Genomic DNA, 135,197 nt, shown 5'->3' with positions numbered 1-135,197 from the left:
TATCAACCACTATATATATATATATTATACTTCTTACTTTATTTGTTTCAATTATTTAAATTTATATCGTATAAGTATATTAATTAGAGAGTTATTTTTATCAGGCATTTTTTTATTTGTACGTCTCAAAATAGAGGTGATATTAACATGAAAAGTATAATTCAATTGATTTTAATAACATAAGTTTAAACTCTCTACTTATTAAATATGTTCATATTTAATAAACTTCATATTCAAAAATAAATTTTAAATCCTAAACCTATCTCAATTTGGAATCAATTAACCCAACTATTTAAGAGCATAGGAATCACATTCTTCCCGCCATATATATTTATTCAGTTAATTCGAAGGAAAAGAACATATAATTATTCAATTTAAAGAATGATATATTTATCTAATTAATGGCAGACACGCATCAAATCAAATTTTATTGAATGGCTAGTAAGATTTTCAGTATATTTATTATGTGCTTTTTTTTTTTGAATTCTCGTTCTCTGAGTTTTTTTAGATAATAATATATATTGCGCTCGAAAACGAGTGATAAAATAATTATTTCCAATTATTTAAATTTATTTTTTTATATAAAAAATAGAACTAAAATTGAAGGATAAATTAGTTAAAACTTGTCTTAGTTATTATTTTTTAAAAAAATATGTAAAAAATACGATAGATAATTTAAGACGGACGACGTACGTGTATGCATATTCCATCCCAACACTACGTATGGAATTTATCAAAAGAACGGCTTCAGTTATTTTTTGCAAAATCGATTAAAAGAAAATGCTTTCTCTTTTAGCTACAAAATCTTCATCTAATATAGTTCATGTCTATATGGCCCATTATTAAGACATTTAACATTATATTTCATAATTAGTTTTTTAATTTTATATATATGCTCGTAAATTGAAAATTTATAAAGGAATTAAAATCTTTTTTTTTTTTTGTTCTTTTTATTCGTGGTATATATGGAAAATTTGGCCAACTTGGTTAAAGAATTATTCTCTTGGAACTTTGTTGACAATTTTTGGACTTATATATTACTTAATAAATATAATAAGATTCCACTAATTAATAGATCACAACTAATAATATCCTATTATTTAATTAATGTTTAAGCTATGGTAGCACATGTAATTTTTTTAAATATTAATCTTTGGAATACGAAAATGACGGTGCAAGAAAAATCATACCCCAAATATATATATATATATATTGGAATTGTTAAAAAGTAAATTAAAAAAGAAAAAAAAAACTCTATAGTTACATCAAACATATAAATACGTAAGTGGTACATGTTTCTAATACACTTCATTAATTTAAAAAATATTTGAATACACGTATGTTTTTTTATATTTTGATATTATTATGATTGCCCCACGTAAAAAAAAGAAAATCAAAAATTATAAATGATCGAAGAATATTACTTGACAATTTAGTATATTTCTGAAGATGGTAAATTTTAAATTTTTGATTAAAGATAAAGAAATTTTGATTCATCTCATCACAACTAATATCAGTGTTGATAAATATTCATGTTTCTTTCTTCTCAGTATATTGCATTTTATAGACAACTAAGTCTCTCGAGAAAATATAAATAAATACACTTCTTATAACCAAAAACATCTTAAAGAGAGATCAAAATATTTTGTTAAATATACGACGTAAACAATAACAAGATTAAAGAGACATACAAGGGCTCACATTAAACAATAACAAGATTATCCAATGAATATATTTTTAATTTATTTATCATAGAAATAAAGAGATATACAAATATTATATGTAATATACTTTTAAATTTATGTATCAAAATACTTTATATTTATACAGACGTCAAAAAGAATTACTTCAAAAAGATGTAATATGGTAAGTGGTTAGTATATCCTAACATAAATATCAACAATTAATTATATAACTCGAATCTCATAATCTACAAGCTAAGTCATATATCAAACAACTTTATCATTTTTTTCTTCTAAAACTCCCTTTTTAATTAAAAATTATTCATAAAAGAAAAAGGTAAATATAATCAAGTGATTTTGGTACATTTAAACTATAGAATAAATACTTGGAGGTGGACCATAAAATTCCCTTTGAATTGTCTAAAATTCAAAAAGGATGTTAAGATGTTTAGATCAAAGGTTGTAAGCCTTTAATTTCTTTACCAAATTCCATTTATTTCTTTTTGAAAAATAAGTCAAAAGTTGCTCTCATTTCTGTTTGATCATCAATTTCGTACACCAACTATTTTATGACACCATTAATATTATTTCATTTACTATTTACCACTACATATATCTATTCGCACGGTGACAAAAATAACTTTTAGCAACATTAATTTTAATACTAATAGAGAGTGTTAAAGTCTCTATATGATATTAAGTGTCATTAGAATCAGTGTTGCTAAAAACTTTAGGGACATATACAAAAGAGTGACAATTGCCACTAAAAACACATATTTAGCGGCAATTAAGAATTAAATACCGCTAATGATCGCTTTTATTGTAGTGTCGTGATTAATGTCTTTCAACAGTCAAAATATTCGAATCGATGATCTATTAAAAATATTATACTTTTATTTATAAAATTATATTTAATATATTATTATTGTTCTTTTTTAAAAATTGAATCTCCAACTTCTTAGCTATAACAAGTTAAATATTTCTAGATAAATAACGTCGATGTAAAAAGAATTGACAATACAATAATAATGTTTGTGTAGTTTTTATTGACTATCGACTATTTTCTATCAACAAAATAACTGTAGCCAACAATATTTAAAAAAAAAAAAATCACCGAAATATTATTGTGTCTATTATTTTCTATTAATGGATCTAGTATATTTTATTTTTTTTGTATTAGATTTTGTGTTTGTTGTGACATTAGGAGTTGTTATTTATTTTCGTCATAATACACAATAAAGTCACATAAACACGTGTTTGTGTGTCACCCACCCTTCAAAAAGTTTGCATCAGCTCCATATATTATTTTTAAATAATTTTTCCATTTTAATAAATTTAAAAATTATTTATTATCAAAAAATTAGTAATTTTCGACTAACATCTTATGAAAAATTGATGTGGTAAAGTAAAAAATTATCGACGAAAAAAACATAAATTTTTTTTGCCCAAATCTAAATTTTATGGTTTAATGAAGAAATTTTACTTGAAAATTAACGAGGATGATAAGTATCTTCACGTAATTAAGTTGAGCTCTATAAATAAATATATATATATATATATATTTTTATTTTTTTTGATAAATAACATTTTACTTTTATGATAACATTTTTTTAAAGCTTATCAATAGTAGTTGAGATATATATTCTCTTTTTATTTGATCTTAATTAATAATATAATTAATTTAAAATTAAACATGAATCAGATAACTAATATACCTAAAATAAGGTAACTAATAATTTATTCATGTCATGTCATCTTTTTAAATTTATAGTTTATTTTATTTTATTAAATCACATTATAATGTATTTAGTATAAACACTTTTTCGTTAAAATTATATACAGATCATATAACTAATTTACCTAAAATAAGGTATTATTGAACCGATTTTATAATACTTTCTGTGAATTATCTAACTCTAGAAGTAGACTGCTTTAATTAATAATTGTCCCAATTGCAACATCACACCAAAGTACATTAAATGACAAGTAATTGTTCGTTGACAATTTTAAAAAATAAATTATGTAGACCAAAATTGGGATAATATTCTTTGCTATTTTTTAAATTGATTAATAAAAAAGAACTAGTCAATAAATAAAACACAATAATAAAGTCTAGTACCAAGAATTGACATTTTCTAGCACATAAATTTTAGCATTTTTATTTAATTTTATACAACACTAATTTCTCATTATCTTTAATTACATATTTTTTATAGTTATAAAATTCATGAGATTGTTTAAGATCATCATATTTAGATATTTTTTTCTTTTCTTTTTAAAGTCTAATTAAATATTGTTGCATATTAAGTATGTTTTTTTCCTCATTAAAAAGGAATTATTATCGATATACAATGACGAAGTTAAATCAATATATTTAATTTCAATAAAGGTAAAATGTGGAAAATGCTAAAAGAGAAAATTGTTATTCAATAGAAAACAAATTATTTCAAACAAAGACAATAAGACATCAACGTTGAAATATTATGGTAAACAGCTTAGTTGAAAAGACAAAAAAAAACATATATGAAATTATTATGCTCGTATTGTTATCGAAGATTTATCGAAAACAGTTTCTTTATATCGATCATATCAATAAAAATAATATTTATTTATAGACATATATCTTATTTATGTCGAATCTATGAAATTACACTGAATATATAGTTATTGTTATTGATCTCTAAAAGATCATTTCTAATTAATTGTAATTGAAAACTTATTCTACTAAAATTATCAATTAATTATACCTCAATCTCAAATAAATTGGGATTTATGAGGTGAAACTATTTGCGTTGGTTCTCCTCTATTTTGCATTTAAATTCGCGATTTTTGACTGTTTTTATTTTTATATTTATAATTAAAGATGTAATCGTCCCCAATAATAATTCACTCATAAAAATACTTTATAATTTTCTATTTTTGAAAATATACACCGGAATAAAGTACTCCAACAACAATATAAATAAATAAATTAGTTATCTGTACTCTAGTTTACGTTTATATAGATTTTGTAGTTATAAAATTATTTTTCCATCTCAATTTACATTATATTTGACTTATTAATCTAGTATGCAGTTTAAAACAATTAATAAGAAAAATTTAATACAAAATACAGTTAAAATCTCTCTCTTTAATTCTTTAATCATTGTCCATTTGCATGCCTTTTAGCTAAGAATAATTAATGATAAGTGCAATATAAGAAAAAAACAATTAATTCTCTCTTGCTATTTAAATTACCAAATATTTTTTTAAAAAATTTAATTTTATAAAATAACTAAATAAAAACGAAAAGAGATACTTATTTTCAAAATAAATAATGTAATATTCTGTTAGACTAGTTAAAAAGGAAAATATAACATAATTGATTAATATTCCTAAATTAGTACTTAGAACAACGTCCACAAAAAGTAAAAATAAATAAATTAAACAGTGTATTGCAGCCATGCCTAATATTCGTAAAGAATAACTATAATAACTATTCTTCAAATTTACCATCAAAACGTTGGTATTAATTATATTACGATGAATCATATTGCTTCTTCTTATTTTTAAAATTTTTATTTAAATTTTGAATAAAAAGTGTTACTCTCGAATAAACTTCACCTGATCTCAATAAATAAATTAGTTAAATTTCAATATATGTAACGAACACGAAAATCAAAAAGAAAATATTCTAGAAAATTATTATTCCGTTAATCAAGATTATTATTACAAAAAGTTTAAATAAAAGAACCTCGTGACGGTAATCACGTTAGTACATACTTAGCTTAAAGATTTTAATACTACTTAGTATTAATTAAAAAAAAAAAGGTTGTCTTTTGCCTAAATTTAAGAAGATCTGACAATGAAGCAGCACCTTCAATTCTTGAGTCACTGTCCTATGAGGAAGAGGGAGGAGAGTGGAAATTGAGAACTTAAAGAAAAAGTTGCTTTTTTTTTCTTCACAAAATACAACAACCCCTCTTCCTCTTTAGACCCAAAATCTAGGGAAAAAGCAAGATTTTGAGGTTTTTTGATAATTTTAGGAGGTGGGTGTGAATCTTTTTTGGGTAAATTTATAGTGGGATCAAGAATGGTGTGTATAACTGAAGATATGATTAAGCAATTGCAGACTTCAATGGATGAAAGTTAGTATCTTTACTACTTATTATGATCTTGCTTGTACATTTCTTTTGAGTCTCAGCTTTTTTGAGTTTGGATCTCTAATTTTGTTGTTGTTGTTGTTGCAGTTGCTGAGCCACTTCAGAAAACTTTCCAGGTTTTGCTTCTAATTAACTCAACTTTATTTAAAATTTTGCTAAAAAAAAAGTTTCTGGATTTGATCTGTCTACTTGTTGTGATTCTTGATTTTGGTTTATTCAACAGTGGAGGTAAGTTGGTCAATGCCAAGTCAAATTTTTTTAGATTTCTTTGTTTGAGGTTTGACAAACTTGAAATTTTAGTAGGTTAGTTGGTTGACTAGCTAAACTTTCACCTTGTTGGTGGGGTCGATTCCCCACCTTGTAAATCTCATACCCCAATTTTCTTTTAGCAAACTCTAGTCTTGGAATGTTAACCAAATTGCTTTAGTTCTGCTTGCTTGGTGTGATTAATTACACAGAAGGTGCAAATGGAAATTTTCCTTGATGCTTTTTTTCTTGTGGTGGGCTAGTTATGAATCAGGATGCAACAATTTGTATTTCGTGGAGATGGATGTTCAAAGGTAGCATCTTGATGCAGAATCTGAAGTCACCTAAATGAAAATTGGTCAAAATGCAGCTAAAACTTTTCATAGATCTATTGTTTTTGAAATAAAACGCCCTTGTTCATATGTTAGAATGTATATGATCTGCAGTTGGAGAATGCTGAGCATAGTTAATCAACGAGTTACTCCGAAGACTTATATCCATAGCTAATGGTCACTGTGATGACAGTCCATCGAAGTTTTTAGCCAAAGATTGGTCTTTTACCTTGATTATAACTCTCTGTGAATAGCCAGTATCTCCCTTTATATTTATATGGGTAAAGAAAGTTACGAGTTCACGTAGCAGCAGGTGATTGCTCATATTAACACTTAGACAAATAGAAGGCTTATTATATCTGCCGTCAAAACTTAAATTAGTGAAGTGGCTGAACAAAATAAGACGAGCTAAGCATCTTGGCATGTGCAATAGTTAGATACTGAATAAAAGCTTGGCTATTTCATTGCTCAATGTTAATTAGAGGTTTTGAGGAATAAAAATAGAGATCCTTATTAGTGATGTTTCGTGAACCTATAACTATGTTATGACCGTACGTATATGATGTCTCAAATTTTGTGCAGAATGTATATCAGGGGTATCGAACCGAGACACTGGTGAGGTTTCTCAAAGCTAGAGATGGCAGTGTGTCTAAAGCACACAAGATGGTAAGTGCATACAGTTTTCATTCACATTTGAAGCTCAATATTGCTTCAGGATGAATATTGCACCGAGGAAATATTCTTAACTGTAATCAGCACTTTGCAGCTTGTTGACTGTTTAAATTGGAGGATAGACAATGAGATCGATCAGATACTTGCAGTAAGTTTTCTCTTATCATAGAATATTTGAATGGATAACCTTTAGTTAAGTCACAAATAGTAAAGAAATGAAGGCGAATTCCACCTTTACTATGTGGCTGATATTTGTCATTTATTGTTGCAGAAGCCAATTGTACCCACTGATTTTTATAGAGGAGTGAGGGACACTCAGCTTGTGGGGATGTCTGGATATACAAGAGAGGTAATACTTTGATCTGATTATATAATTATCATTGATTAGCTCTCTTCTCATTCGGGTTTATGCAACTTTTGGCGTTGTGCTTGGCCAATATAATCTTATTGTGTGGTTTCTACTTGGTTTTAATGTGTGCAGGGTCTTCCCGTCGTTGCTGTTGGAGTAGGCCTCAGCACATACGACAAAGCATCGGTAAGGGTCATTAGGTTGGGTTATTTAGCCCTGTTAACAAGTCAATTCAGCTGCTCAAACATCTTTTTTTTTTTCATTTGTCTCATACAGGCGGCATTAAAATACTGACATAGTGTTTTTCTATTGTAGATTCACTACTATATTCAATCACATATCCAAATGAATGAATACCGTGACCGTATAATATTGGTATGTCCTTGTGTTTGTTCATTCAAATAGGAGATAAATACGAAAAAAATATCCTATGATGTTGACTGGCTGATGTTCATGTTACAGCCGTCTGCATCAAAGAAATTTGGGCGGTATATTGGGACCTGTGTTAAGGTTTTGGACATGACTGGTCTAAAGCTTTCTGCGCTAAACCAAATTAAGGTATCTCGTTATTTGTTTGACATTGTAATTATACTTCATCGACCTTCCTACCAAAATCCTACTGTGTAAATCCTTATCATCTTTTTTCTAGTCAACATTCTTCTTGGATGTATAGATTCACTTATTTCGCTGAAAATCTTTGGTTCTGCATTCGTCGTCCACACTAATAGTTCTTGTTAAAGTTTTGAAATGATGTTCAATTGTCACTTTCTCCAAATAGAGATAAAGTTTTAAGTTTTCGGAGTTAAAAAGACTCTTTTGAGTGCATTTGTTCATTCACTAATTACTGCTATTTACAAAATTTGAACTTTTGATTATTGATCATCAATTACTCAAACAACATAAAAATAGCATATATTGGAGCGCCAAGAGAAGTTCTTGGGTGGTACTGGAGATAGAAAGTAACCTGCATCAGACATATAGATATAGAAAGGATATGGATGAAAAAATAGTCACAAGGACGAGAACAACAGGAGTTATAGGCTTATAGCAACTAGAAGCTCAAATGAGATGGTGCAATAATAGTGATTGAAGTGATAAAAGGGGGATGAGTAAAACTAAAATTGCATTGAGAGAAGACATTTCGAAAGATGTATGATATCTCAACATCAATGCACACTTAAACTAAAAACATAGCAGAATGGAAGAAAAGATCTATACAGGTGATCCAACTAGTTAAGAAACTTATGTTTTTCAAGAGTCTTTTTGGTCTTGTTAATACTTAGATGTGGATGTGGCATTCACCCGAGGCCTGGTGGCTATAACAAGGTGGTGTCTAGCCCAATTTGTGTGTGCCTCGATAATTCCACCGAATATTTTCTACCTCGCACCAACATAGGCGTTGAATAAATAACTACCGAAGGCTTAGGCAGGAAGAAAAATAGTTATTAGTTTGTTGTAGAAAACAAATCATTTGTTACTGGAATCAAAATGAATGTAGAGTATCATATAGCTGATTCCAATTACTTTGGGATTGAGACATTTGATTGATATTGATTATTGAAATGATTTATTCATTCATCTTTTTTAAACTTGACATTTTGTTTATTCCTCTTGTAGCTCTTAACTGCTATATCTACCATTGATGACCTAAATTATCCTGAGAAGACAGATACATATTACATTGTTAATGCTCCATACATATTCTCAGCCTGCTGGAAGGTTCGTGTCTAACTTGTAATTATGCACGAGTCTTGCTGAATCAGTTAACCTAAAGCCTAACTATGTACAAACTAGCAGGTTGTGAGACCTCTTTTACAAGAAAGAACTAAAAAGAAAGTCCAAGTGCTCTCCGGCTCGGGAAAAGATGAACTGTTGAAGGTAAGATGTCTTTTTTCTTTTGAGTGGAAGGATCAAATACACCAGCTGAACTATCACCAAATGTTTATCAAAACACACCTCAACTATTAGTTTTTCCATTATCACACCCAAACCAAGTAGGAAAAGGGAAAAACTTCTAGTTGAGTGTGTGTTTCGATACACAATTAATGATAGTTCAGCTAGAAAGGTAGTTTAGGTATGGAACTCGAAAAGTGGAATTCTTCATTTGTGTTTTTGACCCTTCCAACAATTTTTTTCTTATTATGAGTTATCAAAGGTAAGATGATGTTCTTTAAGTCGATTGCCTTTTATCCGTTGATTCTCTCACTTCAGGAGAGGCTTACTGTTGCAGATGAACTCAATACTATTCTTTGTAGTTTGTAGAATCCATCTTTATTCGCATTAATAATGTTTGGTCATATACCTCGTGTTTCTGAGGAATACTATACTTGACTTCAAATCTAACTAGAATTATCTCTTAATTCTCAATTTGCAGATAATGGATTATGCATCGCTACCACACTTTTGTAAAAGAGAAGGCTCGGGTTCATCTAAACATGGTAGAAATGGTACAAATGATAACTGTTTCTCCTTTGATCACGCTTTTCATCAGCAACTCTATGATTATACTAAGCAACAAGCTCTAGCATTAGAGGCTGTAGCACCAAGCAAAGAAGGATCTGTCCATGTGACCTTACCTGAGCCTGATCCAGATGATGCAAAGATTGCTGAAACAATTGAATCCACATTCCATAGAATGGGGGAGAAAAACGGAATTTGTCAATCATTTCATGAAATAAAGATCAATGGCGATTGAAGCTGATTCGCTGTAGTCTTGGTAACTGCTTATTTTGAATCCAGACGAGAGGATTTAAGTAAGCGTTGTTATAGTACTAATATGGCTTGCATCATCTCGATGCAGGATTTAGTTAGAAGCTAAGTTGTAACATGGCATTTACGCTACCTTGGAGTGGACTATCATATGAATAGTCAAAAATGTTTATGCTCCCCACAAAGTATTTTACGCGAATTTCGCTGATTTGATCTGATTTTTGCTGCTGCTTTCATGATATCTTAATCTTCTCCAGATAGAATAAACTTTCTTCTGGGTTTAAGGACTGTAAAAGAAAGGGGGTAAGGGGGAAGTTATGATAAATAAAAAGGGACAAGAGAACCTTTTGTATATTTTTCTGTGTCTTGTCCATCTGATATGGTTTTCTTGTCCAAGCACAATATGAAGAAACTTAGTAAAAATACCCCCCTCCATCCAATTTATGTGACATCAATTAACTCGATATAAGTTTTGAAATAAATGAACTAACTTGTGTTCATAAATAGCTGTTTAAAGTTAAAAATGGAGGACAAATCTACCATATTTTTCCTTAAATAATAAGAGCCACCAAGGACAAAGCTACCATTTTTTTCCTTTAATAATAAGAGCCAACAGATTCAAAGATCAAACAAACACTTCAGACACCAGGAAGTGTTGGAAACATGCAAACAAAAGAAGGCTCCTAAATTTACAGAACCAATAGTCTATCATTACAACACTATTTGGCATAAATGTTATCCCCCCAAGTAAATCAAATTCTAGACTTCATTGCAAGTGACTTACACACATGCAATAACCTAAATTTACATTAGACAAAGCACATAATTGTTTTTAACCAACAATGAAATCAAATGTGAACTTCTTTATAAATAATATTACTTCAGCTGTCTGTAGCAGTTGAAGGCATAGGCAACTGATATGGCAGCACCAACAACAGCAAGAACTGCATACGTATCTTCACGCTCCCAGCTCTCGTACCAAGTAGGCATTGAGCACACCTTGCGAGAACGAGTCCCTTTGCCACTGCTACTTCGAGAAACTTGTCTCTTGAAGCTGCTCTTCTTTTCGGTTGTAAACTCAGCGTTCTCTTGGTTGAGATTGAAATTGTCTGCATCAACTGGTGGTTGAGTGGTCTGACAACATGAGACATTTCCATTTGCCTGGCAACAGCCCATACCCTCTAATTGGGATCCACATGTGCGAATACCAACATCATTTGAGTTTATGGTGCCTCTGTCCACATCTGTTCCACCATAAATGCTGAGCCTATGTTGTTGGGATGCTTTCTGTTCATCTTCAGATAGCCCCATCTGGCCCCTGAAACAAGACATTAGTATTCTAGATTAACAAATGCAAAAACGCCTTCTGCACCTGCAGATAGATTAGCTAACAGATGAATCTTGAAAACCCAATTTTTCACCTCTACAAAATTAGGATGGTTGCTACAGGACACTTCCCCTTTAGTACTTTAGATCACATTAATGAGTAAACTTGAATTAACATTATGTGTTCTTAAACCCTCAGAACTTCACGAAGCAGTGAGTTACCATTGAATACATCTAAAATTTTTGATTCACCAAAAACACAAGCTATGGTCCATAGGAAGATCACGGCACGGGTTATGGAACTTAAGCCGTTTAAGAGGTAACAAATATTGACATAATAATGCCAATACATAACTTGCATCCTAACCACAATTTTTAATGTAACATTCCTAATGTTTTAGAGCTGACAAGTACATAATAGCTCAAAAACGAGTTACATTTATCTAGAAGCAAGTTTCATTTATTCCATGACCAGAATTACACGGGGATATATAGCTCGGAGACGTAGTTCTCAAGATGCGATTATAATAGCAACAGGAGAGAGAACTTACCTCCACAACCAATCAACAATCTCTCCTTTAGCAACATGCTGTTCAAGCAACTGTGGTACATCATCAGGTGTAACATAGCCATACCTAGTGCACGACAAAAACAAACATATAATTAACTACCCAAGTAAATTTCATCAACTGCCTACAACTGAGAGAACAATTTCCAAAAGAAAAGGGGCAAAAGGATTTTTCCTAACCAGTGTCCGGAGACTTCCTTGTGAGTGTTTCGTCCATATATGATCACATTTCCAGCAAACTTGTGCCCCCCGATGTGTGAGCATGGACTAACAGATACTTTTCCTTGAAGACCATTTGATTCTATTTCCTCCAAAAGTCTACTAACTATAGCTGGTCCACAAACACCACATCGACGATCTCTTGAACCATGACAACACACAAATATGTACCATCCAGTCAGAGCTTCAGGATTTCCAGGCAACCATTCACCATCCTTCACAAGCACCTCCTCAACAAATGTGTCAACATCAAAATGAGTCAATCTCCTGCACCATAGGTAAATTCAATGTCATTTAATAGATATGTAATCAACTGCTGCAGATGCACTAGAATAGTATAGCATCGTTTAAACCTGTATCTGATCATGTCCGGAAAGATCAACACATCCCCATTCGATGTCTCAGTTCCATCATGCCCTTCACATATTGTCAACCGAGTCTGGACGAAAGAAAAGTTGAAGGTAAATCACTACAGATATTACTGGGATCATAAAGAAAACATAACCAACTAAGCAATTTGCTTTAGAAAGGGAATTTGTAAAAACTACACAAGCCCAATCAGAATGAGATCAAACGAGAACAATTTACTCTTCAACTTGAGCCAAAGCTATACAGATTAGACATTGGCAAGTTACTGATCATTTAATCATAGAGGTGGATCGAAAAATTTGAAACTTGGGAAGAATGTTAGTCAGGAATAAGAAAGAAAAAAATTTGCAAACGCAAAAAGTCTATGAGAACAGAATGTAGGACCTAACTTTGCAGTTTGCACTTTGTTCTATCACTACATGCAGGAAAAACTTGGTCCACACATACCAAAGTAGCAACAGAAAACAGTAAGGCACGTCCCTCTTTCGAAAGAAAGCATCAGCTTAGATAAATGAAGTTTGAACTCGTAAGCTGAATCAAACCAATCACACCTTAAGCACATTAAGGTTCGCTGTACAAATACTTCGTATTCATTTGACTCTAATCAGGCCCATTTCATACAAATTCTCCTTTCAGTAAAATTAAGAGAAATCTAGAATTTAAGTTCAGGATTATTCGATCAAAACCCTTAGTCCATTAGGGGGATAGCATACATTCAATCCGGATAAGACACTGAGATGAAAGATGAATCAAGCAAGAAAGGGACCGCTTTTTCTAATGAGAGTTCTTCTTTGGGGTTAGTCTGAGTGTCTGACTGTCCTCGTTCAAGTTTGTAGGAGTGCGAATAAGAGGATTGTAGACGGTTTAAAAGACTTAATCTTTTATTGGTCAAACTCCAATAAAAAATTTAATCTTTTAGCTCCCTGTCCCTAATTTAGCAACTTTGTTGTTCTAAAGCTAACATTACTTTCTGATTTTGTAACACTTTGCATCTGCTTAATGCCTATTAATGATATTTATTAACAGATGACACGGAACACATACGCCGTGTAATGCCCACAAGTGGTGTCTTGAGAGAATACATAGACCTTACCCCTACCTTTATGGGGCAGAGACTTGTTTCCGAAAGACCCTCCCCGTGCGACAAAATGAAAACAAGTAAACAGGTTAGCAACAACAACAATGAGCATTTCCAGAAGCTAATAAAAGTTCTACAATGCAGGATAACTCAACATTTCAAAAGCAGCAGTCAAAGATTTGCAAAGATAACAAAATTCAAAAATGACAACAGAATAAACCTGTTTCTTAACATCATTCTTCCGAGCGGTAAGAGCAGCAGCAAGAAGCCTAGGCAATCGATCAAACTCAGCAGCCTCAATACGAGGAGGCCAAACTTGAGGATTCTTATAGCAAAGGAACACGTGGCGTTCATAGAAATCAACAGTACCAACAAGCTGCGTCTGGCGAAAATCAGGACGGGAGAAACCAAACTCAGCATCAGCAGCGGCGGCGGCGCCGCCATCAGCACCGGAGAGAAAACCCTCGTTCTGGAAGCTTCCAGAAGCGCTACCGATCTGAGAAGAATCTAGAAGGAAGCTGTCGGCATCGGAAACAGTAACAGGAGAAGAAGTGTTAGGGTTTATGAAATCGTCTCTGTTCGCCATTAACGGTGAGTTTGAAGCTTTTTGACTCATAAGTTGTTCTCAGTACAAAATGGAGATGAACAGAGTAAAGACCTTCTAGGACATTGAAATATAGACACTTACCATTAAAAATAAATATAAAAAAATATACTTATTTCTTTCTTTTTCATAAAAAAAAAACCGATTATAGCATTTAATTTAGCATAAACATCGAATAATAGGTCTATTTTTAGTCATTATGTTATAATTATCGTAACGGTATAATTTAACATAACTAGTTATGAACTTACCTGTTCTTCGCATAAAATAGTCGTTGAATTTTTAATTCCTTGGTATGAACCACTTGAGATGACATATTTTTAGTAGTTATACAATATTTATTATTTGGTTAATACCTAAATGCATAGTTTAACTAATGAACTGTTGTATTTATAGCAAAAAAAATTCTACTTGTTATATGTTTATTAATTATCTTCTTGACTTTTATACGAAAGTATGAACTAAACTATATGAGTATCACGTGAATTAACTTATGAAACAGATTCTCTTAAGAATGAACCATATGTAATAATTGCATGTGTTTTACTCGTGATGTTAGTTTATTATGATGCCAATAGTATACTAGTGCATAGTTTAGCTAATGAACCATTTGTTTTTGTAGTAAATATATAATTCTAATTGTCGCATCACATTTACCGTGATAACAATATCATAGCAGAAAATTTAGTTAAATATGAAAGTATCTGGATATAATTTAACTAGTTATGAAACTACACGATCTTCATATGAAATAGTCGTGAATTAAATACTAATTTATATAAACAGCTTGAAATAACGACATGTTTTTAGTCTTTATACAACATTTATTGTTTGTCTAATGTCTTAATGCATAGTTAAATTAGTAAATTTTCTGCATTTATAACTCTTACAAATTTCTATTTGCTATATTTTCTTTATTCTGATCTTCGTATGAAAGTGTGTACAATCTAACAGCCAACTATAAAAGTATGTGCCTCACGTGAATTAGCTTACGTAAAAGATTCTCTTTAGAATGAACAATTTGAAATAATTACACGTGTTTTCGTCGTTATGCTGCATTTATCATTAGGCCAATTGTATAACAGTTCATAGTTTAGCGATTTGTAATGATTACATTTTTACTATTGTTTTACATTTATCATGATGTCAATATATATCATGAGACTAATACAGTAATCCACAGTCTAATCAATGAGTAACATGTATGTGCTATAATTTTATGTGTTTTAATCGGTATGCTATATCTAGAACAAGGCTATTAGTATTATAACATATAGTCTAACTAATGATCTGTCTATATTTATCATGATTGCATATTTATAACAGTTAAACCACATTTATTATAATACCGATATAATAGCAAATAAATTAATAAGATATAAAAGTAATTGAACGTCACATAAGCTAGTTGATAAAGTAAATACTTATTGAAATAAACCACAATGTAATTATTGCATGGCTTCGTGTATCGTAAGCCCAATATAGTTGCACCTATATGGTTTATGTGTAAATTAGGTATATAGCATTTTTTATAGTAATATTCTCAAGTTATGGCACTAGAGTTTGAATTTCATTGTATAACATTTAATATGTCAAGTTATAGCATTTTAAAAAATATATAATGTTAATTTTAAATTATTAAAAAGAGTTGTTAAAATAAAAAATAAATTAAAAAACCGACAAATTAATAATGGAAAATGGGATCTTTTATTAAATAAATTAAATATAATTATTAATTACTGTTAATAAATTAGCACGTTTTAAGGGATTTTAAATTTTTTTAGATTAGTTAGTTGCCTTAATTCTCTCAAATTAGTTTAAATGATATTAATTTTTGATTTAATTCCTTGAAAAGCTCTACCAAATTGGCATGAACGTACATGTCATTTTGTTTTCCAAAATTTCACAATCTTTTTGAGATTTGCAGATTTTACTTTCATTTTTTATTAGTAGTTGAATAAATTTTGGCGTTGAAAACAATTTGATTTGATTTGATGGAGAACAATGTGTCGATATTAATAAAACATGGTGGAAAGTGAAATTCATCATATTGATTTTTGTTATGATTTGTTCTTTTAATTATGAATTGTTGGTTTTAATTATATTTATTGTTTTGTACATGTATAAAAGTGTTCGTTTTTTTTTATTGTTAGATCTAAAATATAGTTTGTATGTTCTTTTTTTTGGATAAAAAATCAAGTTACATATGGCATTTTGAAAAACGATAAGTAAATATAAATGTGTTTGAGTTGTAATTAAATTGAAGATTCGCGTGTTAGTTGATTTGTGAAGAAAATAGAAAAACGTACATTTATTAACTAGACAAATAATAATTAGATATAATTCCTTGTACAGGTGGAGTATTACAAATGTATGAATAATGTTTGAAAATTATATAAAATTTGTATTTAATGGTAAAACCTGCTCATACTGGTGAAATATGAAAATTGTATTAATTATGTATGAAATTTATAAGAAACTTGTATTAATTGTGTATGAAAATCTATATTTTGTTAAACTTACAATATATGTTTCGGTTGAAATTATAATATATATTTTGTATATAAACTATATTCTTTTTGTTTAATTGAAATAGTGTATATGTCAGTGAATGATATATTAAATGTGTTTGAAGTTTGTATGAAATATTTTGATAGGTACAGATACAAAATCAGAAATTGGTCCACATTTTAGATCGGTTACAACAACAAATTTTTTCAACCCAAGATGTAATTTTGTACCATTTACATTCACAACAAACATGTCATCCCTGTCATTTTTAGTTTCAAGAAGAAATATATGTCGTAACATCTGACATTGGATTTTTATGTCATGCAAATCATAAAAAAATTCACAATGGTGTTTCTTGTAAGAATTGTTGAAACTTGTCTTGACCTAGGAAGGTCAACAGATCCGCAAACACATTCATGTTAATACATGAAGACAAATGTATTTGTATCTTGTTCTCCTATAAAATTGGTAAATTAAATTATTACATTTATCAAACTATATAATGTCATATAAAATCATATATATACTAGTATGTTAAATGGACATTCCATTCAATTCAATTCATACACAAAGCATACAAAAATTGTACATCAGTTCATACACAATGCATATAATATTAATACATATTTAATTTTTTAAAAAATAACAATTTATGACTTTTAAACTATAAACTACTACTCAAACAGTACCACTACATTAATTCATACATCAAAATCAGAACATAAAAAATATACAACTTTAATACTTTTAATAATAGTAAAAAATATGCGACATACAACACTAATACATTATTCATACACTGATATTGTAATAGACAATATAGCATTTCATACACATAGCATACAAAGTTAATACATTAATGCATACATTCCTATAGTGAAATATAGTAATTATTTTATACACAAAATCATACAACATTAATACATTATTATTTATCAAAATATATACTTTGTTGTAATCCAATTATATATTCACAAATCACAATATTAAATCATACAATATTCGTATATAATTATAATATACAATACTAAAAACTCAACTTATATATAAATCATACAAATTCATACAGTGAATCATACATAAAAAATACATTATTTATTTACACAAAAATTTCATACAGTGAATCATACACAATACATACATTATTTATTTACACAAAATTTATATTTTAACTATTTTATACCGAAATAACAGAAAATAAAAATAACAGAACATAAAAAAGTTTTAAAAAATTAACTTTTAGTAACCTTTGAACTTTTTTTGGGTTTAACTGTTTCTTCTTCTTCTTGTAAATGTGAAGTACCGATTTCTGATGCTCTTGATTTTTTGGATTTTGATTTTATCAACTCTTCCACAAAATCAGATTCAGAATCTGATGATTCCTCGATTTCTTTTCCTTTCCTTTTCTTTCCTCTTTCTTTCGTCCTTTTCTCAGATTCATCTACTTTTTTCTTTTCTTTCCCTTTTCTCTTCTTCTCGTTTTCCTTTGGATGTTTTTTTTTTCTATTGTTGATTTCCCTGATCTAGATTTAACTTTAACAGATGAAGGTTGAGATTGTATTTGTGTTAAAATTTTGAAAGATGGAGCATGAAAATCGTCTGAGCTTGCTTCTTCATTCAATCTTCTACTTTTTCTCGGGGTTTCGTTACCTACTTTCGACATTGTACGGTTTGTTTATCGCAAGAGTTGAAGATTTGAGTGCTAAAAATGAAGATTTGAATGCAAATATTTGAGAATTCTTGAAGAAGACTGTTAAGAAAGAAGTTATTTTGAGAGAAAATTTGGTGAAAGTAACAATTTAAGCGTGCGAATTTGGTGAAAAGTTTTGATAGGCGTGTATAATGATTTTGAAAAGAGTTGGGGAAGAACAAAAATTTGGGGAATATAATTTTTTTTTTAGATAACGTTTTACAAGTTTAAAAATAAAACTGTAATTGTTTTAGATTTTGATAAAATCCCTATTATTTTGTAGTTATCTTAAAAAAGGTAACTATATAATATTTAATTTAAATTACATTAATTAAGAGTTTTGTTTAAAAAAGGTAACTTAAAATAATAAATTTAATTAACTACATTGGTTTAAATATGGTAATTGAATTATTTAAATAAGTTAATTATTATTTTAAAAAATTAATGAGAATAATATATTATTTCTTGATATGCTATAACTTGATAATAATATGCTATAAGTAGTTTATTATTAAAAAGTTTGTTTATAACCTGATATTTAACATCTTAAATGTGTGTGTAGTGTTATTTTTATGTTTATTACATATATATATAATGCAATTTAAAAATATAAAATACATTGAAGTTTTATTTTAATAAAAGTAGATAAAAGTTTAGCTACATTATTACAATATTACCCCAGTACTTGATCAATTTTAGTTTTTTGTTTTTGTAAGTTTGTCCTAAAAAATTTCAATAAGAACAGATCAAAGGACCTGACTACAATATTATATTTATTTATTATAAAGTATTTTTTTATATGTTTATCGTGAAGATTTATGTCTCTAAAAAAATAATATCACTAATATGATATATATTTATATGCTTATACTAAAATATCACATTCAATCACGTAAAAAGCTTAAGATTTATAGAGTTTTTTTATTCTTTATTTTTTATTTATTTAAGAAATAAGATTTTAGCGATACAAAATCCCATATTTTTTTTATAAAAGTATGTAATTCAATTTTTTAAATTTAAATACTACATTATCAAAATAGATATTTAATAAGGAATTAATTAAATGAAGTCAAAAATTCATTACAAATTTATGTAATTAAAATGATATAATATTTAATAATTATATAAAAACGTAATCCACTTAAATAGCTTTCTATTTATTATATAAGATGATGACAATTGCAGTTTTTTAAGTTATATATAGATAATTATAATGAATTTATTATATTATCACTATAAGTGCACTCATTACTCCAACTTTAACATTTGACATAGACTATTTATTTACCACAAAACTCAAAAAATATTTTCAAATAAAATGAAAAATCATTCAAAATAAAGTAAATAATTATTATGACCAAGTAGGTCCTTAATAAGTAATTATATTCTATACGACTAATTCAAATTCATATCACGTAGAACGAGCAAGAATCCTTACAAAAAGAAAAAAAGATTCATTTTTTTCCTTTTTTCAGTGAAAGTCAGGGATAGTAAAGCAACGAGTCACGTAAGCAACAACAACAAAACATACCTAGTGTAATTCTCCAAATGGAATAGACGAGTCCCGTAAGCATGTTATTATTATAGGAGACAAATGTATATAACTCTAAGAAGTTGCAGACACACAATAAATACCAAAAGTGAAAGGGGAAAGAAAATCGCTGCTCCACAGGTTTCAGATATACACACAATCCATGGCATAGAGACCAGTTCCTCTCCACCACAAATATTTTGCACAAAATGTTACCAAACAGGTTTCTCTCCAGGCAGATATGATGGAGAATCTCCCTCTACTTGGTTTTTCTTCTTGTGGAAAATGCCACTGATACTAGGCATCAGTACTTTCTTCTTTGACACTGATGTCTTTGCTTTCTGCAACTTGCGCATTTCCATTATGTTCTCTTGTGTGTTTTGCTTCTTGGTTTCAACGGGTGAGTGCATCTTTACATGTGATTCCATGAATTTCTCAGATGGTTTCTCCTTCTGAACTGTGTAACTTTGAGGAGAAGATCTGTAGTTCATATGTGTTTCAGCAAGAATACGAGAAGCTGCCTCAGCTGCCTTCTTTTGCTCACGTTCTCGCCACCTTCTAAGCTCCCCTTCTACGGCCTTCTTGGCAGCTTCTGCCATCTCTGCCTTCTTCAAGGCTTCCTGAGTAGCGGTTTTTATATCATTAATCTCCTTTTGAGTTGACTCCAACTTCTTGAGGGCCTCATTCTCACTTGCTTTCACGGCCTCTACCTGAGCCATTGCAGCTCCCACTCTTATTTCTGCTAAATTATCAAGTTCTTCAACTTTACGGCTCAATGAGTCAAACTCGTCTCTTGATAAAGTAATACGAGCACCAGACTCAGAAGTTGAGGATCGTGCAGCTGTGGTTTTTTCAGATAAAATCTTAATTTGATCACGAGCCTCAGCCTCAGCTGATTTTGCTTCTTCAGCTTCTTCCATCGCCACTTTAAGCTTCTTTTCTGCATCTTCAAGCGCCATTCTAGCGGCTTCAGCTTCTTTCTTTAACTCTTCTGCTTGCATTTTCATCTCTTCAGCTTCAAGCTTTGCGTTTTCAGTCTCCAAGATCAGCTGGTGGAGAGTAGAGATCATTTCTTCAGAAGCACCTCTTGCTTTGGCTTCTTCTGCAACTGCTACTTCAAGCTCGGATTTGGCTTTACGGAGCTTGACATGCAGACCCCCTGCAAGTGATTCCGTCTCTGCCTCCTTTTCCTTCAGATCATAATGTTCTTTCTTGATGTTCTCCAGGTCCAGTTTAAGGGTCTCCACCAAGGTTTGAAGAGTACTCTCTTCTTCTGCGACCTTACGTAGTGATTCCTTAGCATCATCCAGCTCTGCAGTGACAACTTTCACCTTATCAAGGTCAGAAGACTTCGCACTGTCCATTTCTTTCCTCAAAGCTTCAATTTCAGACATTGTTTCAGCTAACTGTGCTTCAAGACTCTTGGCTAAATCTGCATCAGTCTCTTTCTTCAAAGCAAGTAACTTCTCTGCTGACTCTTCAAGTTTAGCCTTGTAGGACTGCTTCTGGACATCCTTTTCAGCATAAATCTTTGCTTCCTCTTCCCGCTCCTGCACACAGGCAAGTTTTAGTTGATCAACCGACTCATGGACAACTGCTATTTCCTTGGAAAGCTCTCTAGCTCTTTCCATATTTGCTTTGGCAGTACGCTCAGCTTCTGCTGCCTGCTCAATAGCGCCACCTTTTTCTTCCATAAATGTATTACAATCCTGGCGGATTTTCCTCAGCTCTTGTTTTGCTTTATCAAGATCAGCTATTTCAGCCATATACTTTTCTCTTGCAGTTTCCAGATCCACTTTCCAAGAACCATCCTTCCCCATAACAGAACCATCATTTGGTGCTTCAAGTTGGTTCACCTGACTCTTTGCTGCTTCTGTTGCCTTGACAGCCAAATCCTTCGACTCGCAAACAATTTTAAGCTTTTTGGTAAGGTCATCAACAGTCCGTTTTGCCCTTTCGAGCTCAGTAAGTGCTTGGGCTCTAGTGGTTTCTGCATTTTTCAACTGATCCTTCAACTTGTTCAGCTCTTTCTGAGCTAAGTGAAGCCGTGTTTCCTTTGCCAGTACCCTCTGAAATCAAGTCAAGATAAGAGTACTTAGGTGAGGCTATTTGATTGCAGTCTCAGAAACTAACCAATGCTTTAGTGTAAATACTTTTGCATTCATGCACTCCCGAGAGCACCTGATTACATGTTACATTCAGTACTCAAAAGACTCAAGTATGAGCGTATTTACTATTTAGTGAAAAAGTTTCGACACTCTAAAATGAAGCACCAAATAATTATGAACACTTCGAAGTCATTAAACACCATGTGAAAACATTTGAATAATCAAAGAAAGAAGATGCTTCAAGGACACATACACCAGAAAAAAGTTCAATGAAAAGATGGAGATGCATGCACGCACAAATTTCTATGACAGCATGACTTACTTGATGTAAAAGACAAACTACAAGTATTTGTTAGACAAAAGGAAACTTTTCTCAGATGTTCATTCTCTAACTTTTCTTTGTTTGATAAGGTATTAATTCAATCTTAATCATAAAACGAATGTTTAGCACAAACAATGCAGATAAAACGTCACAATAAAAACACCAAGCTTCTCCATTCAGGATAATGATATACATTTTGAACCACAGTATTATTTACCTCTGCGGACTGAGGTCTTGCCTTCCTGATTGCAGGTTTTTCCCCTGAGAATGCACCTTCCCCAAACAAGTTAACAGCATCTTTGACAGACTGAAATGGTGCACTTGTATCTATCTCCCCAACATGTACTTTTGGAGATCCAGTAGGTTTATTACGGTCTTTTGAAACCATATCTTAATCTTTTACACAGAATCACCTATCAACAAAAAGCAAAGAAAAGTTTACTGGGAGTGACCAAAAACACAGACGGAATTTCAACATTGTGGATAAGAGTAGCACAGAAGCTTGAGATACCAGTTTACAAGTGGTCATCATGCAATACAAGCTAGGTATATTTAACATCAGCATCCTCCTTTTCCTTGAAATTCTTTATCTTTTTTTTTTGATAAGGACTTGAAAATCTTAGTGATGGATTGCGAATAGCTGCCTAGGCATTTATTATAAGAAACAGACGTCTTTCTGAGTGCACGGAAGCAAAACCTCTACAGCCATTATTGACAATATATGCTAAGCCAAAAATGTACATTTTCACTCTCTAAGGTCACACTAAACATATACAGAAAGACGCTCCCTTTTGTCACACTGAGGGGAGTAGGTTGTTTTCGACTTTTTCTTTCATTTAAAAATGGTAATGTTATGTCATACTCAGAGAACTAAGTGTATGTACACATGACTTGTCAGAAAGAAAAGAAAGTGGGGAGGGGGTGATATGTCTATGAAATGCACTTCATTCCTCAAAATTAATCACTCTACCTCCAATTCTAGCCACTGCAAGCAAATTATTCACCTACTAAAACCTTCAAATAATTCCTATATGACAAAAAGATAATTGGCTCGAAATGTCAAATGTGAATAGCTAAACACTCATGTTAAACATTATTGACTCAAAAATATTCAAAGAGAGTTATGTTGAGCTCTGCTTTGCTGTATCTGAGGGTGCGGAAGATAAATATGTCAGTATCCCATTGCAGCAGTTGTCTCTACCACGACATACAAATGCAAGTATCTCATTGGAGCTCTCTTTAGGAATTTTAACTATCAAATTGGCCTAATCAAAATTCTCATTGCTTGCCAACAGACTAAGGTGTTCTTGTGACAGGTCCCCTTTCACATCTTGTTTAAAAAGAGTTAAGGTTGTAATAAACTAGCAAATCTTGACAAGCTTAGATCAGACTAAACGAGAGTTATTGTAAGGTCTAACACACACCATTTCTATTTGGCATTACACGGCAAGGACAATCATAATTTGTTATAATCCGACTTTCCCCTGGATATAGTTAAGTTTAGATGTAAAATCGACTAAACTACACATTAAATACAATCCAGAAAATTTTCAAACTAGAACCAAGTTTCTCTAGGTGTATACAGAATTATGGGTAGCGAATAGCTGCCTAGTCATTCATTATCGGAAGTGAAACAAAAAGATCGAAACAGATGCCATTGTGAGTACAGAGAAACAAACACCTCTACAAACATCCCTGAAAATGTATGCTAAGCCAAGAATGTAAACATTTTCACTCTCTAAGGTCACAATAAACACATACAGTAACACGTTTCAACTTTTTTAGGTAAACAAAATTTGAAATCTGTTAAAAGGGAAGCAATCAAACCATTTCAGTGCATTAAATTGCAGGTGTACATACACATATTCTCATACAACTTAACAATTCAAAGGCCTTAAGAAATACACACAATAAAAATAAACAGGACAATGTTCAATCTGAAACCCATAATAAATTCAAAAACAACTCAAAAAGACAATCATTACATTTCTCCATTACAATTTACCCAATAGTATAATAACAACTAACAAGAACCAAATTCTATTCACCGAGTCTAATAAAGACATCAACTTTAACCCTTCTTCAACAACAAATACAACAACAACAACAATAACAGGCAAGCAAAAGGGTAAAAGAGGAAAAAGGGCTTACCTAAATGATGAAAAGCCCTAATCATCCATAAACCCTAGAAACCATCAAATCTTTTAACTCCCAAAGGCCAAAAGGGTTGATACAAAGCAGCAAATTCTCAGAGATAAGCAAAAGTGGTTGACCAAAAATCTTCAAAAAAAAGTCAATCTTTCAACTAATCAACACAAACCCACAAACCAAACAGCAAAAACAAACTGCCCCAAACACTCAAAAGACAATCTTTTTTTTTTTTATCTAAACCCTCAATAGCAAAGTATAAAAGAAGAGAAAAGACAATTCCTTTGAAGGGGAAAACACTATTTAGTTAGTGAAACTATGAAAAGAGGAAAAATTGAGATATGGGTAGTTTCAATAAGCAAAAACAAAGAAAAAAAATTCAAACAGTAAAGACAAGGAATCTTGAATTAAGAGATGATTTGAAAGTTTTACAAAAAGCTAAAGAAAAAAAGAAAAGCTGTGTATGTTGAAAGACAAATATAATGTATACTACTACTATGAGCTAATCAGAGAAGAAAGAGAGAAAGAGAAAAGACAAGTCCAAGTCAGCAAAATGGCACCGTCCAAGGCTGACTCTGTCTTTGAGCACGCAAAGGGAAAAATACCACAAGATGGACGACGAAAAAGGGGTTTTTTTATTCGATATTTCGTATTTATATTGAAATTTGATTAAATTTAAATTAGTTTCAAAATTTCTTACGCTTGCATTGGGGTTAAAGCATAAAGATGATTCTGTATCTGACTCGAATTTGAGATATCTAGATAAAAATAAAGCGTGTCACTTCATCAAAACTCTTGCTGATGAGGTACTTACTACTTTATCACACCAATGGAAGGTGCTTTCTAGCAAAAAATAATTTCACACGTCAAAATATCTGATTAAGAATAAAAAGATACTTACTACTTTATTACAAATACAATAACAAAAAATATTTCAAATAAAATGACTTTTGAGATCTATTATAACACACTTCATAATAATAATAGAAAGTGTTTCCAATTAAAATTGGCTCTCATACATAAAAGACTCAAATTTAAAATTTACAAAGTTAAAATAAAAATATATTTTATCATTTTATGACCATTGTTATCGGAGAATTAGAAAAAAGTTAGAGAGAGATGTTGGTGATATATGGATAATGAGATCGTCAATGGTTAAAATAAAAATAAAAATAGAAAGCAATGCATATTATTTAGTTTTCCTAATCTTCATGTTATAGAAATTCCAGTTAATCCCGTAAGGATTGTAACTTGTGTGAACCAGGTAGCTAAATTATCTTAGATACGTAAAAAGGATTATATATTTTCTTTCATTTTAAGACTAAAAAAATACTTTTTAAAATTTTATTTCAAAGTCTAAATCTAGTAAACAAAAATGAAGAAAATATTATTTTTAGTCCAACTCAAATTTACACTTGAAGTTCCTAATTTTAATTTAGGCATAATATGTATATTAGACCGTAAATTTGGCTTCAAATTTTAACTTTGACTTTAAAATTTCATAGTGTACAAATAGACATTTTAACTATCCTATCTTTCAATAAATAAACATGCGATTTCTACATGACAAAATGCGTGAAAAGCACGCATTCTGCACGAGTGAGGGGTAATTTTTGAAACCCACAATGCTAAAAAATATTAAAATGACAATTCTACTCTTAATGAATCTCTTTTATAATTTTTTTAGTTTCAAAATGACGTGTAAAATATTTAGAAAAAAAATGTGTAATTTGTTTAATTAGTTGGCAGCCACTAATTGACTCACTAATACACGAGGGAACGTTTGCATTTCACTCATTTTGACTTTAAAAATTACGTGTTTATTTATTAAAAGGTAGAATAATTAAAATACCTATTTATGCATTATAAAAATTTAAGATTAAAGTTAAAATTTAAAGCCAAATTTAGAATCTTCTTCATTTAATGCAATATACACACCATGTGCAAAGTAAATTTTTTCATATAGGTACTACCTAGACTATAAGTTAGGTTTACACCCCCACCTCTATAACTTTGTCTTTTTTTTTATTTGAGTTGATTTTTTTTATCGATTAATTTAAGATTACTAAAGATGATTAAAAAGAGATATTCTTTATTATGATATATTTTTTTTTTTTTGGATATTAGTGATGTTGAGATTATCCCACTACATATGGGAAATAAAAAAAAATCAACTTACTTGAATTATTGAAAGAGATTGCAACATAATTCAAAATGTGTTGATATAAGATAAGATAAGATCCTCTTATTTTACTTATACTTTATTTAGAAAAAAAAAAGGGTTGTACAAGATGTAAATGAATTGTTTATCTTGTCACTTTCATTTTTCTAATTTATCAATTGTTAAAAAACAAAAAAGAAGCGCTTAATTAATCTCAAATATATTTTTGTATAATAACTATCTAATTTTTGTTTGTAAATATCAATTCAAATATAAATAAAAATTAATTGTCACTAATAATCGTTTTTGATATAATGACAAATTATCTCAACAATATATTTTTGTATAATAACTATCTAATTATAATTTGTAAATATCAATCCAAATATAAACGAATTAATAAGCGAATAAATTAAAAATCTACTCAAACACAAACAAATTAGATAATTTATTATTTTTTGGACTAATTTTGTCACCTAAATGTGCCACCTCATTTCTAAAACATGACAGCTCGTCGTGTTATGACACGTGTCATGCTGAGTCATCATCAAACCGCCTTTGAAATAGATAATTCCTTCTTCATAAATACATTTAATTCCACAAACAAAAAAAATAATAAACAATTAATTTTCTCCCAAAACACTGTCATGGCGACGGAGAAAGTGGCGGAGCACGGCGGCGATCACCGGAAACACGATCTGATATTATCGAACCTCGAACGGACTATTAAAGAAGAAGAGCAAGCTGAACGAGAACTCGATGTGAACGAATTATCGCGATTGTGTCAATTACACGGCAAAGGTATTCCGGCGAGTCGAGGGTTAGATCAGAGGAAAGCTACGGTGGAAATTTGTGAATTTGATGATGACGGGTCGGGTCAATTAGCTGAGAAATGTAAAACTATGTGTCAACAAGCTGATCACTTTAGGTGTCACAAGTGAATATCATTAATAATATTCAAAGAAATCTTAGTACAACAGTTGATTTATTTATTTTAATTTTTTTTCTAATTGATTTTATGATAATTTTATATTAAATGTTTTGTGTTTTAATTCAAATTAAAAAACTTAAATATGTTATTGCACGTTTAGAAAAGACACATTTATTTAATTAGTTAAAAGTTTGGTTTATTTATATCATTATCGTTTAAGAAAACACTAATTTATGTTATTTTTAACAGTAATTTTGTAAAATTATTTTAAACAAGTGATTAATTATAATTCGGTTCTATCGTTAATTTTTTTTAATAAAAAATAATAATTTTAAAAAAAATTAAACTAAATTTCTTTTGAATTAAAAATTAAAAGAATCATGACGTGGTTGAATTATCATGTCATAAATTTTTTAAATAAAAAAATCAAAAATTTTAAATAAAAATTTGAGTTTTTCTTCTACTTTCTAAATAATGACGTGGTCAAATTATAATTGATTGCGCGTTAAAAATAATTTTACAAAATGGTCATTAAAAAATAATAATATGAATGAGTCTTTTCTTGAACGATTATGGTATAAATGAATTAAACTTTTAATTAAAGATATAAATGAGTATTTTTTAAAAAATTTAATAATATATTTGTATCTTTTTCTTTTTATTTTATAATCACAGGGAATGGACAATATCTCAAATTCGCATTTGTTTTTAACATCAATAAATAAGTAAATATACTAAGATGAAAACATTATATTGAAGGAACTCGATAAAATGACCCCGCAAAGAATCTTGTGTTATTTTTTCTTCTAGTAAGAAAAAGTTCACCAACTCTGTAGTTGTAACATGGTTAAGCTTACAAGGATTTCCATATTGTGATATTTTTATACTCAAAAAGAAAAAGTTCACCAACCATCTTGGTATTAAAAAATAGTTTTGGGTCTATTCATTTTTGAGTATATGGTCGTTCACACTTCAATTTTTTTTTTGGTTATAGTTTATTAGGTTCACGTCTCTATTTCTATTTATTTATCTATATTTCTTCTTTTAGATGTCTCTATTTATTTGTTCACTTTGACAAATCAGAAAAGAATAACTTTTTTAATTATTATACTCTCGTTTAAACTTCTTAAAAATTTCTATGTTTTAATTCATCATTTTTGAAAGTATATTTAATGAGCGTAAAATGTCTTTTCTAAAATGGACAACTAAATAGAGATAGAGAATATATAAAATGTTTTTATTAAAACTATTACAACTTTTTATTTTTTAAATTAATTGTGTGATGACTTTAACGTATCGAAACAAAAGTAATAAAATAGAAATAATAAATCATTTCGAGTTGCCATAGTTTAATGCGTGCAAAACGTCACCACAAACGTAAGGATTCTCTTTGTCAATGCAAATCTATATATAAGATAGAGGAAGTTATTTCCTGAAAGAGAGACTCATAAGTCAAATGGAAAAATTAAAGTATGAGCCTTTATTTGAGACAAAGAAGGGAAAGGGAAGGCTATTATATAGGCTATTTGCAACTTCAGTTTTTTGTGGGATTATTTTAATTTGGATTTATAGACTTTGTAATATACCAAATTCTGGTGAAAATGGTAGATATGTTTGGATTGGAATGCTTGGAGCTGAACTATGGTTTAGTTTTTACTGGTTCATCACTCAGTCTGTTCGTTGGAACAGAATTTATCGTTATACATTTCGAGATAGGCTCTTGATGAGGTATGTTATATGTGACCGTCTCATCTAAAAGTTTTCATCTGTTAGATTCGGGTTTATTTGGACTTGTTTAGGAGTTGCAGTAGTTGTTATTTGAGCTGATTAGTACTTGTTTAAATGTGATGACAACATGAGTTGACTTTTAGATGATTCATGTAGCCGATTCCTAACTTGTTTGAGACTGAGGCGTATAATTTGTTGTTTTTTATTGAGTTGAGCACTTGTTTGTAATGAATCTGATTCTTATAGCCAATCTCGATTTGTTTGGATTTGAGGTGTAGTTGTTGTTGTTTGTTGATTTGAGTGTTTGTTTATGACGATGATATGACTTGAGGTTAAATGAAGCTGTGGGGACTCGATGACTTGTTTGGGATTGAGGCATAGTTGTTGTTGTTGTTTACTGATCAGCTGAGAACTTGACGACATAGTTTGAGCTGTAATGAAGTAGTGAGTATTCATAGAGCCGATCCCAACTTATTTGTGCTTGAGGGTGTAGTAGTAGTTGTTGTTTATTGAGCTAAGCATTTGTTTATGATGATGTCATAAGTCGAGCTTAAATGAGGGGGTGGAGATTCATATAGTCGACCCCAACTTGTGTTGGGACTTTGTTGCTGTAGTTTATTGAGCAGATTACTCGTTTATTCATTTATTATATTTGAACTCAAAACATTGCCTGCTCAAGTGGCCACATTGAATTGTGTGATGATCTCGTCTAAGATTTTAAGTTCAAGTTGTTAGAGAGAACATAGCTTTGTTAACGTTCTTATTTACTGTTGAGTGAATTAGGTACGAGAATGAGTTGCCGAGAGTTGATGTATTCGTGTGCACAGCTGATCCTGCAATAGAGCCACCAGATATGGTGATCAATACAGTTTTATCAGTCTTGGCTTACAATTATCCACCAGAAAAACTCAGTGTTTATCTCTCGGATGATGCTGGTTCCGATCTTACCTTTTATGCGTTGCTAGAAGCTTCTCGCTTTGCAAAGCATTGGCTTCCTTATTGCAAGAAATTCAACGTTGAGCCGAGATCTCCTGCTGCCTATTTTGCATCTTTGTCTGTTTCAGATCAATCTGATGCAGATTTTTCCGAAATGAAGGTACTCCATTTGTTGAATGTCAAGCATAAAATGCTGAGGTATATATACGGATTTTGATAGCCAACGTCTTTTTCTTAACACTGCAGAGATTATACGAGGAGATGGCAAACAAAATTGACGTTGTATGCAAGGCTGGAACAGTTTCAGATCAAGCAAAATTAGAATACAAAGGATTTTCCAAATGGAATTCATATTCATCCAAGAAAAACCATGCTGCTATCTTGCAGGTACGAAAAAGTAACAGAAATATTGGTTCAAGTTAGGCTATGTACTCGTTTCGTATGTTTAGAGAGATTCAACAATTTATAAATACACAATTTTTCTTTTATAATTTACCGATGAAGGGGATTCAATTGAATGTTTGAATCCTCTTTTCGTTAAGTAGCTTTGTTTGCTGACTATCACCTTATAGATAGAACTTTACATATCTGATATTTTATATGTCTGCTTTGTTTCACGTATCTAGATACTAATAGACAGCAGAGATGAAGAGACAAAGGACACTGACGGGGTAAGACTGCCAACGTTGATCTATGTGGCTCGGGAGAAGCATCCTGAGCACTTCCATAATTTCAAAGCCGGGGCGATGAATGCATTGGTAAGTCTAGTACCAGTTTCTCATCACATAAGTGTAATCTTGAATAAACCTGTGGATGATTTTGTTGATTACAACGTTCAGCTCAGGGTGTCCTCGGAGATCAGCAATGCACCAGTAATTCTGAACGTAGATTGTGATATGTACTCAAACAACTCAAACGCGATTCAAGATGCTCTTTGCTTCTTTATGGATGAAGAAAGAAGCCATGAAATTGCTTTCGTGCAATTTCCACAGTCTTTCGGAAATGCCACTAAAAATGAAGTTTATGGTTCTCTGAGAGTAATTGATGAGGTTAGTACACTGTACATCTCTATTTGGTTTTATGGTGTTGATGAATATTCATTGCTGAAATTTTCGTATCGTTACTGTTATGTCAACGTAAGGTGGAATTCCACGGTGCTGATGGTTACGGAGGCCCTTTGTATACTGGAACTGGCTGCTTTCATAGGAGAGACACACTTTACGGTAGAGAGTATAGCACGGAAGCTAGGATTGATTTGAAGAGTGCACGTCCTGAGAAGATGGATGAAAACGTGCACGAGTTAGAAGAAAGACTAGAAAGATTAGCTAGTTCAACGTATGACCTAAACACTCAATGGGGAAATGAGGTATGTGAATGTCCATCTGCATTTCAACTTTTATATGAGATGGTCACACAGTTTTGTAACTGACTCGTAGTAACATGACAGATTGGTTTGAAGTACGGGTGCCCAGTCGAAGATGTACTGACTGGGTTGACAATCAAGTGTAAAGGTTGGAAATCTGTTTATTATCGTCCAGAAAGGAATGCCTTCTTAGGGGTTACTGCAACGACGTTGGATCAGATACTAGTGCAACATAAGAGATGGTCCGAGGGCGATTTAATGATTCTGTTTTCCAAGTATAGCCCTGTTTGGTATGGACTTGGAAAGCTCAATCCTGGCCTTGTGTTGGGATATCTCATTTACTGCCTCTGGTCTCCGAATTGCTGGGCAACTCTGTACTACTCTATCATCCCTTCGTTTTATCTACTCAAAGGAATTCCCTTATTTCCGCAGGTACTTTTTGCCTCTTTATCATCACATACTCTATCGTTCCTTCGTTATATCTACTCAAAGGAACGATTTTGCTTTTCGTCTTAACTTTCAGGTCTCTAGTAAATGGTTCTTGCCATTTGCTTATGTGATAATCGCGGAACTAGTATATAGTTTTGCTGAGTTCCTATGGAGTGGCGGAACAATACTTGGTTGGTGGAATGAACAAAGAATATGGCTTTACAAGAGAACAAGCTCCTACATGTTTGCATTTCTTGATACAATGTTGAAGTTATTTGGCTCTTCCAATACAACATTCATAGTTACTCCAAAAGTCACTAATGATGATGTGTTGTTGAGATACAAACAAGAGAAAATGGAATTTGGAAGTGATTCACTTATGATTACAATTTTGTCAACATTGGCAATGATCAATCTTTTTTGCCTAATGGGACTGGTGAAAAAATTGATATTAACAAGAGAATTGGGATTGGAATATGTATTTGAAACTATGGCTTTGCAAATTTTGCTTTGTGGGGTTCTTGTTTTTGTTAACTTGCCTTTGTATAATGCTCTCTTCTTTAGGCAAGATAAGGGGAAAATACCTAGATCCACTGCATTTCAGTCTGTTGCTTTTGCACTTTCTGTTTGCACATGTATTGCATATATGTAATTGTTGAAAGAGTTTCACGTCGGATGAAATAGGGATTTATGGTTTTCTTATATGATCTTGGATAATCTTCTTCTTATGAGCTACTAACTTTCAAGACTGAATTAGACTCAAAATCTATTTATTATCGTCGATCTTCTTAGAACAATGTGTAATTTTGTCATCAAGAGAAGAAATATACATTGCATCTTTAATACTATATGCTATGAGATTGGTAATGTCAAAAGAAATACTCCCTCAGTTTCACGAAGAATGACTTGGTTTGGTTTGACACGGAGTTTAAGAGTATAAAGAAGACTTTTATATCTTGTGGTCCTAAATTTAAAGTTAGGTTAAATGTACAAAATTATCTTTTGATCTTGTAACCTTAAACATGGAATGTGGAAAACTGATTATAAAATTTACCAAAAAAAATTTATTTTTTTAAATAGACTAAAAAAAGGTAATTTTTTTTAAACGGAAAAAATATTTTATATTATCAGTACGTATGACTTAAATTTTTATTGAGGAAAGTACATGACTCATGACACAAAAAATAAAAAGATTGAATTTCTTTTACATTTACAAATGTTCAAACTCCATCTTTAAATTTATTTGTCTTCTATTTTTTCCAAATTTATTTTTTTTAAAATAATACTATTTCTTCTTTTTATAGAAAAAAACTTTGATTACAATTATCCTAGTGACATATTTGATATCATAAATTTAAACGTCATTTTGATACATTCTATTTATGTTTAATTTAAGATCAGAATCTTCTAAAAGTTGACCATTTGAATTCTTAATTACCCAATTCCAAGTAATATGGGTTTTCGGGTACGGATAACCCGAATACAAATACGGCTTTAGTTCATCAAATTTTAAGACAAACAAAGTCATATTTTGTTTTCCTTAACTAAGTCAAACAAACACAACAAAAATCGTACAAATTTCAAACTCTTGTCCAAAATCCCAATTTTTTCGCCAAGAAAAGGTAAACCCTAGTTCTAAAAATCCAATTTTTTGATGTTTTTTTGTTCAATTTGATTTTTTTTGTGAAATTAAAACTGAGAATTAATTGCAGATGAGAATTGGGTCATTGAAAGTTTGGATCTTGGTGACTATATTGGTGGTGGCATGGAGATGTGGAGGGGTTTATGGAATTAGATTTGTGATTGATAGAGAAGAATGTTTTTCACATAAAGTTCAAATGGGAGAATCAGTCCATTTTTCGTTTGTTGTTATCAAATCAGAAGGTTCTTGGCATTATAGTGAAGAGGGTGTTGACCTTGTGGTAACTAAATTACTTTAATCTAGCTGTTTGTGTTTTTTCTGTTATGTAATTTGCAGTTTTTGTGATTTCTGATGATTGTGAATGGTAAAGATTTTGTCTTTATTGAGATGAAAGGCGATAGAGTAGTTGTCGGATTAATTGTATATCTTGTTGGTGCACTGTTAATAATGGAAGTGTGGTTTGGAATTCAAGCTTTGTTGTTTTGTTTGCGAATTTGTGGTGACTTTGATTTTAAGAATCATTAGACACTTGAATTATTTGAGCTTGTGAGGTATGTAATTTGCATTTTTTGTGATTTTTGCTGATCGGAAATTGTAAAGATTTCGTCTTTATTGAGATGAAAGGTGAAATAGTAGTATTGGATTTAGTTATATATATTGTTGCTTTGACTTTTGAACTAGTGTAAATAATGGAAGTGAGGTTTGGAATTCAAGCTTTGTTGTTTTGTTTGCATATTTGTGGTGACTTTGAATTGTCTGAGCTTGTGAGGTATGAAATTTGCATTTTTTGTTATTTTTGCTGATTGAAAATTGTGTAAGTTTCGTCTTTATTGAGATGAAGGGTGATATAGTAGTTATCGCATTGGTTATGTATCTTGTTGCTTTGATTCTACACTGAAATAATGAAGTGCAGTTTGGAATTCAAGCTTTGTTGTTTTGTTTGCATTTAGTTGACTTTGATTATAAGATTCACTAGACACAGCTGAATTGTTCGAGCTTAGTTGTTTTGTTAGCTGGTATATAGTTGTGTAATTTGCATTTTTTTAATATGTGCTGATTGAAAATTGTAAAGATTTCATCTTTATTGAGATGAAGGTGATATAGTAGTCATCGGATTAGTTATATATATCTAGTTGTTGTGATTCATGAACTACTGTTAATAATGAATGTGAGGTTTGGAATTCAAGCTTCCTTGTTTTGGTTGCAAATTTGTGGTGACTTTGACTTTGATTTAAAGATTTATTAAACACTTGAATTGTTCGAGTTTTTTTTTTTTTCAATTTTGTGTTGACTTTGATTTTAGAATTGTTGAGAGAAACTAACAATATTTTTCTTTATTTTTACACGTCTCTTTTGTGTTTTTTGCAACTTCAATCCTTTTTGTACACATAAAATTCCATAAATTGCAATTTGGTGGAGGAATATTTATCACTTTTATTCACTTTTTTTCTTGCGGGGTGGGGGAAATTGAGTCACAACTTTGAGAATTAGAATTATATGTGCTCAATTTCAAGAAAATTTGTATCTTGGAGCTGTAAATTGATGAGCTATTTTCTAAGACCACATAAGGATTACTTCAGTCAACTGTTCTAGTCACTCCAATACGGCTTTTTACCTTATGGCCCACGGTTCAAAGCTTGGTGGATAATGGGCCCACACATCTAACCTTCTTTGGGACTTTACTTAAATAACAAGGTTTTATCTACACGAGGGTTCGAATCCATGGTGGCGCTCCACCACACATCACGTGCTGCACTCTGACTACTAGATCAAAACCTGACATTTGGCATTAGTTTTGAACTTTGTCGCAATTGGTTCTTTATGCTTTTTTCATAGGGACCATATTTTACATTCACTTCTAAAGAAGAACTGTGTGTTTTTTCTGTCTAGTGGATTGTTCAATTGATGTTGCTATGTTGGTGGAAATTAGGTGAAGGGACCTTCCGGGGAGCAGCTTCATGATTTTCGTGACAAAATAAGTGAGAAGAACGAGTTTGTGGCCCATCATGAAGGAGTTTATCGTTTCTGTTTCACCAACAAGTCACCCTATCATGAAACCATAGACTTTGATCTACATGCTGCCCACTTCTCATACCACGACGAGCACGCAAAAGATGGTTAGCGTGTCACTTTGCTTCATCTTACTTTGTTATTAGGGGGCTCTTTACAAGATATCTTACTTTTTATTATGATACTGCAGAGCATTTCAAACCGTTGTTTGAGCACATTGGACAACTAGAGGAAGCTTTATACAACATTCAGTTTGAGCAGCATTGGCTCGAGGCCCAGACAGACCGACAAGCAATAGGTATTAGCTTTTGCATATTTCTTATATACGACTCTCCCACATTTCAGCAAATCAAATTTTTCCAACCACTTGCCATTTATCTAGTAGAAACAGTCCTTTTCTCCCTTTTGGCGTACACTTCAATGAGATAATTCTCCTTTCCCATTTTCCTCACTTTTTCACGTGATGTTCAACATAAATCCGGTGAAATGATCGTTATTGCTTCAGTTTCAGTTTGTTAAACCTAATTTTCAAATTTTTTTTCATTGTTCAATTTTACAAGATTGAGGATGCACATCTCTCCTCCATCTTGAATTATGTGAATGGTCATGAACTTTAGCACATGACCATTTAAGCCCAATATTCTTGGTAATGCTAAAGATGTGCAAGATTGTTTTATGCTATGTTGCTCGGACTCTTCAAAAATGTCGACATGTGCATTTCGGATACTCCAAAGTAGTTCATTTTGGAGAATCCTGACACAGCTGCGGCAACAATTTTGGAGAGTCCGAGCAACATAGGTTTTATGAACTTCATATGTTGTGTTTTTTGGATAATGATACGTGTATTATATATCCGTGACTTAGTTGTTTGAATATTCATATTGAGTATCACTTTTCTGTTCACTAGCAACAAGGGAATATCATTTATATGATCTGTTTCTCTTGGGTGTTGGCATCTCAATTTTATACTAATGGCAAAAGTCATGTTCACAAATCTTGCCAATTCATGATACTCTGCATGCTCCACAGCTTGTAGTTCTAATACGTTGATATCGTTTCTATTTATGCAGTGAATGAAATAATGAGCAAAAGAGCCGTCTACAAAGCTTTGCTCGAGTCTTCTGCTCTCATTGGCGTTAGCATTCTACAAGTCTACCTTCTAAAGCATCTTTTCGAACGAAAGCTGGGGCAATCCAGAGTTTAGGTTTTGACAGAACTGAAGATATTTATACTGCTGATCATCTTTGAACTTCAAATGCATTCCCTTTATGTACTGTAAAAACTAGAATGAACAGTTTTTGCCAGAGATTAAAGTTTTTATATTTCCTTTAGTTGAATGTTGAAAGCTCAATAATCTCAAATGAAAAATTACAATTCCTTTTGGAATTTTATTTTGTTTGGTAAATTCTGTTGAAACAACATTGATGTTGACAAACACAGTTTTGAAATAAACAAAAAACAACTACATTGGCAAACCACAACTGGCAAGTTAATAGAAACAAAAAGTTTTGACATTCAAAAATAAAATGGTTGTGCATTCATATTCAGACGTTTTAACTTGGCTTCACGAGCTCAAAACTCTAGTCTGCATCTTCAGTCATGTCTATTTCACGGAGCCTCTCTCCGAGACCATATCCATTTTTCACTTAACAAACACATAAATAGGAATATGAACTACATATAATGAGGCCTCATGAGCTCAATACACTAGGCGACGTCTATTTCAATACCATGTCCATATATTTCACCAAGCAAACACACAAATAGGAAGTTCTACGATGCATTTTCTACTTATTAGGCAAAAACAACATGATCTCATGAAATCAACAAGAAAAATTTACGGTTGAGAGGTGCTTTACAAACCACACTATGTGCTTGTCTGCTAAAGGTAAAATAAAAAGATACAACATATAGGTACAACATCAAACATTTTTGTCTTTCATATTTTGTTTCCCCAACAATATAACACAAGTTTACAAGACAAAAGGGGACTTTGAGCAATGCCTCAGTCTCCAGCACCAATCCAAAAGAAGTTGTGGGGTTTCATTATGAATATGCATCCTATATTCAGATTTTACACAACATTGTCAAGATTCTGCATGAGGGCTCTGCATACAGCAAAACCATTTTTTCTGCAAAACGACAAATATATTGGTGAAATTATTAATAAGAATGCTTCAAAGATTAATGAGACAAGTAGCATATATGAAAAGTATATTCAGATGGGTCACCATTTGTCGTTACATCAAAAAGCAAACACATGATTGTAGTATGCTCGCAACCACACTCATCTAGTCATATTAGCAAAGACAATAGAAATCTAACCTGATGATTCCAAAACTAAAGTTTGACAATTAAGGACAGGATAAATCTTCCTAACCCAAGCCATAATGGAGCTGGTCAACTACTCTTACTCATACTGAAGGAAAAAAAATGCAGCTGGTCAACTACTTAGATAACCTGACAAGTATTTTCTTTTCCTCAAAACGTCTATGTAAAGGAAGCGCCATCCAAACAATACATAATTAGCCTTGCTCTCTAATTCTTTGAATATTAAGTTATACTAGGTGGCAACTATTTAAAGTTCATTACTGCGAGCGTAGAAATCAAGAAGTTGAATATCACTCATTTTTCGGAGACCCTGGTATCATAGCAAGCTTGCGTGCAGGTCGACTCTGGTCCAGACCACAAGCATAGGTACCACCAAGGCTAGCAAGTTGGCTCACACTGAAAATTACGATCTCTATGTTGTTAATTCTATGCCTGAACCACTCAACTATCATGTTGGGAACAACCCAGCCATCCCCGAGTAAGAAAAGGTAGGTTCTTCTTTCCAATGTTTAAAAGTAGAGGTATATAATATTAGGGTCCACCCCACAAAAAATTTATGTCATGAAAGTACATTTAAAATCGTATTAATCAGAACCAAAAAATGTACAAAAACAAATTAAATATTGTGTCATAAAAGTTATACTACATCTTCAAACTACGGAGCAAACAAATATTAATTAAAGAAGTTAATAGTTTAACACTTATAATGAAAAGCTAAGTTATCGTCTTACAGTCTTAGTACGTACAAGATGAACTATCAAAGTTGTAAAGTGAACTTGAGGTCTAGAGACATACAAGGCAGACAACCAATATGAATAGTATGCATAAGATGAAAGCTACAAATGTCAAGGTGTTATCCCTATAAAACTTCTGCTCTTCATGGTTGCCCTCATGCGTTTAGAAGCCTACGTCACATCTAGAAAATCCTAGAGGATTCCCAAGAAACATTGCCTCACATATCTTTTCCTTAGATAGTTGACTAGAAGCGAAGATTGATTAGAGCAAATAAATTACATGAGTTCCCTAAATGATGGTTTTAATCCTATGCTTATACAGGAAGTTCCACTTGGAGTTCCAATAGAGTGTATATGATCTGACCACTATACAATAAGAATTTACTGATGCTCACAGCCAAAGGGAAGTTCTCCACACAACAAGAATTGCCATCAGCCTAAAATACCTACTACCATGTGTTCTAAACTATAACTGGTTAAGTTAATGATCGGGATCTTAAAGTAATTAAGCTGAAGCCTTTGCATTAGTCTAGCAAATTATTCTTAAATGATGATTATACAGTGTGATGGAAATTTAATTTTGATAAACATGCACATATAATTCACTATATTACAGCCAAAATATTTTGAAAATATGAGACAGCAGAAGATAGCTGAAAGTGGCTTAGTTGGTGTAGAGTGGATAATTATATTGTAGATTGGATATTGGCGTCCTTCAACTGTTTTGAGAGGGACATAGAGTGGGATGGCGTATCACCTATTTGATAAATGAATTATCCTCTGACTGGATAGTCTCTCTGTGAAGATGCAGAATCACACAGCTAATGGCAGTTTAAATATGTGAAGAGCAAAGGGCAGAATTCTTAACATTTCAACCAAAAAGTGTAGAGGGTATAAGTCATTTAATATATTCATCCAGAGAAAAAGTTATCAAAATAACTTACAGTTTGAGGTTTTAAAGGTTCTTCTCCTTCCTTTCTATTACCATCAGTCTTTGATGGTGAGTCTGGCTTGCCACCAGTTTTTTTCTCATCCCTAGCCTTGTTGAAAATCACAGTAAATCCCTCTGCAGAAGCTGGATCATTGACATCCCATTCACCAAACTTAGGCAATGGTCGACCCTTTTCCTGCTTGAAGATAGATGTGAAAGCCAAATATGTAAGGTAAATTATTGGACCAAAAGAAGAATACAGTATAGTTGCCATTAGTCAAGTGAGTAATTTCATGAATGAACTGTGAACAAATCCTATTGCAGTCGCAGAGAAAGAAGCTAAATTATCATTATGCCACTACAATTTTGTTGATATAACGTGCAAGAATACATATCTATGACTCCATCCCATAATCAACACGAGAAGAAGGCCAAATTCTCCAAATCTATAATACTACATGAAAATGCGAACTTGATCCATTAGGAAGCATGCACAAAGTGATGGACAACTCTGAAATTCCTTTGATCTCACCAAAGGTTCAAAATTTTGCTACTGAAAAAGGATGTGGAGAAGGTACGAACAACTTGAGAACAAAAGAAAAAAACACCTGCTGAAGTCTATATCCAAATTATCAGAACTGCTGATGTTCAATATTATGAAGTCTCCAGCAACTGGAAAACTACAATATGCATCCACAAAATGTCAATTCAATTCTTCTTAAAATGAATTAGAATTCATATCAAACTGATTCCAGAAATTGTACCCTGGTATTGCTGGCATGTTACCTCTAAAAAGCTCTTAAACCACTATGATCCAAGTCCTCAATGCCATTAAAAGGGCAATGACAAATCAAGGAAGGTAAATGTACTCTAAAGATCATAACAAAACCATCATAGTGTCAACTACCTTTCTAAAAACCACTTGACTTAACTCCAACTGGAGATATACACTTTCCCATTAGTTGATGCATGAGCAGATCAAAGCATTAAAAGGAGAAAAGACTAGAAATACATACATTGACACGGTTTATGAAATCCACACAAGAGGAAACAATGCAATACAAAAATTTCAAGCTATTCAGATTTTCTCTATTTTTTTCGATGACAAGGGAACCCGCAGCCGCTACCCTTTGGGTGCGCCATATTTTCTCTATTGAAAAAACAAGCTAATAGTCAACTTAACAAATTCAAACACTGAACATAAAAAACAAAAACTTATCACTACTGGCAGGAAAGAGCCTATCTAATCAGCACATCCAAGAAACTTCTAAACTTGAATATCCCTATATGGACACAGAGATAGTAAAAGTACACTTCAAGTTGGAACATCTGTATGCATAAACGTATACATATTAGATATGTAACTGAGCTACGTACCCCACAAAAAGTAGGGGCAGGTAAGGCCTGTGCATATCCTACTCCCCCGAGACCCCACTAGTGGATTACACTAGGTATGTTGTTGTTGTAACTAAGCTAAGTGTATATTTTGCAAAAAGTAGACTCCACATTAGGGGAAAATGGGGTAATTGCAGTTATGAAGTTAAAACATCTTAAGACAGTCATCACATCACATCAAGAACTACCCTTTGAATATAAAGCACATGGAAAATAGTTTTTTTTTTAAAAAAAAGTACTAGTAATAAGGAACCCACCGAAACCCCCAGCTTGTGACAAGGGGTTGAGCTCATCGCACGAGGCTAGTTTGAGAACCCTGTGTGCACCCGAAGGATAGCGGCTGCTGGTTCCTTTGTCATCAATAAAAGGAACCCAACAAAGCTTTATCGAAAAACTAAACAACCTAACAAAGCAAAAACAATTTTCCTTTTGCACATGGTTCAATGAAAATAAACAAAACCCAACTGGATAGCAGTGATCCATGAGGTCACCGAGAGTCCAGCTCATAACATTCCATTCCAATAGCAGTCCACTGGCCCCTTTCTTGTCCCCTTTCAAAAAGGGGTAGGGGCATTTCAGCTCAGTTTAACCATCCAAAGTCATACCAAAATGAAAAGCAAAAATTTCAAGGACCAAAATTCAACAAAACCAAGCTCTATACAGGATCTAGCTGAAAGTCAAGATTCTCGATCAAACTCAAACTCAAAAAAAAAAACCCAGCAAATTCAGCAAAATGAACCCATCAATGAAAACCCATTAAGCAAAAAATAAAAACCCAATAAACCCCCCAAACAAACAAACCATAATCATCCATTCACATGATCAACACACATATCACATCATCAGCTAACAAAAATTGAAAAAAACAAAAAAAGGGGGGGGGGGGGGGGCAAGTGAAATCGAGTAAACAGAAACAAATAATCAAGATGATTAAAAAATCAATCTTGAGTAAAAATTACATACCGACATGAATCCAACTATAGAGAATGAGAATTTTCCTCAGTGGAACAGAGCGAAAGAGAAAGGAATTTTTTGAGAGAGAAAAGTATGAAAATGCGTAATTTTGGTATTAGGTGTATTGAGGTGTATTTTGGGAATATGAAAACATATATATGCAAAATGGCACTACACATTATTATACTCTTTTAAGATAACTAGACATGTTTATGTCAAAATCAATTAATCTAAGTTTAGTAATTAAAAAAAATTTAAATATATATATATTTGTTAATTTAAAAATATAAATACTAACAACAATTAGTATAATATACATATCAGTGTGTCTGTATGTTTAGAAAATGTAAATATACGTAAATTTTATTGTAACAGAGAGGTTGTTCTTAAACAATAAATAAAAAAAAGTACGAGAATTAAACAGATTGGTTAGTGATCGTGAGTGGCTCCATTTTTTTGATTGGATGGGACATCAAAGGCCATTGTCCTTCCAATTCTTGATAGACATGGACGGGGCAGAGTTTTTGATATTTTTTTCATGTTGTGTTTGACCGAATGTTCTTTTGTGTTGTTAAAATTTGAACAATGAAAATACATAATGGGTACTTGATCTAATTAATCATGTCATGTATGAATAAGGTTCCAATCTAATCGTGATTGGTATGAAAATCTTAGTTATATACATCGTTGTACTTTTGATTAATATTTATAGTATAGGAAAGCAATTTGTCTCGTCGATGATCTTGAACGACTTAAGATAAGTATATACAAGAAATAAGAGATAATAATTAGTGATTATTATAAATATCGAGTCCGAATAAGTTGTTATTGTTTTAAATTTTGTGGACCTAACCCATGTGAATTTGTAAACCAATGTGCATACACACTCGACTAACTAGACATTGGGTCAATTTTTGAGTATGAAACGCAAGACAAGGAATATTCGGTCTCCCCACATTTTTCTAATGTGTAAAAATATAAAGTGAATAAGTGAATACAACTTATTTCATATTCATCATTTAATTAAACGATTTATCTTTTAAATAAAATTTAATTTTAATATATACCTTTCAAATATGTTAATTTTTTTAAAAAAATTCCTAAACATCAAACTTAAGAACATGAAATATTACTATTACAAAATTATAAACATACACCTCGTTAAAAAAAAATTATTTGAGCACAAAATAAGAGCGAAAGTGCAAATGACCCTATATGAAAGTTTAAATGAAAACTACATAACACTATTGAAGTTTATACCATAATAAGTTTATCACAACTTTTTAAGTAATAAAATTTTCCTTACTAGCTTTATAAATTGTGATTCATGTATAATTAAGCGCAAAGTGTGATAACATGAACTTGACCCTAAAAAATTTCTTAGTTATAGCATTGTAATCATAATTATATGTTCCCTAGAATCTAATTGATAATCCATCTTATAAGCAAAAAGGATTAAGGAAACTAATCATATTTTTTTCTTTTGGTTTGGGACTCCCTTTTTTTTTTTTCCAATAGGCCTATAACCTATTCACATTACTCAATTATTAGAGCCTACTTGATTTTGTCGTGTTATGAATGCCAAGATTTGACTTCTACATTTATTATAATTTTCTTTAATTGGTAGAACAAATAAAAACAGAACTAAACCATTTCTACATATATATATATATTCTGTTTCCAACTACTAAAAATAACTACAATAACATTACTCAACCAATAAATCATTTTTAAATATAATAATGATCACAACTTGTGTCATTTGTCATTCACCTTTTATTTCGTATTACATTTCAAAAAGAATGTCACATTTTCATAAAAGCTCTTATTATTCGAAAAAGGATCAAACTACATAAATATATTATACATAATCTTATTATGCATTTTTGCGACAAAAAAAAAAGGTTTTCACTTTGAGGATAAGTTCGCTTGACATGACAAGTTAATGTCAGATGATCCACAAGGTACTTCTAAGTTTCATTAGCTGATTTAAAACGAATTTGTGACATCTTACAACCAAACCAACAACAAACAAAAATATTAATAATAGCAGATGACATGACTAGTTTAAAGTGCAATGACCTTCGTTGTGGACAAGATGGAGACGAGGTAGACAAATAATAGGTAGTCAAGTGTTAGGCGACTCCCTCATCAGTATCTTTTCGGTTTTAGTATTACCTGATTTCATTTATTAGTTTTTCGTTGTTGCTAATGTTCTGTTATTCAATTTTTTTCCAACATGCCATCATTGCTACTATACTTTGACTCGTAATATGTGGAACACAAGCCAAAGGTCTAGCAAAAACAAGTCGTTTGATAGACAGTAGCAGTGAGGAAGTCTTGTCAAACAGGAGGAGAGACAGACAATGCCAGGATAAAATACTTAAAAGGGCGACCATGTTCGCCATTTGCAAAAGAAATACCAGATGTGAAGTATAGCATTATAAGGTGATGTAAGAGTTATCGGTGACCATAGGTAACTAATGAGGTTGTAAAGCATGAAAGAATTAGCAACCTACCCATTTCCCAAAATAAATGTAGACCTCCTACACTAAACCCCCTGACAAAAAGAGAACCGACTTATCTACACGGGGATGGCTGTAGGAGTGTCCTATCGCAATGGAAGGAACAACAAAATAACAGAGCTCCTCACCACTTGTAATGCATAACTCACTACCCTCAAGATACTAAACTGACCAGAGTGGTGTGGCCAACTACCTACACATCCTTGAGGCAGGCTCTGCATGGACTCAAATTTCTAAGAAATACCACTCCAAATCTATCTTGTGCAGTTGATATCGATCAGCCAGTCTGCATGAGACAAAGTGAAGCTCATCAGCATTTTTCGAGTTAATTGACCAGTAAATCAACCAAGCAGAAAACCTATTATAAGCCTTAAAAATTGATAACCACCATTCATGTTAAATTAGGCATGCACGACAATGGTTCAGTAATTATATGTTATTACTACTTCAGTGGAGCAATACAGGACAGGAGAGCAACTAGAACACAGCCCAATGAGGGAAATTTGACGATGAGAAAACAGATGGTCTTTCCGTCAAAGTTTCAGACGTGAATATGCCAATATTTGAGCACATGTAGAAACAAAAGTCACATATTTTCGTCGAAGTTTCAGAAGTGAATATGCCAATATTTGAGCACATGCAGAAACAAAAGTCACATATTTCCGTCAATCACTTATTAGAATCATGCTTATCATAGGACACCCAAAATCTGCAGACACCTCACAGAAAATTCAAATCACATGCCATAAAGTAGAGCAAGATTTAAGCACTCAACAACCATCATAACAACCTCATCTAAAGAAGGTGAAGGAAACAAATTTCGACTTGAAGAGCAGAATTTTCATCACTTGACAAAGCAGTGAACAAGTGAGTGGTTTTAGTTACCAACTACAGCGAAACAAGAGAAGTAAAATGAAAAGAGGACATACTTACATTTACATGGCAATCACAGGGTGATCAAATATATGCAATTTTCAGGAAATCTGCACAAGGTAAGCTTGTCTCAACCAAAACCAAATCCTTCACTAGCCTCATGGATAGCCAAAAGCAAACGTTCTTGAAGTTGTTCTTTGGAAGTATACTCCGGAAGGTCAAGTTGGTTGAAGCTGGAAGGAAAAGACAAATGACAGTAAGGGTCACTAAAGCTTTGCTACATACTATCTCCCAGATGGCATCTACTTAATTATGAGTGAACTACTGATAAGCATATAATAAGTCTGATATACAAGCACCAACCAGGTATGTGCAGATGGGAGCCTCTCAGGAGCTCCATAAGCTTTGTGAATCTGAAATCTCTGAGGGCCAGAGATCCCTTGCAATGCTTTGAAACCCTCCAAAGGAACCTAAGGCCAACAGCACCCACAATTAATCACAACGAAGAAATCCACAAGGCACAGACATTTACAGGGGAATGTGCATGCACTATACTATGTAAAACAACCAAAGGGCATACAGAATCCTGAACCACTAAACAAAGGGAAAGTGAAGTCTTCTTTTAAATGATTGAACATGAGATATACTGGGGTAACAAACATCAATCTGCAATCACAAATTAGCAGAATTCAGCAACACATAACAGAATTTTGAGCACCTGGATATTTGGTTTGCGAAGAGAAGAGGATCTTTTCTCAAGGAAAACCGACTCTGGTACAAAATTGATCTTTACTAGGGTGGAGAAGGAGGGAGAAAGAAATTCTTGTAAGTTTGTTCCAAGACATATCGCCATTTAGCAGATACTCTATGAGACAAAAAAACCTGTGGGTACAATGATATCTACTAACCTTGGATGTGCCGGTCACAAATTGAAGAAATCTTGCCATGTCTTCCTTGCTAAAACCTTTAACGACCTCCCAAAACCACTGAATAGCAGTAGATGCCGTGGTATATCCAGTATATTCAGTGTTGGCCTTCAGATCTTCCACTGCATATAGAATCATTATAAGAAGCTTCATAGGAAACAACATGGTGTATACACTGCAATCGTGGAGAAGCATGTCTACTTACTGTCAATTTCTGGTAGACCACTTATCAAAAGTTCAAGCTCCTTATCATTGAAAATGGAGATAAGTTCACGTGGTACCAATTCACTGAAACCTTCAAGGAATGCATTTATTTGAGGGCGAATAGCATTTGTCAGAATATGGTCAGCAACGAGATCAACATATTCGTGCTTTGTCTCTTCTGTGACCCTTATATTTCTTCCTCCAGGTTTAAGCTCATAATCAGTAACCTTGATCATGCAAGATTAAAAAAAAAGTTACTTTAGGTATCACCTGAACAGAGCAATATATGACTTGCTGTTACTCATTTAGCTTTTTTCATTTTTATTTTATCTTTTTTTTTGGGGGGGGGGGGGGGGTCGAAACATTATGTATACCGACCTCTGTTTTCTCATAAAGAATGAGTTTTTCCTCATCTGCATCCATGCTAAAAGTCAAATCTGGTATATCACTCACATCATTCTGGTATAGGAAATCAAGAAACAATCAGAAGTTCCATAGATGAAATTGTATATCAGTTACAAATTACTGCATCTTAATATAATCTCACCTCCAGCATCCACTTCAAGTTCTTATAGTAATCAGGATCGACAGCCTCTATATCATGATATGTGACCTTCACACCAAGGATATGTTTGTAGAATGACCGGGTAAAATGAACATCCAGCAACTGCCCGTCAAATAGTGCTTTAGCAACCTATAAAGAGTATCACATCAAAGGCTTGAGATTAAGATGTGAAACAAGGATAAAATTATGGCTTGGATTTTAAAATTAGTTCCAGAAGTCCTACCACACGGCCTACAAATTTGAAGTATGAGAGATGTTCAGTTTGATAAACAGAGTTTGGGTTAGGTTGGAAAGTTGCATTATTCCCAACAGTCGTAAACAGCAAAGCTCCTTTGTCAAATATGACCCTTGATAGCAATTGATACCACTCTCTCGTCAAACCACCAGCATCAATACCCTCTTCACCTTGAAAATGCACATTTAACCGTCCTTTCAGGTCTTGATTGGGTCGCATACGCAACTGATTATAAGAATCCTCCAACACATAAGCCCGCCGAACGCTAATTCGCAGAGGACCTGAGAGGTGCTGTTCATGCTGCTGCCTTATTCTCGAGCGAAAATAAGCTCTTTTATTGTCAAAATCAATGAGCCGTGGGGCTTTCAGCATCACACAAAGTGATTTCTCCAGTAAGCCGGGGTTCTGCCTGACAAAAGCGTTAAGCAAGCGCCTATGCTTTTCCGCAAATCTTACAAATGTTACAGCACCATCTACTCTTTTATGTGAATCACCAACAGACTTGGAGGACAACTTGACTGAAGTACCGGCTAACTCTTTCACTTCTCTTGCAGTTGCATTCATATGATCTTGCTGCATAATAGAGATGTTTGCCTGAAGCTTCTCACACAGAACAAAGAAAGCCTCAATAAAAGGTAACAGACGCTGAGTTCCAGGGGGCAATGGAGAAGATACAGATGAAGCACCGGCTTCATTTATATGCTCCCCAGTGTTGGTACTTGACATAACTGAAGAAGAAGTGCTCTGGGTGAGCTCTAACTCCATGGTGCCTATGCATTCACTCAGGCCTTCCCACAAAGGTTCTAGTGCAACATTTAACTTCCACATGATGTTATGCTCATCATGTTCTTCCTCCATAGATGTGTCTGTATTGCCATCAGCAGAAGCTGTACTTAGTGAACTAAGAGTCTGTAGTACACGAAGGACCGCAGCTCCAGCCATAGATCCAGCGCTCAATCCCAGCATGTGTGTATTCTTAAGTGTGATAAGCTCTTCCACAGCTGACTTGCTCAGCCTTTGAGTCAACTCTGAAAGTTCAGAAATGAAGAACTTCCGATGGGGAGCAGCAACTGAGGCTAGCTTCTTCAACACCTCACCCGCAAGCATGTAAACTTTATCTGAGAGTCTAAACGACATACACTAGAGGTCAGGTAGTTGCAACACAACATTTGTCTTTCAGAAGTGAAGAAGAAAGATGAACCAAAATGGGAAATCAAGGAACGGGAAATGAAAAGATACAGCAATTTAAATAGAAAAATACCCTTCATGACCAAGAAGACAGCAAAGATTGTGCAAATCAGAATGTGGCAGCTGCAAGAAGATGTCATGAATGATTGTGCTTCCATTGGCATCAGATGCAGGGTTGGCAGAACCAGTGCCGCTATCATCTTGAGGGGACTTTATGTCTGGCAACGCAGGATCTTTCTGTATATCACTCATAGTTTCATTGCCATCAGGATTATTAGAACCCTCTACTGTTTCATTATGAGAACGGTCTACTGTTTCTTCAGAATGAGACTGACACTCCATCTTGGATGCAGCAGTATAGACAACTACTTGAAGGAGTCCCATGACCTACACAGTACATTCAAGGAAACAACAAATGTATCTGAATTAACTATCGCCAGACCTAAATATTTCAGTAACATCAAAGCATTTGACCATAATCTACCTGTTCAAGATGTGCTATGCTGCGCAAAAAAAGTGGCTGGTTCAAGAGCTTCAGAAACAAAACCAATGGAATATCCCTCTTGTTAGAGCTTCTAAAAGGATTGGAGGGATCTTCTTCAACAATTTTCTCCTTGCCTTTGTCCCTCTTATTTTCCAAACACTTCACATCTGACCACTCTGGAATAAGCGAGAGATCAAAGTAGAAAAGAAGACTGGCAACTGCAGAGTGGTTGGTAGCAAGGTAAGTTAAGATCTCCAGAATCCGCCGCAATACCAGTGGAGGAAGACCTGGAAAATGACTTAAATGGTTAGCAACAGACCATATGTAAACAGAGACCTATAACGTCACTTAAGAAGAGACAGATACCATCAAATAATTGTGATCGTCCATAAACAATATTCGACTGACAGCCATAAAGTCTCTGTGAGTTAATGGTTGTTAAACCACCACCAGCCCCTCCAGTCTCGGGCTTGATAGCTTCAAGAAGAAGGTGGACTAGAACTGCTCTTGTACTGCTATGAGCAGACAAATTCAACAAGAGTCTTTGCAACAGACCTTTCCCAAGAGGCTGAAAACAAATATTGAATGTCTCAGTTAAAGTTGTTGAGCGCATACAAAAAAATATAAAAACCAAAACATCACAACGTCAATTACAACTCTACAGAAGCAAGCCAATTGTTTGATGACAGAAGCATTTTCATTTCAAAGGTGCTTGATCGGTTGATGTGAAGCAATTTACCTGTGCTAAGCGCAAGAGGCGGATCAATGCTTTCAAGCCATGAGCATCTAAAAGTGGCTCGCCTTCAAGTTCCTTCAACTTCAAACTCTCTGAAAAAGAGGATGAAGCCCTCCGGGCAATTGTAACACCCACACCCCTGTCCATAACTGTCTGTCTGTCAAATCCCAGACCATTTCTACGACCATGAAGCCTGTGGCTGCCTCCAAACAAGCTGCGTGCTTGGTAATGACTCATAGCTCTGTCCCGAAGCATTTGCGCTTCAGCGAGTAACGTAGATGGCAATGCTGACAAAACAGCTTCTGATGATGTTAACAGAACCTGACAAACACCACAAAAAAACACATGAAGACAATGATATAACATTCAGAGGGATGGGCGGAAAACACTTAAGGTACAGACCTCTTCACGCAGATCAGCTGGAAATGTGGCTATGATTGAGGCATTGTCCATTTCCACGGGCTGACCTTCAGCCTGCTGTACGACCCTTTGAGCACGTTGTTGGGCAAGAACTTCTGCTTGAATATCCGGAGGAAGAGCAGCTAAAAACTCTGGATCAATATCTTCAGCTGTTGGTGCTGTATAAGTTGGAGGCTGAGCCTGAGCCTGCTGCGATGCAAGAACCTCTGCCCGAAGATCTTCAGGAAGTGCCTCTAGAAAGGTTGGATCAATAGCATTTGCAGTAGAAGCTTCATTATTCAAACTAGTTTCATCAGTTTGACTAGCATCTTGAACTTCCTGAAGGTTCTGAGTCACTGATGGATCCTCTGGCAGAATAGGCAATGGTGGGTCACTCTCCCTTTCTGTTTCTGTACCGTGCATGTGTACATCTGTATCCTCCTGAACTACAGGAACATGATGAGCACTGGAATCCAGCATTGCTTCCCCAGATATTAAAAGTGGCTCATCAATTGCACGACCGTCTGTTACAGTGGTTGTATCATGGTTTACATCAGATGAGGTCACATTGCATGTGTGTAAATCCCCAACAGCGGTCCTATCATGCATCGCAATGCCTTCACCTTGTATAGATGACACAGCATAACCTGCAGCTCCCTCTATGTTATCACTTGGATTTGCATTTTCTTCTCCAATCACCATGCTTCCGTGACCATCATTTGACCTGTCCAACAGTACATTTTCCATAGGATCAACAGCTTCTGGGAATTCACCTACCTGATCAGCAACAACCTCCAGATTGTATTCTTCCCTTTCACAAGACTGAACTTCAACTGGTTGACTAGATTCTTGCCCACTATTGTTATGGCGGTCATCATTTTGTTGACCAGCAGTGCTATCACCCTCCATCTGCTGTTGATTCTCACCAATTACAGGTATGCCTTGCTCTCTCTCCAGCAATCCGAGAGGAGGATTAGTAGCTGGAGCAATTCTGCTTAGTTGACAAATAAACTGCTCCTCAACCATCTGGGCAATAGCAGCAGACTGACCACCTGCCTGGGGTTGACCATCATCAGTCCACCTACCATCACCAGGCCTCCGGCCTGGAACGTGTAGAGACTCCAGACCAACAGAAAAGTCAGCCAAAGGTGGGGGTGCTGCACCAGTGAGTCTATCACTGAAAATGCTAGGCGGCACACTATCAAATGGGAGTACTGGAGAATCAAAAGTGTAGAACCGAGCTACATCCAGCCTACCAGCAGATAAGGTTTCTGAGTCTCTGGATGAGTTCCCAAGAGATGACCAGACAGGAGCAGAGTCACCAGGCTGTGATGGCCTCAAGAGGAGAGGATGTTGCAGACCAGTAACTTCAGTAACAGATTGTTCCAAATTCCTAGTTGTTTGGCGACGGCGCTCAAAGCCAAAAGTCCTGCGAAGACCAAAGAGGTCATCAACGTTCCACCCTTCAATTGTTTCACCTCCAACATTAATAAGGCTACCACTTGTTCCAGATTGCCCTAAAACTTGTAAATGGTCAAGGCCGTCCAGGGCTTCCCTCCACCTAACCTCAATAACTCGATTTTCATGAAACTCATCATCCTCTTCATCAACCATGTCATCATTGTATTCACCTCCCAGGCCAGCATCATCATGCTCTTCCCCATCTGTATCAGCCAGAGACATCAAGCCAGTGCCATCTTCAGCTATATCTTCATCCTCATCCTCACCCTCATCATCATCCTCGTCATCCTCACCGTCATCTCCCATATCATCATCTTCTTCACCCAGTTCATGATGTGCCCTATTCTCAACGTGGAAACCCATGCCAATTTGCTCTGTGTCGTTCAAAACACCATTGACTTCCATCTCATCACGCATGTAATCCAACCCAAGCTCGAGAGGAGGATCGCCTGCATTTGCTTCTTGCTCAGTTCGCAATTCTTGCACCATGGACGGGTCTGTAGTCACATTCTCATTGCTGTGATTCTCAGAAGCACTGAGCGGCAGTTGCCCTGCATTTGTATCCGGAACCTCCGGCTGGCTGCTTCCATTTCCACTGGCCTCTATATGTTGAAAGGCTGATGTTGCATTCACCTGATTATCCGATCTACCATTCACGGCAGTTGTCTTTTTCTTGTTCACAGAATCAGTTTTATAAAGTTGCTCACTAGCATTGGCAGCCCTTGTTAGGCTTTCCAATGTTTTAAGAATTAGATTCACAACTTTTGGAGCATCAGGGTGATCCAAATCAATTGCTTGAAGGACACCAGATAAGGATTGGACCAATCCTCCATCTATCATGCTTTTGGCTATTTCGGGAGAACAACCAGAACCGGGTAGGTCACCTGAGGATGAGTTCTTGGACAAAATGGAGTATGCCAGATCAACAAAAGCAAGGACCTTTTTATCTGGCAATAAACTGCTACGGGCAGAGTTGCTTTCAGACTTCACAAATAAAGACAAGGCTTTCACAAGTTCATTTATAACCCTCCTACGACCTTCACTAGATCTGCCAGACAAAACTACAAGAAACCATGAAGCTTTTTCAGACAGCTTGTCTCTCCATTCATCAGGTCCTGCAGATTTATCGATTGAAAGGGGAAGAAGCCGTTGCAACACATGATGAATAATACCGCCATAACCAGGATTCTCTAGCTGATGGGGTCCCCGTAGTTGACACATCTCCAGATCCCTTCTCAGGATAACCCCAAGAGCATGTACATACATCATAAGAATGTCACTCAACAATTTGAGTACAAAAGTAACTTTAGCAAGCCCTGCTGATTTCTCTGATACACTGTCAGACTGAACCTCCCGCACCTCATCAACCTTTGATTTCCCCTTTACTCTGACTATGGGCTCATCAACCTCCATAGCACAGGCGTTTCCCACACAATCTTCAACCAATCCCTGCGTAGGAAATGCTGCTACTATTTCAAGAAGATGATCAATTACCTGAGAAACATTTGCAGGTATCTTTTTGTGGCTTTTAGAACACTTTCCTGATCCATCATGGGCTTTATTATCAGAAATTCGCACACACTCATTAGAAGCTCCAAACTCGACAGATGTTTTGCCTTTCTCTTTCTCTCTCTCCTTGTCTTTCTCTTTTGATAAGACAATGATAGATCTCCCTCCAGATGATTCCAGCTGGCAAACCGCACCTGCAGCTTTCACGAAGACTCCAGGGTCTCTACATATCACAGTTGCCATAGATGTTAAAAATGTTTTAACAGAAGTACGACCAGCATGACGACTTCCACCAAGGGTCTGACGTATCTCCATCTCCATGGCTGTTTGCAGGGTCTGAGGATCTTCAAGAAGATGCCTAACAATGGCAGATGCCATGGTGTCATATCCAGGGAAGTAACAAGATCTTGGGAGATCAAAAAGAGAAGTCATTCCTCCATTTTCAAGAAACTGAATGGCAAGAGCATGTGTTTTTGTCAAGCGTGCACACAGCTGAAGAGCAGCCTGCATAACCATGGCTGGCGCACGCTGTTTAACCAAGTCACAAGCAAAATCAAGCACCTTACCACTCTCCTCTATACTCAAATAACCAGTAGGTTTCCCAAATATTTTCTCAAAACCAACGGATGATTCATCATCCTCGGAGACTAGAGTTGACTTCTTCTCAATAACTGCTTCAGGAACTTGGGATGGGAGATGCTCTTCTAGAGATTCTGGTAAAGATGCAGCTAGGACTCTTTCAGTATCATCACCGGAGATCTTAGGCCTAGTCTGCAACAGATTAAATAAGATTAGCAGCAGTGCACTGATGCATTTAGGAACCATAATCTCATTTTCAGCTCTAGCTTTGAACTTCATCAATATCTCAAGTACTACAGAGACAATATCGTTCTTTGCCGCAATTTCCCGTATCTTTTCATCTTCAGAAAGAAGCAATGCTAAAGTATGTGCTATCATACACAAGGCACCAGTGTCCCTGGAAAATTCCAGCTGGCAATCTTTCAATTGGTGAATCATATATGAAGTCACTTTTGCACGATCTTCTCCTTTGTTCCGATTACAAAGAGTCACAAGTAAATCCATCAGCGGGAAAGCCATTGAGTCGGCACTCTGAAACAACTTAATTGTTGCAGCAAGGACATCTTCAACAGGTGGTGGCTTAGTTTGTTGTTCTTCAGATAAAACCTCCACCATTTTATCAATACTGTCGGCTTTGGAAGTCTCTGATGAATTCCCAAGTGACAAGGCAAGTGCACGAGCCAACTCATCATCTTCTTGAGCGGGATCTTCAGCGTGACTAAACAACCACTCCATAGCCATCTCCACACTGTTTGTTTCAACTCGTCTTAATGCCTCCTCAGCTCTTCCTCTTGAAAAGCCCATCTCAACAATGGTAGAAATAGTAGTCTCATCAGGTGGAGGAGCCATTGCACGTGGGTTTGCAGAACTTGATGACCCACTGCGATTTCGTTTCACATCCCCAACACCACAGTAGATGTAAGTAATAAGCATAATAATAGAATTAATAAACCCTGGATTACAACTGGGGAACATCTGATGGTTCCAAATAGGAAGTGTAACATCTAGAACCTGAGACTGCAGCATACGGACAAACACTTCTGCGTCTCTTGGAACAGGAAACAACCCAATAGACAAACCGACAGCAACTGGCTGAACAAGGAGCTGTGCTTGGGATGTTGCAGTTGGAGACAAGAGCAAAGCCGAATTGACAAAATATTCAAGCAAACGGCAATAACTCTGCAGAGTACCAAGAAGCCACGAACTGTGAGATAACTTGTTTTCCTCACCAGTGTTTTCAGGAACCATTCCAGATGTCAGTACGGAATACGGAAGTGTCCACAACAACTGACTGGTTGCTTCAAATGTTGTTAGAAGCTCCTTAAAGGTTCCTTGGGCATAGAAATTGTTAATCATGGCCGCATAACAGGTACGACGCCTAGCATCAAATGTTAGGGTCAGCATATCATCCACAACCTTACCAAGATATCGACACTTGACAGAAGGTGGTATATCAAGCGCAGTGGCATCTGGATATCCTGAGAAACCAAGAGCCTCGAGGAAAACTTTGGCTAAGGCAGTTCCTATGCTCTTTGAAGCTGTACTTAGAGAACCTGTTTCAGTTCTCCGACGATTTGGAGATGTAAATCCTTTAACAAGAGCCATAAAGAAAGATCGCATGCTAGAAGCGAGCTTGTTCAGATTATCTAAAACCAGAACACTGGGAGGTTTTTTCTTCACCTCCTGGATTGTACTCTCCACAACACTAGGAGCAACTTCAGAATCAACTTGTAAACTTTCCAAATGCCTACTGGTCCTTCCACCACGAATTCGTGCTAACCCATGTCTACTACGACGATTAAACCCGTCACTTGAACGAATTACAGAAAGAAACTCACGTTCTGCCCCCCATTGAGTGTGAGAACTATTCCTGATAGAAACAGGATTCATGTATCTAACTGAAGGAATATTAGTCTCGTCATCACTGTCTCTACCTCCTATATTGGAAGAACCTGCTTCTACATTTTGAGGCTCTACTTCCACGTTCTGTTTCTCATCCACCTTAGAATCACAACACAAGGAAATTTGCCAAAGTACTTCCTTATATGCTCTCCCAAGATCCTTTAAGACATCAGCATCTGCAGTTCCTAACTCAGAAACCACAGTAGTACTTCCCTTCAACAAAGAATTGGAGAGAGATAAAATACCCTCAAGACTTGAAAGGTTCTTCAACAAAGTTATCCTCTTAGCCGAGTCCACCTTAACAAGCTGAGATCCTTGAATTTGAACTATAAGTTCATTTGTTACCTTCAAATGTTCTCTTAAAAACAAACAGACTGCACGGGCAAGAGAAGCAGAATGTTGTGGAGAAAAATTCTTAAATGCAACAGATAAGGTCTGACCCATAGAAACAGAAAGTGGCAAGGCAGGCAAAGCGAACAGCTGCAGAACAGCTTCAATTCCTTTCTTCTCAACAAAAATACGGCATGTATCAGAATTCTGAAGAATTGTTTCAAGCAGACGAGCAGCATTGCTTATACATTCAGGAAGAAAAGACTCTATGTTTGGTAGCAAAGAATCAGAAGATGGTTCAACATGCTCCAAACTTTTAGCCTTTTGTGAGTCTTGCTCGGGCAAAACCACACCCCTATCCTCACCTTCTGTTTCCATCGGAACAGGGTTAGAAGAACTAGGACAGTCAGATGAGGGTGTAATAGCTTCTGGAACAGATCCAAGTTTTGCAATCTCCTTCAAGATCTCAATCATAGTTTCCACTCCAGGTCCACGCAACGAAGAGGTATGCCGCATTAGTTCATCCAGGCCACTAGACAAAGATCCAGTAGTATCTCCACTAAGGGCTCTGACATATGTTTTTGAAGTGAATATTTTTACAAAACACCTCAAAGCATTGCGATCTTTCACAGCCTGAAGACCATTGTTATTCAAGCACAATGCATCTAAACACTGAGGTATGCAGGTGATAGCTTCTGCAGAGCAAACAACCCCATCCATAATGGCATCAATGAAGGCAGAAGGAAGACCAGCTGCTTCCAATACAGGGAAGCAGGTGGGATCTTTGTGAATAAGATCACTCATCACAGTTGCAGCAAGATGAAACACGCCTCCACCAAAATCCTTAGCTCTTCTGAAGATTATGCTCAAGCATTGAGGCAACAAACTCTCCTCTGAACCATAAATACGAGCAGTGGTTCCAGGAGCATAGGTTCCCAAAGATATGGCACGTAGTAAAGCTTTCATCAGTAATCGCCGATGATAAGCAACCAACACATCAGAATAAAGAGCCTGCATGCTGTCTGGCTCGGAAGAAGTACCAGCAACAATCTGTGAACTATTAAAGTCAGAACTTTCGAGATCACTACTAGCAGTTGCCAGCTTTACACCATTTTCAACACGAGAAACTTCCACATTAAGGCGTGCTATGGTGTCATCCAAACCTCCCAAATCTCTGAATAGTGCAGCAGCTGGATTACTATAATCCATAAATGCCTCTAGAACATGAACAGCCATGCTAACTAAATGCAAGTGTTGAGGATCCGTATCTTTAAGTAGCGGTAGAAGAGTAGGGATGAACCCTGCTTCTCGCATTGCTGAGCACCCAGATGAAGATGAGACTAAAATGGTAACAAGAGATAACAAAGCCTCAGCAAAAAGAACAGACCATTTTGAGGAGTTGCTAACAATGGAATCAATGGCCTTTTGCATAAGGCTGGAAAGAATGCCACGATGCCCCCCAGATGTTACCGCTATCAACACACTTGGCTGGCGTGACCGATCTTGACAGAGAGCAACCAAGGAAACCAGACCCAAAATTCTAATCTTCTCAGGAACCGCATCTTCATAGCTTAATAAGGTAACCAACTCATTAATGAACTCTGGTTCACTATTGAAGAATGACACCAAATCATCTGAATCACTGCATGCTTGAACAAGAACTATAAATGCATAGAGGCGTATGCAAGTGTACTGCTGTCGAGAAGCTGAGGAACTGAATGCCCTAGCATATCGCAATCTTGTCAAAAGAGGAAACCTCAAATTAGGAGGAACCTTGTACTGCAAGACTAAACTGTTCAAAAGTTCAAGATCTGACTCTTTTCTGTTGTCAATGTCAGGCAAATGGATGATTTGTAAACCAATGGGAGCATTGGACTCATCTGAAGATTCAGTAGCATAGAATTCAAAATGTAAGGTGCGGCCTAACTCATTAGCACTTGTATCAGAGCTGTCCTGCAGAGCACAAGCAATTAACCCAAGGCCTTCTTCTTTTCCTCCCCAACCCTGTGCAAGAGCGAACAACTTTGAATTAAGAGAAGCATCTCTAATGACATATTTCCCTATTGTTTTCTTCAAAAAGGCAGCCAAAGTTTGCAAACACGCCTCAACCACATCCGCATCGGTGGAAGCAAGCAACGCTGACAAGTGATGCTGCACCACCAAGAGGAAAAAAAAGAGCAAAAGTTTAAATTCAAAACAATATAAAATTTTGTAATGTGCGTAGGGAATATTATTAAAACACCAAGAACTACATATGTTCAGAAACTAAAACTGAATAATCACCCCTAGGCATATAAGTTCATCAACAATACCACCACAATATGTGCCACTTCTAACCTATATAAATCCTTTTTACTTTGCTAAGCATAAGATGAAGTTTAACAACCCCTTATCTTTGCATCCACTGCTCACGTGGTACGTACTAAGGAAAAGACACAGATAAATGACTCCACATATCTAAAGATAGGAAAGGTACATCTGATACAAACCTGTCCCCAAAAAGAAACCACAATACAACAAGACATGCAAGGAAATAGAGCCAGGAAACATTACCTTCACTAGTTTTATACCAATTGGTGACTAGAAAAAAACTAATTGGCTCGCCAATGTCTATGAACTTCAGAGAGTATTTTATGATAAGGTAAATGATTTTAAATTCCATAGCTTATATCCTTGTATTACGCCATTGGATGATGTAACTCCATTTTTTATTTTACCAAAAACACATCTTTGCTATCGTTGTAAAAGATCCTAGTGACTCCATATTTGCTATTCTCCAAAAGCATCCTCCACTAATCCGCCTTGTTTCATTTCAATAGTGTAAATGGAGTACCAAATATTTATTTTATTAACAAATTATAAATTATTTTTTTTTGACATAAGAATAATGCTGAGAAAATAATGATTCAATAGTAATCAAGATTTGCGACAAGAACAATCCAACGCTTAACCATAGTGTTAAGGTAGAGCACACTAACTACGAATTACAAAGAACAGGGCAACATGCAGACACACAGACATTATATGCCAATACGTATATTCTTTTACCAGAATAAAATCAGGAGCAACAAAATGAAAAGAGTCGCATTAGGCATCTTCAGTACCTCATATGAGCTATAGAAATGCTTATTTGTGCAGTTCTCCAATATTATCCTTATAACACGAAGGACCTGGAGGACAGCTTCCCTTGGAAACTGAGGATCAGATTCCAAAAAGTGGTCATCAAATTGCAAATCCTTCCTATACTTGATGTATTTCTCAAAAAATGTATCAAAGTGATTAAACAGGTCAACCCAATGATAAAAATCACCCTGCATACACAAGAATAAGAACAGGAAAATAAATTAAGAAAGGAGAAGACATGCAAAAGGGGGGAATAGTATAATATCTTCAACATAAACAGATAGGTACCTTATCGAACTCCCAAACAAAACTTTTCAGGGGTTCTTCTATATTCTCTAATGGAGTAGCAGTGATGCTACTGATAAATGATCGGATCTTTGGAGGCTGAAAAAGGAAGGGCAAAAAACAAATTTGATCAGTGCACATTTAAATTACTTTTAGGCAGTACATGTTAAACATAACTGCCTGCTCAATTCGAAACAGCATCACAAAATCAACAATGAAACATAGTGCTTCAAGATAACTTCTTTCCCTAAATTACTCAACTAAACTTCTGAACTTTGATAAATGAATCCAGGCTGGAGAACGTTAATGAGCAAACATCATCAAAATTACATCTTGGCAACTACAAATAAAAGAAGATTTTGGGATGCTAAGTCCAAAATTCTGCCTGGCAGCCCTGACTATGCAATTTCTATGATTAGTATATTGTTGGTGTCTTTGAAGTTCAAAATGCAGATATCTAAAATCAAATCAGCAATCGCACCAAATCAGAATTTGAGAATCGCTGTGATTTCAAAAGAAAAAGGGAATGTTGTTCAAATTACTAAATGTGCTTATAAAACATTATTAACCGCCATGCGAGTATCAGGAATTAATGCCTAACAAAACATTTTTTTAGATAGTCTTGGTTTACTAGAAGATACACTAACAAAAACCAGACTAGCTTTTATTCACTGGAATATTAGTCTACACTAACTCAATCAGATTGATCTCAATGGGGCAAGACTTTTCTCTTTGCCAGTGAAAGAAATAGCTGCATAAAAATCAACCTTCTGCCTATTTGACCACAGGTACTTCACACCAGTCCCCCTGGTGCCAGTATCAAAAGAAGACCCCTTGGGCTCCAACGGGGTAGCGGCTGCGGGTTTTTCTTGTCACAAAAAAAAAAAAAAAAACCTCCAGAAAACCATAAATTTATAACATATCACTCAATCAAGTACTCCACCGTACCGAAACACTCCAGCTATAGGTTACATCAATAAGCCTATACCATGTCAATCAATCAACTATTCCATAAACCTCCATAACATACATTCAAAAAAATTCTAAGCATACACATCTAGTTAGATTAAACAAACTATTGACAAAATTCAGCTCACTATACCTAAAAAAAATCAATTTACCTCAAATTAGTATGATCAGACATTAAAACATATCACACACATACAAAAAAATCAACTCCTACTCTTCACACCAGTCACCATGCTGTCAGTACCACAAAATCAACCTCTTGAGCTCCAACCAGTTGAACAGTTAATAACATATCAATCAATCACGCTATAACATATCAATCAACCAAGCTTCGTAACATACAATCAAAAAAGAAAAACTCCAAGCACACATTTCTAGTTATATTAAACAAAATTCAACTCGCAAAACCTAAAAAAACCACCGAACAATCACGCTTCGAACCAATTCACGTATGATCAAAAAATCAAAAACATATACATATATCACTTACCACTTCTACAGCCCTCCTTCGCTTTAACTTCATGTTTCTATCAACCAAGTGATAAAACCATTGGCGAATTGATAAGAAAAAACGGTTGAAAACCGGGCGAGAATGGATCCAATAAAATCGATCAAAGGTATGAAGGGTTTTTGTAAGGATCAAAATTGATATATGTAAGTTTTCGATTGGATAAACACAAATTGGGGCAATGAGGTTTTATGAAGATCGAAGCGATTTCTAGGGTTTTCGAGAAGGGGTTTTTGGTTAAACGATTGGTAACTGAGGATCGCGGAGAGATAGAGGAGAAAATGGAAGAAAGCTGTGGAGTGTTGCTACTTGCTTTCCTATATATATACGAATTCCAAATAAATTTTGAGGAAAATAAATAAATAAATTTTTTTATTTTCTGTTTTGTATTTGTGAATGTGGATAGAAATTCAGAATATATTAAACTATAGGGTATAAGGATTTGTTGATGAATTGTTTTTTTTTTACTTTATATTGATGAATATTCTATAATAGGCATATCGTGGTTTTTTTGGAATAAAAAATATTATTTTATTTTTGATTATTATATAATGTTTTTATTTGAATTTGTTGATAATTTATTATTTAAGATCACATTCGAAATATGTAATTAGAGACAAAATACTTATCGTTCTATTTCAAATTTGAGGTGATTATGTTATTTTCACATAGGAGTGTGCATTCGGTTTGATTTTATACGATTCGATTTTTGATTTTAAAGAAGTGTAATTCAATCCAAACGAAAATAAATTTGGTTTGGTTTTTCTCTTTTTGGTTTGGATTTTTTCGGTTTGGTTAATCGATTATGACAATAGTTAAAAATATATCCTTGAAAAGAAGTAGTATGAGTCTCGTTACAAAAATAAAAATATTGTCATAATCGATTAAAACACCTTCTTGAATTCTAGGTACATTAACACAATTATTGAGGTTGATTTTTGATTTTTCAAGAGTTATTATGAAGGTGTTTTGATCGAAAGATGATTTATCCTTGAAAAGAAGTTGTATGAGTCTCGTTACAAAATAACGTTGATTGAACCGATTCTAAATTGCTTAAATTTACCCTAGAATGATCCATATTCGAAGACGCTTACACCTAAGTCCTGACTAAAAAATATTTACTATTCTCTCACAATCTTTATTGATATACGTGTGGTCGATAGTTATTCAAAGGCTTAAATAAGCTTAAAATATAATCATAAGGATATTTTAATTCTAATAAATAAAATAGATGAATAAAAATTAATTTAGGTATTTTTGTATTTTACAATTTTCTCCAAAAAGAAAAAAAAAAGGGACCTTCATCCCTAAGCTACGAACGCGAAGGACTAAGCAAAGAATGAAGAAGCTGTGTATGTGGAAATCTTTATCAACTACGCGCCATTTATCCCACGCTCCGACCACCATTTTCACTACGCGCCGCCGCACACTCTCATCATCTTCTTCCTTCGATATTAAGAATGTTACCAAATCAAACTTCGAATCAGCTCTCAAGGACCTTCGAGGTCTTCTACGGGACGCCGATTTCGTAGCTGTAGACTTGGAAATGACCGGAGTCACCAGTGCTCCTTGGAGAGAATCATTCGATTACGACCGGTATGATATTAGCTACCTGAAAGTTAAGGACTCCGCCGAGAAGTTCGCCGTCGTTCAGTTCGGCGTTTGTCCCTTCCGGTGGGATCCTCACAAGCAATCCTTCATCGCTCATCCGTAAGTTTTCGCTCATCCTTCTTGTGTTTTGTTCGGTGAAGCATACATAGAATCCCAATCAACTTATTTAGAACTGATCTTCTAGTGTTTCTCTGAATGATATAAAGGATAAGTATAGTTTACTGCAACTTATTTGAATTTGATGCTTAGTTAATTGATTGATGTTTTTTGTCCTAGTGAATTCTTTATGAACAAAGAAATTGATTTGTTTTTGGAAAACCGTTTATCTTAAGGAGAAGCTTATCTTAGAGCCTAGACGATGACACTGAAGCACACATTAAGTGCGACAAAACACTCGACATGTTTTGGCCCTTGCTTCAGGGCTTATGGCGCCTTTGACAATACTGTGAGAACTGTCGGCATTCCTGTTTGTCCAAGTAGGGAGCTCATGTGAGCATTCCAGTGTCGAGAGAAGGGAAAGTTTGTTTCTCTTGCTTTTGATGAAATACAAATCATCACCTGTTTAGCAGCAACATATATGTTTGACTTTGAGATGTTGCATATTGCATTTTCTGTATCAATGCTTTTTTAGGATGGTAACATATCTGCAGTGTCAATATCAAGTCCGCTCTATTTGGGTGTTCTGCTCAATACGGGCAGAGTAAATGTGTTTTTTCAAGGGGACGAGCAGCATAGGTTGTCTTTATCGGTTAATGTTACATTTTGAATTTTCAAGTCTGATACTCTTATTTCTCTTTGGCAGACACAACTTCTACATATTCCCACGGCAAGAAATTCCTGGTAGCAACCAATCCCGTGAGTTCCTTTGCCAGACAACATCACTTGATTTCTTGGCAAAATACCAGTTTGATTTCAATCTGTGCATACGTGAAGGTAAGTCCTTAACACCTTCATTTGCTCTCTTGGACAACTTAATGAGATCATATCATGTTGTAATTTGGCAATTTTATATTAGCTGCTAGTTTCAACTTATATGAGTTCACATCTGCTTGTTTGAGTCATATGAGGTAGGTCCGAACTCTGACTGAACTTGTCTACAAGCCTATGATTCAAGTTGTGATGGCGATCCTGAGATTTGGTATACCAAATCAGTTTAAGTCTCTTGCTATATTTTGGGTTTTAACTTTTTCATCTTACCAAGATCTCCAGCGACTATAATTAAAGAGAAAGGTTTAACTATCAAATCATGAATACCAGCAAACCTATATCAACTTTTAATTGGTATCATGGACTTGAATGTTTACCCAGAAGAACAAATATGAAATTCATTTATTCATATAAAATTCCTTTGGAAGTACATTCTTTTACTAGTTAGTTACCACCAATATCATCAGATTTATCTCCATGTAGCGTTCTGATACTGTCAAATTTGGTTAGTGAGGTGTTTATACTTTGTTCATTTTGAAGCATTTAGGATTTTAAATTTCCAGACTAGGTCACTATTTAGATTTTTACAAGAGTTATGTACACATTGAGTTTCAGTTTTGCTAGCTCAATTATATCTTCATTAGTTTTATTTTTGAGATTTTACACTTCTATGTAATCTCAGGAATCTCTTATTTATCCAGAAGCCAAGAAAAGGAGGCACTGGAACGTATAAGTTCAATATACATGGATGAATCATCAGATTCCGTGTTTGGCTTGAGTGAAGATGCAGACTTCCCACTGGTTAGGATGGCAGATGTTCTATTTGCTGAGAGAATGAAGAACACAATAAGGGAATGGCGTGATAGTTTGTTAAGCAAGGGAAGCAGTAGCTCTGAAATTAAACAAATATCAACTGATCCAAGTCAGAGATTTCAAATGGTTTTCTTCAAGACCCGTCCAGGCATTGCCCTTAGTGATTTTACTTCTCGCCAACTAAGGGTGATTAAAGCGGTAACGAGCTCCTCTTCCATTTCATTCTTTTATTTTTGTACTATAATCAACTTATGGTGTGAGACCGTGAGAGCGTCTGCTCTTATCCAATGTTAGCAACCGGTCACTTTTTGTCTAAAGATCTGTATAAGAGGATGCATTCTTTTATTTAAGCAGGAGGTAATCACTTACCTGGCAATAGTATCAGTTAAACCTTTTCTTTGTTCTTCGGCAATTCCTCAGAAATGAGAGAGGTGCTAAAGTATATAGGAGTTGATGTGATATTGATGATTGACTTGGTGAACTTGAAAATGCAGGTCACTAAAAAGCATTTCAAAGATCTCGCCTATATCCGAGTAGCAGGTGAATCAACATCTCCACAGCAATTGATTGTCTATACAGATTCCAATGATGACAGAGATCTACTGATGGTAAGGCATGAAGGCTTTGATCATAAAGAAATTCTTGTTGAAACATGATATGGATGCAATGAATACATTCGTGACTGTTGCTGTGCTTTTCCAATTTCTTTTAGAATCTATGAGTACTAGTAATAAGCTTCTTTATTTATTAACTGCTGTTATTCGTATCATTTTTTCCCAATATGAGATCTATTCTCTTCATTTTCTCCAATATAAGTGACTCCTCATCTTGATTGCATCTCATCAAAGCTATTCATGTCTTAATATCAAGTAGAAAGAGGTGAAGGATGGCCTTCGTAAAGAAGCGGAAATGAAGGTCGAATCTGCTGTTGGATTTCGACATGTTATTGATCTTCTTTCATCAGAGCAAAAGTTGATTATCGGTCACAATTGCTTTCTTGGTAAATATTTCCTTTTTGACTTATGGAAAGGCTACATTATGTATTTCAAGTTTTGCTCAACACTTTATACAATGAATGCAGATGTGGCACATATGTACAGTAAATTCATTGGTCCACTACCTTCAACCGCTGAGGATTATGTATCTTCCCTTCAGAAGCTCTTTCCTACCATAGTGGACACCAAGATACTCTTGAATGCAAACGGTGTTTTTCGACAGACTTTAAATAAAAGCAACACCTCACTATCCAGAGCATTTGTCTCTATCTGTCCTCATATTGCTTTAGGTATCAAAACATCTAGTTTGGCTGATAGACCGTGTGTAGAAGTGGAGGTTCAAGTAGATGAAAAAAGGTTACCACCAATCCCACACTACTCTTGAGACTGAATCTACATGATGCAATTTGTTATTTCACTGCGTGCTTACCATTTCCATTTGCCCGACTGTTTCTAGCGTGGCAATTGATTTTGATCTACATCTTTTACGCACATCTTTCTTTTTCTCCTGTTGGAGTTCTGTATGCATATGACACTGTGATGTTATGTGTGTCTCAACTGTGTTTGCTTTGCATCTTGGTCTATTTGATTAGGATTGTGAAGAAAATTTTTCGCCTCTTTCAGCACTCCTATAGCATTAACCTATTGAGCCGCATCTCGATTTATAAATCAAAAAGAACAATGTGAATAATCCTTGTCACTAATTTTTTAAGTTGATTTGCAGATCCTCGAACTGGAACTCAGGAGCCAAGCATGAAGCTGGCTATGATGCATTCATGACTGGATGCATTTTTGCACAGGCGTGCAATCATCTAGGCATTGATTTCACCCTCCATGTGCTTGGTGGAGATTTAGCGAAGGATACAAAGCTTCAGAATTATATCAATCGCCTTTACCTTAGCTGGGTTAGTGGTAACGTCATTGATCTAAGTAGTGGGAAATGTACACCAGACTCCTCAGCTTCTAGCAACCTCAAAAGTCGGTACCAGGATATCTCATTTCCTAGCATCATTCTGTTGTGGGGATTTCCATCTAAACTAAAAGCAAGGGAGATAAAAGCTTGTATAACACAAGCCTTTGGCCCAAATCCTGTTTCTTCTGTCTACCACTTGGATGAAAGTGCTGTGTTTATTCAGTTTAGCAAGCCAGAACTGGTTTCTAAGTTTCTAGAAATGAAGGAAACTCTAAGTAGGAACAGTGATCCAATTTCTGTGTTGCATCCTCTTTCAAACATTCTGAACGGGGAACACACTCATGCAGCTACCTACGATGTGTATAAACAAATTTGCAGTTCATCCATCTCAAAGAAATTATTTGCAGATCAGGCTGAAGCTATTGGTATCAAACACAAAACAGTGTCTTCTAGGGGAGATCGAGGTAAAAAGGGAAACCAAGAAACAGAAGTTAGGATGTTCAATGAGAAAGCAGATGATCTGATAAGTTCACCATATGGCTGCTCTGGAACAGATCGATCAATGGAGTCTTTTTATCTAGATGAAGTTCTGGCAAGCAAATAGGAGTAGTTTATGTATCATGCATGATATGATGTATATGTAGATCATTTTTGGCCATATTTGTTTCTCTGATACCTACAGCAGCATGTATAGTGAGATTGTGTAACACACATTATCAAGGATCATTCTAATGCTTCTTCATGAACAGACATCAATCTATTTTTCTCTTCATGAGAAAGTAGATACTCAAACATTTATAGAATTGAACAAGTAGATACACATGTTTACATGACAAGTAGCGTCCTTCGTGGCGATTGTAGGACGTGTGTGTTTACTTGTTCAACTTTATACAAATCCAGTGTCTTACTTGTACAGAACTAAAATTAAACCATATAGATGTCTGTTAAGGCCAAGTTAAAGACGTATTTATGTATTATGTCTTTTTTTTCGACTCAAATTTCAAATTTTTTCGGTCTCTTTCACTCTTAACCAAATAAAACTCCGTTTCACTATTAAATGATGTTCAGACCTTGGATGCTTATGCAAAAGAGTGTAACAACAAGTCACTATCTTTAATACTAGAAATAGATAAAGTATGATATACTTTTTGCTTTGAAGGTTCATTGTCATCAATACTAATTCCATGTATATTCAGTATATATATTACAGGTTAATAAATATACATGAAAATGAGCTTTACTTATTTTTGCCTTTATTTAGTAGATCCTCTAAATCCAAAGTACCTTCCAAATATTAGCTAACAGAGAATTAAAATCTTTTGCCCCTCTTTGGCTCTTCTCATCTTCTCTATAAATTGACTATTTGTAACTCATCATCTTCATGCTCCTTACCAAGTGTCCTTTTTATGATTCCTTTGTGTTTTTTCATAACCACAACTCGTTTGAGACTAAGGCGTAGGTTGTAGTTAAGTTACATATATTGACAACGTAAATATTTTTCATGCTATTGGTATAGTTTAACACCGTTGACTAATTGTTAGTTAACATTTTTACGTGATTATTAGTCAATGTTTATCAGAGAAATCACCAAGATTTTCTGTTGACAGAAGAGAGAAAGCACAGTCTGTCATCAACAAAATGGTATTTGTTGTTTGTTTGGAATGTGCTCTCTCTGCTTCTGCCAATAGAAACTGTTAATTCTTCTTTTGGATTCTCAACAAAGATCACACATTTTTCTACTCATAATCTGAAGAGTGAAAATATTTCAGTGAATAACACTGTATATAGTGTTGAGAGATCCTGTTTTTGACTAACTACTATCCGAATAGCTCTTTTCAGAATAAGCAGAAAACTTCACACGTTGAATTCGAGTGGTTCTCCTTTCATATAACAGGAAAAGAATGTGCAGGAGATGAAATAAAATGACATGTTAATCGGATTAGATTGAACAAACTTGAAATGTTTCAGGATAACAGACAATAGCATAGAGTTCAATATAATGGATTTGAACTCAGGCTACAAAACTTTCCTCATTTCAAACAATAGTCAAAAGGCCTAATGTATATCAGCTCACATTACAATTGCACACAAAAAAAATGAAAGAATTTCTAGCTATATATATTGCAGAAAATTCACAAGACTATTACTCAATCTATTCTGATTTCGAGCTCATGTTCTGGTGCCTCACTCCCTTCACTGTCTGAGAAAATGTCATCAATGTTGAACGGGATGCTAGTGGAGAAAGTTAGAGTTGGTTTCACTTTCGGAACAAAGATAGGTTCCGCCTCATTGTTGAGTATCTGAAATACTCTCCTCATACAAGGCCTTTCTGTGCTATCAGGATTTGCACAGCTCAGTCCAACAAGTAGCAACTTTTTCATCTCTTCCTCTTTGAAGTCTTCGTTAAGCCTCTTGTCTGCTGCATCGATAATCCTACCTTCAGAGTACAGTCTCCAAACCCAATCAACCAAATTCACCATTTCATGACCAGTACCTTCTCCTTCAATTGGTCTCCTCCCGCAAGCCACCTCTAGTATAACCACACCGTAGCTGAAAACATCAGTCTTCTCGGTTGCTTTTCCGTATTGAAGGTACTCAGGAGCAAGGTATCCCATTGTTCCAGCAGTAAGTGTTGAGACTGGACTCTTGTCATGATCCATAAGTCTTGCCAGCCCAAAATCGCCAAGCCTCGCATTGTAGCTTGCATCAAGCATAATATTGCTTGCTTTTATGTCTCTGTGAATTACCTGCTGCTCACATTCTTGATGCAAATAAGTCAGAACAGACGCCAAACCAACTGCTATATTGTACCTGTAAGGCCATTTCAGCGGATTCCCATGCTCGGATTCCTGGTATAGCACCTTATCAAGACTCCCATTAGGCATATAGTCATAAACAAGAAGTAACTCTCCCTTCTCAATACACCACCCTTGCAGCTGAACTAAATTTTTGTGCCTTAAACATGCTATGATCGACAACTCAGCGCCAAACTCAGTCTTACTTTCATGGCTGTGCTTAGATCTTTTCACTGCAGCAATAGAGCTCGATTCCATGAAAAACGCCTTGTAAACAGTACCAAAAGCCCCATTTCCTATAATCCTGCTGGAATGAAATCCTCTTGTAGCTGACCTCAGCTCCTTGTAACTGAACTGCCTCGGTCCAGTAACAAGCTCGGCTTTCAAATTCTTCTCTGTGTTAAGACCCCTCCATTTCTTAACAGAAATCCAACCAAAGGCTACAAGAACAGCACAAAAGAAAGCTGGACCACCAATTCCAAAACCCAACCCAAAACTCTTATTATGATGTTTATGGCCACCAGAATCTTGAATAATCGGAGGCTTTACAATCACGGTATTATCAGAAACATTGTGAGGAGGCCTCACAGGGCCAAATCCATAAGTTCGAAAACTCCAATTCTCAATACTATGCAATTCAGTACTCCCCTCAGTAGAAGCAGCAAACCCCACATACATAAACTCTTTTATATAATCAGACAAGTCAATATCAACAATCAAGATTGGTTTTTTAGGCTTTAAACTATAGTAACTCAAGAAAACCATCAACTTCTTCTCCTGACTCTTGTAATCAATCCAACAACTAATCAAATTCCTACTTTTCAAATCTACACCAGCTAACCTCAAATTTGCAGTCTTTATTGAAATAAGACTATCAATATCAAGACCAACATGATTATCATCAGGATCATTAAAATGCAAATCTTGTTTAGTATCAAATTCAACAGCAACAAACTTATTCTTAGTTAACTGTGAAGAATTCACCAAACCCAAAAACCCACCTGGACTACCCAATGTCTGATTATCAGGTGACAGAAAAAAAGCCAATCCATCACCAAATGAAGAGGGGTTGATGTTAGTAACAGAAAAAGCAAATCTTGTTGAAAAAGACGCCGTTTTCTTGGTTTCTGGATCGAAAAACGAGATGGGGTTATTGTAAATGAGGGAACCAGAGCTTGAAGATGGAACTTGAAGATCTCTAGTTAGACCAACAACACCATTACGTAGATAAGAATCACCAAGAAGAGTGAAATTGCGAAGTGTAAAAGATTGCAAATCAAAGCTGCAATTTTGTGATGATACTAATGACAAGAAACTGAAGAAAATCAAAAATCTGAAAATGGAAACAAACATGGTGGAGAATTTTTTTGGAAAAATTGAATCTTTTTTCAGAAAAATGAAGAACAAGTAGATAAAATCTTGAATTTACACATTAAAAGTGATTGAATTAGTGGAGATGATGGAGTAAAAAAAAAATGGATAATGGGGTATAAACGGTTTATGAAATATAGGCGCCTTTGGGTTGAAGAAAGAGATTAGAGAAATATTTATGAGATAATTAAGTATTTTAATTAAGAAATAATCAAATCACTTTTGTACTTTAATTTTTCATAACCTTCAACTTTAATCTTTTGAGATGCATTTGCTTCGTCACTTTCATTATTTTGATTTTTCCGATTATTCTATGATATGTTTATATTAAAAATAATTTATTTATCTTTTTAGAGCATAATGTCTATGTATAAACTATTCTTTTAGCTTTTCAGGTTTAATTTGTGAGAACCTTTTTTTTTGGATAAAAATATATATATTACTATTATTTGATAATCATAATTTGTGTTAACTCGCGTTTATTTTGACAAATTTTATAATATATCTATCCGAAATAACTATCATGTAGCTTTGTACATCAAATAAATAGATAAAAATAAATCATCTAATTATATTGTCTTCTATCATATTTAGACTATTTTTAGAACTCCATACATAACTATGAAGGAAGAGAATTTATAAAATACAAATACTTAATACGTAGAATAATAATATTTTTGATCATTCAGATATATATATCTAACAAATTATATTAATCTACAATTATGAAATGTCTTTTCTTTTTTCTTTTTCTTCGCAAACAGTTTCTTAACGAATTAACTATTTACAATAACAATTATTCTACGTAAGCTTTTCTTATCACTATTATACATCAAATCTACATAGTGTTATTTCACGTTAGAATAATATACATTTAAAATAATCTATACTCAAACATATTTTCTTACATAAAAATATAAAAACCACATTTAATCAGAAGGTTTAATATATTAAATATCAATGGATCAAAATTAACTTTATTTATAGTTGAGGGATTAAAATACTATTATCATAAAAAGTTATAAAGAGAAAAAGTATATAATAATGTCTCGAGGAATATAATATAAATTATAACGGTAATATAGACTTGCAGACGAATTTGGAAGTCCTACTTGTTGAGGGTCCCTACTAAAATAGAAATTTATATAATAATGTGATATATATTTTAGTATTATTATTATATTTTTTTTATATATTCTTCATTTGAACCGAGAGTCTATTAAAAAATAATTTATGATATCTTATGATATAAAGGAACAAAACATAAATATATTCTCGAACTATTATAAATGGTATGCAAGTATGTTTTCTTATACTTTTGAGACATTATTTGTCGTCCTAAAAATAGAGCATATACATCCTTCACTGACTAAATGAGAACACGAAGTGCAATTTTATCGTCGGTTCAACGGATAAAATTATGATACGTATATGTCAGTTAGTATAAAATGTATATATGCTCTATTTTTTGGACGGTATATACATCAATGTCTTAAAAATATGACGGAAGGTATCTGTATATTATTTATGATGTTCGGAAATATATTTATCACTTTTTCCTAATATAACTGTTGTCGTCTTCTAAAATTTCTTTTTTGAATTAAAAATTTATCAAAAATAATTTATTTATCTTACGAAATAAAATTTACGTGTAATTTTTTATTTGTTGGATATAGTAAGTCGTTGTCGTTGTTGTTGTAATTATACACAGCCCACAATTGTATTTATTGAAAGTGAATTTTAGGTCCTACTGACTATACTAAAATTCAAAACAAGCCGTTGTACGACAAAGTTTGAACCAAATTCTTTTAATTTTGTTTGACCAATTATTTCATGTATATATATTTTTGGTTGTGTAAATAAATAAAAAAAATTAACGGGAAAAAAATAATTGTACCCCAATGGTCCTACTAAATTTTTTTATTATTAGTGAATTGCTAGACCAATTAATTTGTGGTCTTTTGTATAATATTGACGACAAGGTATTTGGTAGAAACTTAACATTGAGGAAAAGGTTTGAGGAGTTTTAATACTTATCCACATATAATAATAATAATAATAATAATAATAATAAATTATATGTAGTTAGTTTTATGAACGGAGTTTAAGAAAGAGAATAATATATATGTTGATTTTATCCTTCTGTCAGTGAAGTAGGAAGGTTGATTGTTATAGAGGAGGATCTAAAACATGATTGTCTCATATCCGTTTTGGGAGTTCGATTAACATGAATGTGTGTCGACAAGTTTCATTTTGAGAGGTAAAACTATTCCTACGGCTGGTAGTATCACATCACAAGTTTGTATTCGAGATCTTCGATTAAAAATAATAGTAATATTTTATAATTTTACTGTAAAAACTTCGATTACATACTCTCTGTTTTATTTTATGTGACACTTTTCGAATTTCGATATTCAAATAAGTCAATTTTTTACCGTAAATTTTTCATAGATCTTCTAAACATTTTGAAATATCAATTATTGTGACTTGTAATACTTTTTAAGTAGTTTACGAACATATAAATTTCATTTAATTTTTTTTAAAGATTTCATATGCAGATTCACAATTAAATTTAAACAATTGAACTTTTGAAAAACGAAAAGTGTCACATAAATTGAAAACGGAATAGCAATAGTCATGTCATCCAAGAAAATTGTCAAGAGTATCTCCAAATAGAGCAATGGCCTCGATAATCAACAATGACACTGAATACAATGTGATTATTGAATCAACTTTCCACTTTATTAAATCTATATAATATATAAAGTCTATAGTAATAATAGACCCATAGAGCCGTTGAGGTTTAATTCAATAATCTTATAAATGATGAGTTCATCACGTGGAATGAATAATAAAAATACATATTTGAATTGTGCAAAAACTAAATAGGCAGAACAAAAGTTCTTGGAAGTTCAACCCAGTGTGCTTCCTTCCTTATTAATTAATTTAGTTAGGCACACGTGAATTTATGGAATCTTGTTCGAAAATAGCTTTCTTACTAGCAGAATCTAATCATAATAAGAAAATTTAAATTCAAAATTAAATTTCTCCGTAATATGTTAATTAATCCAATAGAATCGAAACCCCATTCTATTTAAAAAAAAAAATAAATGAAATTTACATGGTCATAATCGTCTACACTTAATTTTCTATCTTCTTCAGTTCAAGAAGTATGAAAAGTGCCAAATATTGGAACTAACTATCAACAAGGAGTGACAATCACTTGAAATTCTATTTCATCTTCCCAAAAGCAATTGGAGATCAAAAAACAACAAATTTGACGACTTATTAAGGGAAAGACGAAGTAAAAACATGCTACTAGAGACGTTGCAACAAATGTCGGGAAAGACGAAGTAAGAACACTCTATAAGGCTAAGCCCTATACCTCTACCACTCTCTTAGCCATTTGCATTCATAACAACATGTGTTTGCCTCCTCTCTTCAACCATATAAGTCAAAAAAATTATTTAAATCTTACAAATGACAGCCATATAGTATTAATGACTGTAGTTCTGTATTCTAATCATCAAGGTTCAAGCGTATGTACATTAGAAAGGTTTTTGAATCGCTGATATTGGAAGTGAGAACATGTCGAAAGGGAATGAAAACGACAGCATGCACAGCCATTAAGACAGGCTTGGCTGAGGCTGCACAGCAAATATCACCTTTCTATATGTACAATTAATGTAACACAAAAGCCCTGCCAAAAAACAATATAAAGTTTAATTTCGTTTATAGGAGATCCATGATGAAGGTAACGTAAAAAGTGTATGGGAGGCGGAACAAGGAAATTTATCCAAATACACAACAGAAGTCAAATCTAATCTACGCTGCTCCAGACTCTCCAAAAATGTTGTTGGATCCTCAAACAATGCACTACATTAGAAGGATCCAACATGCACTCGGCCGCATTTTTGAAGAGTCCAAGCAGAATAGATTTCTAGCATATGGTTGTGACAAGCATAGACAAGAAACTATAAATGACAAGTTAATATGGGAAAGAAGAGACAACCTTGTCTTCGAGCAGAAGCACTACCCTTGTATAAACAAGTTTTTTGAAGTGGATAAAAAATCAATCAGATGGGCGCAGGTCTCTGCTGAACCATCCTAGGCACAAGTACTACAAAGAAAGAGTTTCTAATTCAGAAAGCAATCAAAAAAGCTCCATTAGCAGTTAAATAAAAGGCGGAAACAGATACCTTCATCCATACTGCAAAAACTATTGGGGGGAAATATGGAGTCAGGGTCAATTCCTTGCTGCAGAGGTAGGACATTAGCCACATTGAGTTTACTGCAGAAACATCCAATTTTAGTTGAAAGAAATGTTAGCAGTATTACAAGCTAAAATATGTTAAGGTGAATTTTCTTTACTTTTTTGTCTTATAAACTACACATGATGAAGGGCGTGCCTGAAAATTTAATGCTTCAGGTGCTATAAAGAATAGATTTGATCACCTGGCCCACGAGGGAATAAATTTTCGGATGGGTAGATCTACATCCTCATCCTCTTCATCATCAGAGCACTGATAAGGTGAGATCTCATATGATTTCTCTCGGCTTTTCTTGGTACCACGCTCACTGTCAGCCTGTTCAATAATTAAAATACATGCCAGTATGAGGACTGAAAGCAAAACTCTACCATGAACATTTGAACAGAAAACGAAAAACTAATGGATGTTTTCATTGTGTAGTAGTTATACTGCTATTACAGGAGACGTTATTAAGCACAGTGAACTGATTGTAGATGTTTCTGCAGGAACTGTTATGCTAAGATTGGAACTCAAATCGTAAACTAGTCTATGCAAACAGGGAAAAAGCTTACATAGTCTACTCCCTATATAGATCGCTGTCAATCATAATATTTTTCTTGGAGGGAGGTTAATAATTTATTGGTGATGTGGGAAAAGCTAGTGTAGGTTGTGGACAATCAGAACCTATAATGAACCTAGATGTTGTTCACGTATCAATTATGACTTTTCTATGTGGATGCATCACCTTTTCATGATCAGTAAAGTTATCAACAATGTGACATCTTCCTGGTGATGGTGTTGCTTGAAATGAATCATTTCTCGAAGTCTCAGTGGGCTTCGGTTCACTCTCTTGCTTCTTGAAGATCTTTCCAACTCTTTCCTTTTCTTTTTGGGACATATCAACATCATTATTACATTTCTTTTTAGCCATCGTCTTTTCATCCTACAGAAAAAGTAATCAGTAATTAGTTACCAGTAAGGTAAAACAGAAGCAGAAAAGGGAGAATCCTTAGTGAGAAGAAAGTTGCGTACATTCGTGGGAAGTCCTTTATCTTTCTCCGCTCTTTTAGCATGAATTTTATCGTCCTGCTCTCTCTGCTGTCGGCGTGCTTCTTCTACTCGCTTTCTTTTCCTTTCCCTCTCATTTTTTTCTTCTTCTTCCCTCAGCCTTTTCCTTGCTATTGCATCAGCTTCCTTTTTCTTCTTTTCCTCTTCCTTCTTTTTCTTGTGATTTTCCAATTGTTTTGAATTTTCTTGCTCTAACCGTGCCCGCTCGTGCTTCATTGCTTCCTTCCTCATCTTACGCTCATTCTCTTTTTTCTCTTCCAGGCGTTTTGCAGCTTCAGCAGCTTCCAGAGCCTTTACTTTTACATCTCTCTTTCCTGTGAACAAACAGAAAATTACACCAGTAACAGTCAAAAGGCAGCCTTGATCATGCACAAGCTTCATTTTGCATAATCAGAACTAGCATTCAGGAGAAAAACTAGGTGGGAGAAGTTTGTTTTACTGATCAGAATAAGCAAAGCTGGGTGGGAAATAACATGTTGAACCTTCAAGATTGAATTTTCTTTTGCTTGCAACAGATCATCACAAGGGAATCCAATTCTATGAAAGAAAACAACTATGCCTCAGCTGCAGGCAAGTTGGGGCCGCTTGGGCCAAAGTATATGAATTTTCATGTCGCTCCATTTAAACTCGTCTCAATCCAATATTATCAAGATAAAAATAAAAAGCACTAAATTTTCTCTTATTTTCTACTGGCTATAGCTAGCATATACATTTCTAATAGGAATCAGCATCTCCTAGAAAACATTGGACTTAAAGTAAACATATTATCATGACTAAAACTTAATTCCAGCTATATGTTGCCACCTATTTAGAGCTTTTTCTTCCATTGTACTTGCGCTAGGTCCGCATTGACTCAGAGAAGTAAAGCATTTTCTAGTTTTTCAATCCTCATTTATGTTCCAGTAAGAATACAAACAACATTAAACATTTTCACTCAAGTAAAGGTTGTTTTTATCTTCAGCATAGTAATCAGCACAGCACAACCAAAATAAGCAGCTGAACAAAGTGTGGAAATTCTGAGAGATTTAAAGTAACATGTTATTCACTTAGCAGAATAATGTAGGTGCTATTATTGCATAATAAAAGGATAATTTGATATTGGTGTTGAATACTCTTCAAAATCTCAAAGCTCAGGTATAACATGCTCAAAGCATAGTAGAAGCATGATACTCTATAGAAGAACACTGGAGATGCTACAATGACCACCGAAGGCCAATTAGCTAATACACCGGACTTTTTAAGTTGGGGGGAGCGATAAGTTTCTAACCTCCAAAATCAACGTCGAGGGAGTTCAAATTTATCGATGCAAACACCACCAAAATTAATTGTGTAAATACCAAGTAACAGAAATTAATTTACTTGTATCTATATCCTACTCTTCTAAGTTCAACCAAGACGGATAACGTTTGATACTAACAAGCAGTCCTGCCACTAAAGAGCATCAATATTGTTACAAATCTTCTTTTATCTTTTCACCTTTTTTATAATGAAAATAGTTCCAAATTTTTCTGTAAAAGAAAAGAAGGAAAATTTACCTGTACATACAGCAGCTGCTTGTTTCTGTTGGACTAGTGGTATAAATGAAGTCACATTTGTGACAATGTTGTTATGACTTGGCCCTTTTTCTGAAAGATTCTGTCTCTCTCTCTTGAAACTGGATTTGGCTGATAGTTTTGGCCTACTAGACCTCCTAAGGGATTCCTTACCTTGTTTAATTCCTTTCGTACCCATCAAAGAAGTCTGTTTTACCTTTGCAGCACTCATATTTCTGAAGCTACTTCCAAGCTTTCTCTTGGCTTTATTATGATGCCCACTGCAGCTAACATCTGTATTGACAGAATCCAAACTTCCCCTTGCATGAGACCTCTCAGCCGCAGAGACTGAAGCAGGGGGATTAAGACATGAGTTAGATATTGATGCAAGTGGTAGTCTGTTGACATGACTTTTCACTACTGTTGAATCCAATTCATCACGGATTTTACCTGCCATATCTGCAGTCTCATTCTCCTCACTACTATTGGGATCCTCCTCAATTGGGAAACACATGAGCTCTGGGTTTAAGTTCAAACCCTTCTCTGAACTGCTAGAATGTGACGAGATCCTTTCCCAAAACTTTCCAACAGGAGACTGGTATTGATTTCCTGACCTCCCTCCAAATTGACATCCGTAAGAAGGTTGATAATCAGAACAAGGTATCTTCAGTTTAGAATCTTTCGCTTCATCTATGCAGCTATCACTTGCCCTAACCTGTTTGTTGACATCCTCCTCCGACAAGAAGGTGCTCAGATCCAGATGCTCAAGAAGCCCATTAGGTAAAGATTGATATAGATTTTGAGCACGGTCAAACCCAAAAGAAGATGTGAAATGAGATAAAGGTGTACGTGCACTTGCTGATTTGCAGATCTGCTCCAGAATGCTCGCACGCTGAATTGTCGTCTCATAGTTGATCTCTAGCTGCGTAATATCTAATTCTCCACCTGATGTTGAGGCATCTATAATGAAACCCTCAAGCACGGGCTTAGATTGATCAGCATCAACGATATCCAAGTCTCTATTTAGTGGAGAAGAGCAAATAAAAGATTGGGAATATAAGTTATGTTCTCCAATATGAGATTTTCTCTCCAAACAAGTCAGGTTTTCAGAATGATCCAACTCAACATTCTTTTCAAGGTGCAGTGAGGCTGGAATATCGTGTTCATCCGAGAAATTCTCAGCATTGGAAAGGAGTTCATGTTCCTCTCCTGTTTCCAGTTCCTTTTCAGCTGACTTTTGAAACAAACTTGAGACATGGGATACTCGTAACAGTTTGTCAACAGAAGAGGAAGCAGACTCGGTGCTGTTATTTCGCTTTTCATAACATATCGCATCCTACAGATAAGTGACATGTCAGAAATTATGTCATAAATGAAGTTAACCAGCTTGAGTCATTAAGTTAAATGATGAAAATATTGTTTTAAGAAAAGATGAGACTTCCTTTTTCCTCTTCTCTTTTCAGCATAGAAAGAGTGTCTTTTATTCATAATACAAGGTGTGATAAGAGGGTGTCTTCGATACATAATACAAGCTGTGATACGGTTAATGACCCTGGCAGTGGCTCAGACTTAACAACTTCTCTCAAAAAGATCAAATCAGAATTGAAGAAAATTTGAGTCATCACACAACCTAAACACATTAGTTTGCCAAATGGACTTCCATGACAGGCAGAATTTTACATCCATGCAGTCATTAATTTGCCCAAGGGGTCACAATTGCCAAAAACAAACCAATAACAACAAGGATAGCTATTTTCAGAGGATATGGTAACGTACATATTTTTGCAATAGTTCCATTTGTAGTGTGAAATGGAACTTGCAAAAAAGAAAAATGTTTCCCAGATAAACAAATGGTAAAAGAGAATTGCAACAGGAAATTCCTACACACCCTAAACCTTGTCTTAAATTATTGTGTACACCAATGAAGTCTACTTGTGTACACAAAAATATCTATGCATCAACTTGAATATGCAAAGGAATAAATTAATTTTAAGTATTGTACCATTTCGTTTTGCAGCTTCCGCAAGGAACCAACACCTTCTTTCAAAGGAAAACTTTTCGTCTCAGGTGTACCCGTAATAGAGCTCTTGGCTCGGAAAGGTTTACCTTTCACAACATTGTCTGTCTTTCCTTGACTTGCGCTGAAGTTTAAGCTTACTGCATCCATCTGTGCCTGATAAAGCTTAGACATTTGAGAGCTTGGACAAACAGAAAAACAGTTAGATTGGTTATCTTCAAGTCTTTTCCTCTTAACTTGGGGCCATGAATCCAGCTTAACAGATCTCAATCGTCGATCAAACAATGAGAACTCCCTCGCATTTGCAATTTCACTTGATACCGGAAGATCGAGATTATCTTCATCATTGGATCCAGATTGTTGTGGACTCCACGTAAGCATGTCATCCTCTTTCTGATGGGAATGCCTATCCGTATTGTGCTTACCACATGCATCTCCATGAGTATTTTCACCATCCAAACAAGATAAATTTCGATCATTTGGCATGCTAGGCTGTCTCTTTCCATCTGGGGTAATGGAAGTCAGATCTTCAAGTTCAAGTTCCTTCACCAAACAATCCTGGGAATCGCCAGTCGAAGTTGAGATGTGATGTGTAGCAGCAGTTTTAGTGTTGACAGCATATGAGGCAGGTAGACACTGCGTATTCCTGTCACAACTTTTACCTCCCTGTCCAGCCATGGGGGAAAAAGTTATAATGTTAGATAAGTAATGTGTAACTCTCAATCGGTAAGCAAAAGTTGAGTTACATGTCAGCATAACATTGTTCTGCTTGATTACCAGCAACGTTGTGTACGTTCTGAATGTGTACTACTTATAACAAATATAGACTACACAAAAGAGTTCATACAAGCAATATGTTGATTGAACTTAAACAAAATAGGAGCGCGATCAAGTGCTTTTACTTCTGAAAAAATGCTGTTGGCAAGAGAGCAGATTTTATGCTCAAAGTGATTCTTCACGTACCATTTTATTTAGCAGCTTCGGCGATGAACCACTTCCTTCTTTCAAATGACAATTTTTCTTCTCGGATATACTAACACTAGAACTCTTGGTTCTGAAAGGTGTATGTTCCACAACATTGTCTGTTTTTTCTTGACTTGTGTTGAAATTTAAGCTTACAGTATCCACGTGTGCCTGATAAAACTTTGACATTTGAGAGCTTGGACAAGCAGAAAAGCAGTTAGTTTGCTTATCTTCAACATTTTTCCTCTTAACTTGTGGCCATGAATCCATCTTAGCAGATCTGAATCTGTCATCAAACAAGGGCTCCCTTGTAATCTCAAGTTTGCTTGATACGGAGAGATCGAGATTCTCATCATCTTTCTGTCCAGATGGTAGGGAATCCCTGTCCATATCAAACTTGACACATACATCTCTATAACTCTCTTCACCATTGAAACTGGACAAATTTGGATCATTTGGCGTGCAAGACCGTTTCTTTGCATCTGGGGAAATGGAAATTGGATCTTCAATGTCAAAGTTCTTCGCCAAGCAAACCTGGGTATCTCCAGTAACCTTTTTAGTCAAACTTGAGATGTGAGGTGTAGCAGCAATTTTGTTGTTGGCAACATAAGATGTAGACAAACATTGAGCAGTCCTGTCACAACTGTTACCTCCCTGTCCAGCCATAGAGAAAAAATTCAACCTAAAATACACTTGAAAACAATGCTTAACTTTCTCTTGCTAATTAAATCTTGAGTTACATGTCAGCAGAGCATTGTTCTGCCTGGGCACCACAAAAATTGTGTACATTCTGTCTGTTTACTACTAAAAACAAAAATAGACTAAATCAAAGATCCAAGAAATTCATATGAGGAATAGATTGATTGAACTTGCTAATAAAGGAGCACCATTGGTGATTTTTCTTCTGAAATGAAAGGTCATCTTTGCAAGAAAATTAGGTCCTAAACTCGAACAGCTTCTTCATGAAGCAGCCAAAAGAGGGTGCATCCACCCTCTATTTCCACTTGGCTAAATATTGAAAAGGATCCAAGGTGTGCCAGGAAATAGAATAACAAGTTCCTATGACTTACTGGAGATCCCAAAACTGTGAATTCCAAAAATAATGGTAGTGCCACTATTAATTTCAAATATGAATTGTATAACTGTGTATCTGCCAGCTACAAATATGGCATGACTCATGAGTGTAAATTTTGATCACACTATGACATAGATACTCTCTTTCAAAATCTTAAGTATGTCATTTGCATTCAGCAAATCCAACAAGCTCATAACTGAACATAATTTCAAAGAGATGACAAGGAAAAGATGAACTTGTCAAAACTTTCTGGCACAACAACCACCTAAAGGCTTTATCGGTTGTAGATGATTCTCTTCCAAATTGTTAGAAAAATGATTTAAGCTACTTCATCAAATATTTGAAGATTTTCCTAGACATCATGGTTACAAAGAACAACAGATATTTGAAGCTTTTCAGGATCTGCAGGCATCCAAAGTAAAACATAAAAACATATATGCCTACGGAATAGAGTTCTGAACTTAGGAGTACCTAAAACTTTATAAATGTCACTAGATTATATGTCAAGCTATTTTACAGATCTTTAATGTCAAATCAAGAGATTCATGCAGTTATGCACCAGAAAACTGTTAATACACTCCAAGATATCCTAAAAATAGATAGTGAAGTGTAAAAATGAAGACATAATAGATATTAGGAACATATAACTTTGCCACACAGTTTTATAGTGTCACCAAAAGAGGATGCATGTAAGACAAACAAATGTGTGTAACATACCACTTCAACGTTATCTACCATTGAATTATATGATTCCTTCAGATTGAGTTCAATGTTAGTGTCTGCATCCTGATGACCAACATCATTTGACAGTGTCTCATCATCATGCAGATAAGAAGATTGCCGTGAACATTGTACGCCCCTTGACTCGTATATAGTATCCCTTGATGCACGATGCTCATCCATATCCAAGGCGCACCCATTCATTACGGTACCGGCAGGCTCTCTGATTGTCGTAGAAAATGAACTCCCTGGAACTTCGCTACACTTATTTGAAATTTCTCGCTCAAGTGTTAACTGTTCCCTAGAGATTCTGTTATCTACAGGACTACCAGATATCTTCTTTTCTGAGGTTGGTTCTGGTGAGGTATTGGAAATTACATCTGTTGATTTTGTGCTCTTCTCCTCAAAGTTAGGAGTAAAGGACATCTTCATGTTACACTCTTCTTTGTCATCGAAGTCGAGTTGCTTTGGTTTTATGGGCATAAAACAATCATGTGGAGGATTGGCAACCAGATGTTCCACTCCCACTTTTGGTTTAGAATTGCCAGTTCTAGACCTACAAGTAATAGATCCTTCCATCACAGCTTCAGTGCTACCTTGCTTATTATGAGTCTCATTGTTATCAGAGGATAGAGCGACTGATTTGCTGCCAGTTGGACAATGAGTGTCGTAATTTTCATGCAAAGACTTCTCTGAATTAGCAGACATGGAACCCTCACCACCAGAACCAGCAACAGTGGAAGTATCAATAGGCTCTGCTATGACTTCACTGTCCATGTTACTTTGTGTCTTTGGGCTTTTATGATACAATATTAGAGAAGGTTCAGCTGATTTCAAAGAATCAAGATTGGTAAATAAAACTGCCGATGATCCACCAATTGCTGGGGCAAAAACATCAGTGCTCACCCTATCTGAAAATGTGGATATAGTGGCATGTGAATCATCACCTGGACAAGGCAATTTTGGGGCCATACTCCTGGATCTTGTGATTCTACCACAATAACTACCATTCTTCTTCTTAGTCTCTTGGTGGCTTTTGACTGTTGGTTTGTGAATATTAGATGTATCAGCCACTTCCAATGACCTACCTGACACACAACCTGCAGAGCGTGCTTGAGTCTGTTCATCTTTCTGAACTACATCAGCAGAACCATCCACTTTAAGAGAATCATTTATACAGTTTAGTTGTTTGTAATCACTTCTGGACCTCGTGACTCTATTTACTTCAATCCCCTCATGCTGGTGTACTTCTACAAATTCCATTAACTTGCTGACTTCAGTAACAGCAGGAAAAGATTCTAGCTGGTTGTCTGAAAATTCATTTAGTTGAGAAGCAGACAAACTGGTACCTGTGGCAGCAAAATTGCAACTGTGTTTGTGTGTTGAATGACCTTTCTGAGCTGTAGCAAAAGAGTTATCTACTTCTGTTGTATGACTCTTCTCGGCAACATCAGTCAAGCTATCTACTTCCACATGATGATTCACACCCTCAAGACACTTGGTAGATGCTTTATGTTTTGAATATTCACCCATATGTACATTGATCTCTCTTTCTTCTTCATGAGTTCTTTCAGCTGATTCCCTAAATCCACCATTACTACTACTAACTACACAAGGTTCAGACAATTTTTGTGACACATTATTGTGATCAACTTGTTCAGAAGTAGAAAGGCCAATCCCTATAGGAGTAATAACACATTTTTTCTGCCGACTGGAGTAGTCCTTTGCTTCCGTTTGTGCACTATTTCGAAGCTGAAGAGCCTTTTGTCTAGACTTAGACCTCTGAATTCTAGCTAGCGACAAGTCTAAATCATTAAAATTGTTCAGGACTATTGCATCTGTCTGATCTAGGGGAGAGTTAACACTTACATCAGGCTCAGGAACAGTATCCAGAGAACATTCCTGGTTATTATCAGGATTTACAGCTGTATTAGCAGACCCATCTTCAGGATGAAAACTTTTGTTGGTAACAGGAACCTCCAAGAATCCCCCCTGAGACATTTCTTCATTGTCATCTCTGACAACTGGCCTCTTGATCAATGAGCAACGAGCACTAGCTTGGCGCACGGTAGGTGGCCGTGGGATGTTTACAGAAATCAGCTGCTCTTTGTTCAGCTCTGGCAAAAAAAAAAAGAGAGGGATATCATTTAAGCGCTTGTTCAACAAAACAGAACATGAAACTATTGAAGCATAGAAAATGGCAATTGAAAACTTCAAACTTAAATTTACTGAGGAAAAAGGAGACACGTTTCGGATAAAAGATGAATTTGAAAACCAAACAGATGACAAAGAGTATATAAACAAGCACATTTACCCGTATCAGACACTTGAAAAAGGAGAAGAGTGAATAAACATGAAAATCAACTCTCTGCTGTTCGAACTTCAAAATTTTGACTTTTGACAGATAAATGAGAATGCGGATGTATATAAACAAGGAATTTTTCCTACACGCAATGGTATGACCTAGTGGCTAATGAAGTCTCTAGTTCACAAAATTACAAGGTGATTTTCTTCTCATATGTCCTAGTCTTAGTGGACAGAGTTACCTAATATTTGTTGCTGATACCAGATGACGAGTATCCTGTGGAATCAGTCGAGGCGCACAAAAGCTGGCTCAGACATCACAATCATCCCCCCCAAAAAAACTAGTTTTCCTCTATCAGTCACATTCAGCGGGTGCTGAGTACCACTGCACACACTAAGCATATTTTTAAGAAATATTTAACTGTGTATTTGACCTGCATCCTACAATTGCATTCACCTAACGTAAGACCGGAACCCTAGAACACTTGGAACAACAGAAATTGGCGATAATAACAAAGCAAAAGCTTGAAATGAGTAATTACCTTTGGGATTTGACGACTGCTGAGAATTGAAGAGCCATGGAGGAGGATTAATTCCTTGGATTTTAAATTTAGTAGCGAGGTGTTGACTATACCGGTCAGTATGTTGCTTAACTAGTTCGATGATGTTATGCTTTCTCTCGAAGATTTCTACGAACAGATCCTCAACCGTCGACATTTCAATCAAAACGACGCCGTATCTCCGTCGTATCTACGCCGTCCGGTGACTCTGCATCTGCACGAGGAGGAGGAGGAAGGGGAGTGTAGGGATTGTGAACGTTGAGGAAGAGGAATGGCAGAGATCAATTTGGCTTGAGCGGGGATTTAGGCATTTTCAAATTTTTTGACCCAAAACGACGACGTTTGCTCAAATTTCCTAAGAAATATTTTTTCTAGGCTTGCTGATACTTTTATTTAAAATCAATTTAATATGGAATTGAGTTTTTGTTTGAACGTATGATTTAGTTGATGATATTAAGGGTGAAATATTAGTATTAGTTTATGTGATACGATTAAATTTTATTTTAAATACATAATTTAAACATATTTTAATTTTGAAGTAATTATCTTTTTTTTATTGGTTAAATGTGAAAAATATGTCTAGGTTTATATTGTGGTACCTTCAAATGAATAAAATTTCAAGTTTAATATTATGTTTAGTAGCAAATATATGAAAATATGTTTTAGATTTGTGTTTGGAGAAAGGAAAAAAATATAAGTAGCATTTAGTAATTTGTGATCGATAAGTTATACTTCTCAACTATTATTTATCAAATGCATAAAATGTGAATATAAGTTGTATTTATAAATTACACATTTAAAATTATATTATTTAATTGTTTCTTTTCTAAAGCACGTTTTAAATGCAATATATGAATTGTATATCTCAATTTTCAATATAATCTATAAGTCGTGCTACTAAAACTAGTTATAAAATAGCATTTATTATTTTGTTTTGTAAATTGTATTTATTGAGTTTTACTTATTTAAAGTTAATTTTTAATATTATATTTAATGATAGTGATTTATAAAGTCTAATATGTCAATATCGACTTATAAACCTTCTATTTAATTAAATTTATAAGACATGTTCATAATTTGATTTGTAAGTTCATTCTACGTAATATATATATATATATATATATATATATATATATATATATATATATATATATATATATATATTGTATATAGTTTGTATATAGTTAGTGATATGTTACAAATTTACCTCTAAATTATGGAGAATAAACAAACTTACATTTTATTTAAATTTAATCTTAAATAGTATATCATTGTTGTTGATTCTTGAAATTTGTACTTATAATTTATGAAATCCACTTTTTACCCCTTCAAGTCTTAAATTTTAAAATTATTTTATTTTTGATTAATGCCATTTGTGAGACTACATTATTACCAATGTTATTATTTTCGTAAAACAAGAAAGGAGAAAATATTCAAGTTTGATATTTTTTATTTTTCAAAAATTACACTATTTAAGTTTAATTGAAAATTTATGTTTTATTTTTCTTTAATGAAATTTTATATAATCATTTATAAACTATCTAAAAAATATAATAAGTCATAATATTTGACAATTTAAAATAATTAAAAAACATAAAAAAATTACGATTTAAATTAGACTTATAAAATCTCAAAATGCAAAAATTGTTACCTGAATTCGGACGGAAGAGTAATTACAGTTAGACCAATTTATCCTTTCTAATATTCTCTTTTATTTTAGTCCCATTCGCCGTCGCTTCTCCACGTCTCAACTGCTGACCGGCGACCGGCGACCGGCGGAACAACAAGAAAATTCCCAGCCTATTTTACACGCAGGCCATATTCGACGTGGTTATTATATCCTCCGAAGCAGATCTCCGTGGAAAATACTCTTCACCAGCAACATGTCTAGTAAGTACTCAATTTGCTTGTCTATAATTATTCTCCTTAAATTGATTGACGTTTCCAGTTTTGAGTTTTTGTTTGGTTAAAAACTGTGCGAATTAAGAAATTATAACGGATAGAATGGTGATATTCATGTAAAAAGATTGTTCTTTTACTTTTATCGACCATGTTATAGGCAGTGATTTAATTTAAGCCATCAATATTCATAAAATAGTACTGCTTTGTCTTGCTATCCACTCATACTAGTAGTCATAGTGTTGTTCCTCATAGTTTCTTGTTTTATTATGCTTTCACTTCCGTTACCTTTTTTTTTTCCTGGAGTACTTTGGACTGTTTCTCCATGAGCCGATGATCTATTGGAACAATTTTTTTTACATCCAAGGTAAGGGTAAGGTTTGCGTAGATATACCCTTTCCAGACCTCACTTTATGGGACTACATTGGGTATGTTTGTTGTTGTTGCTGTAAAGTGTGCGCTGTGACTAGCAGATGTGAGTCAGTATTTTTGGTTGTTGATTCTGCTCTCCAGTTGTTTTCTTGCTAACCAATCTGTTTAAATTTGTAGGTAAGACCGACATTGCTTTACCGTTGGATAAGTTGTCTTTGGATTTAATAAAACAAATGGAGGGGCAACTAAGTCCTGAAAAGAGGTAAGTTTAGTATGTGATCTTGGACTAGCCTTTCTACTGTAGTTTTGAGTGTGTGATTTAACGGCTTGTATTGTCATGTCATAGTTTCAATGTTGGCTCACTTGTTTTATAATGCCCATTTACCTTTCGTTCTCCAGAGCTGCCAATTCACAATTGTCATGAATTGTGCTTGTTTATGACAGGAACTGATATTAAGCTTCCGAAATGTTAGTTATCACCCTTTTTTTTTTAAAGAAATGTTTTGTTATTTATGTTGGGAAGGGGTATAGGTCAATCACCATAATGGACAAGATTATTACAAGGAAGTGAAGTTGAGTGGTTTCCAAGTCTACTTTCCAATGTGGAGACTCTCACAACTGAAGTAGTGTTGTAATACTTCCATGGTATATTGTAAGGCATAAATAAAAAAGTGAAAAAAAGCAAGACCTGAATATACATACTTGCCAACGTAGTTAGCTTTATTATGGATTTTATTATATTATTTATTTTTTACCCTTCTTCCTCTGATTCTATCCCTGCTGTAGATACTTGCTAACTCTCTCTTTCTTACTAGGAAAAGGACATATGCAGTTCTTGTATCAACAGGAAGTTTCAATCCTCCAACTTATATGCACTTGCGCTGTTTTGGTAAGTACTATCTAACCTCTACTATGTTTCCCCGCTGAGCTTTTTTCTTCTTTTTATCCCTTTATTCTCTATTAGGGGAGGGAGGGAGGGTTGTGGGACTGAAGCAGGTGTATTTGCGTGTGTGCCAACGAGAAGAATCTTCCATATTTTTCTTCTATTTAGATGAAAGCAGCAAACCATATATAGTCTTAAGTCCTCCAGCACATAAGCTGCTCAGAGTTAATATGTTGTTAGAATATGAAGTTTATTTAATCTGTTTATCGGGTGTTGCTAAACTTTTGGTGATATTAATTCAGAGTTGGCAAGAGATGCATTGACTTCAGAAGGAATTTGTGTGATTGGAGGTTACATGTCACCTGTAAATGATGCATATAAGAAGAAGGTATTTAGCATATCTCCAGCAGTGAAGCTGCTAAAAATGAGTAATTGGAAGTAATTAAAAGAAAACATGTACTACTAGCTTTACTATATAATCACTTTCTTCTGATCCATCTCATTTTGGATTATGAATCTTAGTCTATGTTGTTTCTGGTCTGGGACCTGAAATTTCTTTATACTAGTGCATCCTGTTCTTAGTCATGATGTTTTGTTTCTTAGTTTCTTTAGCATTTATACTGGTCAAATATATATTATTAAAAGAAATTGAACATGCTTTATATCTTGTGTCAATGTTACTGACACGCAAAAAATGATCCTTCCTAATTTATTTGCTCCTTGTTTTTGCAGAATCTTATATCTGCTGAGCATCGTGTTGCAATGTGCCAGTTAGCCTGTAAAAGCTCAGAATTTGTTATGACGGATCCCTGGGAGGTCTCTCTCTAACTACTTATCTCTTTCTCCTCCTCCTCCCCTCCAGAAAAAAATATCCCCAAAACCTCCCTTTTTAGTGTGAGTAATAAGGTCTAGTTTTATAATCGATGTATTTACACCACTGCTGCAGTCTGTGATAAACTAACTTTCCTTAATCCTGCCAATGGACAATGATTTTTCTTGTATTATTTGTGCAGGCAAGTCAGGATAGCTATCAACGAACATTGACGGTTCTCTCCAGAATAAAAAGCGCTATCAGTGGTGGAAGTTTGACATCCACCAGTAAGATCCACAACTGCCTTGAGTCGATCTGTGTTGGAATAGTGTTGATAGGAATTTATGGCCAATGGTTAATAAGAAACTTGCAAACTTCCTGAAACCAGCTTTTTTCTTTATGATAACGATTCTTTCTTTTTCTTGGTAATTAGACTTTTCATTAATCACCAAAGTGCTGAATTACAAATCTATAGAATGGCCAACACAGCCAGCTATCTCAAAGAAAACCAACTAGTCCACCTAACACAAAGGAACTCAAGAATACCATGTAGCAAAGGCCTTAATAGGCAGCTAGAAAGAAAACTTGTTCAAAGATTCCACTTACCGTAAATCAATGTGCATGTAAGTTACTACTTAATAAACTACTTATTACTTGGTCGCTATGCAACCCTAAGAAACTGTGCAAAAGTGAACATGCCATTCTATCTGTAAGGGAGGGAATAGTTGGTTAACATTTTAAATTTGCATTATCTATCCAAGTGAAATTGTTTTAAAGCTATTGTAAATTACGAAGTTCCATTCAAGTTCTAAACACTGGTTATTTTTCTTTCAGATGACCTCATGGTTACGCTGGTATGTGGTTCTGATCTGCTAGAATCTTTCAGCACACCTGGTGTTTGGATACCTGAGCAGGTAAAGTAATAACCTCCTTCACGTTGCACTGAAATTATGCAATATGTTCATCTGTTGGTTTTCTAGGTCAGGGCCATATGTAGAGACTTCGGCTTGGTTTGTATCCGAAGAAGTGGCCAGGATGTTGAAAAAATCATCACTGGTGACGAAATTTTGAATGAATATAAGGTAACTTCGTTTAGAACTCCATATCCTAGTCCGTTGTTCTCTCATTTCAGATGATCGACTGTTATACAGCGTCACTAGTAGTCGTACTAAATATTATTGAAATGTTAGCATGCCAAAATTCACAGACAGCTTCACACTTCCCATCCTCTTCTATATTGTCGAAGAGACATGTAACATACGGTATACTCATGTAAAATTGCAGAAGAATATCCGAGTCGTGGATGAAGTAGTACCAAACGGAATCAGTTCAACGGGACTAAGGTAAAAAAATCATCGATCTGACTAGCTAGAATGACATGAAATGAATCTAGAGTAAAAATGGTGTACAAGCTAAATTTTTTTTCTTATGTCAGGGACTGCATCTCAAAAGGGTTATCAGTGAAATACTTGACAGCTGATGAAGTAATTGATTATATCAAACAACACAATCTTTACAAAGGGCAATGATCCAACAACTGACTCCAATTATAATTTTTTTTAAAAAAATAAAGTGCAAGTACATATCCTACTTCATGTGATTAAGAACACACATAAAACCCAAGTTCTCTTTAAAAGTGCATCTATATATGAAGCGTCCACTTGAGACTTCACTAGATATGTTATTGTTCTGTGGTTATAAATAAAGCACGATTGCCTAGTCGCTTGCTATGACTGTTCAGACTCTTCAAAATGTCACTAAATGCATCACAACAGATCAAATACAGGTACGACAACATTTAAGAAGAGTCTTGAGTAATCATAGCTCGATTCTTTTTGCAAGAAGAAGAAAGTGAGACTATAAGCATCATACAACAAACACAAGGAAATTATAAACACACGTTTATTTATTATACAAAACACAGGTAGCTTACTAGTACATAACATAAAGTTCTTAACACAGGTGGCTTATTAGTACATAAACATAGAGTTCTTAACAAGGAAACTTGAAAACACAAACATACTGTTACTCCAGGTAGAGTTCAAACGATAAAACATACTCAAAAACATTATTCTTCCATACTGGAATATACCACAACACAACGCCACCTGCTTGTTCACATCATCAGTCTACTATCCCAACTGTCTAAATGGATAAGCAGGCATAACAATTGAAGTAGAAGCCTCAGAAGGACTACCATCATTCTCCGCGGCCATCTCAAAGTCCCTATAAATTTTAGATACAGTAAAATCAATTGATCTTTCAGTAACGCTATTATTCATTTTCAAACTCATTCTAACGCGATATATTTACCTAGAAGTTACCAAGGCAGCAGTAACAGGATCATAAAACAACACATTTGGTGGGAAATGCGGGTATGGATAACCCGGGATGGGTTCATTAGGATGGGGCTTGCGCACGTTGTAATAACTCACTGAATTATATTCATGATACCTGTTGAGGTATTGGGCTAAAAGCCTAGCATGGATAGTCAGGCCCATATTGATCATGGCCCAAAGTATATCCTCAGCTGTCACAGTCTTTCGTCGCTCCATATTGCAACGTTCCTTAGCCTTTTTTGTGATACGATTGATATAGTAGCTCCCTAATTTTTGCATAGACTCTTTTGATCCATCGTTGATTTTCGCGTTCGTTGGAAGGATACCGCGCATGATTCTCGTCAAGTTCGCCATCGGGAGTTGCACTTCCAACAGACGTCGAGCTAGCTGATCCACCCCTGTGTTGACGTTGGTCATGTTGTTTACACCTTTTATACAAAAAAAAAAGGTGTATATAAGCTTACAAGATTTTAGCTATATATATATATATATATATATATATGAGCTTAAGATAAAGGAAAATGTTAATTGGATCATATATGACTTAATCAACATGAGTATTAAAATAGTAGAAGGACATAATTATATATATATATATATATATATATATATATATATATATATATATATATATATATGAGATATTTTTTGTTTGTTTAGTAAGAAAAAGACGAAAAAAGTAACTGAAACGAAGACTTTCAAAAGCATCCCAAGAATACAAACAAATAATTTCTTTTGTAAAAAATAATCATAAAATAAAAGAAATAAAATGTTACTGTAGAAAACATGAATCCCGTGATTCATCAAAGAAAAAAAAAGAAGAAGAAGATGACACACCTTTTGATGATATTGTTGATGAAACAATTTTTTTAATTATGGTTTAGAAAATTAGAAAAGAAAATTACAAAAATTTGAAAGGTAAATTCATGAGAAAAAATGTTAACAAATCACAAAAATTTGGTATACTCAATCAACACAAACAAAATTATCTATAAGGAATTTTTTAGCGGTAGAATAGAAAAAAAAAGTGTTGAACCGCTTAACGATGATAAAAGTTGTTTTGTTTAAAAAAATAAATTAAATCATATAGAATTATCAATCCAAAATTTATTAGGGCAGAAAACTAGAAAATGAAGTGGTTTAGGAAAAAAAAGAAAGAAAAAAAACAAAATTGCCAAATCATTTAAATCTTAAATCACAGAAAACAAGAAAATGAAGTGTTTAGACAAATCAACAACTCTGATTTTTTATGTAGTCTCATCAATCAATCTAATCACACATGAGATATTCGATGTTTTTGAAACATAAATTGACAATAGAAGAAAAGAAGAAAAAAATTACCTGAAGTTGGAGCATAATCCATGTTTTTTCATCAAATTATTTTTGTAACTGAGGTACTTTCAATTTATTTTGATCTTTTTATAGTTGTGACTTGTGAGTGGTGTGGTTTCAGTCGTTACAAAGTACTTAAGTTTATATAATCTCTTATTAACAACTTTTTCTTCCGCCAATAAAAAATTTTATTTTATTTTATTTTATTTTTATTTTATTTATTTATTTTTAATCATACCCCATTTTAATTTTTTTTATTGTTTCTTTTGGTGTTTTTTAATTTGTTACATTTTGCATGTTTACTAAATAGTGACACCAAGGCAATAAAAACGTCCTTCCAAAATAAATAATGAGATTATTTCCTGAATTTTCTCAAACTTTTCTTTTTCATATATGCAAAGAAAATCCATAATTTCAAATTATCTTTTATTTGAATTTTGAGATCGATTGGTGTTTGATATACATTTTAGAGTCTTGATTTATTTTGATTCGCATTGCATAATGCTTCATAATTGAAGAAAAAAATGCTTCACATTAGGAACTTTTTATCATTCTCATGTCCAGATATCGAATCTTAGACCTCTAATTAGGATAAAACTAAGAATCCTATAAACAATGATGTAGCTATAAATAATGAAGGGTGTGATCAATTGAATATCTTTTGCTGAAGAATTATATATCATGTAGGTAGAAAATTATACTCAAGATTTATGTTTGATATGATGAATGATGTTTTTCAAGAAAAATATTTATTAAGAAAATAATTGATTTTATCAAACAACACAATCTTTATAGAGAGCAATGATCCAACAACTGACTTCAACTGTAACTTTTTTTTAAAAAAAAAAATAAGTGCAAATACATATCTTACTTCATGTGATTAAGAACACACATAAAACCCAAGATCTCATTAAAAGTAGATCTATATATGAAGCGTTCACTTGAGACTTCACTACATATGTTGTTGTTCTGTGGTTATAAATAAAGCATGATTGCCTTGTCGCTTGCTATGATTGTTCAGACTCTTCAAAATGTCACTAGATGCATCACAACGGATCAAATACAGGTACGACAACATTTACGAAGAGTCTTGAGTAATCATAGCTCGATTATTTTCACAAGAAGAAGAAAGTGAGACTATAAGCATCATACAACAAACAAAAGGAAATTATAAACACACACATTTATTTATTATACAAAACACAGGTAGCTTACTTGTACATAACATAAAGTTCTTAACACAGGTGGCTTATTAGTACATAAACATAGAGTTCTTAACAAGGAAACTTAAAAAAAAAACACAAACTTGAAAACACAAACATACTGTTACTCCAGATAGAGTTCAAACGATAAAACATACTTAAAAACATTATTATTCCAATTGGAATATACCACAACACAACGCCACCTGCTTGTTCACATCATCAGTCTACTATCCCAACTGTCCAAATGGATAAGCAGGCATAACAGTTGAAGTAGAAGCCTCAGAAGGACTACCATCATTCCCCGTGGCCATCTCAAAGTCCCTACAAATTGAGAGACAGTAAAATCAATTCATCTTTCAGTAACGCTATTATTCATTTTCAAACTCATTCTAATACGATATATTTACCTGGAAGTTACCAGGGTAGTAGTAACAGGATCATAAAACAACATGTTTGGTGGGAAATACGGGTATGGATAACCCGGGACGGGTTCATTAGGATGGGATGCAGCGAGTGGATTGACATTTAATTCACAATTGGGCTTGCGCACGTTGTAATAACTCACTGGATTATATTCACGATACCTGCTGAGGTATTGGGCTAAAAGCCCAGCATGGATAGTCAGGCCCATATTGATCATGGCCCAAAGAATATCCTCAGTTGTCACAGTCTTTCGTCTCTCCATACGTTCCATAGCCTTTTTTGTGATACGATTGATATAGTAGCTCACTAATTTTTGCATAGACTCTTTCGATTCATCGTTGATTTTCGCGTTCGTTGGAAGGATACCGCGCATGATTCTCGTCACGCTCGCCATCGGGAGTTGCACTTCCAACAGGCGTTGAGCTAGCTGATCCACCCCTGTGTTGACGTTGGTCATGTTGTTTACACCTTGTATACAAAAAAAAAAGTGTATATAAGCTTACAAATTTTAGCTATATATATGAGCTTAAGATAAAGGAAAATGTCAATTGGATCATATATGACTTAATCAACACGAGTATTAAAATAGTAGAAAGACATAATTAATTTTTGGATATATATATATATATATATATATATATATATATATATATATATATATATATATATTTGCTCTAGATTAGTATTTAAGATTACAAATTAAAAAAAATTATATTTAAAAAGCGTGTGTACACTTGCTTGAACATAACGCGTGATACCAATTGAGTTTTAAGAAAAATTCTCGTAAACTGTTAAATTCACGCGCTATCTTCAAGCAAATGTACACGCGCCTCTCTGATTTTTTGTTGTTGTGCTCGTATAGATAAGTTGAAACGTGATCCTTGATATGAAGCAATAAAATTACAATAAAGAATTTCGACTGAATACGTTAATTTAGTAACAAATTTAATTTAATTTAAGTACGATAGAGTATAGAAAATAATTATATATTATAAATTATTACCGTACAGAGATAAAATCAATTTAAATATCATCACATTTATGTTAATTAAGTAAGAAAAAGAATATCAATTAATAAATTAACATAGCACATAACTAAATCAATATAAACATCAATATGCTAAATTAAAAGGCTGATCATATATAGAATTTAGTTTTCTCCGTTTCTTACTCATTTGCTTTTTCTTTTAAGAATTATGTGATGCTATTTTTTTTTATTCGGTGTCTCAAGTCACGTTAAAATTTCTGCTAAACTTAAATTACATATTGCTAGGCCTATTCTGAGTGACGCTCCCAATAATGCCAAAAATATAGTCTTTCTAATTTTCACTTCATGTTTAAGAGGTTTTTTTTTGTTTGTTTAGTAAGAAAAAGACGAAAAAAGTAACTGAAACGAAGACTTTAATAAGCATCCCAAGAATACAAACAAACATAATTTTTTTGTAAAATATAATCATAAAATAAAAGAAATAAAATGTTACTGTAGAAAACATGAATCCTGTGGTTCTTCAAAGAAAAAAAAGATGAACACAACTTTTGATGATATTGTTGATGAAACAATTTTTTTAATTATGGTTTAGAAAATTAGAAAAAGAAAATTACAAAATTTTGAAAGGTAAATTTATGAGAAAAAATGTTAACAAATCACAAAAATTTGGTATACTCAATCAATACATACAAAATTATCTATAAGAAATTTTTTAGCAAGTCGAATAGAAGAAAATTTAAGTAGAAAAAAAGAAGTGTTGAACCACTTAACGATGATAATTTTTTTTTTAAATAAATTAAATCATATAGAATTATCAATCCAAAATTTATTAGGGCAGAAAACTAGAAAATGAAGTGGTTTAGGCAAAAAAAAAAAGAGAAAGAAAAAAAAGCAACCACCATCACGATAATTTTTTAGAAAAATTAACTCAGATTTGATATACAGGTCGATAGATTCATAAGACATTAAATTTTTTTAAAAAAAATCAGATAGGAAAAAGGTGAATAGATTATAAAAAATTTAGAAATGAAATACACGCAACACAGCAAATTCATTCTTTTTTCTTGGTCATGAAAATAAAATTATCAAGTTAATTCAATCTTAAATCGTAGAAAACAAGAAAAAGAAGTGTTAAGGCAAAACAACACTAACACTGCCAATCTTTTATTTAGTCTCACCGATCGATCCAATCACACACGAGATATTCAACTTTTTTAGAACACAAATTCATGACCGAAGGAAAGAGCGAAAAGATTATCTAAACTTGACCGGAAAAAAAAGAAGAGAAAAAGTGCAATCACAACTATTATCATTTTTAAAAAAAATCAAATCGTCATTTAATTTGCATGTCGATACATTAAATCTTTTGAAAAGATAAAATCTAGTAGGAAAAGGGTGAAACGATTACAAAAACTTGAGAAATGATATACACACAACCTACAAAATTCAACATTTTTTTGGTCATGTAAACAAAATTGCCAAATCAATTAAATCTCAAATTACAGAAAACAAGAAAATGAAGTGTTTAGACAAATCAACAACACAAATTTTTTATGTAATCTCATCAATCAATCTAATCACACATGAGACATTCGATGTTTTTGAAACATAAATTGACAATAGAAGAAAAGAAGAAAAAAATTACCTGAAGTTGGAGCATAATCCATGTTTTTTCTTCAAATTATATTCTGAATTGAGGTACTTTCAATTTATAGTTGTGACTTGTGAGTGGTGTGATTTCAGTTGTTACTCAGTACTTAAGTTTATATAATCCCTTATTAACAACTTTTTCTTCCACCTATAAAATTTTATTTTATTTTATTTTTATTTTATTTATTTATTTTTAATCATAACCCACTTTCACTTCTTTTTTTTTATGTTTCTTTTGGTGTTTTTTAATTTGTTACATTCTGCATGTTTACTAAATAGTGACACCAAGGCAATAAAAACGTCCTTCCAAAATGAATAATGAGATTATTTCCTGAATTTGCTCAAACTTTTCTTTTTCATATATGCAAAGAAAATCCTTAAACTCAAATTATCTTTTATTTGGATTTCGAGATCGATTGGTGTTTGATATATATTTAGAGTCTCAATTTATTTTGATTTGAATTGCATAATGCTTCTCAATTAAAGAAAAAAATGCTCCACATTAGGAATTTCTTATCATTCTTATGTCCAGATATCGAATCTCAGACCTCTAATTAGGATAAAACTAAGGATCCTATGAACAATGACGTAGCTATAAATAATGAAGGGTGTGATCACTTGAATATCTTTTGCTGAAAAATTATATATTATGTAGGTAGAAAATTATACTCAGGATTTATGTTTGATATGACGAATGATGTTTTTCAAAAAAAATGTTTTTTAGGAAAATAAGTGAGTTTTTTTTTACTTATTTTCTTAAATTTAATAAGTAAGTGAATATAATATTATCTTAAAATATTTAATTTAGACAAGTCCTATGAAATGTGAAGTAGGGGTGAGTGCATAGGTGGGGGGGAGGGTGAATTAATGAGGTGTGTCGAAGGGTAAAGATGTATAATCAGTACTAAATGTAATTTGTGAAACTTTTTTTTTTCCTATTTCCACTAGGAAAAATATTTTCTTCATTTTGAAAAAAAAATATTTTAAAAAAATTATAATTAATCAAACACGATTAATTTTTTAAAAATATTTTTGTTCATACTAAACGCACCCTGAGTATACATGCGCCACATGTGCATATACCAAGTTTTGTTAATTTATCTAGAATTTAGCGATGAAACAAGTGATTATTAGTATAATCACTAAATTCTATACACAAATTTAGATGTTAATTAAACTTTTGGATCCAATATATAATAATATGACTTACTTTATTACATAACTTTTTTGAGTTAAATTACCCTACTTATATTTAGTTTACGTGGAGTTTAAAAGTTAACAAGCTTCTAAAATGTTACATTCAAATTTCATTTAATATCATAACAAATTAAGAACGACTCAATTAAACGATTTGTATTATTTTTATGCTAGGTTAACTTAACATGTAAAAATTCTCGACAATATAGGTTAAAATAGTACGGACGTAAAAATAACTTAAAAATCACTACGCGTGATTATCAAATGATTGACCGTACAAATTAACGAATCAGTACTCGTGATTATTAAATGGTTGACCGCACAAATTAAATTGTACGGAAAAAACATAGTTCTTATCAAGTAAGAAGAGGTAGTAAAAATATCAGTCACGTGGGCTAATATATTATAGAATTCACGCTCTTAAAACAAGTTACATACACGCTCCGCCGATGTTTTCTTAGGGTGTGCTCATATAGATAATTTGAAAACCTAATCGTTGACATGAAGCAAAAATCTCGATTATATAAGTTAATAAAGTATAGAAAAAAATTGCGATAGAATAAATTAATTAAGTACCTAAATAAAATTAAATTAATTTAAATATAGGTACATTAATTAAGTTAATAAAGACGTAAAATTCGATATGCAAAATATAATCACAAATTTGAACATCAATACTCTAATTTAAAAAGTTAATCATACAGATCAACTAAATCATATTTAAACATCAATAATGTAGAATTAAAGGTTCATAAAAGAAGATATATTTAAGTATAAGATTCAAACATTGTTTGCCCTTGCCCTAAATAATTTTTTACATTATTAAATTATTCAAAAAAAATAGTTATAGATATAAACCCTTTTAAACGTAGAATTTGGTGTTTAGAAAGAAATAAGACAGGTTACTTACTAAAATCGGTAATATATGTTTGAATGATGTAAATATTATTTAAACTATTGATGTATTTGTTACTTAAAACTTTGATTATCTCTTATATTTCCATTTTTAGTAGTAATTTTCTTTCTTTACTTTAATAATTTCGTCTTACCTAATTTTTTACGATTTTATTCATTTCATATCATATATTGAAAAGTCGAAAATTATAAATATTAACAATCAAATCTATGTACACCTCTTTTTTTAAAAAAAATAAAAATTCACTTGAGTATTTTACAATTTATGAGGTTTCAATATTTATAGAGAACATATAACATATAAAATCTAAATAGTATATTTAAACAAAACTTCAGCTTTATCTTATAATTTGATATTATAATTTCATATTATGATTTTAAATTATAATTGCATTGCTTAGTTATCTCCGGAAATTAATTTTCTAAAGCTAGTCAAAGGGATCTTTCTACTCAGTTTGTCTTATACCCCTTTTTTTCATAAATCAAATAAATGCCAAAATATTAGTTTTCCTAATTTAATTTTTTGTTTAAGATATTGTTCATAAAGTAAAAGACGAAAAAAAGAAACTGTAATATAATAGTTTCAAACAAAAAGAAAAGAAAAACTCAAACGGAACTACATAAAACAACAAATTAACACGTAGATTGTACTGTATTATTTTAATAAGTATAATATTTGAATATATTATATTATTTTTCATCGTTATATTATGTCAAACTTTCATATTTTTAAAATAATAAATCTAAAAAAAAAATAAGGGCACATATAGAATTACTATGACAAGATCCATAATGATATAGATCCATAATTTGAATGATAATATCGTTTTGTATCATTATATTATAACACTAATTCATAATTGAAAGGTAAATATTGTACTATGTCATTACATAATGACACAGATTCTTAATTTGAATAATAAATATCGTTCTCCGTCATTATATAATGACATAGACTCATAATCTAAATGACAAATATTGTTCTTTATCATTACATAATGACACATGCTCCAGAGGTGAATCCAACATTTCGATAAGAGGGGTGTACGATTACGAAAAATATATTTTAAATATAAATTTGATTGATTTGACTTTTAGATTCTTAATATGAACCATAGGTTCATAATATAATCAATAAAAAAAAAATTATAGGTCCAAAATATATAACGCACTTAACTTTTTAGGAATTTTCAATATAAAGCACTTAATTTTTTTTAAAAGATTAAAGGAAAAATTAAAACAAAAACTAGTCGAAACACCAAAAGTGTAACCGATAATCACTTAGAGATCATCTGTTACTCAAAATGACAAGATAGATATAAGATAAATTTCTATCCTCACTTAGAGAGGTGCACCCAACCACATCGTATTATTATATGATACTTTAAAGGTGGGTTCACGAATCTATAATTAAATATTTAAAAAAAATATAAACTACTATATATGATCTAGAGAGGATAGCATGGATTCACGTGAACCCAATGCACCCTTCTAGATACGGCTATGAGATTTATAATTTCAATGATAAATATCGTTCTTCGTCATTACATAATGACACGAATTCATAACTTGAATGATAAATATTCTACAAGATAATAAAGTAGGGTATGAGGTAAAGCTACTGTGAAAAAAGATAGGATAAAAAGATGAAATCTGATTATTTAGAAAATAGTAAAATAACGACACGATCACACCTAATCACTCGTTATATAAAACGGGTCTTTTCATTGTTACCTACCAATGAATTCATGCGACATAACCAACAATCTAATCTAAGCAAACATTATTACAATACAACCACCCAACCAAATTGAACAAGGTGTTTTAATACTTAATAATTCAGATTAAGTTCAATTTTCACTTATTTAGCTAGTTCTTTTTGGACTTGTCTTAATGAGTAGAAAAACGAATAAAAGCTTTAGCTCCTTCAGCCATGGCATGTTTAGCTAGTTATCCTGGCAACTCCATTTTGACATCTTTATGCATGTCCATAGACATTAACGTTGTTCCTCCCGAATACTTCAACATCGAAGATTATAATTTTTTTTTAATTTAATTTACTCATGAACTAGCTAACAAAAGACATTCAATTTCTTAGAACATAAATTCATGACAAAAAAGGCTGGTGAAAATATCAAGTGGTGGTAATTGAAGAAAAACTAGGAATATCATAATATTTTTTTAAAACTCCCGATTTAGTTTTAATGATTTACACACGAGACATTTGATTTCTTAGGACATATATTGAATAGGGTTAAAAAAATGAAAAAACTTAAATTGTTTAAGCCTTAAAAAAAGAGAAGAAGAAAATCAACAAATCATTATTAATTTTTTAAAAAAAGAAATAACTCATATTTCATTTGATATGTAAATCGATATCTATTAATAAGACATAAAATTTTTGGAAAAATAAAATCAGGTAGGAAAAAAGTGAATAGATTATACAAATTTGAAAAATTATATACACACAATACATGCCAAATTCATCCCTTTTTCTTGGTCATGGAAATATAATTATCAAGTTAATTAAACCTTAAATTGTAGAAAAAGGAAAATGAAGAGTTAAAGCATAAACACCAACACCAACACTGCTAATATTTTATCTAGTCTCATTGATCGATATAATTATATATGAGACATTTAGTTTTTTAAAATATAAATTAATGATCGAAGTAAAGAGTGAAAAAATTATCTGAACTTGAAGAAATGCAACCACAATCATTATCATTCTTTTAAGAAAAATTTTTTTGAATCGTCATTTGATTTGCAGGTTGATACCTTCGTAAGACATTAAATTTTTGAAAAAGATAAAATATTTTAAGAAAAAAGTGAAATGATTATAATAATTTGAAAAGTGATATAAACACAACAGATACAAAATTTAATATTTTTTTGGTCATTAATTTTTGATGTAGTCTCATCAATCAATCTAATCACACATGAGACATTCGATATTTTTGAAACATAAATTGACAACAGAAAAAAAAATTACCTGAAGTTGGAGCATAATCTATGTTTTTTTTTTAAAATTATATTCTGAACTGAGGTACTTTCAATTTATTTTGATCTTTTTATAATTGTGACTTGTGAATGGTGTGATTTCAGTTATTACTCACTACTTAAATTTATATAATCCCTTATTAACAACTTAAAAAATTTATTTTATTTTATTTTTAATCATACCCCACTTTCACTTCTTCTTCTTTTTTATGTTTCTTTTGGTGTTTTTTAATTTGTTACATTATGCGTGTTTACTAAATAGTGACACCAAGGCAATAAAAATGTCCTTCCAAAAGGAATAATGAGATTATTTCCTAAATTTGCTCAAACTTTTTTTTTATATATATGCAAAGAAAATTCTTTGTCTCAAATTATCTTTTATTTGGATTTCAAGACTGATTAGTATTTGATACACATTTTAGAGTCTTCATTTATTTTGATTTGCATTGCATAATGCTTCTTAATTAAAGAAAAAAATGCTTCACATTAGGAACTTTTTATCATTATCATGTTCAGATATCGAATCATAGACCTCTAAATAGGATAAAACTAAGAATCTTATAAACAATGACGTAGCTATAAATAATTAAGAATGTAGTCAGTTGAATATCTTTTGCTGAAAAACTATACTCAGGGTTTATGTTTGATATGATGAATGATGTTTTTCAAGAAAAATATTTATTAAGAAAAAAATTGATTTTATCAAACCACACAATCTTTAAAGAGAGCAATGATCCAACAACTGACTTCAACTGTAACTTTTTTTAAAAAAAAATAAGTGCAAGTACATATCTTACTTCATGTGATTAAGAACACACATAAAACCCAAGATCTCATTAAAAGTAGATCTTTATATGAAGCGTTAACTTGAGACTTCACTACATATGTTGTTGTTCTGTGGTTATAAATAAAGCATGATTGCCTAGTCGCTTGCTATGATTGTTCAGACTCTTCAAAATGTCACTAGATGCATCACAACGGATCAAATACAGGTACGACAACATTTACGAAGAGTCTTGAGTAATCATAGCTCGATTCTTTTCACAAGAAGAAGAAAGTGAGACTATAAGCATCATACAACAAACAAAAGGAAATTATAAACACACACATTTATTTATTATACAAAACACAGGTAGCTTACTTGTACATAACATAAAGTTCTTAACACAGGTGGCTTATTAGTACATAAACATAGAGTTCTTAACAAGGAAACTTAAAAAACACACACACACAAACTTGAAAACACAAACATACTGTTACTCCAGATAGAGTTCAAACGATAAAACATACTTAAAAACATTATTATTCCAGTTGGAATATACCACAACACAACGCCACCTGCTTGTTCACATCATCAGTCTACTACCCCAACTGTCCAAATGGATAAGCAGGCATAACAGTTGAAGTAGAAGCCTCAGAAGGACTACCATCATTCCCCACGGCCATCTCAAAGTCCCTATAAATTGAGAGACAGTAAAATCAATTCATCTTTCAGTAACGCTATTATTCATTTTCAAACTCATTCTAATACGATATATTTACCTGGAAGTTACCAGGGCAGTAGTAACAGGATCATAAAACAGCATGTTTGGTGGGAAATACGGGTTTGGATAACCCGGGACGGGTTCATTAGGATGGGATGCAGCGAGTGGATTGACATTTAATTCACAATTGGGCTTGCGCACGTTGTAATAACTCACTGGATTATATTCACGATACCTGTTGAGGTATTGGGCTAAAAGCGCAGCATGGATAGTCAGGCCCATATTGATCATGGCCCAAAGAATATCCTCAGCTGTCACAGTCTTTCGTCTCTCCATACGTTCCATAGCCTTTTTTGTGATACGATTGATATAGTAACTCACTAATTTTTGCATAGACTCTTTCGATTCATCGTTGATTTTCGCGTTCGTTGGAAGGATACCGCGCATGATTCTCGTCACGCTCGCCATCGGGAGTTGCACTTCCAACAGGCGTTGAGCTAGCTGATCCACCCCTGTGTTGACGTTGGTCATGTTGTTTACACCTTGTATACAAAAAAAAAGTGTATATAAGCTTACAAATTTTAGCTATATATATGAGCTTAAGATAAAGGAAAATGTCAATTGGATCATATATGACTTAATCAACACGAGTATTAAAATAGTAGAAAGACATAATTAATTTTTGGATATATATATATATATATATATATATATATATATATATATATATATATATATATATATATTTGCTCTAGATTAGTATTTAAGATTACAAATTAAAAAAAATTATATTTAAAAAGCGTGTGTACACTTGCTTGAACATAACGCGTGATACCAATTGAGTTTTAAGAAAAATTCTCGTAAACTGTTAAATTCACGCGCTATCTTCAAGCAAATGTACACGCGCCTCTCTGATTTTTTGTTGTTGTGCTCGTATAGATAAGTTGAAACGTGATCCTTGATATGAAGCAATAAAATTACAATAAAGAATTTCGACTGAATACGTTAATTTAGTAACAAATTTAATTTAATTTAAGTACGATAGAGTATAGAAAATAATTATATATTATAAATTATTACCGTACAGAGATAAAATCAATTTAAATATCATCACATTTATGTTAATTAAGTAAGAAAAAGAATATCAATTAATAAATTAACATAGCACATAACTAAATCAATATAAACATCAATATGCTAAATTAAAAGGCTGATCATATATAGAATTTAGTTTTCTCCGTTTCTTACTCATTTGCTTTTTCTTTTAAGAATTATGTGATGCTATTTTTTTTTATTCGGTGTCTCAAGTCACGTTAAAATTTCTGCTAAACTTAAATTACATATTGCTAGGCCTATTCTGAGTGACGCTCCCAATAATGCCAAAAATATAGTCTTTCTAATTTTCACTTCATGTTTAAGAGGTTTTTTTTTGTTTGTTTAGTAAGAAAAAGACGAAAAAAGTAACTGAAACGAAGACTTTAATAAGCATCCCAAGAATACAAACAAACATAATTTTTTTGTAAAATATAATCATAAAATAAAAGAAATAAAATGTTACTGTAGAAAACATGAATCCTGTGGTTCTTCAAAGAAAAAAAAGATGAACACAACTTTTGATGATATTGTTGATGAAACAATTTTTTTAATTATGGTTTAGAAAATTAGAAAAAGAAAATTACAAAATTTTGAAAGGTAAATTTATGAGAAAAAATGTTAACAAATCACAAAAATTTGGTATACTCAATCAATACATACAAAATTATCTATAAGAAATTTTTTAGCAAGTCGAATAGAAGAAAATTTAAGTAGAAAAAAAGAAGTGTTGAACCACTTAACGATGATAATTTTTTTTTTAAATAAATTAAATCATATAGAATTATCAATCCAAAATTTATTAGGGCAGAAAACTAGAAAATGAAGTGGTTTAGGCAAAAAAAAAAAGAGAAAGAAAAAAAAGCAACCACCATCACGATAATTTTTTAGAAAAATTAACTCAGATTTGATATACAGGTCGATAGATTCATAAGACATTAAATTTTTTTAAAAAAAATCAGATAGGAAAAAGGTGAATAGATTATAAAAAATTTAGAAATGAAATACACGCAACACAGCAAATTCATTCTTTTTTCTTGGTCATGAAAATAAAATTATCAAGTTAATTCAATCTTAAATCGTAGAAAACAAGAAAAAGAAGTGTTAAGGCAAAACAACACTAACACTGCCAATCTTTTATTTAGTCTCACCGATCGATCCAATCACACACGAGATATTCAACTTTTTTAGAACACAAATTCATGACCGAAGGAAAGAGCGAAAAGATTATCTAAACTTGACCGGAAAAAAAAGAAGAGAAAAAGTGCAATCACAACTATTATCATTTTTAAAAAAAATCAAATCGTCATTTAATTTGCATGTCGATACATTAAATCTTTTGAAAAGATAAAATCTAGTAGGAAAAGGGTGAAACGATTACAAAAACTTGAGAAATGATATACACACAACCTACAAAATTCAACATTTTTTTGGTCATGTAAACAAAATTGCCAAATCAATTAAATCTCAAATTACAGAAAACAAGAAAATGAAGTGTTTAGACAAATCAACAACACAAATTTTTTATGTAATCTCATCAATCAATCTAATCACACATGAGACATTCGATGTTTTTGAAACATAAATTGACAATAGAAGAAAAGAAGAAAAAAATTACCTGAAGTTGGAGCATAATCCATGTTTTTTCTTCAAATTATATTCTGAATTGAGGTACTTTCAATTTATAGTTGTGACTTGTGAGTGGTGTGATTTCAGTTGTTACTCAGTACTTAAGTTTATATAATCCCTTATTAACAACTTTTTCTTCCACCTATAAAATTTTATTTTATTTTATTTTTATTTTATTTATTTATTTTTAATCATAACCCACTTTCACTTCTTTTTTTTTATGTTTCTTTTGGTGTTTTTTAATTTGTTACATTCTGCATGTTTACTAAATAGTGACACCAAGGCAATAAAAACGTCCTTCCAAAATGAATAATGAGATTATTTCCTGAATTTGCTCAAACTTTTCTTTTTCATATATGCAAAGAAAATCCTTAAACTCAAATTATCTTTTATTTGGATTTCGAGATCGATTGGTGTTTGATATATATTTAGAGTCTCAATTTATTTTGATTTGAATTGCATAATGCTTCTCAATTAAAGAAAAAAATGCTCCACATTAGGAATTTCTTATCATTCTTATGTCCAGATATCGAATCTCAGACCTCTAATTAGGATAAAACTAAGGATCCTATGAACAATGACGTAGCTATAAATAATGAAGGGTGTGATCACTTGAATATCTTTTGCTGAAAAATTATATATTATGTAGGTAGAAAATTATACTCAGGATTTATGTTTGATATGACGAATGATGTTTTTCAAAAAAAATGTTTTTTAGGAAAATAAGTGAGTTTTTTTTTACTTATTTTCTTAAATTTAATAAGTAAGTGAATATAATATTATCTTAAAATATTTAATTTAGACAAGTCCTATGAAATGTGAAGTAGGGGTGAGTGCATAGGTGGGGGGGAGGGTGAATTAATGAGGTGTGTCGAAGGGTAAAGATGTATAATCAGTACTAAATGTAATTTGTGAAACTTTTTTTTTTCCTATTTCCACTAGGAAAAATATTTTCTTCATTTTGAAAAAAAAATATTTTAAAAAAATTATAATTAATCAAACACGATTAATTTTTTAAAAATATTTTTGTTCATACTAAACGCACCCTGAGTATACATGCGCCACATGTGCATATACCAAGTTTTGTTAATTTATCTAGAATTTAGCGATGAAACAAGTGATTATTAGTATAATCACTAAATTCTATACACAAATTTAGATGTTAATTAAACTTTTGGATCCAATATATAATAATATGACTTACTTTATTACATAACTTTTTTGAGTTAAATTACCCTACTTATATTTAGTTTACGTGGAGTTTAAAAGTTAACAAGCTTCTAAAATGTTACATTCAAATTTCATTTAATATCATAACAAATTAAGAACGACTCAATTAAACGATTTGTATTATTTTTATGCTAGGTTAACTTAACATGTAAAAATTCTCGACAATATAGGTTAAAATAGTACGGACGTAAAAATAACTTAAAAATCACTACGCGTGATTATCAAATGATTGACCGTACAAATTAACGAATCAGTACTCGTGATTATTAAATGGTTGACCGCACAAATTAAATTGTACGGAAAAAACATAGTTCTTATCAAGTAAGAAGAGGTAGTAAAAATATCAGTCACGTGGGCTAATATATTATAGAATTCACGCTCTTAAAACAAGTTACATACACGCTCCGCCGATGTTTTCTTAGGGTGTGCTCATATAGATAATTTGAAAACCTAATCGTTGACATGAAGCAAAAATCTCGATTATATAAGTTAATAAAGTATAGAAAAAAATTGCGATAGAATAAATTAATTAAGTACCTAAATAAAATTAAATTAATTTAAATATAGGTACATTAATTAAGTTAATAAAGACGTAAAATTCGATATGCAAAATATAATCACAAATTTGAACATCAATACTCTAATTTAAAAAGTTAATCATACAGATCAACTAAATCATATTTAAACATCAATAATGTAGAATTAAAGGTTCATAAAAGAAGATATATTTAAGTATAAGATTCAAACATTGTTTGCCCTTGCCCTAAATAATTTTTTACATTATTAAATTATTCAAAAAAAATAGTTATAGATATAAACCCTTTTAAACGTAGAATTTGGTGTTTAGAAAGAAATAAGACAGGTTACTTACTAAAATCGGTAATATATGTTTGAATGATGTAAATATTATTTAAACTATTGATGTATTTGTTACTTAAAACTTTGATTATCTCTTATATTTCCATTTTTAGTAGTAATTTTCTTTCTTTACTTTAATAATTTCGTCTTACCTAATTTTTTACGATTTTATTCATTTCATATCATATATTGAAAAGTCGAAAATTATAAATATTAACAATCAAATCTATGTACACCTCTTTTTTTAAAAAAAATAAAAATTCACTTGAGTATTTTACAATTTATGAGGTTTCAATATTTATAGAGAACATATAACATATAAAATCTAAATAGTATATTTAAACAAAACTTCAGCTTTATCTTATAATTTGATATTATAATTTCATATTATGATTTTAAATTATAATTGCATTGCTTAGTTATCTCCGGAAATTAATTTTCTAAAGCTAGTCAAAGGGATCTTTCTACTCAGTTTGTCTTATACCCCTTTTTTTCATAAATCAAATAAATGCCAAAATATTAGTTTTCCTAATTTAATTTTTTGTTTAAGATATTGTTCATAAAGTAAAAGACGAAAAAAAGAAACTGTAATATAATAGTTTCAAACAAAAAGAAAAGAAAAACTCAAACGGAACTACATAAAACAACAAATTAACACGTAGATTGTACTGTATTATTTTAATAAGTATAATATTTGAATATATTATATTATTTTTCATCGTTATATTATGTCAAACTTTCATATTTTTAAAATAATAAATCTAAAAAAAAAATAAGGGCACATATAGAATTACTATGACAAGATCCATAATGATATAGATCCATAATTTGAATGATAATATCGTTTTGTATCATTATATTATAACACTAATTCATAATTGAAAGGTAAATATTGTACTATGTCATTACATAATGACACAGATTCTTAATTTGAATAATAAATATCGTTCTCCGTCATTATATAATGACATAGACTCATAATCTAAATGACAAATATTGTTCTTTATCATTACATAATGACACATGCTCCAGAGGTGAATCCAACATTTCGATAAGAGGGGTGTACGATTACGAAAAATATATTTTAAATATAAATTTGATTGATTTGACTTTTAGATTCTTAATATGAACCATAGGTTCATAATATAATCAATAAAAAAAAAATTATAGGTCCAAAATATATAACGCACTTAACTTTTTAGGAATTTTCAATATAAAGCACTTAATTTTTTTTAAAAGATTAAAGGAAAAATTAAAACAAAAACTAGTCGAAACACCAAAAGTGTAACCGATAATCACTTAGAGATCATCTGTTACTCAAAATGACAAGATAGATATAAGATAAATTTCTATCCTCACTTAGAGAGGTGCACCCAACCACATCGTATTATTATATGATACTTTAAAGGTGGGTTCACGAATCTATAATTAAATATTTAAAAAAAATATAAACTACTATATATGATCTAGAGAGGATAGCATGGATTCACGTGAACCCAATGCACCCTTCTAGATACGGCTATGAGATTTATAATTTCAATGATAAATATCGTTCTTCGTCATTACATAATGACACGAATTCATAACTTGAATGATAAATATTCTACAAGATAATAAAGTAGGGTATGAGGTAAAGCTACTGTGAAAAAAGATAGGATAAAAAGATGAAATCTGATTATTTAGAAAATAGTAAAATAACGACACGATCACACCTAATCACTCGTTATATAAAACGGGTCTTTTCATTGTTACCTACCAATGAATTCATGCGACATAACCAACAATCTAATCTAAGCAAACATTATTACAATACAACCACCCAACCAAATTGAACAAGGTGTTTTAATACTTAATAATTCAGATTAAGTTCAATTTTCACTTATTTAGCTAGTTCTTTTTGGACTTGTCTTAATGAGTAGAAAAACGAATAAAAGCTTTAGCTCCTTCAGCCATGGCATGTTTAGCTAGTTATCCTGGCAACTCCATTTTGACATCTTTATGCATGTCCATAGACATTAACGTTGTTCCTCCCGAATACTTCAACATCGAAGATTATAATTTTTTTTTAATTTAATTTACTCATGAACTAGCTAACAAAAGACATTCAATTTCTTAGAACATAAATTCATGACAAAAAAGGCTGGTGAAAATATCAAGTGGTGGTAATTGAAGAAAAACTAGGAATATCATAATATTTTTTTAAAACTCCCGATTTAGTTTTAATGATTTACACACGAGACATTTGATTTCTTAGGACATATATTGAATAGGGTTAAAAAAATGAAAAAACTTAAATTGTTTAAGCCTTAAAAAAAGAGAAGAAGAAAATCAACAAATCATTATTAATTTTTTAAAAAAAGAAATAACTCATATTTCATTTGATATGTAAATCGATATCTATTAATAAGACATAAAATTTTTGGAAAAATAAAATCAGGTAGGAAAAAAGTGAATAGATTATACAAATTTGAAAAATTATATACACACAATACATGCCAAATTCATCCCTTTTTCTTGGTCATGGAAATATAATTATCAAGTTAATTAAACCTTAAATTGTAGAAAAAGGAAAATGAAGAGTTAAAGCATAAACACCAACACCAACACTGCTAATATTTTATCTAGTCTCATTGATCGATATAATTATATATGAGACATTTAGTTTTTTAAAATATAAATTAATGATCGAAGTAAAGAGTGAAAAAATTATCTGAACTTGAAGAAATGCAACCACAATCATTATCATTCTTTTAAGAAAAATTTTTTTGAATCGTCATTTGATTTGCAGGTTGATACCTTCGTAAGACATTAAATTTTTGAAAAAGATAAAATATTTTAAGAAAAAAGTGAAATGATTATAATAATTTGAAAAGTGATATAAACACAACAGATACAAAATTTAATATTTTTTTGGTCATTAATTTTTGATGTAGTCTCATCAATCAATCTAATCACACATGAGACATTCGATATTTTTGAAACATAAATTGACAACAGAAAAAAAAATTACCTGAAGTTGGAGCATAATCTATGTTTTTTTTTTAAAATTATATTCTGAACTGAGGTACTTTCAATTTATTTTGATCTTTTTATAATTGTGACTTGTGAATGGTGTGATTTCAGTTATTACTCACTACTTAAATTTATATAATCCCTTATTAACAACTTAAAAAATTTATTTTATTTTATTTTTAATCATACCCCACTTTCACTTCTTCTTCTTTTTTATGTTTCTTTTGGTGTTTTTTAATTTGTTACATTATGCGTGTTTACTAAATAGTGACACCAAGGCAATAAAAATGTCCTTCCAAAAGGAATAATGAGATTATTTCCTAAATTTGCTCAAACTTTTTTTTTATATATATGCAAAGAAAATTCTTTGTCTCAAATTATCTTTTATTTGGATTTCAAGACTGATTAGTATTTGATACACATTTTAGAGTCTTCATTTATTTTGATTTGCATTGCATAATGCTTCTTAATTAAAGAAAAAAATGCTTCACATTAGGAACTTTTTATCATTATCATGTTCAGATATCGAATCATAGACCTCTAAATAGGATAAAACTAAGAATCTTATAAACAATGACGTAGCTATAAATAATTAAGAATGTAGTCAGTTGAATATCTTTTGCTGAAAAACTATACTCAGGGTTTATGTTTGATATGATGAATGATGTTTTTCAAGAAAAATATTTATTAAGAAAAAAATTGATTTTATCAAACCACACAATCTTTAAAGAGAGCAATGATCCAACAACTGACTTCAACTGTAACTTTTTTTAAAAAAAAATAAGTGCAAGTACATATCTTACTTCATGTGATTAAGAACACACATAAAACCCAAGATCTCATTAAAAGTAGATCTTTATATGAAGCGTTAACTTGAGACTTCACTACATATGTTGTTGTTCTGTGGTTATAAATAAAGCATGATTGCCTAGTCGCTTGCTATGATTGTTCAGACTCTTCAAAATGTCACTAGATGCATCACAACGGATCAAATACAGGTACGACAACATTTACGAAGAGTCTTGAGTAATCATAGCTCGATTCTTTTCACAAGAAGAAGAAAGTGAGACTATAAGCATCATACAACAAACAAAAGGAAATTATAAACACACACATTTATTTATTATACAAAACACAGGTAGCTTACTTGTACATAACATAAAGTTCTTAACACAGGTGGCTTATTAGTACATAAACATAGAGTTCTTAACAAGGAAACTTAAAAAACACACACACACAAACTTGAAAACACAAACATACTGTTACTCCAGATAGAGTTCAAACGATAAAACATACTTAAAAACATTATTATTCCAGTTGGAATATACCACAACACAACGCCACCTGCTTGTTCACATCATCAGTCTACTACCCCAACTGTCCAAATGGATAAGCAGGCATAACAGTTGAAGTAGAAGCCTCAGAAGGACTACCATCATTCCCCACGGCCATCTCAAAGTCCCTATAAATTGAGAGACAGTAAAATCAATTCATCTTTCAGTAACGCTATTATTCATTTTCAAACTCATTCTAATACGATATATTTACCTGGAAGTTACCAGGGCAGTAGTAACAGGATCATAAAACAGCATGTTTGGTGGGAAATACGGGTTTGGATAACCCGGGACGGGTTCATTAGGATGGGATGCAGCGAGTGGATTGACATTTAATTCACAATTGGGCTTGCGCACGTTGTAATAACTCACTGGATTATATTCACGATACCTGTTGAGGTATTGGGCTAAAAGCGCAGCATGGATAGTCAGGCCCATATTGATCATGGCCCAAAGAATATCCTCAGCTGTCACAGTCTTTCGTCTCTCCATACGTTCCATAGCCTTTTTTGTGATACGATTGATATAGTAACTCACTAATTTTTGCATAGACTCTTTCGATTCATCGTTGATTTTCGCGTTCGTTGGAAGGATACCGCGCATGATTCTCGTCACGCTCGCCATCGGGAGTTGCACTTCCAACAGGCGTTGAGCTAGCTGATCCACCCCTGTGTTGACGTTGGTCATGTTGTTTACACCTTGTATACAAAAAAAAAGTGTATATAAGCTTACAAATTTTAGCTATATATATGAGCTTAAGATAAAGGAAAATGTCAATTGGATCATATATGACTTAATCAACACGAGTATTAAAATAGTAGAAAGACATAATTAATTTTTGGATATATATATATATATATATATATATATATATATATATATATATATATATTTGCTCTAGATTAGTATTTAAGATTACAAATTAAAAAAAATTATATTTAAAAAGCGTGTGTACACTTGCTTGAACATAACGCGTGATACCAATTGAGTTTTAAGAAAAATTCTCGTAAACTGTTAAATTCACGCGCTATCTTCAAGCAAATGTACACGCGCCTCTCTGATTTTTTGTTGTTGTGCTCGTATAGATAAGTTGAAACGTGATCCTTGATATGAAGCAATAAAATTACAATAAAGAATTTCGACTGAATACGTTAATTTAGTAACAAATTTAATTTAATTTAAGTACGATAGAGTATAGAAAATAATTATATATTATAAATTATTACCGTACAGAGATAAAATCAATTTAAATATCATCACATTTATGTTAATTAAGTAAGAAAAAGAATATCAATTAATAAATTAACATAGCACATAACTAAATCAATATAAACATCAATATGCTAAATTAAAAGGCTGATCATATATAGAATTTAGTTTTCTCCGTTTCTTACTCATTTGCTTTTTCTTTTAAGAATTATGTGATGCTATTTTTTTTTATTCGGTGTCTCAAGTCACGTTAAAATTTCTGCTAAACTTAAATTACATATTGCTAGGCCTATTCTGAGTGACGCTCCCAATAATGCCAAAAATATAGTCTTTCTAATTTTCACTTCATGTTTAAGAGGTTTTTTTTTGTTTGTTTAGTAAGAAAAAGACGAAAAAAGTAACTGAAACGAAGACTTTAATAAGCATCCCAAGAATACAAACAAACATAATTTTTTTGTAAAATATAATCATAAAATAAAAGAAATAAAATGTTACTGTAGAAAACATGAATCCTGTGGTTCTTCAAAGAAAAAAAAGATGAACACAACTTTTGATGATATTGTTGATGAAACAATTTTTTTAATTATGGTTTAGAAAATTAGAAAAAGAAAATTACAAAATTTTGAAAGGTAAATTTATGAGAAAAAATGTTAACAAATCACAAAAATTTGGTATACTCAATCAATACATACAAAATTATCTATAAGAAATTTTTTAGCAAGTCGAATAGAAGAAAATTTAAGTAGAAAAAAAGAAGTGTTGAACCACTTAACGATGATAATTTTTTTTTTAAATAAATTAAATCATATAGAATTATCAATCCAAAATTTATTAGGGCAGAAAACTAGAAAATGAAGTGGTTTAGGCAAAAAAAAAAAGAGAAAGAAAAAAAAGCAACCACCATCACGATAATTTTTTAGAAAAATTAACTCAGATTTGATATACAGGTCGATAGATTCATAAGACATTAAATTTTTTTAAAAAAAATCAGATAGGAAAAAGGTGAATAGATTATAAAAAATTTAGAAATGAAATACACGCAACACAGCAAATTCATTCTTTTTTCTTGGTCATGAAAATAAAATTATCAAGTTAATTCAATCTTAAATCGTAGAAAACAAGAAAAAGAAGTGTTAAGGCAAAACAACACTAACACTGCCAATCTTTTATTTAGTCTCACCGATCGATCCAATCACACACGAGATATTCAACTTTTTTAGAACACAAATTCATGACCGAAGGAAAGAGCGAAAAGATTATCTAAACTTGACCGGAAAAAAAAGAAGAGAAAAAGTGCAATCACAACTATTATCATTTTTAAAAAAAATCAAATCGTCATTTAATTTGCATGTCGATACATTAAATCTTTTGAAAAGATAAAATCTAGTAGGAAAAGGGTGAAACGATTACAAAAACTTGAGAAATGATATACACACAACCTACAAAATTCAACATTTTTTTGGTCATGTAAACAAAATTGCCAAATCAATTAAATCTCAAATTACAGAAAACAAGAAAATGAAGTGTTTAGACAAATCAACAACACAAATTTTTTATGTAATCTCATCAATCAATCTAATCACACATGAGACATTCGATGTTTTTGAAACATAAATTGACAATAGAAGAAAAGAAGAAAAAAATTACCTGAAGTTGGAGCATAATCCATGTTTTTTCTTCAAATTATATTCTGAACTGAGGTACTTTCAATTTATAGTTGTGACTTGTGAGTGGTGTGATTTCAGTTGTTACTCAGTACTTAAGTTTATATAATCCCTTATTAACAACTTTTTCTTCCACCTATAAAATTTTATTTTATTTTATTTTTATTTTATTTATTTATTTTTAATCATAACCCACTTTCACTTCTTTTTTTTTATGTTTCTTTTGGTGTTTTTTAATTTGTTACATTCTGCATGTTTACTAAATAGTGACACCAAGGCAATAAAAACGTCATTCCAAAATGAATAATGAGATTATTTCCTGAATTTGTTCAAACTTTTCTTTTTCATATATGCAAAGAAAATCCTTAAACTCAAATTATCTTTTATTTGGATTTCGAGATCGATTGGTGTTTGATATATATTTTAGAGTCTCGGTTTATTTTGATTTGAATTGCATAATGATTCTCAATTAAAGAAAAAAATGCTCCACATTAAGAATTTCTTATCATTCTTATGTCCAATATCGAATCTTAGACCTCTAATTAGGATAAAACTAAGGATCCTATGAACAATGACGTAGCTATAAATAATGAAGGATGTGATCAGTTGAATATCTTTTGCTGAAAAATTATATATTATGTAGGTAGAAAATTATACTCAGAATTTATGTTTGATATGACGAATGATGTTTTTCAAGAAAAATGTTTATTAGGAAAATAAGTGAGTTTTTCTTTTTACTTATTTTCTTAAATTTAATAAGTAAGCGAATATAATATTATCTTAAAACATTTAATTTAGACAAGTCCTATGAAATGTGAAGGAGGGGTGAGTGCATAGGTGGGGGGGGGGGGTGAATTAATGAGGTGTGTCGAAGGGTAAAAAGGTATAATCAGTGCTAAATGTAATTTACGGAACTTTTTTTTTCTATTTCCACTAGGAAAAATATTTTCTTCATTTTGAAAAAAGAATATTTCTTAAAAGAATATTTTTAAAAAATTATGATTAATCAAACATGATTAATTTTTTAAAAAATTTTCGTTCGTACTAAACACACCCTAAGTATACATGCGCCACATGTGCATATACCAAGTTTTGTTAATTTATCTAGAATTTAGCGATGAAACAAGTGATTATTAGTATAATCACTAAATTCTATACACAAATTCAGATGTTAATTAAACTTTTGGATCCAATATATAATAATATGACTTACTTTATTATATAACTTTTTTGAGTTAAATTACACTACTTATATTTAGTTTATGTGGAGTTTAAAAGTTAACAAGCTTCTAAAAAGTTACATTCATATTTCATTTAATATCATAACAAATTAAGAACGATTCAATTAAACGATTTGTATTATTTTTATGCTAGGTTAACTTAACATGTAAAAATTCTCGACAATATAGGTTAAAATAGTACGGACGTAAAAACAACTTAAAAATCACTACGCGTGATTATCAAATGATTGACCATACAAATTAACGAATCAGTACTCGTGATTATTAAATGGTTGACCGCACAAATTAAATTGTACGAAAAAACACAGTTCTTATCAAGTAAGAAGAGATAGTAAAAATATCAGTCACGTGGGCTAATATATTATAGAGTTCACGCTCTTAAAACAAGTTACATACATGCGCCGCCAATGTTTTCTTAGGGTGTGCTCATATAGATAATTTGAAAACCTAATCGTTGACATGAAGTAAAAATCTCGATTATATAAGTTAATAAAGTATAGAAAAAAATTGCGATAGAATAAATTAATTAAGTACCCGAATAAAATTAAAATTAATTTAAATATAGGTACATTAATTAAGTTAATAAAGACGTAAAATTCGATATGCAAAATATAATCACAAATTTAAACATTACTACGCTAAACTAAAAGTTAATCATACAAATTAACTACGTCATATTTAAACATCAGTAATGTAGAATCAAAGGTTCATTAAAGAAAATATATTTAAGTCTAAGATTTAAACATTGTTTACCCTTGCCCTAAATAATTTCTTACATATTTGAATTATTAAAAAAACTATACTATAGTTACAGATAAACCTTTTTAAATGTACAATTGATGTTTTATTTTTTTTAAAATAAGATATGTTACTTGCTAAAATAAGTAATATAAGTTTGAACGGTATAAATATTTTTTAAAAAAACAATCTATTTATTACTTAAACTTTGATTATCTCTTCCGTTTCTACTTTCAATAATAAATTTTTTTCTTTAATAGTTCATCTTTTGTAGTGTTTTTTTATTATTTTATTCATTTCATACCATTTACTGAAAAATCGAGATTTTCCCAAAAATAATTTCTTTATGAATTAAAAATAACAATTAAATATATGTATACCTCATCCTTTTTAATTAAATTTCATTTGAGTATTTTACTAACTCATAAGGTTTCTATATTTATGATAAACATAAAAGTTTAAAAAGTACTTTTAAACAAAAGTTTCGCTTTATCTTATACTTTTATATTACAATTTCATATTATGATTTTAAATTATAATTTCATTACTTAGTTTTCTCCGGAAATTAATTTTCTAAAGCTAGTCAAACCGATCTTTCTTCTCAATTTGTCTTATACCCCTTTTCTCATAAATCAAATAAATGCCAAAATATTAGTTTTTCTAATTTAACTTTTTGTTTAAGATGTTGTTTTTATTTTTAAAATAATAGATGAAAAAAGAAACTGAAACAAAGACTTTGAAGTTATTCAGAATCCCGAGAATAAAAGGCTAAAATAATTTCAAACAAAAAGAAAGAAAAACTCAAACGTAACTACATAAAACAAATTAACATGTAGATCATACCGTATTATTTTAATTAATACAATATTTGAATATATTATATATTATTTTTCATCGTTAAATAATGTCTCACATTCATATTTTTAAAATGACAAACCTACAAAAACAAAAGGATACGGATAAGCAACCATGTGATTTGAATGAGAAATATTCTATAAGATAAAATTATTATGAAAAGATAGGATAAAACGATGAAATATGATTATTTAGGAAATAGTAAAGTAACGATGCGATCACACCTAATCGCTCGTTATATAAAACAGGTCTTTTCATTGTTAACTAACAATGAATTCAAACGACATAACCAACAATCTAATCAAACCAAACATTATTACAATACGACCATCCAAATTGAACATGGTGTTTTAATGCTTAACAATTCAAATTAAGTTCAATTTTCACTTATTAGCTAGTTGTTTTTGGACTTGTCTCAAAGAGTAGAAAAATGAATAACAGCATTAGCTCCTTCAGCCATGGCATGTTTAGCTAGTTATCCTGGCAACTCCATTTTGACAGCTCTATGCATGTTCATGAACGTTAACGTTGTTCGTCCCGAGTACCTCAACAATGATTTTGATGTGTTAGGAGGGTAAGGAAGTATAATCAGTGTTAAATGTAATTTACAAAACTTGTTTTTTCTATCTCTACTAGGAAAACATGTTCGTTTTTAAAAAAAAATCTTTCTCAGAAAAATACTTTTAAAAATTATGATCAACCAACCATGATTATTTTTTTTAAATATTTTCCTTCGTACTAAATATACATGCACCACATGTGCATACACCAAGTTTTGTTAATTTAACCCCACGAGAATTTAGTGATAAAACAAGTGATTATTAGGAAACCAAATCTTATACTTCATATAAATCAAAATTTGAAGTGTAAGTATAGTTACTAAATTGTATACACTAAAATTTAGATGGTAATTAAACTTTTGGATCCAATATATAATAATATCAGTTACTCTATTGTAGATGATTTTTCTCCTATTTATAGGTAAAGAGGTTATTTCCGATTAAAGAATACTACTATATTTAGTTTACATGGAGTCTAAAAGTTAATAAGCTTCTAAAGAAGTTACATTCATATTTTATTTAACATCATATACAAATTAAGAAGAAGAATTTGTATTATTTTTATGCTAGGTTAACTTAATGTATGTAAAAGTTCTCAATAATATAAGTTAAATAGTATGGTCATGATTAGTTTGCGTGATTATTACACAATTGATTGTACAAATTAATTAAATTCTGAGAAAATAAACACAATTTTAATGTAGAACATACAGTAAAAATATCAATCACGTGGCCTCATATATTGTGGAGTTCACGCTCTTAAAACAAGTTACATACACGCACCCTCAATTTTTTTTATGGCGTGCTCATGTAGATCATTTGAACCTAATCGTTCACATGAAGCGAGAATTCGATCATATAAGTTAATGAGAAACAGAAAAAATCTCAATCGTATAAATTATTTTAGTATGTATAAAATAAAATTAAAATTAATTTAAATATAAGTACATTTTAAGTTAATAAAGACGTAAAGATTGATATTTAAAATAAAATTATAAATTTAACCATCAATATGCTAATCTATAAGATGATCATACAAATTAACTACGTCATATTTAAACATCAGTAATGTAGAATTAAAGGTTCATCAAAGAAAATATATTTAAGTTTAAGATTTAAACATTGTTTACCCTTGCCCAAAATAATTTCTTGCATATTTGATAAAATAGGTAATATAAGTTTGAATGATATAAATATTATTTAAATATCGATTTATTTATTACTTAAACTTTTATTATTTCTTCTATTTCCACTTTCAGTAGTAATATTCTTTCTCTAATAGTTCATCTTACGTAATTTTTAAAGATTTTATTCGTTTCATACCATGTGCCGAAAAGTCAAAGTTTTCTCAAAAATAATTTCTTTATAAATTAAAGATAACAGTTAAATTTATGCGTATATCTCGTTCATTTTAAATTTTATTTGAGTATTTTGCAACTTATGAGATTTCATAAATCTAAATAGTATGTTTACACAAAACTTCAGCTTTATCTTATACTTTTACATTATAATTTCATATTATGATTTTAAATTATAATTTCATTTCTTGGTTTTCTCCTCGAAATTAATTTTCTAAAGGTAGTCAAAGGCATCTTTCTTCTCAATTTGTCTTATACCCTTTTTTTCATAAATCAATTAAATGCCAAAATTTTAGTTTTTCTAATTTAACTTTTTGTTTAAGATGTTGTTTTTAAAATAATAGACGAAAAAAATAACTGAAACAAAGACTTTGAAGTTATTCAGGATCCCGAGAAGAAAAGGCTGAAATAGTTTCAAACAAAAAGAAAAGAAAAACTCAAACGTAACTACATAAAACAACAAATTAACACGGTTATAATTTTAATTATTATAATATTTAAATATATTATATATTATTTTTTTATCGTTATATAATGTCACATATTCATATTATTAAAATGATAAACCTAAAAAACAAAGGATACACATATAGAGCAACTACTTAATTTGAATGATAAATATTCTACAAGATAAAAGTAGGGTATGGGGTAAAGCTACTGTGAAAAAAGATAAAAGATAAAAAAATGAAATATGATTATTTAGGAAATAGTAAAGTAACGACGCGATCACACCTAATCGCTCGTTATATAAAACAGGTCTTTTCATTGTTACCTAACAATGAATTCAAACGACATAACCAACAATCTAACCAAACCAAACATTATTACAATACAACCACCCAAATTGAACAAGGTGTTTTAATACTTAATAATTCAAAATTAAGTTCAATTTTCACTTATTTAGCTAGTTATTTTTGGACTTGTCTTAATGAGTAGAAAAACGAATAACAGCTTTAGCTCCTTCAGCCATGGCATGTTTAGCTAGTTGTCCTGGCAACTCCATTTTAACAGCTCTATGCATGTCCATAGACGTTAACGTTCTTCGTCCCGAGTACCTCAACAATGATTTTGATGTTTCTACAATTTTCTCAGCCATGTCTTGCATGAAATGGTTCAATATAACCATTGATCTTAATGATATTTCCAACTTTGGATTCACTTCTTTCATAACCTTGTAAATGTACCTCTCATATCCCACAGCTTTGCTTCTCTTGTTCTTGTTCTTGTTCTTGCTCTTGCCTTTGCTCATGCAAAATTATCAACAATAACATAAAATTAGTCATTTTTTAAAACTACTAATCACACATGAGAACATTTGATTTCTTAGAACATACATTAATTTTTGGTAGAAAAGGGTGAAAACATTAAATGGTTTAAGCCTCAAAAAGAGAAGAAGAAAACCTACACACAAAAATTAATCATAGTCATTTTATTTTTTTTTTGTTTACTCACGATCTAGTCTAATCGATCTATCTAATCATATACGAGACATTCAATTTCTGGTAACACAAAATTCATGGTAGAAAAAAAAATAATAACATTAATTTAAGTGGTTTCAGCCTAAAAAAAACAATGAAAATCATAGTCATTTTTTCTTCTTTTTTATTTTTACTCATTGATCTAGCTAATTAATCAACACGCTTAGACATTCAATTTTTTAATTAAAACATAAATTCATGGTAGAAAAAAAAAATTGGTAAAACCCTAATCAAGTGGTTTAAGCTTCAAAGAAAAGAAGAAAAAATAATAATAATGAAAATCATAGTCATTTTCTATTTTTGTTTACTCATAATCATTTAACTAATCACATATAAGACATTCAATTTCATAGAACATAAATCATGGTAAAAAAAAAAAAAACTAATTCAAGAAGCCTAAAAAAGGGGGGGGGGGGGGGGGAAATGAAATCGCGATTTTTATTTATCTACTCTGACCGATCTAATCATACACGAGATATTCGATTCCTTACAACATAAATTCATGTTTAAAAAAATTAAAGTGATTAAAAGTACCTGAACTTGAAGCTTGTTTCATGGTGTTCCTCCCTGACATTTTTTTTTTAAGCTTAATTAGAGTATTTTATTTGGAGTTTAATGTTGGGGTTAACATTATATATAGCTCACTTAAGTTCATATTAGGAAAAACTTTTATAAGCACTTTTTTTCCCCCACAATTAGATAAAAACAAATTTTATTAATTAGGTGATCACATTAATTTCATTTTTTTTTTGTTTTTCTTGTTCTTTCATTTGTACGTTACGTTTTGCATTTATTTTTTATGGAATAAAAAATTTCTTCCAAAAGTAATAATTACATTTTCCCTCAACTTGCTTTTAACTTTCTACATAATTCAAATAATTAACTCTTGTGTTTGAAACCTTTTTTGTTTATTTGTATAATTTTTACCGTAATATTTATTTTAGAGTGTTGACTAATTATATTGTATAAAACCTTTTCAAGGGAAAATGTTTTTTCATTCTCGATTTAGATCAAATTTAGAATTAGTGTGAAGAGTAATTCATTAAACATTAGTGTATGTAGAAAATTTTACGGAGCTTTGTAATTCGATGTTAAAGAAGATGTTTTTTATGAAAAGTATTTCTAGAAAAATAAAAGATAAATTCTTATCTATTTTTATTTTTGTTTAATAGGTTAGAAAAAAGAATTTTATCCCGAAAATATTTAATTTAAAGTAATAATATAAAAGCTAAGTAAAGGAAGTCATTTCCAAATTTTAAGGATTTTCTGAAGAAAAAAAAGTTTAAATTTATGTCCAATCAAATACGAAAAATTGAAAAATATTTTATATATATAAAAAAAGCCGTCCATAGCAAACATATCCTAAGTGTACACACACATAGATATACATATACATATATATTAAATCGTGAACACTCGTAACTTAATCTTATCTATTTTACCATAACATTCGTTGCATACATCAAATTTGGTCAATTTAACTCCACGAGCATTTGCACCGACAAAATAAGTGACTTAGTTTTCTTTATTTTGATCCTTTTATCGCCTTTATTCTAACAACACATTTAGTATAATTTTAAAAGTAAAAATTCTAAAAAATAAATCGTGTATAAAAAAGAATTCTCAATAATCATGAGATAAAGAATTAATTTTTGATATACCATAGTTAAAATAAAAATAAGCTACAACCAAGTAATCGTGCAACATATATATATGTTTCGTGAGTTAAATTACATTATTACTCGATCATGTAATCTGACTCCATTTAATTAGGATACACATATATGTATTTAATAAAGTAAAACACTTATATTAATTATGTATTTGCTTTTGAAATCTGTGTTTTTGGTCATGTTTTCTAAGAGCAATTATTAATTACTTTATTTACCTATTTTTAATTGTCATATTACACTATTTTAAAAGTCAGTTTAACTAATTTTTAAAGTTAAATTAAATTACATTAGTTTGATATTTTTATACAAAAAAGTTAAATATTAAAAAACTATACGAAAACTAGTACCTTAATTATCATTATTTTGCATATCAATATGATGAGAAAATACATCGTAAAATATTAATCAAAATTATTACTCCTTCCGTCCACTTCTTTTTTGGTCATGTTATGTTTTTCGAAAGTTAATTTGACTAAATGTCAAAGTTATATATTATGTTAATTCAATATTTTCTTTTATGTGCAACCAAATTTGAAAAAGCGTCAATATAATCACTAAATTATGTACACCAAATTCAGATGCTAATTTCATTTAGTAGGATAAGTTAATCAACTTTTTTTTATTACATAAAACTTTGTTGAATTAAATTACAACATGGTTTTTCGATCGGGAGAATCCAACAATTTATCTTCTCTGTGTGGATTTACAAGCTATTACACGCTATTACACGGAGAGTGATTTACCTTACGAACAGTAGAAGAGTAGCAGCTGCAATTCTCGTCATAAAAAAAAATCAAAATAATTCCACGAGTAGGGTCTAAGATATACAATTATAAGAGTCATAAGATGGATAAAATAATTACAGATATCAAATTTAGATCAATTATGATTACATTAGTTCCAAGAATAGATTAAGAAAGAAATGAGAGCTTTAAAACTTTAGACTTAATAAATACCAAAAAATGGGTTTAGCAATTTCAGTTTTCTAATCAATAACCAGACTGAGTGTATTAACTATCAAAATTCACCCAGTCTCCACATATTAACATTTTTTTTTTCCCCAGGGTGTTTGCTACAAAAATATTTACAATAGTTTCTGTATAGACCTGAAGATCACCTTACATTAATTACAGTTCTGGGTTTTCTACCGTTGGACCGTTTTCGCGATGGAATTACGCCATTAAGACATTCATATTTCCTTTTGAATGAGCCATTACTTAGATCCCCATCATAGCTTCTGTCGAACTTGACGATGTTTGTTACAATGGCATGTACTATGACTTCACTTTTAGGAACCATAATGACCTTTTTCTCAATAACTGATGTCTGTCCACAGCTAGGATCCGTGAGGGCGCTTTCTCTTAGATTCTGTAAGATGGAGTCTTTATCATCTTTGAACACGTCTGCTGAAATCTGCGAAGATAGAATCAAACATTATAATCACCCCTCGGGGCAATCAGTACAACAACATACCCAGTGTGATCCCACAATAGGTCTAAGGGGGGTGGGCTGTACGCAGACCTCACTGAGACTGTTTACAATAAGACCCTCAACTTGAGAAAAGAATTCTAAAAACATGCAGAGACCAGTCACACAACATAATGATAAGCTAAAAGACAAATTATCTGACAGAGTCAGTTGCAGGATCCTTTTATCGAAAATGATCTGATTGATTGTTCTAGTGATGCCCACAACGTAGAGGGATGATGTGGGCTATGGGTAAATTATTGACTCAAAAGCGTTCGGGTCAAGTCCTACCAAAGTGCGGGTATCTTCTTCTCTAACTGTACCAATACAACGTCTTGCATGTTAATCAATCATTTGCTCCATCAATGAGCATTGCCCAGCATAATGGAGTCTCGCCTCTATATAGGCGATCAAACAGTCACCGGCTAAGAGAAGAATATCACCCAGCAAAGGACCTCAGAAGTGAAGAATGCCTTTAAACACAATCGACCATCTTATTCTTGGTAGCATGGCAGTAATCTAATCTATGCCACACAAACGAACATGATGGCATGAAAAACCAACATGGGAAATTTTTTTACCAAATAGTGCTGAAATAGTTTCGAGACTCTCAGCAAATTTACCAAGAGGTATACCAATTATAGTAGAAAAACCATGATGGCAAGGCCCAAGCCAAAGGAAAATGACAGTGGGACATAAAACAATGTCTAGAACATTGAGACTCTCTAGAAGATCTACACTCAATATTATAGAAGTTAGAACAAGCATGGTAGTTATCAATTTATCATCTTTCAGTTTCCACAAGGACAGTGGATGCTAGCATAGAATTGGCTAGGTGTCTTCTATCAATAAAAAATGAATATAGAAGCCATAAAAGTGTAATTTTCTATGCATTTATCTGAATAAAGTATTAGAACAACGTGGCCAGAGATTAACCAAATCAGTGATAATTCAAATGGAAAAAAAATTGTCTTCTCACCTTAAAATCAATAGGAATCATGATTTCAGCCGATGAGCACTTGCAACCATCACTGAAGTTCAATTTCATCATAATGTTAAAAGGATTTGTACTCTTAACTGTCCGCCTGACAAGGAATAGGAGTTGAATAAGAATGTCTCAGATTTGAGAGAGCTTATAACTTCAGTGAACATATGAAATAAACCCTCACCAATAACTAATAGGGAAAACTAGCATATACCGCTGAGATAAATTCAAACATGGGTAAGATTTCACCTTTACTTAGCTACGATTTTTTCCTCATCAATGACTTTGAGTTTAGCATACTGACTTTTTACATCAACTATAGTCTTCTTTTCTTTTCCTTTTTGGGCTAGAAAATGGAAACTGTTAAAATGATATTACCTCTCATTGTCCTTTTCTCATTGTATTACTTGTCCAATTTATATTTCTTTATTTTTCCATTTAAGTAGGTTAGATTATGACTAGGGTAATGATATGCAAACAAGAGAGGAACACATAAATGATTGTTAAAATTATTTTTTGGATGCTACAGTTTCGTTGACAATGAAAACATCTTTCTTTTCAAATATATCCATAAGCTGGAAAATGTGTGATCAAGATTGTCGGATAATCTAAACATCCTTTTCTACATGATATTTTGATGAATCAATTAGAAAATCTTGAATTACTAATACAAGAGCAAAATATTTTGAATATACGGAAGCAACTATGCCAGAGGAAAATGTATTACAAAGACTGAACAAGATTATATTTCACATTCAACATAGCAAGTTTCAAGTTATAAAACTACCTTTTCAGATAAAGAGGTTGTTTATCCAGGACAGCCGCTTTCATGTTTTGACTTTCTGAAAAAGAAACCTACAGTTCCATTTCAAAAGAAGCAAAGCTGTTACCATAACAGATCCAGAATGTTTATGAAGGCTAAGGACTAGTACTGATGACAATAATTTACTGAAGGAAAAGAAATACAGGATATTTCACTGTTTTGCAAATGAGACAAGTAACGAGCATCGTAACAAACATCTTCCGTTAGCATAGTTTTTTTGTAGCAACAGGATCTCACAGTCAACTTCTTTGTATTTTTTGTTCCTTATGCATCTTCTTGATGCCTTCTTAATGATAACATGTTACTTCATCCCAAAAAGAAAAGGTCAAAAAGGTCTAAGCTACTCACAGTCAGCACAAAAAGTAATTGCTTCACTCAATCGACAGAAAAAACTGAGGTAAGTTGAAGTAGCATCAACACTTTTACAGTAGGACTATTCACACTCGCTTTTACTTGCCACGTCCCTGCTCACATTTTTAGAGCCCATTTATCATTGTCATACGGGGGTATGTTGTTGTTATCATTGTCATCTCTTGGCTCATATGGTACCAGAACAGATTCCGAAAGCCTTGGATCTGCATACCTCAAACAAGAGATACACAGGATAGGTGAACAGAGCCATAGGTCCTCAAAAGAGGCAAGAGCTAACCTACGAATTCGCTTTTACTTTAGGAAGAGACTCCAAAAGGAAGGTCATAATGTTCTGATTTGCTGCAAGCGTACAGAGCCATTTCCCCAAGTCCTAAAGTGATAGATCATTTTATTTCAATCAAGTCTACATAACTAATCAAATATATTAAAGGAATAACTCATAAAGGTCGTGGTTTATCAGTGGATAATGCTGACTCTGCCAGTGATTATGCAATTGATGCACCCGCTGCTAGCTATTGATTCCATGCTTACTTTTTTTCTATTTAATAACCGTGATTCCTGGCAAAAAAAAAAAAGAAGGGAGGACGAGGCAAGGCATGGCACGAAATTTTTTTCCTTCACTTCTTGATTAAGAGGTGCAATAATGTAAGTGTGCGTGGGGTTGGGGGTTGCTGTGAGAGGAGAGGAAGACACTGAGCCTCCACAGTACTTATATTCTATAAGAACATACATGTGTATTCATCATAATCAGCAGAATCTGCAGACACAGCTATAAACATTAACTCACCTCTACAGATTTGATAAAAGGCAATGGTGCTCTATTTCCATGGACGCTTGCCACTGCAAGGCTCCAATTTACATATTTTTCATCTGCAAAACAAGTAAATTAGATAAATCAAAAGACATATTCAATGAATGACCCACTCAAACGAGGACCAGATCAATTGTAACTTGCTTTGTGCACATTCACACAAACTGAGATTGCTTGCAAAATAACAGTACAAGTGAAACTGTCTTTTGATCTTGAGGACTTCAAAACACCAAATGGACAGTTCAATGAAAAGAAGATAGGCACAAATTCAGGTTAGTTACCAAGACTTGAGGCTTGAGTAAAAATGGTCTGGAGAAGATCAATTCTAATAAAAGGTGGGATTCGCAGACTGAGGAATTCCATGACTCCTGTGATAACCTGTTCATAACTATATTGGTAAACATTCTGGAAACAGGATTTATCAAAAGTACAAATCTTTTTCCAGACCAAGTACCATAAGAAAAAGAATATATGAACATGTGAATTTGCATATAGGTCTGATAGCTAAATTCGCATGTAATCAAATGGGAGCCATTAGACATGCCTAAACAAAACCATTTGTAAGTCACTTCAAGGACATTTGAGGTTGAGGGGGAGGGGGGAGGGAAGGAAGGGGGGGCTTGTGATGCCCCAAGCACCTGGTTAACGAATAAACATTGACTTTGAACTAAAGAGTTAGCACCTACTAAGTCCAAGTCGTCAGATGAAGGTTATATATTTCAATTAGCAATTCCACATGTGAAACCTCACCAAGCAATAATTTAATGTTTACTATTCAGAATCTACGAACCATGATAACAACTTTCAGTAGCATAGAGGTACAACAACAAACATATGTTACCTTGTCTACAAGACCATGAATCAGTAGGCTTGCTTTCTTGTCCTTGGGAGTTTTCTGCAAAATAATGGACGAGGATATAAGAGCTAAGTAACAGATGAACTCCTATTAATCCAACAAATTTTCCATCGATGATCGGCAGAGAATATTTTCAAGTAGAGTCACTGCCAAGGTCACAATATATGAGCAAGAAATATTCACCTATCTTTAACATTTTGATATGAAACTTGTGAAATTTTCATCCTCGGGATAATTAAAGCTTTACTTTCTAATTCCCTCAGAGATCCTCTTATATTTGACCTAGTAGAAAATTCAAAATTAAGCATCTACAGAGACTGAAAGCCTTTATCTCCTTTTATTTTTTGGCTCTGATAAGCATGGCCTGAATCATTTATCATGGCAAAGTACAGCAGACTAATAAGCTAGGAGTCCCATATGTGCATTGCAAGGAAAATGATAGCTTTGCCTAAATGATTTAGTGATTGAGAAATAACTGCAATTATTTGAGAACAGAAAGTAATATTTGTTGTTTTTGATTAAAACATGGCAGTACACTAAAAACAGATAAATCTTAAATGACAAAGCAATGCAAAATATTTTTTTTTTTTTGGGGGGGGGGGGTTTGATTATGAGGCTCTGATGCAATTTCTATCATCAAAACTAGGGTCAATGGAAATATGGGAAATGTGTTTGCTGATGTTACATTTGGCCCAAGGAATAATATACCTGAAGATTAACTATTACAATCTTTCCACCGCCTTTGAGTGATTTTAGAGGCAAATTACAGGCAGGGGTGATCTGCAAACTGCAAGAGTAGAACAAGTAATTTTATCTCCTGACATGATTAAGGGCAAAGAATGACGGAAGTAAATAGTTTAACAGTTTAGAGTCAACAAACACTGTAAGAACTCATTTAGCATCATGCATCAGAATTCCAGATTACAGAGGTAGTCAAATAGTTAGTTAGCTTTACCTTGTCCCTAGACATAACACAACATCAGCCATTTTGCAGTGTCTCTCAGCTGGATTCATCTCCTTTGGAGGTAGAGCATCCTGAGGAGAAAAACAGGAGGGGAATGGATGAGGTCAACAACAGAGTGATACGTGGAATCATATTTTAGCCATAAAAAATCTTTGATGCGTTGGCCGAAGTAGCAGATAACGAAAAAAAAAACATTGAAACTATTACAACTTTTTCTTAATCATTGGATGCTCATTAGGGTACAACCTGTCAAACTTCTGTCTATATCTTTAACTGTCACTACTAAAGGGCCATGGAATGTAACTGTGCAACTATAAAGAGAAGCCCAGATCCTTCATCCTAGGACTTTGTTATTAAACAAAAAGCTGTTTATGGTTACCTCCCAGTCAAGAACTGTGTCTTTAAGTCTTGCACCACAGCCCACCTTGGAACAACGCCGTGCAGTTTCCTTCAACCCAATAGTTTCTATTTCAAAATCCCTCATATACCTTCATGGATCAATTCACAAAAACAGACTTATAAGCAATCACCATAATGTTACCAGAAAAACTACATACAATAAAAAAAAATTGAGTGAATATACATGAATGTGGGAACATGCATAGTAGCAGAGGATAGCATGCTGCATAAAAAGACGGAATCTTACTCAATTCCACAAGAAGGGCATCGTTCCATAAAAGAATCCCCATGTAATTCAGAAAGCTTCTCCCTTGGAATTCCAGAGCGAAGATGAAGGCCATCAATGTTCTACCATTTTCAAATAAGAATAATGTTACATTTTAATATCATCCACCAAGAGATACAAATGTGAACCTTTTTGGAAATAGACAGTTGAAACTACATAGAGTAAATGGAATCTGAAGCTTTGAATTTAAGTAGAATAAACATCTCTTGATCAAGTGAAAGGTCATATTTTAAGCACATAGATACTCCCTCTGTCTCTCATTGGTTGAACTAATTTTGTCGGGCTGAGGGGGAAATGGGAAAGCTTTGGATGGAAGGAAATGCAGTGAGTAATGGAATTCATCCACACCACTACCATAAAGTATACTCAAACACAATATTAAATTGGAATCAGAAATGTTGTCTTTGTTATGTTGCTTCTGTTAGGTCAACAGTAAATACACTCAGCACGGAGCAAAACATAAATGACAACATCAATTTATCAACTTCACCTGAATCCCCAATCTAGTTAAGGTTGGCTATATGAATCCTCTACATTTCCAATCTTTTGGGTGGAATGATAACCGTGTAGGCGTTCATTCAATTGCTGGTTAATCTTATGTCACTATGAATTAGTTGAAGTCGGCAAAAAGGGACAGGAGAGAGTTGCTCATTTAGTAAGAACCCCTCACCTCCAACTCTAAAGGTCATGGTTCAATCCCCAAGGGAGCTAAAGGATGAGAGTTCCCACGGAGGAGTAAAAAAATTGGCAAAAAGGAGAGTTGACCGTGTATACAGTCAATAGTGCCATGAGAATAGGTCAAAAGAGCATATTAAACTGTATGGTAAACTCTTCAATCTCACCATCATCCAACTTTAATACATCGGTAGACCATGATCGTTGATTAGCAAAGTATGCTCAAAATGCTTTTAATAGTGCAAATCACTAGTAACAATATGAAAACTATTTAAGGGTTGTGTGATTTAATTCATACATCTATCCTATAACATTCTTCCAAGGCAATCTAAGTCGAAGATTAATGGGTGTGTTCAATTGACAGCCCTAGCTATCGATTAGCATGTCAAAGATAGATGTGGCTTCAGGCATAGACCCCAAGCAAGAAGAGTGAGCATAGAGCAGCTCTCACCTCGTTTAACAGCGAGGAACAACATAGGACATTGGAAGGGGCAGAACAGAACTTTTCCTGGGAATGGAAATGGACAACTAAATGACTAATCAGAAGAAATGAAAAACAGGAGTGTGATCGGAAGTTGAAATTGCCACTTCATTTAGAAAGCAGCACTAGCTACAAACACAAAGCTGAAGTGATATAATTAATAACCATACAAACGTTAAACACACCCATATAGTAAGAAACCAATAATTCCACACCTGGCTTATAAGAAACTTTAGAAAACCCGCCTTCTCTAGTTCCACTAGGGCCATGTGTGTCATGCTTGGAGTTGCACGATGAAAAGGCAATGATGCTTCTGGTAGCGCTTTCCCTTCTCTCTACAATCAGTTAAATAAAAGGGATAAGAAGATAAAATATGGCTCATAATTCTTTAGCGGTAAAGAATTGTTATACTATTCTAATCCATGGAAAATGCTCCACCACTATATAAAGACATTCACATCATAACCATTGCTTGATCCTGACAACTTTACTGCAATGTTGTCCATCAAATGCCCTAAGGAATAATAGAAATTATCTGTTCATATCTCAATGAATGATAATAATACAAATGCTTGTGCACTTAAGGGTGTAACTAGCAGTCAATGAAGTAAGTGAAAACCTTGGAAACCAGGATTCAAATCCCCCCAAAGATAACAGAACACTAGTGGTTTATTCCCATCCATCTAAGCCTTTGGTGAGAAGATTTAACCGATACATGTGGTGGTAGGGATAGCAAACACGCGGTGGAATAGTTGAGATGCTCACAATCTATCCCGGACACCACAGTTATCAAAAAAATCTATGTTACTCGAACACTTCAAATATACAGCTCGTTGTGTGTTGGATCCTCTAAATGCTATGCATTTTGAAGGATTTGACACGGGTACAACATCATTTTTGGAGGCCAGAGCAACATAGAAAAGAATAAAACTGCTTGTGCAATCCATATGCACATATAAACTATAGTGTATTTAATAGCTTCTTCCTACTTAGTAAAGAGATTAGTGTCAATACAATATTAAAAATGAAATAAGAGAACTAGACACTATACACAAACAATAACACATAAAAAGACAATTTTGGTGTATCATGCATGTCAGTAAATTTGACATATTCGCACAAGAGAAAACAGCTCCCCCCATCGTAAGATAGATCATTCCTTTCAGGCCACCTTCCTTAATTCATGTCATTATTACCAAGCAAAGTGATAGAATCTATCAAACAACTTTATTGTGCAAAGTGTTCATCCACTTATTTATATAACTTTCCCAGATCAAATACACAAAGGAGAAAAAGAAAACTCTGCACCACCTTTAGATGATCAACACATCCTCCTCTCAGCTCCCAAATATCCAGCCTAAAAGATGACATTGCAGGTAGAAAGAAGGATTGGAGATAATGGCTGACCAAATAAGCTAGAATCAGGTCGAAAGGGCAGCATTCAATTATCAAATATCAACATTTTAACATGGATATCAACAGTAGAAACATGTCAAGCAATGTGCTTTTAGAAAGAGGGGCTTGCAATTCACTGATATAACTACAACAATACCTGAAGAGTCCAAATACCCTTGGGACCACGAAAATCAGGTATACCACAAGAAGTGGATATTCCTGCTCCTGTAAACACCACTAAATGCTTACTCTGTAGAAGAAACAAGAGTTAGAATGGGTTACTTCTAAAGAGAAAAGCTATACATGGCCTAGCTAAGACAAAGACTGTCTAAAGGAGTCACCTTTTGTATCATCACAGCAAGTCTCTCAATCTGCAAAGTTTATGTTTAAAAAATCAGCATTAGTAAGAACACAGAAAAATAAAGTGATTCTTCCCCTTTTAACTGATCTTTGACAAGCAGCTGAAGGAAAAGGAAGATCCTCCAGCACCAGAAAGTACTGATTTTCCAGAAAATCTTAAACAGCACAATGGATAGAAATTACAGCCAGAATCTACATATTCAGCAAACGATATCTACTTAAAATTATCTCCTTTATTTATTAGCAATCAGATTTCACTTTAAAGTGAGGACAACAAGAGAATGTATTTAGGTCCTAGAATTCCAACAAAGACAAAACAACACTATGGGACACTTGGAGATTGTGAAGATGACACAGAATGCTATTTAAACAATTGTTATATACCTGACAGAAAAATTAAGATCATTTTTGTTGCCTAGACCACAGATAACGAAAAGTTGGAAGCCATATTTTCTACAGCGGTTGGAACTTCAAAATTCCAAATACCATTCCAAATGAACAACCATAAGTTTTTTGAGTGCTATCTAGGTACTCATACTGATTTCCTACTAATCCTTTTCTTTTTTTATCAATGATTAACTAATTCTACCTTAAGTTAACATTTTTTTTGAGAAAGACCTTAATACCTTAACATAGAAGACATGCAATAGCAAAAGGAACGATGATCAAAGCACAAATGCATAACTCGCATGGATATTCAACAAGCTGCAATAATATTGCTAATAGAAGGATTCCTCATTCCATATAGTATTGAAGCCCTAAGATACATGAAAACTCTAAATTTGGTGGTGGAGACAAAGACGCTGTGCAGGACTGCCAAGTGCTTGTACTGATACTATTTTTTATGGCAAATTGTGTATTATCAATTGAATCGAGAAGACTAAGGACCATAAGAACTTATCGTCCAATGTATAACATTTATCTCATGACCAACACAATGCATGATACTGTCAAAAGGCTTTTGAACAAAATAACTAGAAAACTCCCAATGCTTCATGGTTTACACCCCTAAGCAGGCGCAGACCCAGGTAGAGTCAAGGAGGTTCATCCGAACCCCTTTGACAGAAAACTAAACCGTTTATACATGATTAAAATTATTTCTCCGTATATATAGTCGACATTGAACCTCCTTTGACTTCTCCAGATATTTACTTTTTATATTTCGAACCCCTTCTATAGTAAAAATCCTAACTTTGCCACTGCCCATGAGATTTAACAACCCCTAATTAGATTAATGAAATTGAGATTATCAGGGTCCTGTTACGCTCAACAATGTGGGAATTAATTCTGGATCTCATGAAAAATCCTAAATGCAAACTACCAAGCAATCAAAAAGACCCCCAGCTCCTAAATTTCCATTCTTAATCAAGCACAAAAACCTAAACAAGTTTTATGGCTATTTGCAGTCACATAAAATGTTCAAACAAGTTAAAAATCACAACAATTAACACAAAAGGAGTAAAGGGTTGCAGAAAAAAGTGCCAAAAAAGAGAAAAAAATCTCACTTTGTCTTGCAAAAGGAGAGGTGGGTCAAAATACTCAGTCATCCCAACATTGCCCACATCTTCTATAAAAGAAAGCTTTTCAGCATAACCCAGAGACATTTTTTTCCCCTTTGTTCTTCAGGAACAATCTGTTCTTCTTTAATTTTCTCTTTGAGAAAAAAGATTGATTGATCACTAAAGAATTAGAAGCAGAGGAATACTCTTCAAAGAAAGCCTTTTCAGTATTGATGTGTAGTAAAGAGGTCATGTATTTACCTTTTTCTGCCCCCTTGTTCCCCTTATTTTCTCATTTATTCCAATTTTTTTATCCGATATTCAGATTGGAGCACGATAAAATTTGTATTTATCTTGCGGAGGGCCTATTTGTATTGGGGCTCGATATATTTGAGTTTGTGTCACGTAGGGCCCATTCGCACTTGAGAACGATAAATCCGTGCGTGTGTCGTGTAGGGTCCATTGGCATTAGAGCACGATAAATTCGTGTTTGTGTCATGAAGGGCTCATCTGTATTGGAGCACGATAC

General features: G+C 32.7%; 16 protein-coding genes and 1 long non-coding RNA gene across 30 annotated transcripts; 5 read left to right on the top strand and 12 right to left on the bottom strand.

The window, feature by feature from the left end:
• Positions 1–4,122: 4,122 nt before the first annotated feature.
• On the top strand, positions 4,123–10,371 carry LOC101248316 (SEC14 cytosolic factor). Of its 2 annotated transcripts, XM_069287174.1 has the most exons (12): positions 5,539–5,809; positions 5,912–5,940; positions 6,334–6,384; positions 6,985–7,068; positions 7,169–7,222; positions 7,346–7,423; positions 7,556–7,609; positions 7,739–7,798; positions 7,886–7,981; positions 9,041–9,142; positions 9,221–9,301; positions 9,798–10,371. In XM_069287174.1, the coding sequence occupies exons 3-12, from the start codon at positions 6,346–6,348 to the stop codon at positions 10,116–10,118; spliced, it is 969 nt and encodes a 322-aa protein (XP_069143275.1). In that variant the 5' UTR covers positions 5,539–5,809; positions 5,912–5,940; positions 6,334–6,345; the 3' UTR covers positions 10,119–10,371. The 2 variants fall into 2 exon arrangements, with proteins under 2 accessions (XP_010324246.2, XP_069143275.1); XM_010325944.4 differs by lacking the exon at positions 6,334–6,384 and having other exon boundaries at positions 4,123–5,809.
• Positions 10,372–10,676: 305 nt separating this feature from the next.
• Positions 10,677–14,443, bottom strand: LOC101248594 (uncharacterized). Its single transcript, XM_004243988.5, has 5 exons — positions 13,913–14,443; positions 12,599–12,684; positions 12,207–12,512; positions 12,010–12,093; positions 10,677–11,450 (listed from the first exon to the last, which is right to left on the bottom strand). The coding sequence occupies exons 1-5, from the start codon at positions 14,306–14,308 to the stop codon at positions 11,009–11,011; spliced, it is 1,314 nt and encodes a 437-aa protein (XP_004244036.1). The 5' UTR covers positions 14,309–14,443; the 3' UTR covers positions 10,677–11,008.
• Positions 14,444–20,059: 5,616 nt separating this feature from the next.
• On the bottom strand, positions 20,060–22,846 carry LOC101248894 (WEB family protein At5g55860). Its single transcript, XM_019214805.3, has 2 exons — positions 22,676–22,846; positions 20,060–22,097 (listed from the first exon to the last, which is right to left on the bottom strand). The coding sequence occupies exons 1-2, from the start codon at positions 22,844–22,846 to the stop codon at positions 20,241–20,243; spliced, it is 2,028 nt and encodes a 675-aa protein (XP_019070350.1). The 3' UTR covers positions 20,060–20,240.
• LOC112941855 (uncharacterized) lies at positions 21,990–27,744 on the top strand. The gene is made up of 2 exons (XR_003247539.2): positions 21,990–22,127; positions 22,711–27,744. It is a non-coding gene; the product is annotated as an uncharacterized lncRNA (long non-coding RNA).
• A 1,252-nt stretch (positions 27,745–28,996) lies between these two features.
• Positions 28,997–37,211, top strand: LOC101249189 (cellulose synthase-like protein E1). Its single transcript, XM_010325945.4, has 12 exons — positions 28,997–29,426; positions 30,210–30,522; positions 30,609–30,749; positions 30,989–31,120; positions 31,202–31,411; positions 31,504–31,728; positions 31,810–32,157; positions 32,249–32,757; positions 33,872–34,076; positions 35,727–35,913; positions 35,997–36,104; positions 36,877–37,211. The coding sequence occupies exons 1-12, from the start codon at positions 29,155–29,157 to the stop codon at positions 37,008–37,010; spliced, it is 2,784 nt and encodes a 927-aa protein (XP_010324247.1). The 5' UTR covers positions 28,997–29,154; the 3' UTR covers positions 37,011–37,211.
• A 410-nt stretch (positions 37,212–37,621) lies between these two features.
• On the bottom strand, positions 37,622–42,383 carry LOC101249473 (protein NOI4). Of its 3 annotated transcripts, none has more exons than XM_004243991.5 (3): positions 42,161–42,383; positions 39,816–39,998; positions 37,622–37,938 (listed from the first exon to the last, which is right to left on the bottom strand). In XM_004243991.5, exons 1-3 carry the CDS (start codon positions 42,164–42,166, stop codon positions 37,894–37,896), a joined length of 234 nt encoding a protein of 77 aa, XP_004244039.1. In that variant the 5' UTR covers positions 42,167–42,383; the 3' UTR covers positions 37,622–37,893. The 3 variants fall into 3 exon arrangements, with proteins under 3 accessions (XP_004244039.1, XP_010324248.1, XP_019070351.1); XM_010325946.4 differs by having other exon boundaries at positions 39,816–40,001; positions 42,161–42,319; XM_019214806.3 differs by having other exon boundaries at positions 41,455–42,277.
• Positions 42,384–44,531: 2,148 nt separating this feature from the next.
• On the bottom strand, positions 44,532–61,281 carry LOC101249744 (E3 ubiquitin-protein ligase UPL1). 2 transcript variants are annotated; one of them, XM_069287173.1, is made up of 16 exons: positions 60,935–61,281; positions 59,479–59,574; positions 59,172–59,378; positions 50,290–58,218; positions 49,891–50,208; positions 49,518–49,719; positions 49,152–49,438; positions 48,741–49,054; positions 47,468–48,605; positions 47,227–47,373; positions 47,058–47,138; positions 46,681–46,906; positions 46,458–46,597; positions 45,913–46,019; positions 45,606–45,782; positions 44,532–44,962 (listed from the first exon to the last, which is right to left on the bottom strand). In XM_069287173.1, exons 1-15 carry the CDS (start codon positions 60,965–60,967, stop codon positions 45,680–45,682), a joined length of 11,328 nt encoding a protein of 3,775 aa, XP_069143274.1. In that variant the 5' UTR covers positions 60,968–61,281; the 3' UTR covers positions 44,532–44,962; positions 45,606–45,679. The 2 variants fall into 2 exon arrangements, with proteins under 2 accessions (XP_069143274.1, XP_010324249.2); XM_010325947.4 differs by having other exon boundaries at positions 45,610–45,782.
• An 882-nt stretch (positions 61,282–62,163) lies between these two features.
• LOC101250035 (poly(A)-specific ribonuclease PARN) lies at positions 62,164–66,961 on the top strand. 2 transcript variants are annotated; one of them, XM_004243992.5, is made up of 7 exons: positions 62,164–62,662; positions 63,366–63,496; positions 64,173–64,501; positions 64,798–64,911; positions 65,177–65,303; positions 65,385–65,655; positions 66,023–66,961. In XM_004243992.5, exons 1-7 carry the CDS (start codon positions 62,292–62,294, stop codon positions 66,813–66,815), a joined length of 2,136 nt encoding a protein of 711 aa, XP_004244040.1. In that variant the 5' UTR covers positions 62,164–62,291; the 3' UTR covers positions 66,816–66,961. The 2 variants fall into 2 exon arrangements, with proteins under 2 accessions (XP_004244040.1, XP_019070513.1); XM_019214968.3 differs by lacking the exon at positions 62,164–62,662 and having other exon boundaries at positions 64,192–64,501.
• A 1,163-nt stretch (positions 66,962–68,124) lies between these two features.
• On the bottom strand, positions 68,125–70,519 carry LOC104648543 (clade XIV lectin receptor kinase). The gene has a single exon (NM_001321050.1). The coding sequence runs from the start codon at positions 70,357–70,359 to the stop codon at positions 68,359–68,361; it is 2,001 nt and encodes a 666-aa protein (NP_001307979.1). The 5' UTR covers positions 70,360–70,519; the 3' UTR covers positions 68,125–68,358.
• A 3,269-nt stretch (positions 70,520–73,788) lies between these two features.
• Positions 73,789–85,203, bottom strand: LOC104648544 (uncharacterized). 5 transcript variants are annotated; one of them, XM_069287172.1, is made up of 13 exons: positions 84,849–85,198; positions 83,352–84,119; positions 82,000–83,252; positions 80,208–80,861; positions 79,230–79,910; positions 77,678–78,563; positions 77,231–77,575; positions 75,660–76,009; positions 75,373–75,570; positions 74,833–74,963; positions 74,577–74,668; positions 74,390–74,497; positions 73,789–74,077 (listed from the first exon to the last, which is right to left on the bottom strand). In XM_069287172.1, exons 1-12 carry the CDS (start codon positions 85,021–85,023, stop codon positions 74,454–74,456), a joined length of 5,577 nt encoding a protein of 1,858 aa, XP_069143273.1. In that variant the 5' UTR covers positions 85,024–85,198; the 3' UTR covers positions 73,789–74,077; positions 74,390–74,453. The 5 variants fall into 5 exon arrangements, with proteins under 5 accessions (XP_069143273.1, XP_010324254.1, XP_010324253.1 ...); XM_010325952.4 differs by having other exon boundaries at positions 82,000–84,119; positions 84,849–85,203; XM_010325951.4 differs by having other exon boundaries at positions 77,231–78,563.
• Positions 85,204–86,519: 1,316 nt separating this feature from the next.
• On the top strand, positions 86,520–90,508 carry LOC101254613 (nicotinamide/nicotinic acid mononucleotide adenylyltransferase). Of its 2 annotated transcripts, none has more exons than XM_010325953.4 (10): positions 86,520–86,756; positions 87,315–87,399; positions 87,953–88,026; positions 88,323–88,408; positions 88,753–88,836; positions 89,034–89,118; positions 89,666–89,745; positions 89,812–89,913; positions 90,116–90,174; positions 90,267–90,508. In XM_010325953.4, the coding sequence occupies exons 1-10, from the start codon at positions 86,750–86,752 to the stop codon at positions 90,358–90,360; spliced, it is 756 nt and encodes a 251-aa protein (XP_010324255.1). In that variant the 5' UTR covers positions 86,520–86,749; the 3' UTR covers positions 90,361–90,508. The 2 variants fall into 2 exon arrangements, with proteins under 2 accessions (XP_010324255.1, XP_025887966.1); XM_026032181.2 differs by having other exon boundaries at positions 86,531–86,756; positions 87,959–88,026.
• A 211-nt stretch (positions 90,509–90,719) lies between these two features.
• Positions 90,720–92,580, bottom strand: LOC138337060 (nuclear transcription factor Y subunit B-6-like). Of its 2 annotated transcripts, none has more exons than XM_069287170.1 (3): positions 92,512–92,580; positions 91,145–91,598; positions 90,720–91,057 (listed from the first exon to the last, which is right to left on the bottom strand). In XM_069287170.1, the coding sequence occupies exons 1-3, from the start codon at positions 92,531–92,533 to the stop codon at positions 90,964–90,966; spliced, it is 570 nt and encodes a 189-aa protein (XP_069143271.1). In that variant the 5' UTR covers positions 92,534–92,580; the 3' UTR covers positions 90,720–90,963. The 2 variants fall into 2 exon arrangements, with proteins under 2 accessions (XP_069143271.1, XP_069143272.1); XM_069287171.1 differs by having other exon boundaries at positions 91,286–91,598.
• A 1,087-nt stretch (positions 92,581–93,667) lies between these two features.
• Positions 93,668–97,254, bottom strand: LOC138337150 (nuclear transcription factor Y subunit B-6-like). Of its 2 annotated transcripts, none has more exons than XM_069286724.1 (3): positions 96,764–97,254; positions 94,115–94,598; positions 93,668–94,028 (listed from the first exon to the last, which is right to left on the bottom strand). In XM_069286724.1, the coding sequence occupies exons 1-3, from the start codon at positions 96,783–96,785 to the stop codon at positions 93,935–93,937; spliced, it is 600 nt and encodes a 199-aa protein (XP_069142825.1). In that variant the 5' UTR covers positions 96,786–97,254; the 3' UTR covers positions 93,668–93,934. The 2 variants fall into 2 exon arrangements, with proteins under 2 accessions (XP_069142825.1, XP_069142826.1); XM_069286725.1 differs by having other exon boundaries at positions 94,292–94,598; positions 96,764–97,245.
• A 5,716-nt stretch (positions 97,255–102,970) lies between these two features.
• LOC138337149 (nuclear transcription factor Y subunit B-2-like) lies at positions 102,971–106,527 on the bottom strand. The gene is made up of 3 exons (XM_069286723.1): positions 106,075–106,527; positions 103,423–103,906; positions 102,971–103,336 (listed from the first exon to the last, which is right to left on the bottom strand). Exons 1-3 carry the CDS (start codon positions 106,094–106,096, stop codon positions 103,243–103,245), a joined length of 600 nt encoding a protein of 199 aa, XP_069142824.1. The 5' UTR covers positions 106,097–106,527; the 3' UTR covers positions 102,971–103,242.
• Positions 106,528–112,281: 5,754 nt separating this feature from the next.
• Positions 112,282–115,673, bottom strand: LOC101259767 (nuclear transcription factor Y subunit B-2). Its single transcript, XM_026032183.2, has 3 exons — positions 115,376–115,673; positions 112,734–113,217; positions 112,282–112,647 (listed from the first exon to the last, which is right to left on the bottom strand). Exons 1-3 carry the CDS (start codon positions 115,395–115,397, stop codon positions 112,554–112,556), a joined length of 600 nt encoding a protein of 199 aa, XP_025887968.2. The 5' UTR covers positions 115,398–115,673; the 3' UTR covers positions 112,282–112,553.
• Positions 115,674–120,817: 5,144 nt separating this feature from the next.
• On the bottom strand, positions 120,818–122,239 carry LOC104648545 (histone H2B.2-like). The gene is made up of 2 exons (XM_010325959.4): positions 122,157–122,239; positions 120,818–121,383 (listed from the first exon to the last, which is right to left on the bottom strand). The coding sequence occupies exons 1-2, from the start codon at positions 122,194–122,196 to the stop codon at positions 121,070–121,072; spliced, it is 354 nt and encodes a 117-aa protein (XP_010324261.2). The 5' UTR covers positions 122,197–122,239; the 3' UTR covers positions 120,818–121,069.
• A 1,903-nt stretch (positions 122,240–124,142) lies between these two features.
• LOC101251202 (NAD-dependent protein deacetylase SRT1) lies at positions 124,143–134,937 on the bottom strand. Of its 2 annotated transcripts, XM_026032180.2 has the most exons (15): positions 134,675–134,905; positions 133,151–133,180; positions 132,967–133,059; positions 132,726–132,816; positions 131,630–131,749; positions 130,220–130,320; positions 129,953–130,061; positions 129,565–129,644; positions 129,318–129,396; positions 128,595–128,648; positions 128,035–128,131; positions 127,730–127,812; positions 126,535–126,602; positions 125,742–125,847; positions 124,143–124,708 (listed from the first exon to the last, which is right to left on the bottom strand). In XM_026032180.2, exons 4-15 carry the CDS (start codon positions 132,783–132,785, stop codon positions 124,409–124,411), a joined length of 1,257 nt encoding a protein of 418 aa, XP_025887965.1. In that variant the 5' UTR covers positions 132,786–132,816; positions 132,967–133,059; positions 133,151–133,180; positions 134,675–134,905; the 3' UTR covers positions 124,143–124,408. The 2 variants fall into 2 exon arrangements, with proteins under 2 accessions (XP_025887965.1, XP_004244044.1); XM_004243996.5 differs by lacking the exon at positions 132,726–132,816 and having other exon boundaries at positions 134,675–134,937.
• Between the last annotated feature and the right edge of the window lie 260 nt (positions 134,938–135,197).

Source organism: Solanum lycopersicum, chromosome 7 (genome assembly GCF_036512215.1).
Source record: "Solanum lycopersicum chromosome 7, SLM_r2.1".
Classification (NCBI taxonomy): Eukaryota; Viridiplantae; Streptophyta; class Magnoliopsida; order Solanales; family Solanaceae; genus Solanum; species Solanum lycopersicum.
This window is presented reverse-complemented; position numbering and strand designations above follow the sequence as displayed.

Coding starts and splice junctions, on each gene's coding strand:
- LOC101248316 (XM_010325944.4), top strand. CDS start 5,755: ATGGTGTGTATAACTGAAGATATGATTAAGCAATTGCAGACTTCAATG. Junction 7,610..7,738: donor GCACATACGACAAAGCATCG/GTAAGGGTCATT, acceptor TTTCTATTGTAG/ATTCACTACTATATTCAATC. Junction 9,143..9,220: donor TATTCTCAGCCTGCTGGAAG/GTTCGTGTCTAA, acceptor ACAAACTAGCAG/GTTGTGAGACCTCTTTTACA.
- LOC101248594 (XM_004243988.5), bottom strand. CDS start 14,308: ATGAGTCAAAAAGCTTCAAACTCACCGTTAATGGCGAACAGAGACGAT. Junction 12,513..12,598: donor CCGGACATGATCAGATACAG/GTTTAAACGATG, acceptor CCTATGGTGCAG/GAGATTGACTCATTTTGATG. Junction 12,094..12,206: donor AAGGAAGTCTCCGGACACTG/GTTAGGAAAAAT, acceptor GTCGTGCACTAG/GTATGGCTATGTTACACCTG.
- LOC101248894 (XM_019214805.3), bottom strand. CDS start 22,846: ATGGTTTCAAAAGACCGTAATAAACCTACTGGATCTCCAAAAGTACAT. Junction 22,098..22,675: donor CAAGACCTCAGTCCGCAGAG/GTAAATAATACT, acceptor ACTTGATTTCAG/AGGGTACTGGCAAAGGAAAC.
- LOC101249189 (XM_010325945.4), top strand. CDS start 29,155: ATGGAAAAATTAAAGTATGAGCCTTTATTTGAGACAAAGAAGGGAAAG. Junction 30,750..30,988: donor ACCATGCTGCTATCTTGCAG/GTACGAAAAAGT, acceptor TCACGTATCTAG/ATACTAATAGACAGCAGAGA. Junction 32,758..33,871: donor CCTAGATCCACTGCATTTCA/GTCTGTTGCTTT, acceptor ATTGCAGATGAG/AATTGGGTCATTGAAAGTTT.
- LOC101249473 (XM_019214806.3), bottom strand. CDS start 41,490: ATGAGCTCAACCCCTTGTCACAAGCTGGGGGTTTCG. Junction 39,999..41,454: donor GTCACAAGCTGGGGGTTTCG/GTGGGTTCCTTA, acceptor ATCTTCAAGCAG/GAAAAGGGTCGACCATTGCC. Junction 37,939..39,815: donor AACCTTTAAAACCTCAAACT/GTAAGTTATTTT, acceptor GTCGTTTTGCAG/AAAAAATGGTTTTGCTGTAT.
- LOC101249744 (XM_069287173.1), bottom strand. CDS start 60,967: ATGAAGTTAAAGCGAAGGAGGGCTGTAGAAGTG. Junction 50,209..50,289: donor CAGCTGATCTGCGTGAAGAG/GTCTGTACCTTA, acceptor GGTGTTTGTCAG/GTTCTGTTAACATCATCAGA. Junction 46,907..47,057: donor TTCTTTATGAGAAAACAGAG/GTCGGTATACAT, acceptor TGCATGATCAAG/GTTACTGATTATGAGCTTAA.
- LOC101250035 (XM_004243992.5), top strand. CDS start 62,292: ATGAAGAAGCTGTGTATGTGGAAATCTTTATCAACTACGCGCCATTTA. Junction 63,497..64,172: donor CAATCTGTGCATACGTGAAG/GTAAGTCCTTAA, acceptor ATGTAATCTCAG/GAATCTCTTATTTATCCAGA. Junction 65,304..65,384: donor CGGTCACAATTGCTTTCTTG/GTAAATATTTCC, acceptor CAATGAATGCAG/ATGTGGCACATATGTACAGT.
- LOC104648543 (NM_001321050.1), bottom strand. CDS start 70,359: ATGTTTGTTTCCATTTTCAGATTTTTGATTTTCTTCAGTTTCTTGTCA.
- LOC104648544 (XM_010325949.4), bottom strand. CDS start 85,023: ATGTCGACGGTTGAGGATCTGTTCGTAGAAATCTTCGAGAGAAAGCAT. Junction 78,564..79,229: donor GGAAGCTGCAAAACGAAATG/GTACAATACTTA, acceptor ACTTATCTGTAG/GATGCGATATGTTATGAAAA. Junction 76,010..77,230: donor AGCAGCTGCTGTATGTACAG/GTAAATTTTCCT, acceptor GTTTGTTCACAG/GAAAGAGAGATGTAAAAGTA.
- LOC101254613 (XM_010325953.4), top strand. Junction 88,027..88,322: donor TATGCACTTGCGCTGTTTTG/GTAAGTACTATC, acceptor ATATTAATTCAG/AGTTGGCAAGAGATGCATTG. Junction 90,175..90,266: donor ATCAGTTCAACGGGACTAAG/GTAAAAAAATCA, acceptor TTCTTATGTCAG/GGACTGCATCTCAAAAGGGT.
- LOC138337060 (XM_069287170.1), bottom strand. CDS start 92,533: ATGGATTATGCTCCAACTTCAG. Junction 91,599..92,511: donor GGATTATGCTCCAACTTCAG/GTAATTTTTTTC, acceptor TTTGTATAAAAG/GTGTAAACAACATGACCAAC. Junction 91,058..91,144: donor GCTGCCTTGGTAACTTCTAG/GTAAATATATCG, acceptor TAAAATTTATAG/GGACTTTGAGATGGCCGCGG.
- LOC138337150 (XM_069286724.1), bottom strand. CDS start 96,785: ATGGATTATGCTCCAACTTCAG. Junction 94,599..96,763: donor GGATTATGCTCCAACTTCAG/GTAATTTTTTTC, acceptor TTTGTATACAAG/GTGTAAACAACATGACCAAC. Junction 94,029..94,114: donor ACTACCCTGGTAACTTCCAG/GTAAATATATCG, acceptor CTCAATTTGTAG/GGACTTTGAGATGGCCACGG.
- LOC138337149 (XM_069286723.1), bottom strand. CDS start 106,096: ATGGATTATGCTCCAACTTCAG. Junction 103,907..106,074: donor GGATTATGCTCCAACTTCAG/GTAATTTTTTTC, acceptor TTTGTATACAAG/GTGTAAACAACATGACCAAC. Junction 103,337..103,422: donor ACTGCCCTGGTAACTTCCAG/GTAAATATATCG, acceptor CTCAATTTATAG/GGACTTTGAGATGGCCGTGG.
- LOC101259767 (XM_026032183.2), bottom strand. CDS start 115,397: ATGGATTATGCTCCAACTTCAG. Junction 113,218..115,375: donor GGATTATGCTCCAACTTCAG/GTAATTTTTTTC, acceptor TTTGTATACAAG/GTGTAAACAACATGACCAAC. Junction 112,648..112,733: donor ACTGCCCTGGTAACTTCCAG/GTAAATATATCG, acceptor CTCAATTTATAG/GGACTTTGAGATGGCCGTGG.
- LOC104648545 (XM_010325959.4), bottom strand. CDS start 122,196: ATGTCAGGGAGGAACACCATGAAACAAGCTTCAAGTTCAG. Junction 121,384..122,156: donor GAAACAAGCTTCAAGTTCAG/GTACTTTTAATC, acceptor GCATGAGCAAAG/GCAAGAGCAAGAACAAGAAC.
- LOC101251202 (XM_004243996.5), bottom strand. CDS start 134,773: ATGTCTCTGGGTTATGCTGAAAAGCTTTCTTTTATAGAAGATGTGGGC. Junction 130,321..131,629: donor TAAAGTTTCTTATAAGCCAG/GTGTGGAATTAT, acceptor TGAAAATGGTAG/AACATTGATGGCCTTCATCT. Junction 128,649..129,317: donor TTGTAATAGTTAATCTTCAG/GTATATTATTCC, acceptor ATTATTTTGCAG/AAAACTCCCAAGGACAAGAA.